General features: G+C 33.1%; 6 protein-coding genes and 1 non-coding gene across 19 annotated transcripts; all 7 read right to left on the reverse strand.

The window, feature by feature from the left end:
* Positions 1 to 2,698: 2,698 nt before the first annotated feature.
* On the reverse strand, positions 2,699 to 2,805 carry LOC139856214 (small nucleolar RNA R71). Its single transcript, XR_011761711.1, has one exon. It is a non-coding gene; the product is annotated as a small nucleolar RNA R71 (small nucleolar RNA).
* A 1,035-nt stretch (positions 2,806 to 3,840) lies between these two features.
* On the reverse strand, positions 3,841 to 9,313 carry LOC139855573 (uncharacterized). 4 transcript variants are annotated; one of them, XM_071844813.1, is made up of 7 exons: positions 9,201 to 9,313; positions 8,346 to 8,474; positions 7,634 to 7,694; positions 7,093 to 7,348; positions 5,300 to 5,422; positions 5,154 to 5,201; positions 3,841 to 4,535 (listed from the first exon to the last, which is right to left on the reverse strand). In XM_071844813.1, exons 4-7 carry the CDS (start codon positions 7,282 to 7,284, stop codon positions 4,473 to 4,475), a joined length of 426 nt encoding a protein of 141 aa, XP_071700914.1. In that variant the 5' UTR covers positions 7,285 to 7,348; positions 7,634 to 7,694; positions 8,346 to 8,474; positions 9,201 to 9,313; the 3' UTR covers positions 3,841 to 4,472. The 4 variants fall into 4 exon arrangements, with proteins under 4 accessions (XP_071700914.1, XP_071700913.1, XP_071700911.1 ...); XM_071844812.1 differs by lacking the exon at positions 3,841 to 4,535 and adding an exon at positions 4,592 to 5,033 and having other exon boundaries at positions 5,303 to 5,422; XM_071844810.1 differs by lacking the exon at positions 3,841 to 4,535 and adding an exon at positions 4,592 to 5,033.
* A 5,857-nt stretch (positions 9,314 to 15,170) lies between these two features.
* LOC139852202 (uncharacterized) lies at positions 15,171 to 27,284 on the reverse strand. Of its 10 annotated transcripts, none has more exons than XM_071841442.1 (8): positions 19,011 to 19,186; positions 18,831 to 18,895; positions 18,575 to 18,695; positions 17,193 to 17,256; positions 16,707 to 16,960; positions 16,217 to 16,372; positions 16,050 to 16,098; positions 15,171 to 15,683 (listed from the first exon to the last, which is right to left on the reverse strand). In XM_071841442.1, exons 3-8 carry the CDS (start codon positions 18,668 to 18,670, stop codon positions 15,406 to 15,408), a joined length of 897 nt encoding a protein of 298 aa, XP_071697543.1. In that variant the 5' UTR covers positions 18,671 to 18,695; positions 18,831 to 18,895; positions 19,011 to 19,186; the 3' UTR covers positions 15,171 to 15,405. The 10 variants fall into 10 exon arrangements, with proteins under 10 accessions (XP_071697543.1, XP_071697541.1, XP_071697537.1 ...); XM_071841440.1 differs by having other exon boundaries at positions 18,831 to 18,913; XM_071841436.1 differs by having other exon boundaries at positions 18,827 to 18,913; positions 19,011 to 19,185.
* Positions 19,821 to 23,328, reverse strand: LOC139855140 (cellulose synthase-like protein G2). Its single transcript, XM_071844387.1, has 7 exons — positions 22,711 to 23,328; positions 22,065 to 22,148; positions 21,815 to 21,937; positions 21,495 to 21,707; positions 21,049 to 21,148; positions 20,432 to 20,955; positions 19,821 to 20,330 (listed from the first exon to the last, which is right to left on the reverse strand). The coding sequence occupies exons 1-7, from the start codon at positions 23,326 to 23,328 to the stop codon at positions 19,854 to 19,856; spliced, it is 2,139 nt and encodes a 712-aa protein (XP_071700488.1). The 3' UTR covers positions 19,821 to 19,853.
* LOC139855141 (uncharacterized) lies at positions 24,573 to 109,164 on the reverse strand. Its single transcript, XM_071844388.1, has 8 exons — positions 108,833 to 109,164; positions 108,581 to 108,701; positions 26,893 to 26,956; positions 26,552 to 26,625; positions 26,372 to 26,455; positions 25,934 to 26,056; positions 25,703 to 25,751; positions 24,573 to 25,252 (listed from the first exon to the last, which is right to left on the reverse strand). Exons 2-8 carry the CDS (start codon positions 108,674 to 108,676, stop codon positions 24,573 to 24,575), a joined length of 1,170 nt encoding a protein of 389 aa, XP_071700489.1. The 5' UTR covers positions 108,677 to 108,701; positions 108,833 to 109,164.
* Positions 105,548 to 107,695, reverse strand: LOC139852088 (uncharacterized). Its single transcript, XM_071841312.1, has 6 exons — positions 107,678 to 107,695; positions 107,194 to 107,257; positions 106,691 to 106,944; positions 106,251 to 106,373; positions 106,051 to 106,099; positions 105,548 to 105,828 (listed from the first exon to the last, which is right to left on the reverse strand). The coding sequence occupies exons 1-6, from the start codon at positions 107,693 to 107,695 to the stop codon at positions 105,548 to 105,550; spliced, it is 789 nt and encodes a 262-aa protein (XP_071697413.1).
* A 1,349-nt stretch (positions 109,165 to 110,513) lies between the features above and the next one.
* On the reverse strand, positions 110,514 to 112,654 carry LOC139855632 (uncharacterized). The gene is made up of 4 exons (XM_071844872.1): positions 112,405 to 112,654; positions 111,967 to 112,089; positions 111,765 to 111,813; positions 110,514 to 111,314 (listed from the first exon to the last, which is right to left on the reverse strand). The coding sequence occupies exons 1-4, from the start codon at positions 112,585 to 112,587 to the stop codon at positions 110,644 to 110,646; spliced, it is 1,026 nt and encodes a 341-aa protein (XP_071700973.1). The 5' UTR covers positions 112,588 to 112,654; the 3' UTR covers positions 110,514 to 110,643.
* Positions 112,655 to 144,179: the final 31,525 nt, after the last annotated feature.

Below are 144,179 nucleotides of genomic sequence, written 5' to 3' on the forward strand. Positions count from 1 at the left end.
TCGGAGCTAAAACGAAGATTCTAGAGCAAAAACGGTGAAAGACAAGAAATCAAGTTACGATCCAGTGAATCAAGGCTGACCAGGCACAAAAACGGCCTGCCATACGGCTTGCCAGTATGGCAAACAGCCTGCCAAACAGTCCAACAAACGGGCTCGATAAACGGCTTGCCTGGCAAACGGCTTGCCAAATACGGCCTGCCAAACGGCTTGCCAGCCATTTGCAGGCAAAATTCTTGTCTATTTAAAGAGTCTTTGTCATTCATTCCAACACACTTCAATTCACTTCTTTCTCTCTCTTGTACAATATTAGTCATACTCTCAAGGCCTTCGACTCCGTGCGGGAAACCTAGTACCCGGAGAAGAACGCCGAAGATTGTATTAGGAGCGGTCTGGAGTCTTGAAGTTGTCACTTTTGTATTCGGAACTCATTTAATCTACTGGTACTTCTATCCCTTATCTTTATATAATGTCTTATGATATTGTTGTCATGATTAGCGAGTAATTATCTTTAGTGTATGCTATGATGTAAGCAGTTACAATGCCGAAATAATATTATGGTTTGTGTATGCTGTTGAAATGCTTTCCGATTTTGCTTTAAACTCAATCGCTTTTCCAACTAATAGAACGTAGTTATAGGCTCTGTTATTGGGAAGTCGCGAACCCCGATTCAGAGTACACTATCTGTGTCACCCCTTGGTAAGAGAAGTCTATCGGATACAACGTAAGATCGACTGAGGCACACCGGTTGTAGTAAGTCTATCAAGCTTTGAATTCCGACTGAGGATTCTTTCGTAGTGAAACATCTTACTAGACTCTTAGTACATTGTCGGTCCTAGACCATGCTAGTGTAGTCATCAAGCATATAAACTTCGTGCACGCTGGAGCACAACGGTTGTTGTAAGCTGTACCTCTGCTAAGTAAGGCCATGAAACCCGGTTAGTGTTGACCAGTACACTGCACCATAACGCGGTCTCAAGCATTGCACCCCGCTTGAGGGATTCTTAGTTAATTAAGGAATTGTTTGTTTAGATACATAAAGGATTTGACCGTTAGGATAACCGAACGTGTTCATGGAAGTCAGCTTGACTTGGCCATGGTGTTCTTTATGGTTGAACTCTTTTCTAAAGGGTCTAACTATCTTTTAAAACCAATCATTAACGAAAGCATTGAAACACATCACGTCTCTCGGATATGGTAAACCATGTATTCTATTATGCTTAAGAAAGTTTAGACCATTGTGGAATGTTAATACGTCACCCAACCGAGTCGCTCAATTGGATGAGCCATCCGAACGTGTATGCCTGTAGTCAGACTGTACGGGCGTCGGGGGTAAGGGACGTTGCTGTCTATTCAGAATCTTCAAGCCTAACACAGTACCCAGTGACATGTCTTATGACAGGGGCGTTTAGGACCAGTGTAATGAATACAAGGCATCTGCCTATTCATGAGCCAGCATTTCATAATCTCGGCAGAATAACTGATGAAGTCATAGTATGCACTCACTTTAACCTTATCGGAATTACGAATTTTATCGCATTTACTTTATCTGTCTTATAAATTAGAAAATCCCAAAAATAGGTAATCAGTACTCCGTCTTAACTATCTTAGGCTTATATATAGGTTCGATTCTACTGATATCTCAAAAATACGACTCTAGGTCATACTTCCCTTACTCATATAAGGAGTAGTAAGATTTAGGTCCCGCTAAATATAAATTTAAAACAGTATCTCCCCCTCGAGTGGCTGATCCTGGCGCGCCGCGGCCCTACGACACCGCGCGAAATAAAACCGTCCGTTTCGGCCGTATCAAGGGGGAACCTAGTTTTTGGCGCCGCTGCCGGGGAACTGGTATCAGACAATACTGCTCTCTATCAAACTGATTCAAAAGCATTTAGTGGTGTCTAAGAAAGACAATTATACACGGACTTGGTTGTTGGATTTTTCGAACAGTCGCCAATTATATTGGGACCAAAAGGATCTTGCCTCTCCGTAGTCGGCCTGGCCACTTGGTTTGTTGAATAGTTCGTGCGGAGCTCTGTTACCGAAATACCAGGGAATCAGTAGCCAGAATCAAAAACATATTCAACCATAGGATAGTAGTTAATTAAATTAGATTACCTTAGATTACCTTAGAATTAGATTACCTTAGACTAGTTTAGCTTACTTTAGATTATCTTAGTTTATTTGCTAAAAATTAAAAACAAATAGGCATACCCAGTGTATGACCCAAACCCGATCTAGACCAGGGCCGTTGTTATTCGTACCTGATCCAGACGCAATAATCTCTAAAGCACGCAAGGAAGCACGAATCAGAAATCAAATGGCGTTACGCGTTACTTTAGCAGAAAATACCAAACCATCGATTGAAGGTCGAGGAGGACCAATCAGATTTCCAGAGATTCAAGGACACTCGTTCGAGTTAAAACATCACATCATCCAGCTCATCCAGAATAGCTGTCAGTTTCATGGATTACCGAACGACGATCCTAATTCTCACCTTGATAAATTCATATCTCTTTCGAACTCCTACAAACAGCCAGGGATAGGACAAGATATAGTCCGGCTATACTTGTTCCCCTATTCTCTCACTCATCATGCTCAAACTTGGTTTGAATGACTGGAAAAAGATTCCATCACGTCATGGACGGAGATGGCTACCAAATTCCTAACCAAATATTTCCCTCCTTCTAAACAAACCAAACTGAAGAATGACATCATTAACTTCAAACAAAGTTATGATGAATCTCTTTACACTGCATGGGAGCGATTCAAAACTCTGCTGAAGAAATGCCCTAATCACCAGCTAGAACGGTCAGCCCAAATCTGTACCTTCTACAATGGTCTTACGGTAAATCATAGGACGACGATCGATGCAGCAGCTCAAGGGAATCTGATGAATCAAACCGCAGACAAAGCATGGAAATTGCTCGAGAACATGACAATGCATCATCATGACTGGAACAGTGGTGAAACAACTTCATCATCTGTCCCACTCTCAGCACTTAACAATCAAACGGAGGCCATCAAATCCCTCACAGATAAGATGGAATCTCTCGCTAAACAACTCGAAGAATTGAAGACGTAGCCGCAGCAGGTCAACCAAGCTCAGGCTTGTGTTAATTGTACCAACCCGCAACCCACTGAAGAATATCAAGTTAAGTACGAAAACCCTGACGGTTCAGTCTGTTACGTCCAATACCCAGCTCCTCCACCAAATCCCGGATTCAATCAACCACCTAGGGTTAATCAATTTCAGCGAAGCAATCAACCTTTTCGCTATCGCTATCCACCTTATCCAGCCCAACAATCTCAATTGACCTACGATCAACCACTTCCACTCACTGGAACCCCAGTTGAGGAAAATTCCCCTACCACCCAGATTACAAAAGCAACTAACACCACTCTCGGAGCTGATGATCTCTTGACTCAGTTCATTCAAGGACAACAACAGCTAAATCAGAGAACTGCAGCCAGGCAAGATCAGACGGAGATATTAATGAGAAATCAATTGGCTCTGCTCAAGAGTCTGGAAACGCAGCTCGGATAGTTATCACAACGCCTTGAAACCCGACCACAGGGAAGATTGCCAAGTAATACTATCCAAAATCCCTACATAGAAGAAGAAAAGTAAATGGATTCCGTAATCCCAGAGGAAGAACCACGGAGAAGGTCAGCCAGGCTAAAGAACAAATCGACATATACTCAAAAGTAAACGGGCAATCGAAGCTTAATAACAGCAAAGATATAATCAAAAGCGGACACAACAAAACACCAAGATATAACCAACTTAATTTCGACCATTCTTAGCGGCATCCGAAGCTTTCTTTCCTCTGGCCACCTGCCTAGAAACCATACCATCCACCTTTTTATAGGAAACGGCTTTTCTCAAGCGAGACTAAAAAGAGTACTCCTTGGGGGAACCAAAAGAAGTGACACCCGAAGAACCTGTGAGTTCTCCTTCAACCGGAGAATTATCCCAGAAAACCTCGCCCAACACCCAAAATACCCCATTCAGCTTCTCACCATTCTGAATTATTTTAATCATTTACATTGGTTCTGAATTATATTTCTCATTTCCCTGTAGCTTTACTAAAATTACATTCGTTACCCAATAAATATAGATTTATTATTTATTATATATATTTTGCTCCCAGAATGGGCTTTAATAAACTTATTAACAGCCATATTTATAAACTCTATGCAAGTGATCAACCAAAAAAATTAAGCATATAGCGTTGCTGCAATTTTCATAGAAGTCGTTATAAACAACCTTCTCGGTTGAATAACTAAAACACATCATCTAGATTAACATGTTTCTACTTGACTGCATCATTCAAGTACCGGATAGAAAACACACCAAATTATACAGACAGCGTCAAATAAAACTTGACTGCCATAGTTATTCGGAAGGTTCTGCATCCACCTAATTTTGTTGGCAAGTTCCTCCAGGTCAATTATGGTCCAGTTTATTTTCATGCTTTATGTTTAAGAAGCGTTGAGAGGTGAACCAAGAGAAATCGAATCCTGATCCATGCCTAAAACAGGTACAGTTACAAACTTACAATCAAACATATCTAAAATTGACATGCAATATTTAGAGATAAAACTGTTTATTAGCATGGGCTCGTTAGACCTAAAGTTACATTACGTACATGTAATAAGCAATTCCTCCTTTCTAAGGGCGTACAAACAACAATTGATCACATGCTTCAAAAATATTCAGAAAAAAACTTTAAAGGTACGAAGAATAAGAGAGCTTTTTTTAGATAAGAGAATAAGATAAAACTTGTTGAAAAGAAGCGTGATAACTATAAAACTAACAACTACAAGCATTGCCTTTCAAGTTAAATGATAAGAAACTAATCAACCGTCGTAATATTTTAAATAATTTACTTGCAAGAGGTCTCAAGTTCAAATCTTGTGGTGGCCAGGGTAAGGTTGGAAACAGCCAGGGAGTAATCATGTTGGGCCGTGTGTCCAGTAGAGTATGAGGTTAGATTACTCGCCTCCAGGTAACCCGAACATTGAGGAACCTTATAAACGTTTTACTACCAGTTAGCAGCCATTTCTTAAAATATAAATTAAAACAACCAACAAAATGGAAAGACAAATTATATAAGAATTACAAGTGTTAGCCTACAAAAATAGTTTACCTTGCTTTGATGGAAAAATAAGCCGTGCACCACATGAGTCTTACCATTCTGCATGTAAGAATTCAACTTAGATAAGAACAAGGCTATACTAACAAAAGACTACAATAAGAAGACGTGAATTGTTAAAAATGGAGAGAGAAAGGCACCACAGTAGGCAATGACCAGTCTTTTCTTTGGGACCACACTAAGTTCGGCCGTAAATCCTTACATAATGCTTCATGTGTCTCGTCGTCTTTCCGTTCTCCAGCTGGAGGCATTGGCAACTCAATCTACAAATGGTGGAAATGTGAATACAAATCAAAAAAAGGCACAACAATTGTTGCAAGAAACTACAATATCTGTTCCATATAAGTAGTGCTGCAGAACTCAAAATTCCTAATTACTCAACGAGTACTCGGTTTTTGCAACTCACGGATTACTCGGCTAAAACTCTGAATTACTCGAAAAATCGAACAAAACTCCGGATTACTCGGGAAATCGGACAAATTTTGGTCAAAACTCGGTCAAAATAGGTCGAAGTCAAAAATTTTCTACATCCGAGTACTCTTTGAGTTTTCGATGCCGAGTACTCCGTAAAAAGTCGCGACTGTGTACTCCCGGGTTGCGATTTTTGCAACCTTGCAAATGAGTGATAAACGAGCTTACTCTTCCTTCGTTGCCTACCTTATGTTGCATAAATCATAGTTATTTTTCTATGTATTCATATAATATTTATGGGACAAAGTACATGAGCGTACTAGGTGAGGTTCAATAATACTATTACAGTACTCACAAGGCTAAATAGATCCTTATATGTTCCCTTGTATTGTTTGGTGCGGCTTTAGTTCTTTTCTTTGTCTTAGCGGTTTACGTTTGTCTTTTCGTAAGCTTTTTTGTTACCTTGTATCGTTTAGTACTTTAGTTGTTTGTTTTGGGTTTCCTAGTTTTAGGTAAGTTTGCTTGTGGTTGTTTTGTTTAGATGTATGTGGCTTTCATCTTTGTGATGAATTCCTTGGTAATAAAAGTTGTTCGTTTTTTTTTTTTTTGCCAAAAAAAATGATTCCTTATTTAGGCAATCATAAAAGATAACAAATATTTCAAACTCCAAGTTAAATAAATCTGAGTGACAATGAAATCTAACTATATTTATGCAGGTATCAGCAACTAAATCATCATGTAACCTTCAATCTGCCTACCAATGTTATCTATTTGACAAGTTTACCCCTCCGGTAAGATTGCCTCAATTTAAGAGCATAGTTATTAAAACTTACTCAATAGACTTGCTGTCATTTTATCTAGGTGATAAAAAAATAGCCATGACAGTATCAGGAACAACCAAACAAAGGATGATAAATGGTATGTGTATTTAAATATTTATGAAAAAACAATAATGGTTTTAGAAGTTAGAATGAAAACAATGAATGAGGCCCTAACTTGTAGTACAATAAAGAACATGGGATCACCACCACCGATGCTTGAATTAAGTGGTTTTGGAGTGAGATCCAACTTGGGGTACTGCCAACCTAGATTAGATTCTCACTCTAAGCAGGGAGTTTCCAAAATTTGATGGTCCAAAATTTAATGGTACTGCCAACATTAATGCGTTTTGGGAAGGCCTATGGGGTTTTCCCAACATTCGATGGTACTGCCAACATCGTCAAGAATTGGGTTTCCTCCTAACGCGTGTGTAGGTGACAAATGGAGAGCATTCGATGTCGATATCGCCGTTCAAAAAAAAAAAAGGGATCGTGAATTCATTTGTTTGAGATGACATTTTGAGAACAAAGGAAGTACATGACTCCCATTTAGTAAAAGAGTAGCAAGTAGAAAAGTATGTTAAAAAAAAGTTATTAAATAACGTATGGGAGAGTTGGAAGTCGTGTACCATATGTCTCACATAAAACATAGATAAATTTATAGATAAACATGCCAACGAGGTTACACAAGTCAAAGTCTTTACCTTAACCTTGTCATCGGTCAATACTTCGGTCACCCTTGTAGACCAATAAGCACCGTCAGAATTCCAATCTACCATATCACCAGCCTTCCATGTATCATCATCATCATCAATCACAACACAAACTTCAGAAATCGAGTTAGCATCTGGCATTTCATCTCTTTTATATATTAGCGGATAGTGAGGCCGCAACATCAGTTGATTTTTAATGTTCCTTTGCCATAAGGAGGGACTTCATATATCTTTACCCAACTTATATCTGCAAATAAATAACAATTAACTTCATCTTATAGCTATGATTTTATAAAGCTTAAGAACGAGCAACCAAATGACAGAACACAATCAAAATAGAAGCATGTACTATAAAAAAAGTGGATAGGTTGATAATTTAACTTGCAACAAATATTATAGAAAACTTATAATATGTTGCACTAGTAAGCATCAGAAACATTATAATCTAAAGCTAATGAAAAAAGTGGCAATTAATTCACAAGAAATAATCTCCAAACCCACACTGGTTCATACAGCAACTTATCCAACTCACCTTCTTCGAAATCGTAGTATTCCAGCTGTATCTTGTTCCTTTTCAATTTGATATCTCTGATCTGAATGACATTTTAGACATGGATGAATAGAATTAGAGTTTTGGTAAGCTCCTTCTGTAAGTACTTTAAAATAGCGTGTTTAAAATTGCTCAAAGGAAGTCGAGCCTTCGGTTAAGCAAATAAGTTTGAAAACTGAAGGGTGGATACGAGAATTAATGAATTATATAAGATTAATTACATAGAGGGCTCTATTAATTAATTGAGTCAACAACAAGCGTCGATTTATTGACGACTTGATTGCCGCTTAGAGCCTAAATTGAATTTCAAGCAGGATTTATAAACCCATGGAAATATGATTCTACCATTTTCATAGCGTCTCATTTTTTATTTTATTTTTTTATTATTCTTTAACTTTTTTTCCTACTTAAAGGTTGGAGGTCCTCTTGAAAGCAATGTCTTTATCCGTCGAATAGAGAGACAGATGACTTTCTCTACTCTTGAGACTGTTTCACTCATGGAGAACCGACTTGTCTTTATTCTAGAATAGAGAAAGGATTGTCTACATCTCACTTCCCCCATACCCCACACATGTGGGATTGGGTTTTGTTGTTGTTGTATATAGATTAGTTACATAAAAGATAACCTATAATAACAAATTTTAGTGAAAAGACTGTTACCTAATGTATGATGTATATATTTCAAAAGAAGTACCTTTCTCCCCTTAAACGCACTTTTTTAGTTCCAAACTAGTAGCGACCATAGTACCATCTTACTTGAATATATAACTACAAACTTAAACCGCTCGGCATCTCCATTTTGCATAGCCAGAATTTCCATAATCTAGAAAAATAAAATTATATCAGCAACTTTGCAATGCAAATCAAGTCTCTGATCCATGTATATGTAAGGATTAAAGAACTTAACAAAAAAAGTGAAAATAGTCCAAATTAGGCGCTTTTTCACCTACATCCGCATCCCATTAAATAAATACTCAAAAAAAAAAAAAAATTTACAATTATAGGATATTCACATTGGATTGGGTATTTGGGTCACCTCTATCTTCAGCTCCTAAAGAAATTCAACGTCAAATCAACCTGATCCATAGCTTACAGTTCTAGTCTTGCCAACATAGCAAATACACTCATACAGTCATGCGTCTTATAAAAAAACATTATTGAAGTCAGAACCTACATTCTCGTAATATACATGATAGCTCTTTTTTAAAAGTTCCTAGCAAACCGAACATTTACGGTGAACACACAATTAATTAAACAAATAAAATAAATCAAGATGACTATTACATACAAAATGGTCTATTACAGATAATTTAGGCTAGCAACAAATCTAAATTGTAAAACTAGAGATTAAAAGCACATACATGTCTTTAAAACTACTGCTACTATTCTTGACCTAGCAATCACAAAATCAGGCAATCAAATTGCTACATATATATAAAAAATAAGGTTATGTATATGTGCACTATAATTAGGTATCATAATAACTAGTAGCAATTTAGGGTTTCGGTGAATTAGGGTTTTGCGTTACCATTGAAAATGAAAATAGTACCTAGAATATTATTTAAAAAGAAAAAAAAAAAATTAGCCTCTAATCGCTCTATTGAAGAGCACGGAAGAAGTGATTAATCGCAAATAGTGTTTCTACTTACAAGACCATTTGTTAGGATGGTGGTGGTTTTTGTTACGGTGGTAGTGATGGTGTGAATTGAAATTTAGGTGAGTTTGATCAAAAGATTCCGTTGATAAAAAAATTATTTTATTAAATGAATAAAAACATGTTAATTATTTTGATGATAATTATTTTGAATGAACAATGTGTGTTAAAAAAATCACCTTATTAAATTGAATAAAAACTACAATATAATTGTTTAGGTGTAATGATTAAGAGAAAATTTCAGCTTTTGTGATGACCCGGAAATTTCTAACCAAATTTAAACTTAACCTATAACATTTCCGACACGATAAGCAAAGTCTGTAATGTTGAGTCACGAAAGTTTTAGAACTATATTCATGTAATCAATTATTCTTTGACTGTTCTCGAAGATTCACGAACAATATATATATATATATATATATATATATATATATATATATATATATATATATATATATATGATTTCAAGTTATTTAGTAAACGATAGTAACATTCGATTATTGATTCGATTGATATTTAGATAAGTTAACTAAAACGTTTAAGATGAACCAGTAAAACACTAATTTGCTACAGTATTTTTGAATTGCTACGGTACCCGAAAAGCTACATTGATTTCGAAAATCACTATTTGCTACAGTAAACACTATTTCAAAATGAAAATGTATATATGTATATGTATATACTACGAGACGATGATTTATAGAAGTAAATGACCAAAACACTCAAATGTATAAGTTACATCTCGAGTGGTATAGTTTATGGATAATTTAAGTCTAATTTTTGACAAAGGTACGACTCACGAAACGAAAAATACAAGTTTTCTCAGCGTACGAAGGGACATTCGAAAAATCGGAACCGGAACATAAGTCGAGTGACGACGTACGACTTATCGGAACAAAAGTTACAAGTTAACTATGCACGTAAATATAATATATAAATAATTATATAAATTAAATATATTATATATATTATATAAAATTATGTCGACAAACAAAAAGTTAAACGATTGTGAGCTGTCATGGACACCCATGCGATCGCATGGGATTTATCCCTTCAAGCCATGCGATCGCATGGCAGGGGATTTCAGGATTTATCTATAAAACTCGACATTTTGTTCGACACAAGCACACACACAAATATTCATTTACTCCCTCTGTATAATTATTATTATTATTTATATTATTAAGATTAATATTATTATTAATCTTATTATTATTAGTAGTATTAGTATTATTATTGTTATTACATAAAATATTACGACGAGGTTATGAGCGGGTTATTTTCAAAAATGGGTTTCGAGCGGGATAGAGCTAAGGAAACTATGGATTATAGCCATGGAGGTTATGGGTAATGTTCGTGGGTATTGTTTGCAAATCAAACCTAGTGTTTATCATCTCTGTTACGTCTACGTACTTGCCAGCAATATTGAATCACAATATTGATACGTGAGCATTCATATCTTATCTTTTATATATTAATTGTGTATCCATGTCTAGTGCTCGAGTATATATATTTATGCATGCTTGTATGCTAAATTTCCTCGTTAAGCAGTTTATGATGAATCACGAATTAAATACATATATTACTAATAAAAGGTATATGATATGCATGTTTTTGGAAAGCTGGCGAAAAATCAATAACTTTTCATTTAGAAATCGCGTAATTTCGATGAACGAATTAAAAGATATGGTCAACTGAATTATGATTGACGTTAATTGGAATTGCTTTTGAATCCGCAATTGATACTTAAACAACTTATTTATAAGATTGATAAATTGGATTTTTGAATATTATTAGCCGAGTAAATGAATCCTTATATAAGGCACGTCATGTTTTGTTGAACAATTGTCAAAATTGATTATTTTATCATATTTTAAAGCCTTATAAACACTATAGTATTGAATCAGATTGACTTTTTGAAACGACTTTGGATAACTTTTGTATGTCGATCTCGAGTATTAGGATTGTGATACACTATGACCTGACCTAGCTTGATAGACATTTATTGACCAACATATGTTCTCTAGGTTGAGATCTACGGTTATTTGGTAATCCGAGTTTCGGTCACATTTTGGTGAACGACTTTATATGCTGCTAAGGTGAGTTTCATTTGCTCCCTTTTTAATTGCTTTTGCAATCTATATTTTTGGGCTGAGAATACATGCACTTTATTTTAAACGCAATGGACACAAGTACATACTAAATTCTACACCGAGTTTGAACCGAAAATCTCTTAGATTTGGTAACTAGTAACTGCCGGTTATAAGAACTGGTGGGCGCGAGTAGTTATATATGGATCCATAGGGCTTGACATCCCCGTCTGTTTCAGGTTTAGAAACCCTAGCCTGAACTATAAAACAGACGTATGCTATTTGAGTTTAGTACACGTTGGATTTCGTGTATTCTACATGTTGGTTGCATGTTTGTTAAAACAGGGGTACTTATTATAACGTTAAAGCTTAGTTACCAGGGTACTCAATCTTGTAGAATATTTTTGATAAACGTTTCTGAATGAAACAACTGAAATCTTGTGATCCACCTTTATGTACAGATTATACAAATCATTAAAACTATGAACTCACCAACCTTTGTGTTGACACTTGTTAGCATGTTTATTCTCAGGTTCCCTAGAAGTCTTCCGCTGTCTGCTTATATGTTAGACAAGCTATGTGCATGGAGTCTTACATGACATATTTTCCAAGGAAACGTTGCATTCACCAAATCATCACCATGTATCTTATTTTGACTGCATTGTCAACGGAAGTACTATTGTAAACTATTATTTACGGTGATTGTCTATATGTAGAAATCATCAGATGTCGAAAACCTTTGATTTAAATATTCATTTATGGTGTGCCTTTTCAAAAGAATGCAATGTTTACAAAACGTATCATATAGAGGTCAAATACCTCGTGCGAGAAATCGATGAATGACGTGTTCGTCCATATGGATTTGGAGCGATCGTCACAACTTTAAATAGTTCGACACTGAATGTTGACACCATCTCTTATTAAAATGTTAAAAACAAATACATTGAATGTTGAATAGTTCAATATATAGTGTTGAATCATTCAATTGATAGGTAAATAAACGCAACCTCAGTGTGAGATGGGGTGACATGACGCTGATTGAAAATATGAAGTTATGGTGGTGTGAGTTGGAGTGCGTGTGGGAGGTGTGGTGCTAATGTGATAAAATGTGATTAGTATTTTGGATAAAGACAAAACAAAGAAAATATAATAAAAAAAATATTAAAAAAAGATCAATCAATCAAAATAAACCACACCTCCGTTACCTTTCATGTTAAAAACCCACTCACGCCGAACCCACGCCCCATAACACCAAAAGAGGGTGTTGCTTATGTGGTAGCTAAGATCCCATGGTGTCTATTCAGATACGTAACTCTTGATGTGCATTGTCTATTGGGCTCACATTTGGGCTTGACCGATAAGAAGCCCATAGGCCTTCACCGAACCCTAACCTCTCTCTATAAATAAAGGGGTACCTACAAGGCTACAACATATAATACATTCTCTACGGACTATGAGATACGACCCTAGCCTCTCATCAATCTAATCTAGGGTTTTACCTACACTCTGTGTAGGGTTTTCCTTCGCTGAAGATCCGACTCCAACCATGAGCCATAATCACCCTCTCGAGATCATCATCTCGATTAGGGATCACCGCGGTACCTCTCTAAAACCCCTCTTTAGCACTAAATGTTATATTTGCCCTACCTGCAGGAATATGTTTGATCAGTAACAAATAGCCTAAATCCACGACTTTGAACTTTGAATGCAAGGGGAAGAAATATAAAGTTGTACGATTTTCAAGAAAACCTACCCGGGTGAATTTCGTCGCATATTTGTACAAATGAATCATTCGGATTTTTTTCATATAGGGGAGAAAGATTATTGAATATTATTATTACATTTATTTTTCAAAAAAGAATTAATAAAACTAAACGGATCTGATAATGATTGAATATGATAACTATGTATTATTAAAATTTAGTAATTTTGTGTGGTAATAATCAAATTGAGACAAAGTGAGAACTGATTTTTTTTCTAAGTGACCATATTTGAGAGAGTAAATGGTAAAAAGAGATAAAGTTTCTAGAGCCAAATAATAACAATGTTAACCTGTTCAAGTAGATATCTACTTGATTCATATATATATATTAAACAGTGAATATGAACGATTTAAATGAATGTATAATAAATATGAACAATAAAAACAAATATCAATATGAATGTGGATGATTATTAAATTGGATTTGAATTATTAGTGAATTATATATGCATGGGATACAAATTTTATTATCAATGAATTCATCTATTAAGAACAAGAATACCATGTGTGTATATATATATATATATATATATATATACAAGGGATCAAGAGAGAACTAAGGGTGGGAGAGAATCCATAGAACCTGCAGGTTGAGCTCAATCTGCACATAGATTGGGTTCAATCTGCACACAGATTGAGTTAATCTGCACACAGATGGAGCTCAATCTGCACAAGTTCTCTGAGTTCTCTTCTATCATTGGTTCTCTCTGAATCCTCACCCTATATATATCCTTTTGTTCAGATATTTTCTATACACACATACATATACATTCTGCTACATACAAAACTTCATCAATAGCAGCGATGAGAGCTTCGTTCAACGTTCATTTCGGAGGTAACCCAACGAGCAACTGGAAGTCATACGTTGGCGGAACGCAGATGGAATTTAACGACGTCTACATGAATGATTTTGATTTTTCAGAGTTGAAGTTACTCAAAAAAGGAAATACCGGTCCCATTTTCGAGTATTTGGTATTTAGATGAAGAGAAGACAGAAGTGATGTTCCAGTGTAACGACGTATAGAATAAGTTTAAAAAACGAGCCAGTGAAAATGGTAATCGAATTCAATTGTATGTTATGGAGTTTAGCACGTGAAAAACTAATCCGTTCCCTTCCGATTTTGGAACTAGTTTCGAATCAGGAGCTTTGATGGAATGAGACTTTTAATAATTGTCGTTTTGTGTTTTTAGGATTTTTAATAAGTATTAATTGTATTAGGACTTTAATATTTTCTATTTTTAGGAATTTTAATATTATTGTAATCGTTTGTTAGTTTGTTTTCATAATTACAGAATAATATAACTAATTAAACAAAATTAAAACTAAAATAAATTCATACATTAAAAAATGAAAAATAGATAATAATAATAATAATAATAATAATAATAATAATAATAATAATAATAATAACCCACATCTATCCATCAACACGACACTTAGCACGCCACCCATTATTTACCAGTTACCAGCACACCTGTCAAACACCCCACCCCACCCCTACCAGTCAACACGCCAACACGCCCATCATTGTTAAAGATGACCTTATAGTAACAACTAGTAAAATGACCCGTGAAATCACGGGTTTGTTTAAACGAAACAGTTTAATAATATGTTTTAGGTATTAAGAGAATGTAAATGATAAAGTCATTTAGTTTAATGACCCGTGAAACAACGAATTCCGACTAAGAAACTTGTCGTTTTTACAAACATGTTGATGTACTTAACTTGATCAGAATAAATGAACTACCTTGATGTACTTAACTTTGTCAAAAGTCTACATTACAACCTTTTATTGAGACTTGTATTTCGCATACATACGTAACGTAATTAATCTCGTAAAAAGCAACCATATTTGAATAATAATAATATAATAACTATAATTACAATTATAATAATTAATGATAAAGTTTGTTTAAAAATTGAATATTTATATTTTTAATAATAATTATTATTAGTAATAACAAATGCCACTTGATAAATTTTCAAAAATTAAAATACAATTATTATATGAAAGTTGTACAATATGCTTCAAAGTTTGTACACGTGTTTATGTGGTGATTTGTAAAAAATTGTACAATTTGTTTTAAAATTTATACATATGGTCACATAATACTTCAAATATTGTACATATGGTGTTGATGGTGTTTTACTATAAGATTGTACATATGTTTCAAATATTGTACATTTGATCATGTGGGTGTTTTATCAGCCAATATCACATCTTCAGCCTACACTTTTTCCTCGCAATTAACAGGAACTATGTGTGTCTGCATTTTCATGCACAAAATCATCAACCATTTTCACATCTTCGCTCGCCACTTTTTCATCAAGAACAACAGCATTCACAGGATCTGAACTTTGCCTTTCTGCATGTCCTTCCGCTAAATCGTCAACCATTTTATCGTCACAAATAACGGTATCCACATGACCTGAATTTTGTATCTCTGTGTCTCCCTCTGCTGATAAACGAGTGCTAGAAGATGCATTAAGAGGTGAAGCAACAGAAATCGACTCCTTATTGATGCCTAAAAAGTACAGTTACAAACAAATCTAAGATTAGCATGCAATAATTAAAGATAGAACTGTTTACTAGCATGGGCTTGTTAGATCTAAGTTACTTTAAGTGCATGTAGTAAGCAGTTCCTTCTTTCTAAGAGTGTAAGCGTAATAAGAGAAATCTTGTTGAAAAGAAGAGTAATAACTATAATACTAACAAATACAAGCATTGCATTTCAAGTTAAACGGTGATTCTAATCAACCGTCGTAATATCTTAGATAATTTACTACCAGTTAGCAGACGGGTCTTAAAAATGTAGATTAAAACAGCCAACAAAAAATAGAAAGACAAATTATATAAGAATGGCAAGCATTGGTCTACAAAATTAGTTCACCTTGCTTTGATGGAAAGATAAGCTGTGCACCACATGAAGTCCTACCACCCTACATGAAAAAAATTGAACTTAGATAAGAACAAGGTTATATTAACACCACTTAAAGCTGTTACAATTATAAAAGAATCAAATAGGCAAAAAAAAAAAAAAAAAAGGAAGTAATTTACATAAATAAATAAAATAAGTGGAGAGAGAGGCACCACAGTAGGCAATGTCCAGCCTTTTCTTTGGGACCACTCTAAGTTCGGCCGTAAATCCTTAACGAGTGCTTCATGTGTCTCGTCGTCTTTCCTTTCTCCGGCTGGGGGCATTGGCAACTCAATCTACAGATGGTGGAAACATGAATACAAATAAAAAAAAAAAAAAAAAAAAAAAAAAAAAGGAAGGAACAAGAAACTATGAATCATAAATGGTATGTGTATTTAACTATTTATTTGTAATAATATATCGGATACATCCTTCCTAACGAAACGTTTAAGAAGTAATATTAACATTACAAGAGTGTTTCAGATGTTTATAAAACCTGATATAAAGATAGCTAAAAAAATTATGCCTTAAAAGTTAACTCTCCAAGTTAATGTAATTAATTAATCTTTGCCAACAAACACAATAGTATACTAATTAATTTTAACAGGTTGCACAAGTCAAATTCTTTACCTTAACCTTGTCATCGCTCAACACTTCGACCACCCTTGCAGGCCAATAAGAACTGTCAGAATACCAATCTACCTTATCACCAACCTTGAATGTACCATCAAATACAACACAAACTTCGGAAATTGAGTTAGCATCTGGCATTTCATCTTTTTTATATGTTAGCGGATAGCGAGGCCGCACCATTAGTTGTTTTTTAATGTGCCTTGTATTTCTTCCATAAGGAGGCTGTTCGTGTATCTTTTCCCAACTTATCTCTGCAAACACATTAACAATTCACATTATCTGAAATCTATGATTTTATAAAGCTTTAGAAGCAGGAATCAAATGAGAGAACACAATCATAATGGAAGCATGTACTATAAGAAAAGTGCACTAATAAGCATCAGAAACATAATAACATAAAGCTAATGAAAAAAGTGGCAATTAATTCACAGGCAATAATCTTTAAAACCCACACTGGTTCATACAGCAAGTTAGCCAACTCACCTTCGTCTTCGAAATCATAGTATTCCAGCTGTATCTTGTTCCTTTTCAAATTGATATCTCTGATCTGAATGACATTTTAGACATGGATTAATAGAATTAGACTTTTGGTAAGCTCCTTCTGTAAGTACTTTAAAAATAGCCTGTTTAAAATTGCTCAATGGCAGTCGAGCCTTCGGTTAAACACTTTCGATGAACACTTAGATGTGTGGTTAGAAAATTATATGCTTTGGAAATTGGAAATAAGTTTGAAAGCAGGAGGAGGGATAAGAGAATTCATAAATTTATATCGATTATTTACATAAAAGATAACCTATTATAACAAATTTGAGTAAAAAGACTATTAAGTAATGTATCGTACAATATATTTCAAAAGAAGTACCCTTCTTCCCTTTAACACACTTTTTTAGTTCCAAACAATGTTGCAACCAGAGTACCATCTTACTTGAATATATAACTCCAAAATAAGTCTTGCGTATAAACTATACCTGGCAATTGAGAGCCATACTCTCAAAATCGGGTCATTTGGGTCAAGTCATCGGGTCAATTGGGTCAAGCTATCGGGTCAATTGGGTCTTGAGAAAAACTAGGTCTAGCAATGTAAATCAGAACATAAAAAAGTCCAATAGGTTCCCCTCTAACCTATTGGGTCCTATACAAAATATCAAAGAACATGTCTAATGGGTAACAATTCCCAAAGCTCAATAAAGAGAGATAGGTCTAATGAGTCAAATGGGTCAAGCATAACAAGTTTCATCCACCAAACATTTATGAAAGCATTCATGGTTATATAATTTACTATGTATATTAATATTTTCATATATATAATAAATAAATAAATAATAATAACTAAAATAATATAATCAATGTAAAAGTATATGACCTATTTGGACCACTTGACCCGTGTGACTTGTTTCGACCTGTTACCCAACCCAGCCTGACCCATTTGGACCCGTTTAAAAATTTGACTCGTTTGACCCATGACCCATTTCAACCCAAAACCATTTTAACCCGTTACGGAAACCGACCTAACCTGACCCGTTTTCTAGGTATAGTATGAACATCCATGACGAACCGATCATATCCCACGCACAACTAAGTGTGCAACATCAGCCAAAGGTTGTAATTCAAACCTTAAGTTATTTCTATATGAAAGAAAAGAACAGCATACTAATGATCGTGACACACTAATGATCGTGAAACAATCATCCTAAACGTGTTCATACTCTTATGTTGGACATCTAAACATCATATCAAACACCAGATATGCTCGTAATTAATATTACGACGCCTAAAGTTGCAATCTAGCCCACCATTAGTATTTTTATTGCAATTGCATATGGGAACAAAACAGAGCTACCAAATCAATTGAATGAAAAAGCTACCTTGCATCTGAACCAGGCACCACGATATCCATCCGCAAAGGATTTCGATTCCCCAAGCTGGCCCACTTCAAACTTAAAACCACTCGAATTCTCCATTTTGCATCACCAGAATTTTCCTGATCTAGAAAAATAAATTTATCTCAGCAAATTTTCCATGCAAATCAAGTCTATGATTCATGAATTCATAAAAAAACTCATAGAACTTAACAATGAAAAATGAAAAAAAAAGTCCAAAATTAGACGTTTTTTCACCTACATCCGCCTTTCATAAAATAAATACCATTCTTGACCTTGCAATCACAGAATCGGGCAATCAAATTGCTACATATATTCACAAAACTACAAAATAAGGTTATTCATTAATGCACTATAATTAGGTATCATAATAAGTAGTAGTAGCAATTTAGGGTTTCGGTGAATTAGGGTTTTGCGTTACCATTAAACAAGAAATACAGTAGTACCTCGATGATTTAAAAATAAAAAAGTGAACCTTTGATAAGCACGGAAGATGTGATTAATCGCGAATAGTGTGTCTACTTAAAAGTGATCACCCTCACACTCACATGCTTCGAACTAAACCAAAGGGCTTTGTTTGTCTTGCATTAGTAAGTTACGGATTATGTATTCATTTATTTATATTTTATATTTATAATAAATTATTAATATTAATAAATTATTATTACAGTAATTAATTTGCATTCGTAATTCGTACGGTGTGTGTAATGTATGCAGTGGAGGATCTCGGATTGGTAGTCACTAGTTCAAACCCCCAAAAAAATTCTACTATTTCAATGGTGTCACTCAAAAAAATGTACATTATCAAATTGTATCACTAGTTAAAAACCCCATTTTTTTTTCACGACATCGCGTATTTCAGTGCTGTCCCGTGCCACCACTAGGTACAATATAGAACCGCCCCCATATCAGTGTATGTCACCTTTAAAAAATGGATTTTCAGGAAAACCTACCCGGGTAAATTTCATGGTTTATTTTATTTTTGACTATTAATCAAAAAGACACATTTTTCAAACAAACTATAGCGTACGCCCCAAAAAACAAATATCTTAAAATCCCTCGCAAGGTTGGCTTGTGATCTTGTGACTCGTGAATTCGCGATCATGACCTATGTACTAAATTTTTTTTCACAAAAATGTACATCTCATAGGGTAAATATGAAATACCATGTATTATACACAAAAGTAGCTTCACGTGATATCTTCTTAATGATTTTTTTTCACCAAAGTACATTCTCTATGTACTAAATTGCGAAGTATGTTATTTAATTTTTAATCTTTTTAGTCTTGTTTGGTATTAGCCCCTTGAGGATGGGATAACTGAATAATAGTGTTGTCCATGACATGAAAACTTGGCCAAACATCTCATCAAGATTACCATTCTTTATTACTCCCTTCACTCCACCAACAAAGCTAACAGCATTCAACAAAACCATGAATGTCAATGGTATCATGAACATCTTTGCTCCTTCAAAATCAAATGTTCCATTCTCATATTTCGCGAGTTTTTCTTGGTCAACAACTTTGTTTGTCAATCTAAAATTTGCTTTCGCAACACCAATTGACTTCATCATCACATCAAGACAACCAAACAACAACGCGCTAACACATTTTATGAAATAAATCCTTTGCTCGTTCCACCATGTCACTATTGATCCATCGCTTGATACCACTTCGTAAAAATGTTGCAGAAGTGAAGATACATAGACCGTTGCAAACACTTTAAACCATGGACTAGAAGCCTGAAAATGAAATGTATAACTTTGTTAAGTTATAAGTACTCCAACAAAACAACACTTTATAAAGGAAAGTAAGAATTAAGGTAAAGATTGATTAAGTGTACCGTGGGATACAATGAAACGCCGTTAAAAAGACACAATTGTGGTATGGTTCCGTAAAGTAGACATGCGATTGACAAAAACGGAGTGAACATGAAGTACGCGTAACACATGCTTTGTAGGATTGACATTTTTGAGGCCCCATAGACAAGAGGGCTGAATCTAGATAGACCAACTTGAAGCAAACCGGATGACCATTTCATTAGTTGAACCAGGGCATCTTTCATGTCAATAGTCGTGCAACCCAAGAAACATGGTCTATTAGGATACAAATAAACCGACTTCCATCCTCTTGTATGTAATATATAACCTGTGAAGCTGCTCTCTAGCAATGAATCATATGAGTAACCGATCTGTTTACCCCATTTGGTGCTATTTTCAAAAGAGCATGAAGCGAGCTTCTTGGCTTCTTCTAAAATGGCGGTCGTGAAGTGGTCCATTTGACTTTCTTCGTTCGTGTTAACTTTTAACGAATTCATAAATTTAGTTGACTTACCAAAGGTGTCTTCTGGATTTAGGAGATGTTCGTCTGATGATTGTAGGTTCAAATCTTATTAGTTATACAATAGGCAAAGATATGATATATAATCAGAATACTTAAAGGAAATCGAATGATACATACCTTGTTCGTTGGGAGATCCATACAAGGCTTTTTTCCTCAAGTAATAACCTGTTCCTGAACAAATTGTGCCTCCAATCCCATCCATCCCTTGATATTTTGTCTGAAAATGAAGGAAACATTAATCTTCGAGATATAACAAATTGACCTAAAAACAAGACTAATTTTGTCTGCAGTACTAAGAAGCATATTTCTAAGTATGCGTGTTTGCAGACAAAATAAGACATTATTTTATTTTATGTCTTAAGAAAGATAAACGGTCTGCAGATTGCGGGCGCGCAGTAAAAAGACATAATAAAACATAATAAGATTTAAAAGACACCTAAATGTCCAATGCTATGCTATTGTACCAGTGTTGTGCCCATAAACTTGTATTTATAAAAAGCCTGAATGATGTTCTGTACGAACAGTGTATAGAAGAAAAAATTAAAATTGTAAAATGAATTCACCTTGTATGCGGATCTTGCTTGGCCATCATAGATATCCTTTTGGCTAACGTTATAGAAAATTTGGGGGAATTGAACGAAAGCAAGCGAACTTGAAATTTTTGAATCAAGATGGAAACACATGGCCTGTTTTGCAGAACTGGGTTCGTTGCAATACATGTCACAATCCAACACGAGCATGTATGGAGCGTTACTCAAAACTCCAGAAACTCGAAGCTGCAAAGACCATGATACATTTATATGATCAGAATTAGATTTTCGTTAGTTTAATGAATCCAACTTAATTACAAGGATCTAAAAGTTTAAGTTTTTGTGGATCATACAAGAGTATTTAAAGCTCCAGCTTTAAAACGGTGAGGAAGAGATGGTCTTTTTTCGCGCGATACGTAGACAAGAAGCGGCATTTGAACTTGGTCATCCGTGCTCTTTAAGCTGTCATGTACTATCTGAATATGATGTAAATCAGAACATGAGCCTTATGAATATTTTATTGTTTTTTAAAAATTTGTGGTGATTAATAAGTTATATCTTGAGATCATGACGATCATAGTAAAATAGTTAAAAGAAACTTACCTCAACACAAGGCGACCGATCATTGACTGTAGAGGCTCCATTGGTTTTACGTTCAACGTTATCTTTAAATTGTTCATATGCTAACTACAAAATCATCATTTACAATTCATAAATAATGGATTAATTGCAAAAATAACAGGTTTAAAAATTTCTGTTCAATAGAGTAATCTGTTAAATCCAATGCTAATTGTCGCTATTGATAATGTTGGATAGTGGCTCAATTCCAAATTGAGTTGTCTACTTGGCTACGTAACAAATATGTACATACACATGTTTCTCAATTATCTTGCAAGATTGGAAGTCAAAAGAAAGAAAGAAAAGAATAGTAACTAACTATTAGTTTGAAGACTTTGCTTAAAACATGTGTTTTGAACAAATGAAGGTAAGCTATACTTGCATTCATACGGATTCATTTCAACTATAAAATGAGTTCCTGGAACGTTTGCTAGTAAAATCCATCTCTGCTTCCGCACGTGGACCATGCCTCACGCCGAACCACATAAAACTTTGCGTCTTTATTTATTGTTTAATTGTTCTATTAATTTCTCGGGTCTTGAAAGTGCGCAAATCACAACAGATAATACTATTATGTATATGTATGTATATGATAATTATTGAAATATTTATTGTTATTTCCGGTACTCACCTTCATATTCTCTTCATCTGCTTCAAATTCCTCAGTTCGAAAAAGCAATTCATCATGTCCATAAGTAGAGAAAAACGACTCCGGACACCTACTTTTAATCCCATATTTTCTGCAAAACGGCAACCAAGTCTTCGCAAAAGAACACGCTTCATTCATAGCATAAAGCGTAGAAGGTGAACCACCATCATCCGATAAATAAACAGCCAGTTTATCATAAGGATAATCAAGTCCCATAGCAGACAAAACCGTATTCATAACTTCAATCGTAGGCTCTTTAATAGGATCAGCGGTACATATAAACACGTCCACTTTAGGTAACTCATGATCATCAGGAAGATTATAAAGTGAAACAGATCTAGCAACTGGAAGCCATCTAAACGCTTGTGATAGGAACCAAACGAACGCGAATATAAGTTCGGCAAAAGTGACTAGAGCCCATGGTAAAATGGGTACATCACCATGTAGTAAGTTGTTGAACCTGTAGTATAAAATGGCTAATACGGCTGTTAAGTGGAAGAGTATGTGAAGTCTTTGAGCCGTGGCTCGTGGTTCTTGAACCGAGCACGTGTTGAGAGAGGTTGTGGCGGTGTAGCGGTGGGAGACGGAGGCGGCTGCCATTGATTTCTTGCAGGATGTTTGTTTGTGGATTTTTTGGTTACGAAAGAAGGATGGATGATGCTATTTAACTCCAAAAGTAATATGGTCTTATATGATGATCCTAAGTTTTGTCACTATTTCCAACCTTATTTTTGTTTTATTTTAGGAGTACCAAAATTTGTGTATTATGTTTAAGTTAACCAAAATCAATATTTGAATTTATCCACTTTAAATATGGTTTTTGTCGACCTAGTTAACTCAGACATAAAATACTTTAATTTGGTTTGGGATTTGGGTTCCTTTCAAAGACATCAATTGTTATCAACGCCCTTCGTCTACGATGCTTTGACATGACAACATTTGGTATACGTTATTATTAATTATTATTATATTATTATATTATTTAATATTTAATTATATTTGTTAACTTACCAATCAGTCAGTGGCGGATCTAGAATTGGTAGTCACGTGTCACCGGTTAAAACCCTAAAAAAAAATTAGATGGCTTATTTCAATGGTGTCACCCATAAAAATTTACACTATCCACTGGTATCACTAGTTAAAAAACCAGAAATTTTTTCACTAAATCGCGTATTTCAGTAGTGTCTCGTGCAACCATTCAACAACAATACAGCCGCCCAATCACCTCACCTTCTAAAACATCCAAAATATAACAAACAAAATTCCGTTTATTTTAATTCAGCCAAGAGCCAAAAGATACAAGACAAATTCTTTTTATTTTTAAAACTAGAGTTTGCGATATCAAGTTGTTTGTTAATAGCGGTATGTAATATGACATCTAATTTATCCTAAGTTATTATTATCAAAATCATTCACATTCACATTCACAATGGCTCTAAAATATGTTACTCATTTCCTTGTAGCATTACTTATTCTATTACTCCTCCATCTAAAACACAAAACCAAACCATGAACAGTAACCCTGACGGCGTCATGCTAACGTGATCATCCACTTTAACTAATAAAAATAGGTATATTCTCTATTTGATATGCTTGCTCTCAGCATGGCCTTTAATTTTTAAACAGTCATATTTATAGTCTCACTATGCAAATGATAAACCGGAAAGAAAAAAAAAAAATGAGGAATCAAAAGCGCCACAGAAATTTGCATACGGAGTGTCAGAAACAACCTTCTAGATTGAGCAACTACAACACATGTCGATTACCACGTTTCAAGTACCAGAAAGAAAACTTACCAAACTATACAGAACGCGTCAAATAATACTTGATGTGAAGAGAATAGTTTAAACAAACTTCCACAATGTTGAATCAGTACTTGACTGACTGCCATTGTTATTTAGAAGGTTCTGCATCCATTTAATTTTGTTAACAAGTTCCTCCAGATCGATTACGGCTGCTTCCAGTGTATCTTCATGCTTTATGTTCAAGTCTTTACTAAAATGAATACCACCCTCATCTGCAACTGCCGGTGCCGCTTCTGCTGCTGATTTCTTCTCTTCCACACGCAAACTCGTAATACTATCGAAGGATTCCACACATTCATCATCCATTTTCACATCTTCAGTCTGCTTTTTTTCTTCACAAACAACGGTATCCATCAGATTTGAATTATGTGTTTCAGTATCACCCAATATCGCATCTTCAGCCTGCACTTTTTCCTCACAATTAACAGGAACTGAACTCTGTGTCTCTGTATTTGCATGCACATCATCATCATCATCATCATCATCAACCATTTTCACATCTTCACTCGCCACTTTTTCATCAAGAACAACAGCATTTACAGGATTTGAACTTTGCCTTTCTGCATGTCCTTCCGCTAAATCATCAACCATTTTATCGTCACAAATAACGGTATCCACATGACCTGAATTTTGTCTCTCTGTGTCTCCCTCAGCTGATAAACGAGTGCTAGAAGATGCATTGAGAGGTGAACCAAGAGAAATTGACTCCTGATTCATGCCTAAAACAAGTACAGTTACAAACAAATCTAAGATTAGCATGCAATATTAAGAGATAGAACTGTTTACTCGCATGGGCTTATTACATCTAAGTTACTTTACGTACATGTAATAAGCAATTCCTCCTGTCAAAGGGCGTACAAACAACAATTGATCACATGCTTCAAAACAAAACAAAACACTATAACTAAAAGTACGAAGTATAATAGAACTTTTTTTAGAAAAGAGAATAAGAGAAAACTAGTTGAAAAGAAGTGTACTAACTATGATAGTAAGATGTTCAAGCATTGCATTTTAAGGTAAATGGTGATACTAATCAACCGTCGTAATATTTTAGATAATTTACTACCAGTTAGCAGACGGGTCTTAAAAATGTAGATTAAAATGGCCAACAAAAATAGAAAGACAAATTATATAAGAATTGCAAGCATTGGCCTACAAAAGTAACTCACCTTGCTTTGATGGAAAGATAAGCTGTGCACCACATGAAGTCCTACCACCCTGCATGAAAAAAATTAAACTTAAATAAGAACAAGGTTATATTAACACCACTTAAATCTGTTACAATTATGAAAGAATCAAATAGGCAGGAAAAAAAAAGTAATTCAAATAAAATAAAATAAAAAAGTGGAGAGAGAGAGAGAGAGAGAGAGAGAGAGAGAGAGAGAGAGAGAGAGAGGCACCAGAGTAGGCAAAGTCCAGCCATTTCTTTCGGACCAATCTAAGTAGGGTCGTAAATCTTTACATAATGCTTCGTATGTCTCACCTTCTACCCCTTCTCCAGCTGGGGGCATTGGCAACTCAATCTACAGATGGTGGAAACATGAATACAAATCAAAAAAAGGGAAGGAAAAAGAAACTAAGAATCATAAATGGTATGTGTATTTAACTATTTATTTGTAATAATATATCAGATACATTCTTCCTAACGAAACGTTTTAAGAAGTAAAAATAACATCACAAGAGTGTTTCAGATGTTTATAAAACCTGATATAAAGATAGCTAAAAAATTTATACCTTGAAAGTTAACTCTCCAAGTTAATGTAATTAAATAATTTTTGACAACAAACACAATAGTATACTAATAAATTCTAACAGGTTGCACAAGTCAAATTCTTTACCTTAACCTTGTCATCGCTCAACACTTCGACAACCCTTGCAGACCAATAAACACCTTCATAATTCCAATCTACCTTATCATCAACCTTAAATGTACCATCAAATACAACACAAACTTCGGGAATTGAGTTAGCATCTGGCATTTCATCTTTTTTATATGTTAGCGGATAGCGAGGCCGCACCATTAGTTGTCTTTTAATGTGCCTTGTCTTTCTTCCATAAGGAGGCTGTTCGAATATCTGTTCCCAACTTATCTCTGCAAACACATTAACAATTAACTTTATCTGAAATCTATTATTTTATAAAACTTTAAGAACAAGAAACCAGATGAGAGAACACAATCAACATAGAAGAATGTAGTATAAGAAAAGTGACAACGGGCAACTAAGTTTATGCCTCATGATGACTAATAAATTGCAATCAGAAACATAATATTCTGAAGTTAATGAAAAAAGTGGCAATTAATTCACAAGAAACGATTTCCAAACCCACACTGGTTCATACAGAAAGTTAGCTAACTCACCTTCTACGTCGAAATCATAGTACTCCAGCTGTATCTTGTTCCTTTTCAAATTGATATGTTTGATCTGAAAGACATTTTGGAGATGGATAAATTAAATTAGAGTTCTGTAAGTAATTTAAAATAGCCCGTTTAAAATTGCTCAAAGGCAAATGAGCCTTCGGTTAAGCACTTTCCATGAACACTTAGATACGTGGTTACAAAATTATATGCATTGGAAATTGCAAATAAGTTTGAAAGCCGAAGGGTGGATAAGAGAATTCATAAATTATACTGATTATTTACATAAAAAGATAACCTATAATAAAAAAATAAAAAGTGAACCTTTTGGTAAGCACGGAAGAAATGATTAATCGCGAATAGTGTGTCTACTTAAAAGCGATCATCCTCACACTCAGGTACTTCGAACTAAACCAAAGGGCTTGTTTGTCCCGCAGTAAGTTAAGGGTTATGTATTCATTCATTTATTAATTATTATTATTAATTATTATAATAATAATAATAATAATAATAATTATTAATTAATATTATATATTATATTATTATATATTATATATTAATATTAATTCGTGATGTTAATTTTTTTTTTTAATGTACTCTTTTTCTATTTGCGTTGTCTCATTTCATGTCTCCTAGAAACAGACCAATTTTCAGATTAAGTAGCAAATTAAGTGACAGATTAAGTAACAAAGAAATAACAATTTTATTTATTATACGGATGTAGACCATTAAGTGGTAAGTAATAGGCCCTACGTCTCGTTTAAAAGACGGATTCTCAGAAAAAACTACCAGGTGAATTTCGTGGTTTATTTTATTTTAGGCTATTAGTCAAAACAAGCATTTTTAAACAAACTATAACGATGCGCCCGAAAAAAGAATTTCCTAAAATGCCAAGGTTAGCTTGCGTCGCGATTTTTCGATCATGAATGACAAATTCCAAGTCGCGACCTGGAATTTACGGTCATTGTTGGTAAATTATATCTTGTGAATTGCGACTGTCGGGAAGTTGCGAGTCGCGAGGTTCGCATGATCCTACCTTGTGACGTGCTACTAAATCTTATTCTCTTTAAGATTGTCGAATAAGATTTCCTGGCATGTTTTTGAATAATGTTTTCACTTCTTAAATATATAGTTCTCATGCTTCACAATTTCTAAACAAACTAAAACCCACACTAAAAATGAATGATGTTTGGGCATTTCTTGTTGAAGTAGATGATCCTGATCTGTTTCCAACCCCTAGCAATTCATCTCAAACCATAACATCTCCCCACCACCGGCCCACCTCCCCCGCCATGTCAATTTCTGCAAGTTTTTGTGTCGGAAGAACTGAATGCAATAATATACAACATTTCAAGGGGTGTTCTCATCGCTGTTACGCGTTGTAAAAGATGCAATAACCAGGGTGAACATTCGAAGTCTACCCAGAAATTTATAAGGGAAGTACTTGAAGAGGCACAAGCGGATGATAGATTTAAACAAATCATGAGGCTTTTTGCGATGTAGTTTGTGTATCCTGATGGTGGTAGTATACAATTATGTTTAGTTTTCTTTATTATACATTTTACTATTAAATTATATATATACTTTGTGACATTTGTTTGTATTTTAGTGAAGGAAACTCAAATTTGAAACAAATACGGGCTTATCTGAAACATCTAAAATATAACAAACAAATAGGAGTATTATTTATTTTAATTCAACCAAGAACCAAAATATACCATACAAAAGTTAAAACATTTTTTTTTAAACTAAAGTATGTGATATCAAGTTGTTTGTTAAGTGCCACTTATTTAAGACAAAACTATCCAGATAATCATTGTAGTTTGTACAATCTTGCAAGTTTAGACATTATTTTTTTCTCCAAAGAGAGTCATTGTGATTTATAAATGTTGCACGTTTAGTCACTCTGTCTAACAACTGTTAACAAATGTCCATGAAGTTCAATCTTGTTAGCCATCGAGATTCAAGAATTAGATTAAACACTCAAACTGGAAAGTGAAGATAGAAGCGGTGGTCCGTCAGTGACCTGCAAGCGGTGTTGATTACTTTAAAGTTATGTAAGTTTCTTGCAGATTTAAAGAGCTGGGAAGATGTTGTTACCTTGAAGTCATGTAAGTTTCTTGCATATTCTTTTTGGGTTGGGAATGGAACACGCAAAAAATAGTTTCTTCGACAGAAGTCTAGCAACCTGATGAAACACGCAAAAAGTAGTTTCTCCGTCATCTAGATCTCGTTGGAAACAAATCTCCGGTCAACTTCTCGTCACTTCAGATGCTCAACCGTACGTTACTTTCCAGCAACCGAATCTCCGATCAATTTCCCGTCACTCCAGATCTAGATCCGTCGTTGAACATCATTTCCAGTCCAATTCATTTCTCGTTTCCTTCTTCTCCGACGAGGTAATCGGTTGGGTGTAACAAGTCGCTCTTTTATTGTTAGGCGGGGGTTGGTCGGTGTCAAAGGCCAGGTTCGTTATTCTGGCAGGTTAAGGGTTTGCATCTGTTAATTTTGTTGATGGGTGTGATTCATATTTTCAGATAGAATCGTGATCTTGTGCGCAAATATGGTTTTTGGTTCCGAGTTTTTTGTTCTAAAATATTTACAAACAAGATTTTAAAGGATTTAGAGGATTTAGAAGATTTATGAGAATTAATTATAATTTTCAGATTTAGATTGTGAAGAAATTAAGTTATTAAGAATTTTGGTAAATATGGAGATGGAGGTAATGAAGAGTCGAGGTAAAAGGAGCAAAATACTCTCACATGCTTGGCACATGGTGACACTTAACGGAGAAAATTAACATATGTTGCATGGAGTGACTAGTATTGCAAGATTTTCAAACCACGGTGACTATTCTTGCAAGGAAAAAACTTTAGTGGCTAAACTTGCAAGATTGTACAAACCACAGTGACCATATATGTAGTTTTGTCTTTTTATAACTTACATCTATTGCATATTTTTGTTTTTTATAGTATCCATCATAACAGTCTGAAGTATAATAGCAGTATGCACTTTTTTATGAAAAACGAAACCACGAACTTTCATCAATCGATCGATGAAAAGCCGATAAAATGACACACAAAAAAAACAATGCCGAAACGCTTCACAACTAGACAACGAAACAAAACAAGAACCTAACCAAAAGCGGGCCGAATCGAGCAAGCAAAACAAACAAGAGATTACAATGAAAACTACACATCTAGAAGCCGACAAAACACAAATGGGCAATCGAAGCTTAATAACAGCAAAGGTATAACGACACAACAAAACACCAAGATATAACCAACTTAATTTCGACCATTCTTCTTAGCTGCATCCGAAGCTTCTTTCCTCTGGCCACCTGCCTAGAAACCATACCATCCACCTTTTTATAGGAAACAACTTTTCTCGAGCGAGACTAAAAAGAGTACTCCTTGGGGGAACCAAAAGAAGTGACACCCGAAGAACCTATGAGTTTTCCTTCAACCGGAGAATTATCCCAGAAAACCTCGCCCAACACCCAAAATACCCATTCAGCTTCTCATCATTCTGAATTATTTTTAATCATTTACATTGGTTCTGAATTATATTTCCCATTTCCGTGTAGCTTTACTAAAATTACATTTGTTACCCAATAAATATAGATTTATTATTTATTATTTATTTTATATATTTTGCTCCCAGAATGGGCTTTAATAAACTTATTAACAGCCATATTTATAAACTCTCTATGCAAGTGATCAACCAAAAAAATTGAACATAAAGCGCTGCTGTAATTAGGGATGGCATCGGGTCGGGTTTGGGTCGGGTTTAGGTAATCCAGGACCCGAACCCGATTAAGAAATCTCGCTCCAAACCCGGCCCGAAACACATCGGGTCCCCATTTACTTACATATATCGGGTTTCGGGTTTCTCCACGGGTAAACGGGTATACCCGATTAGTCATTCTGTATCTATTTTTCAATAAGTTACCAAATTAAAATATCGAAAAATAACTTAATTGTGACGACCCGAAAATTTCCGACCAAATTAAAACTTAATCTTTATATGTTCCAACACAATAAGCAAAGCCTGTAATGTTGAGTCTCGAAATGTTTGAACTATTTATATAGATTCATTTAACCTGTGACTATTTCCGACGATTCACTAACAATTGTGTGTAAATAAATATGTAAATATATATACATGTATAAATATAAGAGCGCATATTAAGTTGTATTAATAAAATACAAAATAATCATTTGAATTGAAAATGTAAAATAATGTACAAGATAATTAAGATTAAAATTTATTTATAATTTAAATGAATTCTTATTTTTATTTATTATCATTTTTATGATATTATTTAGTTATTTTATTAGAATTATTATTAATATTATTAGGGTATTTACTATTAATATTTATTAAAAATAAAAATAGGGAATCCCATTATGTTAGAAGTAACTATCAATTTTTTTTTCTTTTTCTTCACATGAAAATAATTTACGTACTTCATGTCTCCAGTTTGTTACAAGTCTACTTCACAAATCAATTGGAAATCAATTTAACTGTTAAATCATGTACCTAATCACTCTATATAAGTTACAAACTGCAATTTGAGTTGAAAACAAAGAAAACCCAGAAAATAAGCTCGACACTCGGTACATTCATCTTTTTCACCATATTTTGATTTAGAACAAATTTTCAAAATGTAATAATTCAGTCATGTTAGGAATCGTCTATCTATACTATCTGTAAGTTTTCAATCCTCAATTCTTTCTATTAATTTCTAATTTGAGAGTCAAAGTTTTGGTTTTCAAAGTCAACCAAGTGTTCTTGAATCAAATTCGAGTTTGTTTTGATATCTCCAGTTAATTTGATGATCCATAAAGATTATAGGAATGATTTGCAACACAATTCATGTTGTAATCATAACCTATAACACTCTTAATCTAAAAATCAATTTTTGAGTTCTTGAGTTCTTCACAGTGATATACACTAACGTGAATTCGAAATAAATTTCAAAAACTAAAAATGTAGAGTTGTTAGGAATCATTTACTTAAACTTCCTGCAAAATCTCAAGTTCCAATTCTTGATAACGAATTCGAATTTGCGAGTCAAAGTTAAATTGTCAAAAGTCAACTGTTTTGTTCTTGGAGAAATTAGAGCTTGTTTTGATGTTTTAAGTTCAATTGATGATTTCAATAGTTTTTAAGAATGATTTGAAACATGTTTCATGTTGTAAAGATTGTCCAAAACGAACTCAAAATTGAAAACAAATTTTTTTTTTCTTGGCTACGAGCAAGCAGTAGGATTTTTTTTTTTTTTCTCATTTTTTTTATATCATGAACACATTTTTATTTTTTGTTTCATGTTTGTTTAGAAGTCCTAAAACCATTTTGATGATTGACTATTAAGAATGAAGTTGTTTGATTGTTTAGATTTTGGTGAAGAAGATGAAGTGGGTTGAAACATGTAATAGATAAGTATTTGGGTTTGTATTATAAATCAGAAAAACTGAAATGGAGGAATGGTTAAGGGTGTTGATGAGTGAACGAGAGGTCTCGGGTTCGAGCCCGGCTTGGTGCAAATTTTTTAAAACTGACTCCTAAGGTAGTTTTATACTTTTAAAAATTATTATTATTATTAATATTATTATTATTATCCTTAGGTATTTCTACAATTATTAATTTTACAAAACAAAAGATATATATGTAAATATATTATTACATAAAATATACTAATATTACATAAAATTATGTTTCAACTAATATTATTGATTATTGATATAACATTAATTAAATATCAAATAAGTATCATAATATATTATAAGAATAATTAATACATAACAAATATATAAACTTAATTGATTTATACTATAATGTGTTAATACTTGATATAGGTTCGTGAATCCGAGGCCAACCCTGCATTGTTCAATGTCGTCATATGTATTTTTACTACAAAATACAGTATTGTGAGTTTCATTTGAATCCCTTTTACTCTTTATGTTTTTGGGCTGAGAATACATGCAAATGCTTTATTAACTGTTTTACAATATTTATATGTGTGAGTTTCATTATTCCCTTTTTATATATATTTTTGGGTTGAGAATACATGCAAATGCTTTATTAACTGTTTTACAATATTTATATGCGTGAGTTTCATTTACCTTTTTACCCTTTATATTTTTGGGCTGAGAATACATGCGCAACTTTTATAACTGTTTTACGAAATAGACACAAGTAATCGAAATTACGTTCTATGGCTGAATGATCGAAACTGAATATGCCCCTTTTTATTAAGTCTGGTAATCTAAGAATTAGGGAACAGACACCCTAATTGACGCGAACTCTAAAGATAGATCTATCGGGCCCAACAAGCCCCATCCAAAGTACCGGATGCTTTAGTACTTCGAAATTTATATCATGTCCGAAGGAGGATCCCGGAATGATGGGGATATTCTTATATGCATATTGTGAATGTCGGTTACCAGGTGTTCAATCCATATGAATGATATTATTGTCTCTATGCATGGGACGTATGATTATGAGAAATGGAAGTATGAAATCTTGTGGTCTATTAAAATTATGAAATGATTCTTTATGATAAACTAATGAACTCACCAACCTTTTGGTTGACACTTTAAAGCATGTTTATTCTCAGGTACGAAAGAAATCTTCCGCTGTGCATTTGCTCATATTAGAGATATTACTTGGAGTCATTCATGACATATTTCAAAAGATGTTGCATTCGAGTCGTTGAGTTCATCAAGATTATTATTAAGTCAATTATATTTGGATATATTATGAAATGCTTTACATGCCTGTCAACTGTCGATGTAACGAAAGTTTGTCTTTTAAAAACGAATGCAATGTTTGTAAAATTTATCATATAGAGGTTAATTACCTCGCGATGTAATCAACTGTTGTGAATCGTTTGTAATCGATATGGACTTCGTCCGGATGGATTAGGACGGGTCTCTACATTAATTACATTTTAAAGTATTATAAAATATCACATACAAAAAGTTGATTGAAAAGTTTCTAAATCTAATGACCCGTCCTAATTCATCTGGACGAATACATTACATTTGGTTACATCGCGAGGTACTTGACCTCTATATGATACATTTTACAAACATTGCATTCGTTTTTAAAAGACAAACTTTCATTTCATCGAAAATTGATGGCATGCATACCATTTCATAATATATCCAACTATAATTGTCTTAATAATAATCTTGATGAACTCAATGACTCGAATGCAACGTCTTTTGAAATATGTCATGAATGACTCCAAGTAATATCTCTAAAATGAGCAAATGCACAGCGAAAGATTTCTTTCATACCTGAGAATAAACATGCTTTAAAGTGTCAACCAAAAGGTTGGTGAGTTCATTAGTTTAACATAAATAATCATTTCTATCATTTTAATAGACCACAAGATTTTCATTTTCAGTTCTCATAAATATACGTCCCATGCATAGAGACAAAAATATCATTCATATGGATTGAACACCTGGTAACCGACATTAACAAGATGCATATAAGAATATCCCCTATCATTCCGGAAAATCCTTCGAACATGATAAAAACAACATCGAAGTACTAAAGCATCCGGTACTTTGGATGGGGTTCGTTAGACTCAATAGATATATCTTTAGGATTCGAGTCAATTAGTAGATCGGTTTACTAATTCTTAGGTTACCAAGCAAAAGGGGCATATTCGGCTTCGATCATTCAACCATATAATGTAGTTTCGATTACTTGTGTCTATTTCGTAAAACATTTATAAAAATTGCGCATGTATTCTCAGCCCAAAAATATAAAGGGTAAAAAGGTAAATGAAACTCACCGTTCAATATTTTATAGTAAAAATATGCATACGACAGAACTGAACAATGCAGGGATGACCTCGGATTCACGAACCTATATCATTTATATATTTATTAATATACGTAGTTGTAATCGAGTAAATGTATATATAAATTTATTAATTATATTCTTTTTATATTAATAATATATATATGTTTCATATATTCATTTTGTACATTAAGATATTAAATTTTGTTATGTTATATGTATTAAATATATTTATATATAAATATCATTTATTTGTTAAAGTAGTATCTTAAGATAATATTTTAAGTGATAACAATAATAATAATAATAATAATAATAATAATAATAATAATAATAATAATAATAATAATACTAATATTAATAATAATGATAATAGTATTAATAATTCTATAAATGATGATAGTTTTTATAATAAATCTCATAATAATGCTAATAATAGTAGTTTTTAATAAAGTGAATAATTTAATAGTAATGAAAATAATAATTTTGATAATAGTGACTCTTTTAATAGTATTAATAACTTTAATAATAATGTTAACACTAATAACAAAAATGGTAATGGTAATAATGATAATAATAGTTATGTTAATAATAACAATACTAATAATTATAAATAATACAAATTCTAATATTCATGATAATAATAATAAGTTTTTATTACTTTCATAATACTAATGATAATAATAATCATAATCATAATAATGGTAATAATACTAAAATGATAAGGTTACTACTAATAATAATATGATTAATACTTATAATAATAATAATGATAATAATTATAATACTTATACATGGGATAATAATAATGTTTATAACATTAATGATAACAATAATAATGATAACACTAACAATCATAACAACAACAACAATAATAATAATAATAATAATAATAATAATAATAATAATATTAATAATAATAATAATAATTAATAATAATAATAATAATAAAAATTTAGTATTGAAAACTACCTCACTAGCTTTTTCTAAAAAGAATTGTCACGAGCAGGGATTGAACCCACAACCTCTCGCTTAACCACCCACACCTTTAACCATTCTCCTGTCTGTGTTTTTCTGTCTTAACACCCAACTCATATCTATATAAACAGTATCTCTATAACTTGGCCCAACATAGAATAGAATAAAGATTCAACTCATAAACAAACACTGCCCAACAGTGAATTACGGCCCAACAACAATTTAGTCCACTAACACGTTTTTAAAACCCAATAGCTAGATCAGTTCATGGTCCAAATATATGAAAAAAATTTAACTGCAACTATCGACCTCTTCCTGATTCATCTTATCATCATCGATATTAACATCTTTTTCATAACATCATCATCATCGCTTCATCATCATTTTCGTAACGTCATCATCATCGTTTCATCATCATCTTCTTAACATCATCATCATCATCACGACTTGATCATAACATCACCATATAAGATCATCATCATCAATCCTACTTATTACGGTTTCATCATCATCATTAATAACATAAGATCAGGATCATAATCATCTTCGTTATATTATCATCGGTTATTATCACCATCTCACTCATCGTTCCATGTCATGATCTTATTCATCATCATCGTCGTTGCTTTAGCAGAATAGAGATATAACAGAATTACAGTGAAAACAATAGGTGTATATGTGGTATTTTTGGGTCTGTGAAATCATTGAACAAAACAGAAAAGATAACGGTAACTAATAAAAGGGATATCGAGCAATAAACAGTAGTTCTTGGCGGTTGTAAGTGGTGATCGGTTTAGAGAGACAAGCAATAACAGGAGTATGTGATGGCCGGTAAGGGTTTCAAAAGTAAACAGAAAAGATAGCGTTACAGCAGCAACACGGTGTACTTAAGGTGATTTTACGTGGTTGTTTAGGTGGCGGTTACAGCTGGATACAAAACAGAAAAATAACCGCTTAACCGTCGCACTGTAGCAGTTAAGAAGGTTTATGGGTGGCAGTTATTGTCGATTGGTAATGGTCGAGAGTGGTGGTGGGTGTTTAATGGGTTCACGGTTCAACACCGAAAGAGAAGAGAGAGATAGGAGAGAGATTGAGGAAAGAAGGTGGTGGTTGTGGTTTGAAGGATGGTTTGCGATGGTTTCTCTTGGACTGAAACAACTAACAATGTAGCAGTAGCAATGGTTTGTGGTGGTTCAAACATTGGTAACGATGGATGATGGTGTTGTGGTGGATTCGGGGTGATGAAGGTGGGTGTTCCTAAGGAAGACAAGGGTGAAGAAGAGGTGATTGTTTGCGGTGGTAGGAAGTGGTGGCAGACGATGGTTCATGGTGGCGGGTGGCCCTCGGTGGTGAAGTGTGGAGGTGATCATATGTTAGTGTATGTGTGTATGTGCCATATACATATATATAAATATAAACATATAATTATAATATTAATAATAATTAATAATAATAAGATAATGAATCTAAAAATCAAACATTGCACAGTAAAAATAATTGATACACAGTATAGCCGCCAGTGTTTTAACTTATTATTAATTCACATATCGTGTCCATTGCTAAACAGTTAACGTATAAAAGTGCTCCTAAAAATCCCAATTTTTAGATTAGATATATTTAATTATTTTACTCATTAACTGTTTGAAACCTGATCAAAAAGATTCTATAATTATTTCTTTTCTGTTCCAATTAATATGTACGGAGTACAAAAACTTAAGTTGAAAAGGTAAAAAAAAATATTTATCAAAACTATTATCTTTTTAATCAAATTATGTACCAACTTTTATTTTAAAACTTCATATATATATATTAGACCTATTTTAAAAATAATTAAACATCAACCGAAAGTTACAGACATTTACAATTTAAGTTCAAAATTAATTATATTTAATATACACTATGTATATATATAAACAGTTTTAAATAACAAAATTTACTATGCAAATAAATATATTAATTAATTAATTTAAATATAACAATATATATACAAGTAATATACATATATTACATATAAAATAATAGTTTTTATTACAATGTATTTTATTGTACATATTTATTTATAACAATAAATGTTATATAATAGTTTATTAATGTTCATGTTATTATATATATTGTACATATATTTATATATACACATATTTATATATATCTACATATTTACAAGCAATGGTTCGTGAATCACCGGGAATAGTCAAAGGTCAAATGGTTTCATGTAAGCTGTTTTAAAAAAAAATTAGAGATTCAACTTTACAGACTTTGCTTATCGTGTCGAAAACATATAAAGATCAAGTTTAAATTTGGTCGGAAATTCCCTGGCCATCACACTAAAATACTCAAATACACAAAGTATATAAATATCACATCTCGAAAACTAGTTTTATATGATTATATTGAATAAAGTTATACTCATTTTCAAAACAAATAATAGAAATATTTCATACGTTAATAATATAATATTAATACTAAAATTTTACATAGAAATTATTATTAAAATTTCTCAGGCCGGGTATACAGGCATGTAGGTCGGGTAAACGGGTTTGTATCCAAAACCATACCCGAACCCGAAATTTTTTTTGTAACCATCCCCATACCCGCCCATGACCTGACGGACTCGGGTCAAACCCGGCCCAATTATAACGGGTTTCGGATTTCCCCATCGAGTACGGGTCATTTTGCCATCCCTAGCTGCAATTTGGGAATTTGCATAGAAGTCGTCACAAACAACCTTCTCGATTGAGTAACTAAAACACATCATCTAGATTAACACGTTTCTACTTGACTGCATCATTCAAGTACCGGATACAAAACATACCAAATTATACAGACAGCGTCAAATAAAACTTGACTGACTACCATTATTATTCAGAAGATTCTGCATCCATCTAATTTTGTTGGCAAGTTCCTCTAGGTCAATTATGGTCCAATTTATTTTCATGGTTCCTCCAGGTCAATTATGGTCTAGTGTATTTTCATGCTTTATGTTTAAGAAGCGTTGAGAGGTGAACCAAGAGAAATCGAATCCTGATCCATGCCTAAAACAGGTACAGTTACAAACTTACAATCAAACATATCTAAAATTGGCATGCAATATTTAGAGATAAAACTGTTTATTAGCATGGGCTCGTTAGACCTAAAGTTACATTACGTACATGTAATAAGCAATTCCTCCTTTCTAAGGGCGTACAAACAACAATTGATCACATGCTTCAAAAATATTCAGAAAAAAAACTTTAAAGGTACGAAGAATAAGAGAGGTGTTTTTAGATAAGAGAATAAGATAAAACTTGTTGAAAAGAAGCGTGATAACTATAAAACTAACTACAAGCATTGCCTTTCAAGATAAATTATAATAATACTAATCAACCGTCGTAATATTTTAAATAATTTACTTGCAAGAGGTCTCAAGTTCAAATCTTGTGGTGGCCAGGGTAAGGTTGGAAACGCCAGGGGAGTAATCATGTTGGGCCGTGCGTCCAATAGAGTATGAGATTAGATTACTCGCCTCCAGGTAACCCGAACATGGAGGAACCTTATAAAATTTTTACTACCAGTTAGCAGCCATTTCTTAAAATATAGATTAAAACAACCAACAAAATGGAAAGACAAATTATATAAGAATTGCAAGTGTTAGCCTACAAAAATAGTTTACCTTGCTTTGATGGAAAAATAAGCCGTGCTGATGTGTGCGAGGTGTACTAGGAAATAGTATTATTTTTACAACGAAATACTATTAAATACGATACAATTTTACACAAGATATTTATTTATTTATAGAATGGATATACCTAAACCTTGCTACAACACTTATAGGCAGTGTACTTAATCGTACAGTAGTGTAGTTTTTAGTAAGTCCGGTTCGTTCCACAGGGAGATATTAAACAAGCTTAACGCTATATTTTTAAAAACTATATTTGTAAAAATACAAAAAAATATAAGTAATATTATTATTATAAAAAGGGGGTTTTTACCGTTTAATGACCGGTTTGTCGATTTTAAAACTTTAGTCGCAGTTAAAACCTAATGTAAAATATTAAAAATAAATATAACTTAATTTAAAGCATAAAGTAAATAACGATAATGAAATTGCGATAAATAAAAGTGCGATAAATTAAAATTGCGATAATTAAAGAGTACGATAATTAAAAGTGCAATTAAATACAAAGACAATAAATAAAAGTGCGATAATTAAAAGTGCAATTAAATATGAAATAAAGGAAATTAAATATGAAATAAAGGAATTATGCTGATTTAAACTTCCGTAATCATGATGTTTGACGTGTTGTTTTTAGTTTATTCCCATGGGTTAATTGTCCTTTGTCCTGGATTATTCGATATGTCCATACGGATTTGTTCATAATAGTCCATCAGGCATAAATATAAAGTGCGAAAGTCTTCGTCAAATTGTTCTTATTCCCGAAGTCAAATATTCCAACTAATTGGGGATTCGAATTGTAACAAGGTTTTAATACTTTGTTTAATGAATACACCAGGTTATCGACTGCGTGTAAACCAAGGTTTTACTACTTTGTTAACAATTACACCAATTACCCTTGAATGTAATCCACCCCTGTTTCAACAAGTCTATTAACTATTAATCCAGTTCCGTGTCCGGTAAAATGAACAATTATTGGTATTTATAGATATCCCGCCCACCGTACCCAGTCAAGCGTATGTGGTTATTGATAATGCTAAAAACGAACATATATTTCATAGCATTATTCCTCAAGAAAGACAAGCTTTTAGTTGCAATTGTTCTATTTAAAAGTGATATTCGTTTAAATAATAAAAGGTGAAGACAAAAGACAGATTCGACGAATTGAAGACGCAAACGACCAAAAAGCTCAAAAGTACAAAATACAATCAAAGAGGTTCCAATTATTGATAAGAAACGTCTCGAAATTACAAGAGTACAAGATTCAAAACGCAAAGTACAAGATATTAAATTATTCGCAAAGACGTTTGAAAATCCGGAACCGGGACCAGAGTCAACTCTCAACGCTCGACGCAACGGACTAAAAATTACAAGTTAACTATGTATATAAATATAATATAATATATAATTAATTATATAAATTATATATATATTATATTTATATAATAATCCGTCGGCAAGAAAGGCTCCAAAATGGTGTGAGCTGTAAAATTGAACTCCGCGACTTGCGGAGTTCAAAGAGGGAAAAGGCCGCGACTCGCGGAGCTCACCTGGACTCAAATCCCTATAAAAGAAAACGCAGTTTGATCGCAAAAATATCCAAAAAAAATATCAATCTCTCTATATCTATACGTAAATATTTATATTTATATTTTAATTTTAATTTTAATTTTAATTTTAATTCTAATAATAAGGGTATGTTAGCGAATATTGTAAGGGTGTAAGTTAAAATTCTGTCCGTGTAACGCTACGCTATTTTTAATCATTGTAAGTTATGTTCAACCTTTTTAATTTAATGTCTCGTAGCTAAGTTATTATTATGCTTATTTAAAATGAAGTAATCATGATGTTGGGCTAATTACTAAAATTGGATAATTAAGCTTTGTACCATAATTAGGGTTTGGACAAAAGAACGATACTTGTGGAAATTAGACTATGGGCTATTAATGGGCTTTATATTTGTTTAACTAAATGATAGTTTGTTAATTTTAATATAAAGATTTACAATTGGATGTCCCTATAAATAACCATATACACTCAATCGGACACGATGGGCGGGGTATTTATAAGTACGAATAATCGTTCATTTAACCGGACACGGGAATGAATTAATAGCCACTAGAATTATTAAAACAGGGGTGAAATTATGTACAAGGACACTTGGCATAATTGTTAACAAAGTATTAAAACCTTGGGTTACACGCAGTCAATAACCTGGTGTAATTATTAAACAAAGTATTAAAATTTTGTTACAGTTTAAGTCCCCAATTAGTTGGAATATTTAACTTCGGGTATAAGGATAATTTGATGAGGACACTCGCACTTTATATTTATGACTGATGGACTGTTATGGACAAAAACCAGACGGACATATTAAATAATCCAGGACAAAGGACAATTAACCCATGGGCATAAAACTAAAATCAACACGTCAAACATCATGATTACGGAAGTTTAAATAAGCATAATTCTTTTATTTCATATTTAATTTCCTGTATTTTATATTTAATTGCACTTCTAATTATCGCACTTTTATTTATTGTTATTGTATTTAATTGCACTTTTAATTATCGTACTTTTTAATTATCACAAGTTTATTTTATCGCACTTTTATTTATCGCAATTTCATTATCGTTATTTACTTTACATTAAGTCTTGTATTTATTTTTAATTTTGGTTTTAACTGCGACTACAGTTTTAAAATCGACAAACCGGTCATTAAACGGTAAAAACCCCCCTTTATAATAATAATATTACTTATATATATATATATTTGTATTTTTATAAATTTAAACTAATATAGCGTTAAGCTTTGTGAAAAAAATTCCCTGTGGAACGAACCGGACTTACTAAAAACTACACTACTGTACGATTATGTACACTGCCTATAAGTGTTGTAGCAAGGTTTAAGTATATCCATTCTATAAATAAATAAATATCTTGTGTAAAATTGTATCATATTTAATAATATTTCCTTGTAAAATATAAGCTATTTTATATACACCTCGCATAACATCAAGTATTTTTGGCGCCGCTGCCGGGGAACTTAAACGCCGAAAGCGCAACGCTAATAAAAAGGAAAAAAAATTTATTTTTAGTTTGCTAATATAAAAAAAATACGCTTTTGTAAAAATACGTTTTAAATATTCAAAAATATAAAAAAGAAAAACAAAAATATAAATATTTTTAAGAGTTTGTTAAATATTTAAGTTTTATAAAGTTTCTTTATTTTTATTTTATAAAAAAATTATAAGTTTTATTTAAATATTTTGTTTTTATTAAAACATAAAAAAAAAACTGAAAAATATATATATAAATATAGTTTTAAGATTTTTATTTATAAAATTATAAAGTATTTTATTTCTATTTTAGTTTTTTAAGATAAGTTTTATTTAAATTATATAAATATTAATTAAATTAAAAACAGAAAGAAAAAAAAATTACGTCAAAAAACTGAAACGAAACAGCCTGTCATCTGAAATTTCGATCCCCGCGACTCGCGGAGTTTGTTGCCTGGAATACCGCAACTCGCGGAGCCGTCTGACACGGGTTACACATAACCCTAATTTCGCATTAATTACGTAATTATTATTATTATTATTATTAATTAAAAACCCTAATTAGGTTTTAATTTTTAATTAATTAAGTTTAGTTTATTTATTTAATTTATATATTTAGTTTAATTAATTTATATAAATTATAAAATTAACACTCTTAATAAATAAATAATATAAAAATAATATTTTTATAAAAATTGTACTTTTTACAACTTTTAGTATATTTTTATATTTTGTCCCTTTTTAATTGTTTTAACGTAATATTTGTGTTTTTCGCTAGTTTTTAGTTTTAAACATAGTTTTTGCCATAGTTATTTTTACTTCTAGATTTTTAGGTTTTGCCGTAAAATCCCTTAAGTGCTTTTTCTTTAGACTAAGATATAGGTGCTTTAGAATTTTGCGACACCTTTTTAAGTTTTAGTACCTTTTTAAGATATTGCCATTTGGGATATAGTTTTTCCTGTAAGCTTTAATATTTTTAGACGCCTTTTACCTATGTATCAATTATCATTCCAATTAGTAATCTCAATTTGCGGTTATAATTTTAAGTTAGTGGTAGTAATAAGGTTGGGTTAATCGAGTGTTTTTAAGTTCTATAAGTCAATTTTTTTTCTTTCGTATTTTTCAACCCTTTTCTTTTTCGACGCACTCTTTTTCTTTCTTATTTCTCGCTATTCTAATTTTAGGACATAGATTTTTATTCTACTTCTTATCTAAATTTCTTAAAATTACGAAAATTTATTTTAAGTGGTTAAATTGATAGACATCAAAATTTTCTGGTTCGTAGTAATAGTTGGATTTGTACGTGGACCGGGTTATTGGAGCCAAACAGTCCTCAATTATATTGAGACCAAACAAATCCTGCCCCTCTGCTGCATCTTTTGGCTATTCGAAACGTGGACAAAATCAGAAAAGTCTATTAATTGGATAACTTATATAATTTTTTCTTTCCTTTTAAAAACTAATAGGATATTCATTGAATGCACCGAGCAAGACGTTCACCACCTTTTGTACGTTCACCACCTGTAACTAGATCAAGACATCTAGCAAATATTACCGCCGTTGATTTTCCTTTAGAATCGTCATCCAGTCGACCAAGTACTCCAATTCAAATTTCCGATAATCCATTTTTTGAACCCGACCTCACAATTGAGAATCCGGATAATATTCAGGGACAATTCATAGATCCTGAACCATTAAATTTTCCTCCGGAATCACCAATCATTCAAACAGAGATTGTTGAGGAACGAACCATTAAATCAGAATCCTCTAGTGATTCGGATTCAACAAATTCAATCATGGAAAATCTGGAACCTTTAAGTATGGAAGACCGAATGAGAGCTAAACACACTGGTCAAGGTCACGCAATTACTCATCCAGACATTAATGCGCCATATTATGAAATCAAAGGACAAATTCTACATATGGTGACTAATCAATGCCAATTTAGTGGTGCGCCGAAGGAAGATCCAAATGAACATCTTCGTACCTTTAATAGGATCTGCACTCTATTTAAAATAAGAGAAGTTGAGGATGAACAGATATATCTCATGTTGTTTCCCTGGACTTTAAAGGGAGAAGCCAAAGATTGGTTGGAATCGTTACCTGAAGGGGCAATTGATACATGGGACGTTTTAGTTGAAAAATTTCTTAAACAATTCTTTCCGGCATCTAAAGCCGTAAGACTTCAAGTAGAAATTGTTATGTTCACACAGAAGCCAAATGAAACTCTATATGAGGCGTGGACAAGATTTGGAAAGTTATTAAGAGGATGTCCGCAACATGGTTTAGATACCTGTCAAATAGTACAAATATTCTACCAAGGATGCGACATTACTACAAGGAAAGACATAGATATTGCAGCTAGTGGTTCCATTATGAAGAAAACCAAAACTGATGCTTACAAAATTATTGATAACACTGCTTCCCACTCACATGAGTGGCACCAAGAAAAAGATATCGTTAGATCATCTAAAGCAGCTAGAGCCGATTCTAGCCATGACTTAGATTCCATTTCCGCAAAGATAGATGCTGTCGAGAGACGAATGGAAAAGATGACTAAGGATATTCACTCAATACGAATTAGTTGTGAGCAGTGTGGAGGACCACATTTGACAAAAGATTGTCTCAGTATTGAATTAACAATGGAACAAAGAGAGAATATTTCATACATAAACCAAAGGCCTGGAAATAATTATCAGAATAATTATCAACCGCCAAGACCGATTTACAATCAAAACCAGAACTATAACCGAAATATTCCATACAATAACCAACAAGGTCCTAGCAATCAACAATTATCCAACAATACTTACAACCAGCAAAGACCTAATTTTTAAAACAAACCACCACGAACCGATGATAAAAAGCCGAATTTAGAAGATATGATGACGAAGCTAGTTGAAACTCAAATGCAGTTTTTCACATCTCAGAAACAAACTAATGAACAAAATGCTCAAGCATTTAGAAATCAACAAGCTTCTATTCAAAACTTAGAACAAGAAGTAAGTAACCTAGCAAGGTTAATAGGTGAAAGAAAACAGGGAAGTTTACCTAGTGATACAAATGCTAACCCCCGGAATGAAACAGCTAAAGCCATTAACACAAGAAGTGGTACAACACTTAAACCACCTGAAATAACTGTAACTTCTGATGAAGCTATTCCTACTCCACAAGAACCACAACCTGATCAAGATAAGGAAAAAGAACCGGTAGTTGAAAAGGTTAATGAAGATAACATAGCTAAGGATAATCCTTATGTTAAACCATACCAACCACCACTTTCTTACCCGAGTAAAATGAAGAAAGAGAAACTTGAAGCCGAGCAATCCAAATTCTTAGATATGTTTAAACAGATAAATATAAATCTTCCTTTCATTGATGTGATTTCGGGAATGCCTAGATATGCTAAATTCTTGAAAGATCTAATCACAAATAGAAAGAAAATGGAAGAACTCTCGGCCGTTACTATGAATGCTAATTGTTCAGTAGTGCTGTTGAATAAGATACCAGAAAAATTATCTGATCCAGGAAGTTTCACAATTCCATGTTTTCTGGGTAGTCTTAGTTCAATAGAAGCATTGGCAGACTTAGGTGCTAGTATAAATTTAATGCCGTATTCACTATACGCTAAACTAGACCTTGGAGAATTGAAACCAACAAGAATAAGCATACAACTAGCCGATCGATCAATAAAATATCCTAGAGGGATAATGGAGAACATGCTAGTTAAAGTTGGTACTTTAGTATTTCCAGTAGATTTTGTTGTTCTGGACATGGAAGAAGATTCTCAAGTTCCTCTCATATTAGGAGGACCATTCTTAAACACGGCTAAAGCAATGATAGACGTGTTTGGTAAGAAACTGATCCTAAGTATAGAGGATGAGAGTGTTACCTTTTCAGTTGATAGAGCAATGCAACAACCGCAATCTGCAGATGATACATGTTATTATATTCAAACTATAGATTCACATGCAGAATTGTAAGAAGAATTTCCAGAATTACAAGGAACAGGAGAATGTTCTTTAGGAGAAGGTAATGAACCAATTGATGAAGTTGAAATGTTAGCTACACTAATAGCTAATGGATATGAACCAACAACAGAAGAAATTCAAATGCTAAAAGAAGAAGACAGATATCGATATAAATCATCGATAGAAGAACCACCTTAGAATTAAAGCCACTTCCAAATCATTTGGAATACGCTTATTTACATGGTAAATCTGAATTACCTGTAATAATATCGTCTTCTCTTACTGAAAATGAGAAATCACAACTCATTTCTGTGTTGAAAGCTCATAAACCAGCCATTGCATGGAAGATTCATGATATTAAAGGAATAAGTCCTTCGTATTGCACACATAAAATCCTTATGGAAGAAGGTGAAATGTCCCGTTCATATTGATTATAAACGTTCCATATTAATTGATTTCGTTGCGAGGTTTTGACCTCTATATGAGACGTTTTTCAAAGACTGCATCCATTTTTAAAACAACCATAACCTTTATTTTATCAATAAAGGTTTCAAAAGCATTACGTAGATTATCAAATAATGATAATCTAAAATATCTTGTTTACACACGACCATTACATAATGGTTTACAATACAAATATGTTACATCGAAATCAGTTTCTTGAATGCAGTTTTTACACAATATCATACAAACATGGACTCCAAATCTTGTCCTTATTTTAGTATGCAACAGCGGAAGCTCTTAATATTCACCTGAGAATAAACATGCTTTAAACGTCAACAAAAATGTTGGTGAGTTATAGGTTTAACCTATATATATCAAATCGTAACAATAGACCACAAGATTTCATATTTCAATATACATCCCATACATAGAGATAAAAATTATTCATATGGTGAACACCTGGTAACCGACATTAACAAGATGCATATATAAGAATATCCCCATCATTCCGGGACACCCTTCGGATATGATATAAATTTCAAAGTACTAAAGCATCCGGTACTTTGGATGGGGTTTGTTAGGCCCAATAGATCTATCTTTAGGATTCGCGTCAATTAGGGTGTCTGTTCCCTAATTCTTAGATTACCAGACTTAATAAAAAGGGGCATATTCGATTTCGATAATTCAACCATAGAATGTAGTTTCACGTACTTGTGTCTATTTTGTAAATCATTTAAAAAACCTGCATGTATTCTCATCCCAAAAATATTAGATTTTAAAAGTGGGACTATAACTCACTTTCACAGAATTTTACTTCGTCGGGAAGTAAGACTTGGTCACTGGTCGATTCACGAACCTATAACAAATATGTACGTATATATCAAAGTATATTCAAAATATATTTACAACACTTTTAATACATTTTGATGTTTTAAGTTTATTAAGTCAGTTGTCCTCGTTTGTAACCTACAACTAGTTGTCTAACGTTAGATGTACAAAAAAAATTGATATATATTATCTTGAATCAATCCACGACCCAGTGTATACACGTCTCAGGGTAGATCACAACTTAAAGTATATATATTTTTGGAATCAACCTCAACCCTGTATAGCTAGCTCCCACATTACTGCATATAGAGTGTCTATGGTTGTTCCAAATAATATATACACATGGGTCGATATGATATGTCAAAACATTTGCATACGTGTCTATGGTATCCCAAGATTACATAATATATTAGAATACATGTATAATACAATATAAGTTAGCTAGGATATGATTAATATAGATTTGTTACCAATTTTCACGTTGCTACAACAAGAAAAATTATCCAATCTTGTTTTACCCATAACTTCTTCATTTTAAATCCGTTTTGAGTGAATCAAATTGCTATGGTTTCATATTGAACTCTATTTTATGAATATAAACAGAAAAAGTATAGGTTTATAGTCGTAAATATAAGTTACAAGTCATTTTTGTAAAGGTAGTCATTTCAGTCGAAAGAACGACGTCTATATGACCATTTTAGAAAACATACTTCCACTTTGAGTTTAACCATGATTTTTGGATATAGTTTCATGTTCATAAGAAAAATCATTTTCCCAGAAGAACAACTTTTAAATCAAAGTTTATCATAGTTTTTAATTAACTAACCCAAAACAGCCTGCGGTGTTACTACGACGGCGTAAATCCGGTTTTACGGTGTTTTTCGTGTTTCCAGGTTTTAAATCATTAAGTTAGCATATCATATAGATATAAAACATGTGTTTAGTTGATTTTAAAAGTCAAGTTAGAAGGATTAACTTTTGTTTGCGAACAAGTTTAGAATTAACTAAACTATGTTCTAGTGATTACAAGTTTAAACCTTCGAATAAGATAGCTTTATATGTATGAATCGAATGATGTTATGAACATCATTACTACCTCAAGTTTTCTGGATAAAGCTACTAGAAATGAGAAAAATGGATCTAGCTTCAAAGGATCCTTGGATGGCTTGAAAGTTCTTGAAGCAGAATCATGACACGAAAACAGTTCAAGTAAGATTTTCACTCGAAATAAGATTGTTATAGTTATAGAAATTGAATCAAAGTTTGAATATGAGTATTAAATTGTATTAGAAAGATATCTTACTGTAAATAAGAAAGATTTCTTGAGGTTGGATGATCACTCTACAAGATTGGAAGTAAGCAAGCAAACTTGGAAGTATTCTTGATTTTATGAAACTAGAACTTGTAGAATTTATGAAGAACACTTAGAACTTGAAGATACAACTTGAGAGAGATCAATTAGATGAAGAAAATTGAAGAATGAAAGTATTTGTAGGTGTTTTTGGTCGTTGGTGTATGGATTAGATATAAAGGATATGTAATTTTATTTTCATGTAAATAACTCATGAATGATTACTCATATTTTTGTAATTTTATGAGATATTTCATGCTAGTTGTCAAATGATGGTTCCCACATGTGTTAGGTGACTCACATGGGCTACTAAGAGCTAATAATTGGAGTATATATACCAATAGTACATACATCTAAAAGTTGTGTATTGTACGAGTACGAATATGGGTGCATACGAGTAGAATTGTTGATGAAACTGAACGAGGATGTAATTGTAAGCATTTTTGTTAAGTAGAAGTATTTTGATAAGTGTCTTGAAGTCTTTAAAAAGTGTATGAATACATATTAAAACACTACATGTATATACGTTTTAACTGAGTCGTTAAGTCATCGTTAGTCGTTACATGTAAGTGTTGTTTTGAAACCTTTAGGTTAACGATCTTGTTAAATGTTGTTAATCCAATGTTTATAATATCAAATGAGATTTTAAATTATTATATTATCATGATATTATGATTTACGAATATCTCTTAATATGATATATATACATTAAATGTCTTTACAACGATAATCGTTACATATATGTCTCGTTTCAAAATCATTAAGTTAGTAGTCTTGTTTTTACATATGTAGTTCATTATTAATATACTTAATGATATGTTTACTTATCATAATATCATGTTAACTATATATATAACCATATATATGTCATCATATAGTTTTTACAAGTTTTAACGTTCGTGAATCACCAGTCAACTTGGGTGGTCAATTGTCTATATGAAACCTATTTCAATTAATCAAGTCTTAACAAGTTTGATTGCTTAATATGTTGGAAACACTTAATCATGTAAATAACAATTTCATTTAATATATATATATATATAAACATGGAAAAGTTCGGGTCACTACAGAAGGTCATAAAACGTATGTGCAACGCCAAAGAAGACTAAATCCGAATATGCAAGATGTTGTTAAAAAAGAAATAATTAAACTGCTAGATGCAGGTTTAAATTATCCAATTTCTGATAGTCCATGGGTAAGCCCAGTTCAATGCGTGCCTAAGATGGGTGGCATGACTGTCATTACAAATGAAAAAAATGAGCTTATTCCTACTAGGACTGTAACAGGATGGCGTGTATGTATTGATTATAGAAAATTAAATGACGCCACCAGAAAAGATCACTTTCCCTTACCTTTTATTGATCAAATGTTGGAAAGATTAGCCGGAAATAGTTATTATTGTTTTCTTGATGGATTTTCCGGATATTTTCAAATTCCAATAGCACCCGAAGATCAAGAGAAAACCACGTTCACGTGCCCTTATGGTACTTTTGCTTACAAACGCATGCCATTTGGACTTTGCAATGCCCCTGCAACCTTTCAAAGGTGTATGATGGCGATTTTTCACGACATGATAGAAGAATGCATGGAAGTTTTCATGGATGACTTTTCAGTCTTCGGTGATACTTTTGAAACATGTCTAGCTAATCTTGAACGAATGCTGATTAGATGCGAACAATCAAATCTAGTTCTTAATTGGGAGAAATGCCATTTCATGGTTAAAGAAGGCATCGTTCTTGGACATAAAATTTCAAAAGAAGGAATTGAAGTGGATAGAGCTAAAGTAGATGTAATTGCTAAACTTCCATATCCCACCAATGTTAGAGGAGTTAGGAGTTTTCTAGGGCATGCCGGTTTTTACCGACGTTTCATAAAAGATTTTCCTAAAATTTCCACTCCTATGAATAAACCCCTAGAAAAAGATGCTCCATTCATCTTTTCAGATGAATGCATCAAATCTTTTAATATTCTTAAAGAGAAACTCACTAATGCGCCGATCATGATAACACCAAATTGGAATCTACCGTTTGAACTAATGTGCGATGCAAGTGATTTTGCAATGAGAGCCGTTTTAGGACAAAGGATTGAAAAACGATTTCAACCTATATATTATGCTAGTAAGACATTACAAGGAGCACAAACGAACTATACAACTACTGAAAAAGAACTCCTTGCTATTGTCTTTGCTTTTGACAAATTTCGTTCATATCTCGTTCTAGCAAAAACGGTGGTCTATACCGACCATTCTGCTCTTAGATACCTATTTTCGAAACAAGATGCCAAACCAAGATTAATTCGTTGGATCTTACTCTTACAAGAGTTCGATATTGAAATCCGAGATAAAAGAGGAGCAGAAAATCTCGCCGCTGATCATCTTTCTCGTCTTGAAAATCCCGAATTAGAAGTTCTAAATGAATCGGCCATACAAGACAACTTTCCTGATGAATATCTATTGAAGATAGATTATAATGAAATTCCATGGTTTGCAGACTATGCAAACTACTTAGTATGTGGATTCCTTGAAAAAGGATTATTGTACCAAAAACGAAAGAAATTCTTCAGTGATATAAAACACTATTTCTGGGAAGATCCACATTTGTTTAAAAGTTGTCCCGATGGAATAATACACCGATGTGTATTTGGAGATGAAGCTAGTAAAATTTTAAAACATTGTCACACAGGACCATCAGGAGGGCACTATGGGCCTCAACTAACAGCAAGAAACGTTTATGATGCTGGATTCTATTGGCCTACAATTTACAAAGACGCACACCTTCTTTGCAAATCCTGTGATGCTTGTCAAAGAGCCAGAAAAATAAGTCAACGTGATGAAATGCCACAAAATGTCATTCAAGTATGTGAAGTATTTGACATTTGGGGTATTGACTTTATGGGTCCATTTCCAAAATCTCATAATAATCTCTATATTCTCGTAGCCATTGATTATGTATCTAAATGGGCGGAAGCACAAGCTCTCCCAACTAACGATGCACGAGTTGTAGTTAACTTTTTAAAACGTCTTTTTGCAAGGTTTGGAACACCGAAAGCTTTAATAAGTGACCGGGGTACTCATTTCTGTAATAATCAACTTAAGAAAGTTCTCAAAAGATATGGAGTAACTCATAAAATCTCCACTGCTTATCATTCACAAACAAGTGGACAAGTTGAAAATACCAACCGAGCTTTAAAACGTATTCTAGAAAAAACCGTAGGATCAAATCCGAAGGAATGGTCCATTAAATTGGAGGATGCACTCTGGGATTTTAGAACAGCCTACAAAACTCCAATTGGAACCACACCTTTTAGACTTATTTATGGAAAAGCATGTCATCTTCCAGTATAAATTGAACACAAAGCATTTTGGGCTTTGAAGACATGTAATCTTGATTTACATGAAGTTGGACGTCTACGGTTAAATCAACTAAACGAATTAGAAGAATTAAGACATGAAGCATACGAAAATTCGTTAATCTATAAGGAAAGAACGAAGAAATGGCATGATAAAAGAATCAGAAGTTCAAAAGAATTCAAAGAAGGAGACAGAGTTCTTCTTTTCAATTCACGATTCAAGCTATTTCCTGGAAAATTGAAATCAAGATGGTCTGGACCATTCATAGTCAAAAGAGTTTTCCCATACGGAACGATAGAATTAATAAATTCAAATGGGATTGAATTTAAGGTTAATGGTCACAGAGTTAAACATTACATAGATAGTCCAATGGAAGTTGACAATGAAGTTAATCACAATTTCGATACCACAGCTAACTAAGTGTGGGGAGAATCAAGTCTTTAAAGGATAATATGTATTTCTGTTAGAGTTAGAATTTTTGTTTTCGTGTAGTTCTCGAAAATGGAACCCGAATGGTCTTTCCCTAGCAGACCCTAAAGAACTAGTCTTCTCCCCCCATTCTGAATTTTTATTTTTTTTAGGAAATGAAGACTTCCTGTGAACTAAACCATGGTCTAATGCTACACGCTTTGATCACTAAACATAATAATGACACACTTCCGAGTGAAATAGTATCAGTAATCAGAGAAAGATTGGACGGAGTAAGAAAAGAATCCAGATGCGAAGATAATAAGTTACAATTTGGTAAAGGAAAATCAAAATCTGCAGCGAAAAGAAGAGCACGACACCTAGAAAGATGTCACAAATGCGGAAAATGGTCACATAGAGGTAAATGTTCAAATAATCAAACCTATTCAAACATCGAATTTGTTACATTATGCAGAGACGGACCGTTCATATGTTTAGAAGAAAAAATACTGAATGCTCGAGGTTACGCCTTTGTAGCTATGAAAAACCAATTAAACCGACTATCTTATGAGTGGGATAGATCATATCACTAAGAATACTATCTCACAGGTAAGTCTGTACAGTTTTTATTTTTTTTTTTATTTTCATTTTTAACCTTTTGATAATAAACGCTAATTTGTTCGCTATAAAGTATTAAATTAGTATTCGATAAAATTAGGTTTGGCGACCGAAATTATTGATATCATACAAAAATTTATTACATCACTGCGAAATTTAACGTTTATTCTTAAGGTATAAATATCTTTAATCAATCAAACCAAAATATTTCAAAAATTCGCCATGAGTTAAATTAGGTCATGGAACCGAAATTACTTTACCGAAAAGAGGGGCGCATATTTTTGATAATATTTGATTGATTAAAGTGGGATAAAAGCCAAAAAGATTTTTAATTTTATTTTTACTTTGTTTTTAAAATTAATATTAAAATAATATTGTAAACTTTTTAAAATAAATATACTTAAAATTGTAAATATTTGAAAAATTAATATTTTTAATATAAGTTTGCATGTATAAAAACAAAAATATAATTTAAGTTTGGTTGAATTTTTAATATTAATTTTTAAATTAAGTTTGGTGTGAATTTTTAATTTTTAAAATATGAATTTTTAATTTTATGCATTTTAAATTTAAGTGGTGTGAATTTAAAAACAAAAATTTACTTTATTTCGCTAAGTTAAAAATATGATTTTTAAAATTCGTCGTAAGTTGAAGACTAGGTCTTTAAACCGAAATTGCTTTACCCGAGGGAGGGACGAAAAATTTTATTATCATTATTTTTAATCTTATTGACTTAAAGTATGCCAAAAACATTTAAAAAACTCAAAAATCTTAGCTTTTAAAACAATCGCAAAATTTTGTCGAGGGACGAACTAGGACATCGATCCGAAACGACCTCGTCCTAAATAACAAGGGAAACAAAATTTTAAAATTAATTACTTAATTGTTTTATAAGTTATAGATAGTTAAAAAAAAAAATCAAACACCGCTACTCGCGGAGTTTGAAAGAGTCAAACACTACAAGTCGCGGAGTTCCAAAAATACAGAAAAAAATAAAAGGGCCGAACAGATCAGTCTGCACACTACCACACACATAAAACTGCGAAAAATACCGAAAATCACCTCTAAAATCCGAATTTTTTCACCGAAAATCATCACATTTTTTACTAAAATCATGTTGAGAAGGATGCTATCAAGGAATTACTCAAGAAAAACGGTAAATTTCTACACCTAAACACCATTTAATCCGAAAATTAGTGTTCTTGAGCAATTTTATACCCAATTCGATTTTGATGCTTTTTAGTGTAATTATGCTTAAATTGCTTGTGTATTATGCTTGTATAACCTAGATTGATGCTATTTAACATGATTAGAAGCCTTAAACTTCAAATTTTGAGTAATCTAGGGTTTGTGTTCTTGAGCAATTTAGGACTTTTTGATATAAACAGGTTATGGCCGATTTTTGTCATGAATTGTTGCTAAATTAAGTAGTGTAACATATTTAGGTAGTTAAATGATCCCAACTTTGAGCCTAAAAATGATTTTGAGAATTAAAGTGGACTTTTTCAAGTCTAAAATTCATGAACTTGATTTTTAAGAGATAATGCCATTTGAAACTTGTTTAATTGCTAGTAATGATTATTTTGACATGTTATTTGAGTTGAATGCTTATGAACTTGGCGAACATTTTCGTATATGCTTATTTGAAAAAGTGTAGATTTGATAAAAATATGAAAATGAGCTTAAGTTTGATATAAATTGAATATGTCATTGTAATTATTTTGATTGATGATTTTGCGGACACTAATGCATATTTGGATGCACAAAAATTGTGTTTGATGTGTTTTGCAGACTGAAAGGGGTGAATCTTCATTCCAAGCTCGCAATGCTCCTCCTGAGAATGCGGAACAACAGGATGTTGATAACTATTATAAACAAGATATACCTCATCCAGTTATGACATTTTCAGATATGCACTTGGAAGAGTTGCACCCGAACTTGAGATTTGACAGACGTTGGATAGATTATCCAAAATACCAAAGGGGTTTGCATACTCTTCATTCTAAAGCTGTTGAAGTACCTAGGGTAATAGAATGGGCACCGTTAGAAGCTGTAGAATTAGCCGGGCCAATTAGAGAATTACTTACGCAGAGGTATGGTAATTCTACTTTTAATGATTGGGTACGATTATTCCGCATACGTAGACCTGTATATAAAGTATGGTGTGAAGAATTATTGTGTAGTATAGAAATAAATGATCGGATAGTTAGTTTAACCGATCGATCTTTTATTAGATTTTTGTTAGGAGGTTCGATGCGCCACATGTCTTTACTAGACATGGCTCAGGCCTTACGTATATATACGCCTGAGGAGTTAGCATCTGCCGATTGTATAGGGTTGATATTAAATGGTAGAAAGATTGATGAAAATTTTGATACACATGGTGTATGGAGTCAAATGACTAGCCATCACCGATTTAAAGGAGGAAATTACTCTTATTTGGATATAGATAGAGCAGAGTTAAGAGTAATTCATAGGTTTTTAGCTAATTCGATTACACAAAGAGGTAAGAATAAGGAAAAGGTAAATGAACAGGATTTGTTTTACCATATGTGTATTCGAGACCCACAAAGTGCTGTAAGTATACCGTATTGTGTGGGTTATTATTTATCAGCTATGGTTAAAGGGATGAGACCGCACAGTATAATAGGAGGTGGTATATTTATTACTTTGATTGCTGAATATCTCGGTGTGGATATAAGTCGGGGGGGATTACTAATCGAAGAACCAAAACCCCACGATACAATTGGTTTAAATGTATACCATGGTGCTAAAGTTTTGAAGAGGCGAAATAACGCTGCAGTACGATATAATGGTAGACATCCACAGGTTGAGAGAAACCAACAGCCAGGTAATGTGGGAGGGGGAAATGAAATGACAGAAATGCAAAGGTTTATAGCTTCACAAGAGTACGAAAATGCTAGACATCGAGCATTTGAAGATTGGCAAGTTCATCAAAACCAAATCATAGCTTATTGCCAATAAATAGGTAGAAACTATATTCCTACTCCATCGCCCGTATTTCCTCCCTGTTCTATAGAGATCCAACCACCGTATCCTACGTATAACCCAGCCGAAGCATTCTATAACACATACGGTTATGCATGGAACCCCTACTGGTATCAGTATCATCCCTAGTCTACTTAGTTTTATTTATTTTATTATTGGTAATGTTGATACATTTAATACTTATGTAAATATTGTAATAGTTTTTATAATTTTCTAACTTTTATTATTAGATTTTAATAATTTTTGAATGTGGGGTAATATACCAAACTTCAAAAATATGTATATATGTTTACAGTTTATCTTATGTACACAACAGGGAAAAACAACGCATTTTCAAAGACTGTCATTAAGTTCAGCAAAAGCAACTAATTTTGACGACAAGATGCAAAATATATGTGAAATAACAACAAGAAGGAATGAACAAATGATATGCACCATTTATCATTCAGAAAACAAACGCCAATATGTTTGAAAACTTTTGTAAAATTTAATCATTTTTCTACGCTAATCACCCTCAATAATTTAAATTGTTACTGATTTCTTGCAAATGAGGGCATTGCAAGATCTTAAGTGTGGGAAGGGGTTAAATTCTTTCGGATTTTTATCTTAAACACTTGGTTACCATTAAAAATACTAGTAAAGCAGTAGTTGTATTAGAATCTAGTGCTCTCTGATAATAAAGAACAGCCCTAGTCTTATATACTGACTACCCAATTCTAGTAAAATTTTTCAAAATTTTCAATTAATTGAACTCAAAATCATGTTTATACATATTTATGAATGATAAAACTAGGTTTTAACACCGAAATTATTGTTACCTCGGAAAGGACATAAATTGAGAAACAAACCAAAATGTTAAAATTCATTTAAAATGGAATAGAGAACAATAAAAAGGAAAATAAAAGCCAAGTGTGGGAAAATTTACCAAGATATTTTAAACATATGTCACATATTTCTGTAACAAATAACTGAAAATACTTTTGCTTTGGACTAAACTAAACTGTTTTACCCGATGAAAGAAAAGAAGAGATGGATCTACACGATGAATCAATTCCATCGTTAAAAGGAAGTAAAGTCTTTCGAAAAAGACACGCGCTTCTTGATTTAGGTCAAGAAGTTGTCGTCCAGACCAGCTGTAGGTTGACGAAAAATCTAGAAAATTCATCACTAAAATCAGCAGGAAATCCACGGACCTCAGCATAAAACAGGATCGCCAAGTGGTCAGATTTATCCTAACCATGAGAAGGATTTATCTCGTACAATGGGGGGCACCGTGCAAATTAGCTTGATAAGACTAATGAATCAGATCCCCAGAAAGGATAATCTCCTTAAAAATTAAAAATCAGCTTTTAAGACTGATATTACTCAATCCTTGAGATTGACCTTAAAGATTGAGAATTCAAACTCATGGAATTCAATTATAGATATCTAAACTCGAGCTAGAACGAGAAAATATTTTGATAAAATTACAAACCGATTTATTTTCTGAAAACCCTATTTTCAATGCGTTCATTACCATTGAACGTAAAATCCTAGGAATTCACCTGGAATTCATTAGGTCATCTGAACCAAATCGGGTGTCAACTGTAAGAACGGTGGTTGCATAGCATGGTCAAAGACAAGACCTTGTGCCAGACCGAAAAATTATAAGGGTGAGCTTTACTATTGCTCCTACCAAGGATAGTAATTGCGTCCGACACGTTATAGACCATAATTAAAAGCATGTCAGGGGACATTGCCTTAACAGTTGCTTGTTCAACGCTTTCCTTTACAATCGGACGGTAGTTTATCGAAAGGTAATATACGGGACAAGTGAACTGGACGTGTTGCTTTCCTAATACAAGGTTAGCAAGTGGGTAACACAAAACCACAAGTGTTGAGCTAAAATTTTTAAATCTGAAACCCACACAACCCATAAAAATATTTTGCAAACACTGGTGAAGGGTTATTCCGGAAAACTTATCTAGGGTAAAAAAACTAGATTTAATTTTCAAAAGATCAAATGTTTTCATAAAGATCCAATTTCCTTAATGGATCTAAATTTTATAGTCATGTGGGACTGTAAACCATATCGCTACTACCATTGTTTATACTGCCGTATAGAAATCACTGATGTACAAAGTGTGAAGAATAAAGAAGTGATTCTAGTATTTCAAGACTATATTGCCTGAGGACAAGCAACGCTCAAGTGTGGGAATATTTGATAATGCTAAAAACGAACATATATTTCATAGCATTATTCCTCAAGAAAGACAAGCTTTTAGTTGCAATTGTTCTATTTAAAAGTGATATTCGTTTAAATAATAAAAGGTGAAGATAAAAGACAGATTCGACGAATTGAAGACGCAAACGACCAAAAAGCTCAAAAGTACAAAATACAATCAAAGAGGTTCCAATTATTGATAAGAAACGTCTCGAAATTACAAGAGTACAAGATTCAAAACGCAAAGTACAAGATATTAAATTATTCGCAAAGACGTTCGAAAATCCGGAATCGGGACCAAAGTCAACTCTCAACGCTCGACGCAACGGACTAAAAATTACAAGTTAACTATGTATATAAATATAATATAATATATAATTAATTATATAAATTATATATATATTATATTTATATAATAATCCGTCGGCAAGAAAGGCTCCAAAATGGTGTGAGCTGTAAAATCGAACTCCGCGACTTGCGGAGTTCAAAGAGGGAAAAGGTCGCGACTCGCGAAGCTCACCTGGACTCAAATCCCTATAAAAGCAAACGCAGTTTGATCGCAAAAATATCTAAAAAAAATATCAATCTCTCTATATCTATACGTAAATATTTATATTTTAATTTTAATTTTAATTTTAATTCTAATAATAAGGGTATGTTAGCGAATATTGTAAGGGTGTAAGTCGAAATTCTGTCCGTATAACGCTACGCTATTTTTAATCATTGTAAGTTATGTTCAACCTTTTTAATTTAATGTCTCGTAGCTAAGTTATTATTATGCTTATTTAAAACGAAGTAATCATGATGTTGGGCTAATTACTAAAAATGGGTAATTAGGCTTTGTACCATAATTGGGGTTTGGACAAAAGAATAACACTTGTGGAAATTAGACTATGGGCTATTAATAGGCTTTATATTTGTTTAACTAAATGATAGTTTGTTAATTTTAATATAAAGATTTACAATTGGACGTCCCTAAAAATAACCATATACACTCAATCGGACACGATGGGCGGGGTATTTATAATTACGAATAATCGTTCATTTAACCGGACACGGGAATGGATTAATAGCCACTAGAATTATTAAAACAGGGGTGAAATTATGTACAAGGACACTTGGCATAATTGTTAACAAAGTATTAAAACCTTGGGTTACACGCAGTCGATAACCTGGTGTAATTATTAAACAAAGTATTAAAATCTTGTTACAGTTTAAGTCCCCAATTAGTTGGAATATTTAACTTCGGGTATAAGGATAATTTGATGAGGACACTCGCACTTTATATTTATGACTGATGGACTGTTATGGACAAAAACCAGACGGACATATTAAATAATCCAGGACAAAGGACAATTAACCCATGGGCATAAAACTAAAATCAACACGTCAAACATCATGATTACGGAAGTTTAAATAAGCATAATTCTTTTATTTCATATTTAATTTCATGTATTTTATATTTAATTGCACTTCTAATTATCGCACTTTTATTTATTGTTATTGTATTTAATTGCACTTTTAATTATCGTACTTTTTAATTATCGCAAGTTTATTTTATCGCACTTTTATTTATCGCAATTTCATTATCGTTATTTACTTTACATTAAGTCTTGTATTTATTTTTAATTTTGGTTTTAACTGCGACTAATGTTTTAAAATCGACAAACCGGTCATTAAACGGTAAAAACCCCCCTTTATAATAATAATATTACTTATATATATATATATATATATATATATATATATATATATATATATATATATATATATATATATATATTGTATTTTTATAAATTTAAACTAATATAGCGTTAAGCTTTGTGAAAAAGATTCCCTGTGGAACGAACCGGACTTACTAAAAACTACACTACTGTACGATTAGGTACACTGCCTATAAGTGTTGTAGCAAGGTTTAAGTATATCCATTCTATAAATAATTAAATATCTTGTGTAAAATTGTATCATATTTAATAGTATTTCCTTGTAAAATATAAGCTATTTTATATACACCTCGCATAACATCAGTTATATATAAATACGTCAAATTATAAGTCTATATATTAAATTAACGAGGTATCATTTAGTTAATATAAAGCCCATTAATAGCTCATTGTCTAATTTCCACAAGTGTCGTTCTTTTGTCCAAACCCCAATTATGGTACAAAACCCAATTACCCAATTTTAATATTTTAGCCCAACATCATGATTACTTCGGCATTAAATAAGCATAATAATAACTTAGCTACGAGACATTAATTTAAAAATAACATTAACCATAACTTACAGTGATTAAAAATAGCGTAGCGTTACACGGACAGAATTTCGACTTACACCCTTACAACATTCGCTAACATACCCTTATTATTAGAAATTAAAATTAAAATTAAAATTAAAATATAATATATATATATATATTTACGTATATAGATAGAGAGATGGATGGATATTGATTATAAACTGAGCCAAAACACGTGAATTTATAGCATGTGGCCAACTTTTCAAGGCCATGCAATCGCATTGCTTTTGTGCCTCCAGGCCAGGCGATCGCATGGAGGTAGGTATCAGCTCACACTCCTTTGTTTTCTTGTTTGCTGACGGTTTAATAAATAAATATAATATATAAATAATTTTAAGAATTATTTAAATATTATATTATATTTATGTGCATAGTTGACTTGTAATTTTTAGTCCGTTGCGTCGAGCGTTGAGAGTTGACTTTGGTCCCGGTTCCGGATTTTCGAACGTCTTTGCGTATAATTTAATATCTTGTACTTTGCGTTTCGCGTCTTGTACTCTTGTAATTTTGAGACGTTTCTTATCAATAATTGGAACCACTTTGATTGTACTTTGTACTTTTGAGCTTTTTGGTCGTTTGCGTCTTCAATTCGTCGAATCTGTCTTTTGTCTTCACCTTTTATTATTTAAACGAATATTACTTGTAAATAGAACAATTGCAACTAAAAGCTTGTCTTTCTTGAGGGATAATGCTATGAAATATATGTTCATTTTTAGCATTATCAAATTTTCCCACACTTGAGCGTTGCTTGTCCTCAAGCAATATAGTCTTGAAATAAAAATACTAGAATCACTTCTTTATTCTTCACACTTTGTACATCAGTGATTTCTATACGGCGGTATAAACAATGGTAGTAACGATGTGGTTTACAGTCACACATGACTTATAAAATTTAGATCCTTAAGGAAATTGGATCTTTATGAAAACATTTGATCTTTTGAAAATTCATTCTAGCTTTTACCCTAGATAAGTTTTCCGGAATAACCCTTCAACGGTGTTTGCAAATTGTTTTTGTGGGTTTGGTGGGTTTCAGATTTGAAAATTTTAGCTCAAAACTTGTGATTTTGTGTCACCCACTTGCTAACCTTGTATTGGGAAAGCAACACGTCCAGTATACTTGCTCCGTATATTACCTTTCGGTAAACTACCGTCCGGTTGTAAAGGAAAGCGTTGAACAAGCAACTGTTAAGGCAATGTCCCCTGACATGCTTTTAATTATGGTCTATAACGTGTCGGATGCAATTACTATCCTTGGTAGGAGCAATAGTAAAGCTCACCCTTATAATTTTTCGGTCTGGCACAAGGTCTTGTCTTTGACCATATTATGCAACCACCGTTCTTACGGTTGACACCTGATTTGGTTCAGGTGACCTAATGAATTTCAGGTGAATTCCTAGGATTTTACGTTCAATGGTAATGAACGCATTAAAAATGGGTTTTTCAGAAAACAAATCGGTTTGTAATTTTGATCAAAATATTTTCTCGTTCAGGCTCGAGTTTAGATATCATCGAATTCCATGAGTTTGTAATTCTCAATCCTTAAAGTCAATCTTTAGGATTGAGTAATATCAGGCTTAAAAGCTGATTTTTGATCTTTAAGGAGATTATCCTTTTCTGGGGGTCTGATTCATTAGTCTTATCAAGCTAATTTGCACGGCGTCCTCCCCATTTTACGAGACAGATCCTCTCATGGTTAGGATAAGTCTGACCACTTGGCGACCCTGTTTGATGCTGAGGTCCGTGGATTTCCTGCTTATTTTAGAGATGACTTTTCTAGGTTTTTCGTCAACCTACAGCTGGTCTGGACGACAACTTCATGACCTAAATCAAGAAGCGTGTGTCTTTTTCGGAAGACTTTACTTCCTTTTAATGATGAAATTGATTCATCGTGTAGATCTATCTTTCTTAAATATATTACAGTTTTTCGGGTAAAACATTTAATTTTGTCCAAAACAAAAGTATTTTCAGTTATTTGTACAAAAATATGTGATATATGTTTTAAATAACTTGGTAAATTTTTCCCACACTTGGCTTTTATTTTCCTTTCTTTGCCTTTTTATTGTTCTCTATTCCATTTTAAATTAATTCTAACATTTTGGTTTGTTTCTCAATTTATGTCCTTTCATAGGTAACAATAATTTTGGTGTTTAACACCTAGTTTTATCGTTCATAAATATGTATAAACATGATTTTGAATTCATTTAATTGAAAATTTTGAAAAATTTTACTAGAATTGGGTAGTCAGTATATAAGACTAGAGTTGTTCTTTATTATCAGAGAGCACTAGATTCTAATACAACTACTACTTTACTAGTATTTAATGGTAACCAAGTGTATAAGTTTAAAATTTTAAAAATCCGAAAGAATTTAACCCCTTCCCACACTTAAGATCTTGCAATGCCCTCATTTGCAAGAAATCAGTAACAATTTAAATTATTGAGGGTGATTAGCGTAGAAAAATGATTAAATTTTACCAAGGTTTCCAAACATATTGGCATTTGTTTGTTGAATGATAAATGGTGCACATCATTTGTTCATTCCGTCTTGTTGTTACATCATATTTGTTTTTCGTTTTGTCGTCAAAAGTACTAGCTTTTGCTGAACTTAATGCCACTCTTTGAAAATGCGCCGTTTTACCCTGTTTTGTACAATTGACAATATACATACATACAAATATAAACAAGCATGGCAATTTAAAATGGGACTTAAGATCCTACTTTCAAATCAAATATGAAACATTAGTACAACAAATAAAAATATTAAACATTACAATAAAAATATCAAAATATAATGTGTTTAAACATAAATAAACAGAAATAATAAAAATTAAAAATCATATAAATTACCAACCGGAACTAAATCAATCTGGATAGGGGTTCCAGTTCATGTCGTCGTCCGGGTTCCATGGTTGGTGATAGGTGTACCGGTATGCCTGGTTAGGGTCGTAGAGAGTATAAGGTGGTCTCATCTCGGGCTAGTGTTGAGGATAGTAAGCGGGTCGGGTTAGAACGTAGTGATCCTGAGGTGACAGCCTGCTCATAATCTGACGCTGATGATAGTCCCATCTATCATGCTGTCATTGCCTGGAATGCTCGTAATCATTCCGGGCTTGCCACTGCTCCATCCGTCTAAATCTCTCCGCGTTTGTCATATCTACCTCATCTACACGCTGGTAGACATCAGTCATAGCCTCCCGAATGACATCCCTAATGTCACTCGTTTCCTCCATCTCCTCATCTGAGCCTCTTTCTATCTGAGGATGACTACCTTCATAGGGTATTGCCTGGTTGCGTCTACTCTTTAATACCTTAGCACCCGCATAAACCCTCAATCCTAAAAGCTCAACCTGTTCCCTACATTCCAAAAATAGACCCCCTTGGTTCCTATCTGCACCTAAGTACTCTCCAATAAGAGTAACAAAAATACCTCCTCCTATAATCCCCCCTTCCTGTAGTCCTTCCACCATTTTAGATAAATAAAAACCAACACAGTAAGGGATATTAACAAAGCCTCTTGGGTCTCGAATACACTTTAGGTAAAATAAATCATGTAAGGTCATTTTCTCCTTGTTGTGACCTCTCTGTGTAATCGAGTTAGCCAAAAATCTATGAATTATACGAAGCTCGGCTTTGTTAATATGTAAGTAGGAGTGTTTTCCTCCCAGTGTAAAAACATTATAGTTTGACATACGCCTCCAGACGGCGTTCGCGTTAAAATTCCTATCTACCCTTTCACCATGATAAATCAAATTCATACAATCGGGTAGTAGCAATTCACTAGGAGTGTAAATCTGTAATGCCCTGGCCATGTCCAGCATGGACATCCTGTACATCCTACGGCCAAGTATAAACCTAAGAAAACTTCTATCATCTAACCTATCTACATCTACATTTAACGCTATAGTACTCATCAGCTCAATGCACCATTCCTTATATACAGGTCTATGAATGGTGAATAGACGTTCCCAATCGGTAAAAGAAGAACTGCCATACCTTTGAATCAGATGCTCCCTAACTGAGTTAGCTAGTTGGACCCTTTCCAAAGGATCCCAATCAATTACTCTTGGCACCTCTACATTTTTAGGTAGCAGTTTGAATTTGTTACTTTGATATGCCGGGTAATCCCTCCAGCTTCTATCGAATCTCAGATTAGGATGCAACGTGTGTTCAGGAATCGTTGGGTATTCTACTGGTGGATGTATCGAAAATACTGCGAAGGCATCCACAAACTGTAGCGGATCATAATAAGGTACGTGTTGATTAGGTTGTTGTTGTGGTTCCTGTTGTTGCTCCGGTTCAGATTCATATTGCATTTATGGTTCAGGTTTTGGAGCAGGTCGTCTAGATGATGATGATGAACCTCCAGTATCAGTATTAGTAAATCTCTGCAAAATACATTAAACACAAAATTTGTGCATCCAAATATGCATTAGTGTTAGCAAAATAACAAATTAACACAATTACAATAACATGTTAAATCAAAATTAAACTCATACACATTTTCACAATTTTAACAATTCTACACTTTTTTCAAATAAGTATATATGAAAATGTATACAAAGTTTATAAGCATTTAACTCAAATAACATGTCAAAATAGTCATTACTAGCAATTAAACAAGTCTCAAATGACATTTATATCAAATTAATCAAGTTCATGAATTTTAGACTTAAAAAGTCCACTTTAATTCTCAAAAATCATGTTTAGGATCAGAGTTTGGATCATTTAGCTACCTAAACATGTTACACTACTTAATTTAGCAATAATTCATGACAAAAATTGGCCATAACCTGTTTATATCAAAAGCCCCAAATTGCTCAAGAACACAAACCCTAGATTCCTAAAAATTTTGAAGTTTTTGGCTTCAAATCATATTAAATAGCATCAATCTAGATTATACATGCATAAAATACTAACAATTTAACTCTAATTACACTAGAAATTAACAAAATCAAATTAGGTAAAATATAGCTTAAGAACACTAAAACTTAAATTTAAAGAGATTTAGGAGTGAAATTGTTACCCTTTTTGATAAACTCCTTATAAAATTCATGTTTAGAGCGGATTGTAGCGAGTAATTTGGTTGATTTTGGTGAAAAATTGATGATTTTAGGGTGATATGTGTGTATGTGTTCGTGTGTTTGTGTATGTGTGGAGTGGAGACAGAAGTCGACTGACCTTTTGATCCTGGCCTGATTTTCAGCTCCATGCGATCGCATGGTCCTGAAGGCCAAATCCCATGCGATCGCATGGGGTTCGGGTACAGTGATTTCAACCTTTTTTTTTTTTTTTTTTTATAAAACCTTACAATTTTTAAAACATATATTAATAAAATTTTAAAAATTTGTTTCTTTTTAGGAGTGAGGGTGTTTCGGATCGTTGTCCTAGTCCGTCCCTAGACAAAATTTTAAAATTTGTCAATTTTAAGCGCAGTTTTAAAAACAAAGGTTTTTGGGTTTTTTTAAATGTTTTTGGTATACCTTAATTCAATAAGATTAAAAATAATGATAATAAAAGTTCTCGTCCCTCCCTTGGGTAAAGCAATTTCGGTTCAATGACCTAGTCTTCAACTTACGACGAATTTTTAAAAATCATATTTTTAACTTAACGAAATAAAGTAAATTTTTGTTTTTAAATTCATACCAAACTTAAATTTAAAATGCATAAAATTAAAAATTCATATTATGAAAATTATAAATTCATACCAAACTTATATTATATTTTTGTTTTTATACATACAAACTTATATTAAAAACATAAATTTTTTCAAATATTTACAAACTTAAATATATATTGATTTTAAAAGTTTACAATAATAATTTAATATTAATGTATTAATAAACAAAGTAAAAATAAAATTAAATTTTTTTTTTAATCTTTTATCCCACTTTAATCAATCAAATATAATCAAAAATATACGCCCCTCTTTTCGGTAAAGTAATTTCGGCTATATTACCTAGTTTTACTCCTGACAAATTTTTGAAATATTTTGGGTTGATTGATTAGAGATATTTATACCTTAAGAATAAACGGTAAATTTCGGAGTGATGTAATAAATTTTTGCATGATATCAATAATTTCGGTCACGCATACCTAATTTTATTGAATACCAATTTAATACTTTATAGCGAACAATTTAGCGTTTATTATCAAAAGGTTAAAAGTAATAAAATAAAAATAAAAACTGTACATACTTACCTGTGAAATAGAATTCTTAGTGACCTGCTTTAGCCCACTCATAAGATAGTCGGACTAATTGGTATTCCATAGCTACATAGGCGTAACCTCGAGCATTTAATGTTTTTTCTTCGAAACATATGAACGGTCCATCTCTGCATAAAGTAACGAATTCGGTATTTGAATATGTTTGATTATTTGAACATTTACCTTCGTGTGACCATTTTCCGCATTTGTGACATCTTTCAAGGTGTTTTGCTCTTCTTTTCGCTGCAGATTTCGATTTTCCTTTACCAAAATGTAACTTATTATTTTCGTTCCTGGATTCTTTTCTTACTCCGTCCAATTTACCTCTGATTAATGATACCAATTCACTTGGAAGGGTGTCATTATTACGTTTAGTGATCAAAGCGTGTAGCATTAGACCATGGTTTAGTTCACAGGAAGTCTTCATCTCGTAAAACCTAAAAAAATAAAAATTCAGAATGGGGGGAGAAGACTAGTTCTTTAGGGTCTGCTAGGGAAAGACCATTCAGATTCCATTCTCGAGAACTACACAAAAACAGAATATCTAACTCTAACAGAAATATATATTATCCTTTAAAGACTTGATTCTCCCACACTTAGTTAGCTGTGGTGTTGAAATTGTGATTAACTTCGTTGTCAACTTCCATCGGATCATGTACGTAATGTTTAACTCTGTGACCATTAACTTTAAATTCAATCCCATTTGAATTTATTAACTCTATTGTTCCATATGGGAAAACTCTTTTGACTATAAATGGTCCAGATTATCTTGATTTCAATTTTCCAGGAAATAGCTTGAATCGTGAATTAAAAAGACAAACTCTATCTCCTTCTTTAAATTCTTTTGAACTTCTGATTCTTTTATCATGCCATTTCTTCGTTATTTCTTTATAGATTAACGAATTTTCGTATGCTTCATGTCTCAATTCTTCTAATTCATTTAATTGACTTAACCGTAGATGTCCGGCTTCATGTAAATCAAGATTACATGTCTTCAAAGCCCAAAATGCTTTGTGTTCAATTTCTACTGGAAGATGACATGCTTTTCCGTAAACGAGTTTAAAAGGTGTGGTTCCAATTGGAATTTTGAAGGCTGTTCTAAAAGCCCAGAGTGCATCCTCCAATTTCATGGACCATTCCTTCGGATTTGATCCTACGATTTTCTCTAGAATACGTTTTAATGCTTGGTTGGTATTTTCAACTTGTCCACTTGTTTGTGGATGATATGCAGTGGAGATTTTATGAGTTACTCCATATCTTTTGAGAACTTTCTCAAGTTGATTATTACAAAAATGAGTACCCCGATCACTTATTAAAGCTTTTGGTGTTCCAAACCTTGCAAAAAGAAGTTTTAAAAAGTTGACTACAACTCGTGCATCGTTAGTTGGGAGAGCTTGTGCTTCCGCCCATTTAGATACATAATCAATGGCAACGAGAATGTAGAGATTATTATGAGATTTTGGAAATGGACCCATAAAGTCAATACCCCAAATGTCAAATACTTCACATACTTGAATGACATTTTGTGGCATTTCATCAAGTTGACTTATTTTTCCGGCCCTTTGACAAGCATCACAGGATTTGCAAAGAAGGTGTGCGTCTTTGAAAATTGTAGGCCAATAGAATCCAGCATCGTAAACTTTTCTTGCTGTAAGTTGAGGCCCATAATGCCCTCATGTTGGTCCTGTGTGACAATGGTTTAAGATTTGACTAGCTTCATCCCCGAATACACATCGACGTATTATTCTATCGGGACAACTTTTAAACAAATGTGGATCTTCCCAGAAATAGTGTTTTATATCACTAAAGAATTTCTTTAGTTTTTGGTACGACAACCCTTTTTCAAGGAATCCACATACTAAGTAGTTTGCATAGTCTGCAAACCATGGAATTTCATTATAATCTATCTTCAATAGATATTCATCAGGAAAGTTGTCTTGTATGGCCGATTCATTTAGAACTTCTAATTCAGGATTTTCAAGACGAAAAAGATGGTCAGCTGCGAGATTTTCTGCTCCCTTTTTGTCTCGGATTTCAATATCGAACTCTTGTAAGAGTAAGATCCAACGGATTAATCGTGGTTTAGCATCTTGTTTCGAAAATAGGTATCTAAGAGCAGAATGGTCGGTATAGACCACCATTTTAGCTAGAACGAGATATGATCGAAATTTGTCAAAAGCAAAGACAATAGCAAGGAGTTCTTTTTCAGTAGTTGTGTAATTAGTTTGTGCTCCTTGTAACGTCTTACTAGCATAATAAATAAGTTGAAATCGTTTTTCAATCCTTTGTCCTAAAACGGCTCCCATTGCAAAATCACTTGCATCGCACATTAGTTCAAATGGTAGATTCCAATTTGGAGTTATCATGATCGGCGCATTAGTGAGTTTTTCTTTAAGAATATTAAAAGATTTGATACATTCATCTGAAAAGATAAATGGAGCATCCTTTTCTAGGAGTTTATTCATAGGAGTGGCAATTTTAGAAAAATCTTTTATGAAACGTCGGTAAAAACCGGCATGCCCTAGAAAACTCCTAACTCCTCTAACATTGGTGGGATGTGGAAGTTTAGCAATTACATCTACTTTAGCTCTATCCACTTCAATTCCTTCCTTTGAGATTTTATGACCAAGAACGATGCCTTCTTTAACCATGAAATGGCATTTCTCCCAATTAAGTACTAGATTTGATTGTTCGCATCTAATAAGCATTCGTTCAAGATTAACTAGACATGATTCAAATGTATCACCGAAGACTGAAAAGTCATCCATGAAAACTTCCATGCATTCTTCTATCATGTCGTGAAAAATCGCCATCATGCACCTTTGAAAGGTTGCAGGGGCATTGCAAAGTCAAATGGCATGCGTTTGTAAGCAAAAGTACCATAAGGGCACGTGAACGTGGTTTTCTCTTGGTCCTCGGGTGCTATTGGAATTTGAAAATATCCGGAAAAACCATCAAGAAAGCAATAGTAACTATTTCCAGCTAATCTTTCCAACATTTGATCAATAAAAGGTAAGGGAAAGTGATCTTTTCTGGTGACGTCATTTAATTTTCTATAATCAATACAAACACGCCATCATGTTACAGTCCTAGTAGGAATAAGCTCATTTTTTTCATTTGTGATGACAGTCATGCCACCCTTCTTAGGTACGCATTGAACTGGGCTTACCCATGGACTATCAGAAATTGGATAAATTAAACCTGCATCAAGCAGTTTAATAATTTCTTTCTTAACAACATCTTGTATATTTGGATTTAGTCTTCGTTGGCGTTGCACATACGTTTTATGACCTTCTTCCATAAGGATTTTATGTGTGCAATACGAAGGACTTATTCCTTTAATATCATGAATTTTCCATGCAATAGCTGGTTTATGAGCTTTTAGCACAGTAATGAGTTGAGATTTTTCATTTTCAGTAAGAGAAGACGATATTATTACAGGTAATTCAGCTTCACCATGTAAATAAGCATATTCCAAATGGTTTGAAAGTGGCTTTAACTCTAATGTCGGTGGTTCTTCTATCGATGATATATATCGATATCTGTCTTCTTCTTTTAGCATTTAAATTTCTTCTGTTGTTGGTTCATATCCATTAGCCATAAGTGTAGTTAACATTTCAGTTTCATCAATTGGTTCAGTTCCTTCTCCTAAAAAACATTCTCCTGTTCCTTGTAATTCTGAAAATTCTTCTAACAATTCTGCATGTGAATCTATAGTTTGAATATAATAACATGTATCATCTGCAGATTGCGGTTGTTGCATGGCTCTATCCACTGAAAAGGTAACACTCTCGTCCTCTATACTTAGGGTCAGTTTCTTACCAAGCACGTCTATTATTGCTTTAGCCGTGTTTAAGAATGGTCTTCCTAATATGAGAGGAACTCGAGAATCTTCTTCCATGTCCAGAATAACAAAATCTACTGGAAATACTAAAGTACCAACTTTAACTAGCATGTTCTCCATTATCCCTCTAGGATATTTTACTGATCGATCGGCTAGTTGTATGCTTATTCGTGTTGGTTTCAATTCTCCAAGGTCTAGTTTAGCGTATAATGAATACGGCATTAAATTTATACTAGCACCTAAGTCTGCCAATGCTTCTATTAAACTAAGACTACCCAGAAAACATGGAATTGTGAAACTTCCTGGATCTGATAATTTTTCTGGTATCTTATTCAACAGCACTGCAGAACAATTAGCATTCATAGTAACAGCCGAGAGTTCTTCCATTTTCTTTCTATTTGTGATTAGATCTTTCAAGAATTTAGCATATCTAGGCATTCCTGAAATCACATCAATGAAAGGAAGATTGACATTTATCTGTTTAAATATATCCAAGAATTTGGATTGCTCGGCTTCAAGTCTCTCTTTTCTCATTTTACTTGGGTAAGGAAGTGGTGGTTGGTATGTTTTAACATAAGGTTTAGCCTTAACTGTGTTATCTTCATTAACCTTTTCAACTACCGGTTCTTTTTCCTTATCTTGATCAGATTGTGGTTCTTGTGGAGTAGGAATAGCATCATCAGAAATTACAGGTATTTCAGGTGGTTTAAGTGTGATACCACTTCTTGTGGTAATGGCTTTAGCTGTTTCATTCCGGGGGTTAGCATTAGTATCACTAGGTAGACTTCCCGGTTTTCTTTCACCTATCAACCTTGCTAGGTTGCTCACTTGTTGTTCCAGATTTTGAATAGAAGCTTGTTGATTTCTAAATGCTTGAGCATTTTGTTCATTGGTTTGTTTCTGAGATGTGAAAAATTGAGTTTGAGATTCAACTAGCTTCGACATCATGTCTTCTAAATTTGGCTTTTTATCATCGGTTTGTGGTGGTTTGTTTTGAAAAATAGGTCTTTGCTGATTGTAAGTATTGTTAGATACTTGTTGATTGATAGGACCTTGTTGGTTGTTGTATGGAACATTTCGGTTATAATTCTGGTTTTGATTGTAGTTTGGTCTTGGCGGTTGATAATTATTCTGATAATTATTTCCAGACCTTTGTTTATGTATGAAACATTCTCTCTTTGTTCCATTGTTAGTTCAATACTGAGATAATCTTTTGTCAAATGTGGTCCTCCACACTGCTCACAACTAATTCGTATTGAGTGAATATCCTTAGTCATCTTTTCCATCGTCTCTCGACAGCATCTATCTTTGCGGAAATGGAATCTAAGTCATGGCTAGAATCGGCTCTAGCTGCTTTAGATGATCTAACGATATCTTTTTCTTGGTGCCACTCATGTGAGTGGGAAGCAGTGCTATCAATAATTTTATAAGCATCAGTTGCGGTTTTCTTCATAATGGAACCACCAGCTGCTATATCGATGTCTTTCCTTGTAGTGATGTCGCATCCTTGGTAGAATATTTGTACTATTTGACAAGTATCTAAACCATGTTGCGGACATCCTCTCAATAACTTTCCAAATCTTGTCCACGCCTCATATAAAGTTTCATTTGGCTTTTGTGTGAACGTAACAATTTCTCCTTGAAGTCTCACGGCTTTAGATGCTGAAAAGAATTGTTTAAGAAATTTTTCAACTAAAACGTCCCATGTATCAATCGCCCCTTCAGGTAACGATTCTAACCAATCTTTGGCTTCTCCCTTTAAAGTCCAGGGAAATAACATGAGATATATCTGTTCATCCTCAACTTCTCTGATTTTGAATAGAGTACAGATCCTATTAAATGTACGAAGATGTTCATTTGGATCTTCCTTCGGCGCACCACTAAATTAGCATTGATTAGTTACCATGTGTAGGATTTGTCCTTTGATTTCATAATCTGGCGCATTAATGTCTGGTTGAGTAATTGCGTGACCTTGGCCAGTGCGTTTAGCTCTCATTCGATCTTCCATACTTAGAGGTTCCAGATTCTCCATAATTGAATTTGTTGAATCTGAATCACTAGAGGATTCTGATTTAATGGTTCGTTCCTCAACAATCTCTGTTTGAATGATTGGTGGTTCTGGAGGAAAGATTAATGGTTCAGGATCTCGGAATCGTCCCTGAATATTCTCCGGATTCTCAATTGTGAGGTCGGGTTCAAAAAATGGATTATCGGAAATTTGAATTGGAGTACTTGGTCGACTTGATAACGATTCTAAAGAAAAATCAACGGCGACAATATTTGCTAGATGTCTTGATCGAGTTACAGGTGGTGAACGTACAAAAGGTGGTGAACGTTTTGCTCGGTGCATTCACTGAATATCCTATTAGTTATAAAAATAAGAAAAATTATATAAGTTATCAAATTAATAGACTTTTCTGATTTTGCCCACGTTTCGAATAGCCAAAAGATGCAGTAGAGGGGCAAGATTCGTTTGGTCTCAATATAATTGAGTACTGTTTGGCTCCAATAACCCGGTCCACGTACAAATCCAACTATTACTACGAACCAGAAAATGGATGTCTATCAATTTAACCACTTAAAATAATTTTTCGTTTTGAAATTTTAGAGAAGAAATAGAAAAAAAAATTCTATGTCCTATAAACTAGAGCGTCGAGAAATAAGAAAGAAAAAGATTGCGTCGGAAAACGTCGAAAAATAAAAGGCGTCAAAAAATAAAAATAAGAAAGTAGCGTGTCGAAACTTAAAAGTCTAAAAACTAAGAATTAAAAGTTGCGTCTAAAAATATTAAAGCTTAAAAGAAAAACTATATCCCAAATGGCAATAACTTAAAAAGGTACTAAAATATAAAAATGGCGTCGCAAAATTCTAAAGCACCTAAATCTTAGTCTAAAGAAAAAGCACTTAAGGGATTTTACGGCAAAGCCTAAAAATCTAGAAATAAAAATAACTACGGCAAAAACTATGACTTAAAACTAAATACGAGCGAAAAATACAAATATTACGCTAAAATAAATTAAAAGTTACAAATTATAAAAATAATCTTAAAATTGTAAAAAGTACAATTTTTATAAAAATATTATTTTTATATTTTTATTTTATAAAAGTATTAATTTATATATATTAATTAAACTAATTAAACTAAAAATATAAATTAATAATAAAAACTAAACTAATAATTAAAAACTAAACCCTAATTAGGGTTATAATAATAATAATTATAAATTAATTAAAACCCTAAACTGGTCGGCTGAGGTTTCAGACCAGTCAAATCACCTCATGAGATCGCATGAGGTTTTAGTTGATTTTTCATGTGGTCGCATGAGCTGCGGATCCGGGCCAAATGCTGGGCTGCTACAGTGTAGGGCCTCGAGTGTTTTTTTATTTTATTTTTTCAGTTTTCTGTTTTAATATTTATATAAAATATATATATAAATTGAATAAAAACTATATTTTTACAAGCTAAAAATAGAAATATAAATATTTTATAATTTATATATTTTATCAAACTCTTAAAAATATAAATATATTGTTATTTTTTTATATTTTTTTATTTTTAAAACGTATTTTTACAAAAGCGTATTTTTATAAAAGTAAACTAAAAATTAATATTATTTTTTTTAAATATATATATAGCGTTTCGCTTCCGGCGTTTAAGAAAGATGTCCCCGGCAGCGGCGCCAAAAATACTTGATGTGTGCGAGGTGTACTAGGAAATAGTATTATTTTTACAACGAAATACTATTAAATACGATACAATTTTACACAAGATATTTATTTATTTATAGAATGGATATACCTAAACCTTGATACAACACTTATAGGCAGTGTACCTAATCGTATAGTAGTGTAGTTTTTAGTAAGTCCAGTTCGTTCCACATGGAGACTTTAAACAAGCTTAACGCTATATTTTTAAAAACTATATTTGTAAAAATACAAAAATATATAAGTAATATTATTATTATAAAAAGAGGGTTTTTACCGTTTAATGACCGGTTTGTCGATTTTAAAACTTTAGTCGCAGTTAAAACCTAATGTAAAATATTAAAAATAAATATAACTTAATTTAAAGCGTAAAGTAAATAACGATAATGAAATTGCGATAAATAAAAGTGCGATAAATTAAAATTGCGATAATTAAAGAGTACGATAATTAAAAGTGCAATTAAATACAAAGACAATAAATAAAAGTGCGATAATTAAAAGTGCAATTAAATATGAAATAAAGGAAATTAAATATGAAATAAAGGAATTATGCTTATTTAAACTTTCGTAATCATGATGTTTGACGTGTTGTTTTTAGTTTATTCCCATGGGTTAATTGTCCTTTGTCCTGAATTATTCGATATGTCCATACGGATTTGTCCATAATAGTCCATCAGGCATAAATATAAAGTGCGAAAGTCTTCGTCATATTATTCTTATTCCCGAAGTCAAATATTCCAACTAATTGGGGATTCGAATTGTAACAAGGTTTTAATACTTTGTTTAATGAATACACCAGGTTATCGACTGCATGTAAACCAAGGTTTTATTACTTTGTTAACAATTACACCAATTACCCTTGAATGTAATCCACCCCTGTTTCAACAAGTCTATTAACTATTAATCCAGTTCCGTGTCCGGTAAAATGAACAATTATTGGTATTTATAGATATCCCGCCCACCGTACCCAGTCAAGCGTATGTGGTTATATATAAATACGTCAAATTATAAGTTTATATATTAAATTAACGAGGTATCATTTAGTTAATATAAAGCCCATTAATAGTTCATAGTCTAATTTCCACAAGTGTCGTTCTTTTGTCCAAACCCCAATTATGGTACAAAACTCAATTACCCAATTTTAATATTTTAGCCCAACATCATGATTACTTCGGCATTAAATAAGCATAATAATAACTTAGCTACGAGACATTAATTTAAAAATAACATTAACCATAACTTACAGTGATTAAAAATAGCGTAGCGTTACACGGACAGAATTTCGACTTACACCCTTACAACATTCGCTAACATACCCTTATTATTAGAAATTAAAATTAAAATTAAAATTAAAATATAATATATATATATTTATGTATATAGATAGAGAGATGGATGGATATTGATTATAAACTGAGCCAAAACACGCGAATTTATAGCATGTGGCCAACTTTTCAGGGCCATGCGATCGCATGGCTTTTGTGCCTCCAAGCCATGCGATCGCATGGAGGTAGGTATCAGCTCACACTCCTTTGTTTTCTTGTTTGTCGACGGTTTAATAAATAAATATGATATATAAATAATTTTAAGAATTATTTAAATATTATATTATATTTATGTGCATAGTTGACTTGTAATTTTTAGTCCGTTGCGTCGAGCGTTGAGAGTTGACTTTGGTCCCGGTTCCGGATTTTCGAACGTCCTTGCGTATAATTTAATATCTTGTACTTTGCGTTTCGCGTTTGTACTCTTGTAATTTTGAGACGTTTCTTATCAATAATTGGAACCACTTTGATTGTACTTTGTACTTTTGAGCTTTTTGGTCGTTTGCGTCTTCAATTCGTCGAATCTGTCTTTTGTCTTCACCTTTTATTATTTAAACGAATATTACTTGTAAATAGAACAATTGTAACTAAAAGCTTGTCTTTCTTGAGGGATAATGCTATGAAATATATGTTCGTTTTTAGCATTATCACGTGCACCACATGAAGTCCTACCATTCTGCATGTAAGTATTCAACTTAGATAAGAACAAGGTTATAGTAACAAAAGACTACAATAAGAAGACGTAATTTGTTAAAAATGGAGAGAGAAAGGCACCACAGTAGGCAATGACCAGCCTTTTCTTTGGGACCACACTAAGTACGGCCGTAAATCCTTACATAATGCTTCATGTGTCTCTTCGTCTTTCCTTTCTCCGGCTGGAGGCATTGGCAATTTAGTCTACAAATGGTGGAAACGTGAATACAAATAAAAAAAAGGCACAACAATTGTTGCAAGAAACTACAATATCTGTTCCATATGAGTAGTGTTGCAGAACTCAAAATTCCTAATTACTCGACGAGTACTCGGTTTTTGCAACTCACGGATTACTCGGCTAAAACTCAGAATTACTCGAAAAATCGAACAAAACTCGGGATCTCTCGGGATTTTGGTCAAATTTTGGTCAAAACTCGGTCAAAATCGGTCGAAGTCAAAAATTTTCTACATCCGAGTACTCTTTGAGTTTTCGATGCCGAGTACTCCGTAAAAAGTCGCGACTGTGTACTCCCAGGTAGCGATTTTTGCAACCTTGTAAATGAGTGATAAACGAGCTTACTCTTCCTTCGTGGCCTACCGTATGTTGCATAAATCATAGTTATTTTTCTATGTATTCATATAATATTGATGGGACAAAGTACATGAGCGTACTAGGTGAGGTTCATTAATACTATTACAGTACTCACAAGGCTAAATAGATCCTTATATGTTCCCTTGTATTGTTTGGTGCGGCTTTATTTCTTTTCTTTGTCTTAGCGGTTTACGTTTGTCTTGTCGTAAGCTTTTTTGTTGCCTTGTATCGTTTAGTACTTTAGTTGTTTGTTTTGGGTTTCCTAGTTTTAGGTAAGTTTGCTTGTGGTTGTTTTGTTCAGATGTATGTGGCTTTCATCTTTGTGATGAATTCTTTGGTAATAAAAGTTGTTCGTTTTTTTGGCCAAAAAAAATTATTCCTTATTTAGGCAATCATAAAAGACAAAAAATATTTCAAACTCCAAGTTAAATAAATCTGAGTGACAATGAAATCTAACTATATTTATGCAGGTATCAGCAACTAAATCATTATGTAACCTTTAATCTGCCTACCAATGTTATCTATTTGGCAAGTTTACCCCTCCGGTAAGATCGCCTCAATTTAAGAGCATAGTTATTAAAACGTACTCAATAGACTTGCTGTCATATTATCTAGGTGATAAAAAATGGCCATGACAGTATCAGGAACAACCAAACAAAGGATGATAAATGGTGTGTGTATTTAAATATTTATGAAAAAACAATAATGGTTTTAGAAGTTAGAATGAAAACAATGAATGAGGCCCTAACTTGTAGTACAATAAAGAACATGGGATCACCACCACCGATGCTTGGCTTGAGTGGTATAGGAGTGAGATTCAACTTGGGGTACTGCCAACCTAGATTAGATTCTCACTCTAAGCGGGGAGTTTCCAAAATTTGATTGTCCAAAATTTGATGATACTGCCAACATTAATGCGTTTTGGGAAGGCCTATGGGGTTTTCCCAACATTCGATGGTACTGCCAACATCGTCAGGAATTGGGTTTCCTCCTAACGCGTGTGTGGGTGACAAATGAGAGCATTCGATGTCGATATCGTCGTTAAAAAAAAATGGGATCGTGAATTCATTTGTTTGAGATGACATTTTGAGAACACAGGAATTACATGACTCCCATTTAGTAAAAGAGTAGCAAGTAGAAAAGTATGTTGAAAAAAAAGTTATTAAATAACGTATGGGAGAGTTGGAAGTCGAGTACCATATGTCTCACATAAAACATAGATAAATTTATAGATAAACATGCCAACGAGGTTACACAAGTCAAAGTCTTTACCTTAACCTTGTCATCGGTCAATACTTCGGTCACCCTTGCAGACCAATAAGCACCGTCAGAATTCCAATCTACCATATCACCAGCCTTCCATGTATCATCATCATCATCAATCACAACACAAACTTCAGAAATCGAGTTAGCATCTGCCATTTCATCTCTTTTATATATTAGCGGATTGTGAGGCCGCAACATCAGTTGATTTTTAATGTTCCTTGAGTTCTTGCCATAAGGAGGCTGATCAATCCTAAATCAAGTTATTACTTAATTAAGGATTGAGTGCAATAATAAGATGAAGCATGGGATGTTTGATGATTATCAATTAGCATAATTCACCTTAGCGCATGTAGAAATTCCTTGGGCTAGATCACAAGTGAAAATCACAAAGGCTTGGGCAAATAGCAGAGAATCAACAACCTATAAATGAGAGGCCATGCTCCCTATTTATAGTATTCGAAATATCCGGGGTCTGCGGACTGTTTAACTATCTGCGGAAACTTAGCGAAATGACCCGCAGTCTTTTATTAGCGAGAAAACTGATCCGCCATCCTTATTTTCAACGAATGTTCCAAACTTATTGATTATAATTCGCGTGACTTCTGCTTTTATCCTTCAACAAACAAAATATACATATACAATACTATGTATATGATCAAGTCCCCCAGTTTATTATGACACGTCTTGCGAAGTAAATGTGTCATGATAAACTCTAAAAATTCGCAGTTATCGTAACCATTACCCGCATTAAGATATTTTCGCTTTACCTTTGTTACCGTTACAGCAAACAAAGTTACCGTTTTTTATCCGTTGTCTAAAATACTACCGTTTGAATTATCACAACGGATAATTAACACAACCTAGTGCTACTCTTGCTTCCCCTATATATATCATGGTCTAAAATCACAAATTTCCCACTTTATTCTTCTACAATATTTCGCAATTAATCAAATTCTCGATTAACCTTTATAACTTTCTTCTTTACTCGCAACTTACCTTCAATCCAAAAATGAAAATCGACGCGGTTGATATCAAGGTTAACCCAAAGGCGCTTATTACTAAGCTATTAACAAGTCCGGACTCCAAATCAACGGCCTCCTCTAGACAACAAATCAAGCAGGAAAAGCAACCAATTCCTATCGTTGATTTGACATCCAAATCTCCACCATCGAATCCGAGTTCCACCAAACGACCATACCAGACGCCGCCACCATCACAGAGCAAAAAACTCAAGCAACACGAATCCGCCCTTCACGATAATCCAATTACATCGGATTATGAAGGGGAAAAGCAAACTGGTATGTCACAAACATTATGTTATGCTTATGATATTTACTATGCTTCTATTTCCAGCATTAATTAATTGCGTTGTTTTGCAGGGGGTTCGCCTTTTAACCCTATTTTTCCAGCCCGCATACTGCGGAGCAAATCACCGAGTTATTCCGTACCCCACCCGACTCTTACGGTGTAAGAATCGACGGTCTATCGGGATATACCTATGCTTCTTCTTCTGCAGCACTTGATCAGCGCCAACAAACGAAGTTGACAATCCCGGGCGAACTTCGCCGCGAATTTTCGAAGCTTTCTGCGCTTGGTGCGTACAACAGCTTTGTTCAGAATTTTTACATGTGCTTTAATTCGGCATATGATGTAATATGCCGGCAAGAACAATTCTTCAACGTTCTTGAGGCTGAACAGATAGTGTATAATACCGAGAAGGTTAAAGCTGAAGACAGCGAAAAGCGCTGTGTTAACCTCTCTTACGAACTCACCGCGGCAAAAACCACGGTGGATGACTTAAAACTGCAGGTTTCTGCTGCAGCTGAAAAAGAACACAGCCTGCAAGCCACTATTAATTCATTAAAAGAGGAGGCTTCTAGGCTTACTGCAGAGCGAGACAACGCTCTAACTGCCTCAGCTTCTGCGAAGCTTGAGTTTACCAAACTTCGCCAATATTTGCCGGAGTTTGCCAAAAAAGTCCCTAATTCTCATTCTGTTTCTGCTCAATTTTCAACTTACGCTGCCGCTCTACGATTGCGCGAAAGAGTGGAATTTTTTGATGAAATTGCTCCGTACTGCACCATACCAAACCCACTACCACCCGCGATTGAAGACCGCGTATGTTCGCTTACAGATGCTCAAGATGCATTTGCTACTGTGAAAGAAAACATATCGGACATTCCAATCCCTAAAGTTACTGCGATAAGTCAACAGGATGATGCTACTGTCAATGACATCATTGATCTTGATTTATCAAAACCATGATGATATTTGTAAAACTTAGCACGCAGCTATCTCTGCGAATTTATTAATAAAATTTTCATATTTCCATATATATTTTGTAAGTACTTTTCATTTATATAGCGCTTTCATTAATAATATTCATAACACGGACTTGTCCTTTGCAATTTCCAACTCTTATTATTGTGCACATAATAAGTATGTACTTTTGCGAAACAATTTGTATGCCTGTATATTTATACGTTATGAACCTTCTAAGTCCGCCAAAGTGATCCTTAGGCAATCAAATAGTATTGCGAAGCATCTAAGTATTGGCAAAATCAAACACTTAGGAGTTTAAGTTCCTTTCGCAATAGTTACTTTCTGCGAAAGTGGGCAATTTCATCACTTTGCGATTTAAACATTGCGAAACACCTCATCATTATGAAACAAAATACATTACATTTCATAAACTTTTGGTATTTCACAAATAACCTGTTGGCATATTCTTACAAGTGTCAACCTTTAAAATTCCTACAAGTGTGATCAAGACTTGCAAAAATTAAAAACAAGAACACATAGAAAGAATATCAACCATAGGCCTTACAACTAATTTCGCACTGTATACATATGCAACTTAGCCTTCATATGACTTTCGCAAAATTATGCATAATATCGCTTTAATAAAGCCGCATGCCATGCATTAGGTAAATTTCGTCGGTCTACATCCGCGAGCTTACATGAGCATGCTGCATTAATTGCTACAACTTGATAAGGACCTTCCCAATTAGGTCCTAATTTACTAAGCTTTTCTGCTCTACTTGCATCATTATTCCGCAGTACCCATTCACCTATATCAAAAGATAAAGCACGCACCCTTTTATTATAGTATTTGGCGATTTGTTGTTTATTATTTGCTTCCCTGATAGCAGCTATTAACCTTCGCTCCTCGATGAAATTCAAATTTTCGCGCAATGCATCATCGTTTGCTTCTTCCTCGAAGTTAGAAACTCTATGCGTTGGTACAAGAATTTCTGTGGGTATTACTGCCTCAGAGCCATATACCAAACTAAAAGGTGTTTTCCCTGTGCTTTTCTTGAAAGTATTGCGATGTGCCCATAACACATTGGGTAATTCATCCACCCAACCAGTTCACTTTTCGCATAACCTCTTTTTAATACCACTTACAATATCACGGTTGGTTACTTCGCATAAGCCATTAGCCTGTGGGTGAGCCACCGATGTAAACCTTTGGATTATATTTAAATCGGTGCACCACGTTTTAAAAGGATCTTTCACTACTTGAGCACCATTATCACTAACCAATTCACGCGGAATACCAAATCTACAAACAATATATTCCCATTCAAAATTTTGCACTTGCACACTAGTGATAGTGCGAACCGCCTTAGCTTCAACCCATTTTGTAAAATAGTCGATTGCCACAATCAGGAATTTGACATTGCCAGGTCCTGCGGGAAATGGCCCTACAATATCAATAGCCCACTTCTGAAATGGCCATGGCGAATTAACAGGAATCATATCATGCCTTGGCATCCGATTCTGCGGAGCATGCCTCTGGCAACTTTTACAACGCTTAACAATCTTTGCAACATCACGATATAGGGATGGCCAAAAGTAACCCATCCGCATAATTTTTGCCGCAATAGTTTTATAGCCTGAATGTAGTGCACAAGAACCGTTATGCACGTCATCAACTATCATTTCTGCTTCAATTGGGCCAACACATCGCATCATTGGACCGCAGTATGATTTGCGATATAAAATATCATTTTGAATGATATACATTGGTGCTCGCTCTCTTACTAAGCGAGCTTCGCGCTTATCACTCAGCAAAATATCACTGCGAATGTATTGCAGAATTGGTTCCATCCAATTTGGCTGTTCTTCTACAACAGATGCGACCATTAAGTCGTTATCTATTGACTTGCTTGGCAATTCCTCAACCCAAACTTATTTTTGAAAGTGCGAAAACGTTAGAGCGGTCAACTTACTCAAAGCATCCGCCTTCTTATTTTGACTTCTTGGCACTTGCGCGAGTTCAAAATGCTCAAACCGCTCTGCCAATTCATTCAATAACCGCAAATACTTCTGCATTGAAGAATCACGCACCTCAAAAGAGCCATTTAACTGATTTGCTACTAATTGCGAATCTGTGAATGCCCGTAACTTAGTGATATTCATTTTTCGCGCAATATTTAAACCAGCAAGTAACGCTTCATATTCCGCTTCATTATTTGTCACATCAAAATTAAAATGTAATGCGTACGTATGCTCTTCACCACTTGGGTTAGCCAAAACCAAACCCGCACCTGCGCCCTCTGTACATGAAGCTTCATCAGTAAACAAATCCCAAGTTTCGCCAACTTTCGATTTTAATGCTACTCGCTCATTAATCACCTCCAACTCCCCAGTCATTTCAGCTGGGTAATCCGCCAAAACTTGGCCCTTTACAGCGCTGCGCGAAAAGTAAGAAATTTGATAAGCACCTAACTCTACTGCTCACAACGTGAGTTTACCAGATATCTCTGGTTTTGTTAAGACTTGCTTGACCGGCATATTAGTTAAACGTGCACTGGATGCCCTTAAAAATATCTTCTTAATCTCCGCGATGTTAACAGGAGCGCATACACAAACTTCTCAATCGGCGCATAGTTTATTTCACTTCCTGCAAGAGCTTTACTGACAAAATACACAGGTTTTTGTATTTTATCCCTTTCCGCAATTAAAACTGAGCCAAAAGCTTCATTTTCTACTGATATATAAAGGTAAAGAATTTCACCATCAATTGGCGCTGTTAACGTAGGCAAAGTTTTCAATAACTTCTTCTTTTCTTGAAACGCGGTTTCTGCTTCACTTGTCCAAACAAAACTTTTTTGTTTCAAGCAGCCTTTTAAAGTTTTGAAGAACGGCAATTGTCGTTCAGCGGCTTTAGACAAGAAACGCGTTAATGCGGCTATCTTTCCCGTCAAACTTTGTACTTCCTTAACCGTCTTTGGTGCTGTCATATTTTCAATAGCCGCAATTTTTTTGGGATTAGCTTGAATACCTTGTTCTGTAACAAGGTATCCCAAAAACTTTCCTTCAGTTTCGCCAAAACTATACTTTAGCGGATTAAGCTTCATGTTTATCCTTCGCAATGTATCAAATGTTTCGCGCATATCTTCAATAATTCGCCCCTGCGTTGTGCTTTTGATTACTAAATCATCTACATAAGCCTCAAGATTACGCCCAATTTGCTTTTCGAACGCGGTGTCAATCAAACATTGATATGTCGGACCCGCATTGATTAAACCAAAAGGCATCATTATATAGGAAAATATGCCTTTGCCCGTATGAAAAGCGGCTGTATCTGCATCTTCTTGAGCCATTGGAATCTGATGATAACCCCTTGCCGCGTCCAAAAAACATTTATATGGAAAAGCGTGCAAAGATTCTACTTTTAAATCAATTTCTGGTAGTGGAGTTATCCTTAGGGCACTCTTTATTTAAATCCTTAAAATCAATATACATTCTCCAAGAACCGTCAGGCTTTTTTACCAAAACTGGATTCGCAATCCATGATTGGTATTGAACTTCGCGTAAAATTCCAGCTCTCACCAATTTTGTTACCTCTTCACATAGCCACTTTACGCGATCTGGGGCCATGCCTCTACGCTTCTGCACTACAGGTTTTAAAGCTGGATTTACATTAAGTCTGTGTTCCGCAATATGATGCGGAACACCAGTCATATCATTTTCACACCAAGCAAAAACATCCATGTACTGCACAAGTAACTGCACAATTTGTTTCCTTGTGTCCGCACTAACATTGCATCCCACTTTAATTTTTTGCTCAGGATATGCAGGATTAACCACTACCATGTTGTCTGCGGCATCAGCGGTTTCTTGCCTTGCACTTTTTACATTAACAGCCACGCAGATGGGCACGATGCTAGTTGAATTTATTGTCGCGACACCTTTACGTGTTGCGAATTTAATCATGTCATGAATTGTAGATGGGACAATTCCGAATTTACCTAAGGCAGTTCTGCCTAACAACATGTTATAGCGAGATGAGATTCGCATAACATAGAAATCTAGCCGCGCTCGGCGCACTAAACCATCATCATTGTCATCAACAAGCTCAACATCTAAGGGCAAAACACCCATAGGCAATGAGGATTCTCCCGCAAAATCGGTCAGCGAAGCTGCGGTTGGTTGTAAAGTTGCTCTGACACTCTTCGACAGTTGAACAAAACATTGTTCATAAACAATATCAACGCTACTGCCATTATCAACATGAACTTTCATGATTGTGATTCCAGTTTCCGCGATTTTGCACGATACTACTATCAGCATTTCAGAGAAATCATCGCTCTGCATTTTTGGAAAACTAATTGGCGCGAACTGCCAATTTTGATACATTCTTGCCGACTTTTGCTTTTTTTCTCTTTTTTGGGCATTTGCTTGCACAGCGACAGCAATACCACTATTAATTCCGATATTGCTCATTATTTCAATTAATCAAGCAATTTACCGCCAATTACAAACGTATTCGCCTGTGAATCATCAAAATAACACACGATTAGAACTAAACAAACCAATTAATCGCTTGATAGCACAAAACAAAAAATTTCAAGTTTAATTCGTAAAACGAGTCCCACGGATGGCGCCAATTGATCAATCCTAGATCAAGTTATTACTTAATTAATGATTGAGTACAATAATAAGATGGAGGATGGGATGTTTGATGATTATTTTGGTCCCTGATAATCGTCTTTCACTTTATCAATCAAGTGATCAACCACCCCGACCCGGTCTTGATTGTCAATTAGCATAATTCACCTTAGCGCAATGTAGAAATTCCTTGGGCTAGATCACAAGTGAAAATCGCAAAGGCTTGGGCAAATAGCAGAGAATCAACAACCTATAAATGAGAGGCCATGCTCCCTATTTATAGTATTCGAAATATCCGCGGTCTGCGGACTGTTTAACTATCCGCGGAAACTTAGCGAAATGACCCGCAGTCTTTTATTAGCGCGCAAACTGATCTTATAGCTATGATATTATAAAGCTTAAGAACGAGCAACCAGATGACAGAACACAATCAAAATAGAAGCATGTACTATAAAAAAAGTGGATAGGTTGATAATTAGACTTGCTACAAATATTATAGAAAACTTATAGTAATATGTTGTACTTATAAGCATCAGAAACATTATAATCTAAAGCTAATGAAAAAAGTGGCAATTAATCCAAAAGCAATAATCTCCAAACCCACACTGGTTCATACAGCAACTTATCCAACTCACCTTCTTCGAAATCGTAGTATTCCAGCTGTATCCTGTTCCTTTTCAGATTTATGTCTCTGATCTGAATGACATTTTAGACATGGATAAATAGAATTAGAGTTTTGGTAAGCTCCTCCTGTAAGTACTTTAAAATAGTGTGTTTAAAATTGCTCAAAGGAAGTCGAGCCTTCGGTAAAGTAAATAAGTTTGAAAACTGAAGGGTGGATATGAGAATTAATAAATTTATAAAGATTATTTACATAAAAGATAACCTATAATAACAAATTTTAGTTAAAAGACTGTTGCCTAATGTATCTTACTGTATATTTCAAAAGAAGCACCTTTCTTCCCTTAAACGCACTTTTTTAGTTCCAAACTAGTGGCGACCATAGTACCATCTTACTTGAATATATAACTACAAAATTAGTTTTACGTATGAACATAGATGGCGAACAGGTCAGGGCAAGCACAACCAAGTGTGCCACATCAGCCAAAGGTTGTGATTCAAACCTTATCAGAGGCATCGTATATTATTTCTATTTTATGAAAGAAAAGACCAACATACCAATGATCATGAAACAATCATCCCAAACGTATTCATACTCATATGTTGGTAATAGTCAATCAAATGGTTTTTTACAGCTAATTTAGGCTAACAACAAATCTATCTAAACTGTAAAACTAGAGATTAAAACTGCTGCTACTATTCTTGACCTAGCAATCACAAAATCAGGCAATCAAATTGTTACGTATATCTAAAAAATAAGGTTATGCATATGTGCACTATAATTAGGTATCATAATAAGTAGTAGTAGTAGTAGCAATTTAGGGTTTCGGTGAATTAGGGTTTTGCGTTACCATTGAAAATGAAAATAGTACCTAGAATATTATTTAAAAAGAAAAAAAAAAATTAGCCTCTAATCGCTCTATTGAAGAGCACGGAAGAAGTGATTAATCGCGAATAGTGTTTCTACTTACAAGACCATTTGTTAGGATGGTGGTGGTTTTTGTTACGGTGGTAGTGATGGTGTGAGTTGAAATTTAGGTGAGTTTGATCAAAAGATTCCGTTGAAATTTAAAGGTTCTTAAACAGTTTGATAACTATACTTTCTAAACGATTTTTATAATTATTTTTAACGTGAATGATAAAAAATTACTTGTTCAAGAGTTTGATAATCGTACCAAGTAATATTCATTTGAATCTATAAATTAAGTTGAGATTCAAGGGACCGATGAGAGCGTGACATATGACACGAAAATCACATGTGATTAAAAAAAATCTAAATTTTTTTTTCCCGAAACCTTTTTTTTTTTAAATTCGAAATTTTTTTTTACGAATTTTTCTTTACAATCGCACGTGATTTACCTGCACAATCACATGTGATTGAATTATACAATCACATGTAATTGGATTTGACATGCATAATCACATGTGATTGGGTTTACAATCACATGTGATTGACACGCAGAATCACATGTGATTGGCGAAAAAAAAAATTCGAAAAAAAAATTTTGAAAAAAAATTCGAAAAAAAATGTTCGAATTTTTTTTTTTTATTTTTTTTTTCAATCACATGTGATTTTCGCACCATATGTCGCGCTCTCATTGGTCCCTTGGTTTTCAAGCAAATTAATGGATGTAAGTGATTACAACTCAATCATACTTTCCAAACGATTTTTATAATTATTTTGGCTGAATAACCTAAGAGGTTACACACGACTTTTTGATCCATGTACACCTAATTATCTATTTTACCCTTGATTATACTTATAATAATACTATATGTTCAACTCCCTTGGAGCATAACTGTGATTATATGAGACAAAGTGTACATCGATCAAAAAGTGGTGTGTGAGAATCACCTCTCTAACTTAAATGAAAAAAAATTATTTTATTAAATGAATAAAAACATGTTAATTATTTTGATGATAATTATTTTGAATGAATAATGTGTGTTAAAAAAATTACCTTATTAAATTGAATAAAAACTACAATATAATTGTTTAGGTGTAATGATTAAGAGAAAATTTTAGCTTTAAATAGTTCGACTCTGAATGTTGACACCATCTCTTATTAAGATGTTAAAAACAAATACATTGAATGTTGAATAGTTCAATATATAGTGTTGAATCATTCAATTGAGAGGTAAATAAACGCAACCTTAGTGTGGGATGGGGTGACATGACGTTGATTGAAAATATGAAGTTATGGTGGTGTGAGTTGGAGTGCGTGTGGGAGGAGTGGTGCGAATGTGATAAAATGTGATTAGTATTTTGGATAAAGACAAAACAAAGAAAATATAATAAAAAAATATTAAAAAAAGATCAATCAATCAAAATAAACCACACATCTGTTACCTTTCATGTTAAAAACCCACTTACGCCCAACCCACGCCCCACCCACGCCCCTTAACACCAAAAGAGGGTGTTGCTTATGTGCTAGCTAGGATCCCATGGTGTCGGTTCAGATACGTAACTCTTGATGTGCATTGTCTATTGGGCTCACATTTGGGCTTGACCGATAAGAAACCCGTAGGCCTTCACCGAACCCTAATCCCCTCTCTATAAATAAAGGGGTACCTACAACATATAATACATTCTCTACGGACTATGAGATACGACCCTAGCCTCTCATCAGTCTAATCTAGGGTTTTACCTACACTCTGTGTAGGGTTTTCCCTCGCCGAAGATCCGACTCCAGCCATGAGCCATAATCACCCTCTCGAGATCATCATCTCGATTAGGGATCACCGCGGTAGCTCTCTAAAACCCCTCTTTAGCACTAAATCGTATATTTGCCCTACCTGCAGGAATATGTTTGATTAGTAACAAATAGCCTAAATCCACGACTTTGAACTTTGAATGCAAGGGGAAGAAATATAAAGTTGTACGATTTTCAAGAAAACCTACCCGGGTGAATTTCGTCGCATATTTGTACAAATAAATCATTCGGATTTTTTTCATATAGGGGGAAAAAGATTTTTGAATATTATTATTACATTTATTTTTCAAAAAAGAATTAATAAAACAAAACGGATCCGAAAATGATTGAATATGATAACTATGTATTATTAAAATTTAGTAATTATGTGTGGTAATAATCAAATTGAGACAAAGTAAGAACTGATTTTTTTTCCTAAGTGACAGAGAGTAAATGGTAAAAAGAGATGAAGTTTCTAGGGCAAATAATAACAATGTTAACCTGTTTAAGTAGATATCTACTTGATTCATATATATTAAACAGTGAATATGAACGATTTAAATGAATGTATAATAAATATGAACAATAAAAACAAATATCAATATGAATGTGGATGATTATTAATTTGGATTTGAATTATTAGTGAATTATATATGCATGGGATACAAATTTTATTATCAATGAATTCATCTATTAAGAACAAGAATACCATGTGTATATATATATATATATATATATATATATATATATATATATATATATATATTAGTTAAAGACCCAAGAATTTGCGGGATTTTTTTAAAAAATACATATAAAAAGAGGTTTACATTTTAATAAATAAATTTCGAGTATCTTTATTTAATTATATGACATATACGATATGACACGATACACAATGCAATTTTCACATATGAAAAAGAGAATCAGAATTGATGAGGAATTTTAAGAATTAAAAATCCGTAGAGCAATAACATATTTGGAAAGAAATCATACTACTCCGTATTAGCTTATTTACATTCCGTTGATAACTAAAAAAATTATTAAAAACCCACATTGTATCGTTAATCTACTAATGGGTCAAGTGCAATTGCAACTTCTAATCTAACAGAGAATGAAGTGAAACAAAAAAAAAAGACACCTCAACATCCTTCAGTTAACCAAAGAATGGGTGGACCTACATGAAAGCCAATTTAAACATGTATGTCCATTACGTTGAACTGTACTTAAAATTAATGATAATTAATATAAAATTCGAAATTAAGCAAAAAGTGATCAACATCTAACTTGAAAGTTAAGAGTACCATGAAATTAGGCTGCTTTTGGACATTTATCAAGCAGATCTTCGAATCTAAATAGAAAAATAACAACAATCAGTGGGTGCAATTATAAAGAAAGTAGGTGTCTTTAGAGTTCATGTAAACAACTATGAGTGTGCATCCCAAGTGTTTTTATGATTATTAATATATATTATCATGTTAATTAAGGACAACATTATACTATTGTTTGCATAATAGTGATCCAAACTATTGCAAGATTGCAAGGACATCAATTATCAGTGATACATATGCATTAATGTTGAATAACATTCATCATGAATTTAACATTCTAAAATTGAAGATCTAATATTAAAAATCAATTCTGGTAAACTTCATTTACATGATTGTAATAAGTAAATTATGGATATTGGTTTAAAATATATACATGTATGTATATTAGTATGCAGCAGTAAACTATAGGTGTTGGCATTCTTTTATGCATTAGCAACCCAGCGTCAATATACTTTGACTCCTACAGTTATGAATCTATCTCTAGGTCGTAGATCATGAAGATGTGTTGGTTGGTCCATGCTGAAAAAGTATGTAAGGGTAAATTTCGTAGAAAATTATATGCTATCTAATTATAGTAAATGCAGCATATGTGTGAACAAATATTATATGCATATATAATAAGAATTGAACATGTTAACAGGGTCTTTCATGCTACTTTAAAACATCGTAATTAAAAAAAAAAAATACACATATAGAATATAAAAACAGTAGGATGGGTCTAAGTAACTACTAAAACATATAAATATGTTAATCATAAACGTATTGCATACTGTTAGAAATATTAGAAATTAAGATTAATTAAATAATGTTGATTAATTTTAAATTATTAGATAGTGATAGTGATCGATATTGAGAGCGGAAGTTATCAAATAGAGTAGATGATGAAGACTTATTGTTTTAGTAAGAAAGGAGTTTTTTTTATATTGAACTTGTTTTTTTTGTTGTTCTACACTTTTGCAACAAGCTTTGCCTATTTATAGGCTTCACTAAGTCGGTTTAGACTTCTCTAGTAATTACATGATATATACACCTAGTCTAATCTAGTAGTTTCTTGATTAAATATCTACTTCTAGTATATTACATGCTAAATATCTTCTACTTAATTAATTCTAGAAATATCTAGAAAAACATTATTATTTTAACACTCCTCCTTAATGTTTTTAGAGGTTACTCCGAGCCTGTTGCGTAGATACTCGAACTTGGGTCTTGGTAGTGCTTTAGTGAAAATATCTGCAATCTGCTCCTCAGTTTTGCAGTATTTTAATTCGATGTCTTTTTTGGCACAGCTTTCTCGCAGAAAGTGATATTTGATGTCAATATGTTTTGTTCTGCCATGAAACACAGGATTCTTAGCGATTGCAATTGCAGACTTGTTGTCGCAGAATATTTGAGTGGCTTCATTTTGTTTTTCGCCCATGTCTTCTAGAATTCTTCTTAGCCATATAGCTTGATTAGCTGAGTTTGCAGCTGCGACGTACTCGGCTTCTGCTGGCGATTGTGCCACCGTTTCTTGTTTCTTTGATGTCCAAGAGAATACACCAGATCCAAGTGTGAATGTGTATCCTGAAGTACTTTTCATGTCATCCACCGATCTGGCCCAGTAACTGTCTGTGTATCCATGAAGCTTCGAGTCTGTAGTCGGCTTGTACCATATACCATAGTCCATGGTACCTTGCAAATATCTTAATATTCTTTTAGAAGCTCCATAATGTATTTGAGTAGGGTTTTGCATGTACCTGGATAGCAGTATCGTTGCGTACATGATGTCTGGTCTTGTTGCTGTTAGATATAGTAGACTTCCAATGAGACTTCTGAATCTTGAAGCGTCTGCTTTCTCCGATCCATCTTCTTGTCTCATCTTCTTATTGGCAACTAGTGGCGTGGCTACGATTTTGCAACCATATAGTTTAAACTTTTTCAGGAGATTTTCCGTGTATTTATTTTGGCATATAAAGATGCCTTCATTTTCTTGACTAATTTCGATGCCAAGAAAATAGCGCATCAAACCAAGGTCGCTCATCTCGAACGTTTTCATCATGTCTTCTTTAAACTCTTGTATCATTCTCTCATTGTTTCCCGTATATATAAGATCATCGACATAAAAGGAAAGAATGAGAGTGTCAGAGTTACCTTGAGTTTTGATGTAGAGTGTGGGCTCACTTTGACTCCTCCTGAATCCTAAACTTGTGAAGTAGCTGTCAATACGACTGTACCATGCGCGTGGCGCTTGTTTTAGTCCATATAAGGCTTTCTTTAGCTTTAGGATTTGATCTTCTTTTCCTTTCTGGACGAACCCTTGTGGTTGCTCTACATATATTTCTTCTTCGAGAAACCCATTTAGAAAGGCTGATTTCACATCTAGTTGGTGAATCTTCCACCTTCGTTGAGCTGCTAGTGCCACAAGTGCTCGTATAGTATCCAGTCGTGCTACAGGTGCGTAGGTTTCGGTGTAGTCGACTCCTGGTTGTTGCGAGTAGCCTTTAGCTACTAGCCTTGCTTTGTGTTTTTGTATAGATCCATCAGGGTTGAGCTTTGTTTTGTAAACCCACTTAACTCCGATGATTTCTTTGTCTTCTGGAGGATCAACTAACTCCTATGTGTTGTTTTTCTCAATCATTCTGATTTCTTCGTTCATAGCATCCACCCACTTTTCATCTTTTGATGCAACTTCATAGCTTTCGGGTTCAATAGTTTTGAAGTTGCAAGTCTCGTATATCTCTGCTAACGCTTTGACTCTTCCAGGTGTTGACTCTGGACTTGACTCGTCTTGCGCCAAAGGTAATCTTGTTGATGGAGAAGTTGGTGTAGCAGGGCTTGTTTCACCGGTACTTTCTTGTTGTTCAGAATGCTCAACTTGTAGTGGTTGTTGGGCTGGAGTTTCCATAGATATCCGAGACAGATATGTTTGTTTTTCAACTTTGTCCTTTTCCCAGTTCCAAGAAGCGTCTTCATCAAACTCCACATCTCGGCTGATCACGATGTTATTAGTCTTCAGGTTATAGACTCGGTAGCCTTTAGACTGTGTGCTGTAGCCCAAGAATATTCCTTTTTCTGATTTTTCTTGGAGCTTGTAACGTTTCTCCTTAGGAATGTGGATGTAGCAAATACTCCGAAATACTCGCAGATGTTTCGCTGATGGTTTCTTCCCACTCCATGACTCTATTGGAGTCTTGTTTTCTACGGCTTTCGCGGGACATCGATTTAGTATATAGACAGCCGTGTATACAGCTTCAGCCCAGAAACTATTTGGAAGGCCTTTTTCATGTATCATTGTTTTGGCCATTTTCATAACAGTTCTATTTTTGCGTTCAGAGACGCCATTCTGCTCTGGAGCGTAACCAACAGTGAGTTGACGTTTAACACCTTCATCTTCGCAAAATTTATTGAATTGTGTAGAGGTGTATTCTTTCCCTCTATCACTCCTTAGTGTTTTTATATAACGGCCACTACTTTTTTCTACGAAGTTCTTGAACTTCTTAAATATCGAAAATACTTCTGATTTTTCACGCATGAAATAAACCCACATCATTCTAGAATAGTCATCGATGAAGAGAATAAAGTACCTGTTTTGGTTAAGAGACGGGGTCCTCATTGGTCCACATACGTCGGTGTGTACTAGCTCTAGTATACCTTTCGTTCTCCAGGCTTTGTCACGAGGGAAAGGTTTTCGATGTTGCTTGCCCATCATACAGCTTTCACACGTGTCAGTGATCTCTTCTATGTTCGGCAAGTCTCTCATCATATTCTTCTGTTGGAGGATTTTTAGTGCCTGAAAGTTAAAGTGGCCAAATCTTCGATGTCATAGCCATGATTTTTCAACTTGTACTTTCATGGCTGTGTCTATGATATACTGCCAGCGAAGTGAAAAGTTGCGGTTCTCCATTGGCACTTCAGCTATTAATTTGTAGTTGTTTTTCTTGTCACGAATAACACATGAATTTTCTTCGAAGAGTAAAGAGTAGCCGTACTCCATCATTTGTCCAACACTTAGCAAGTTACTTGCTAAGCTTGGTACTAGAAGAACGTCATTAACAGATCGAGTGGCGTTATTAGTTTGAACAGTAATTGTACCTTTACCTTTAGTGTCAACAAGCGCTCCATTTCCTAGTTTGACGCGGGACTTTACGGACGTGTTGATACTATCAAATAACTTTTCATCTCCTGTCATGTGGTTGCTGCACCCACTGTCGATCAACCAAGTATCGTCCCTCTGTTTATTTGTGACATGGCAGGCATAGAATAGCTAATTTTTGTTCTCCGGTATATCTTCACTTTCTTCCGTGAAGTTAGCTCGATGATTTTGTTTTAAACGGCAATCTTTTTCAAGATGCCCAAATCTTTTGCAATTATTGCATTGTGGCTTCCCTTTGTGGAAATAATCTTTCTCCAAGTGGTTTGTCTTTTTGCAGATATCACATGAAGGGTAGCTTTTTCTTCTCTGATCGAACCCGGTTCTGGGTTTTTCTCCTCCTCTCGAATTTTCTTCAAGATTTCTTTTCCCCTCATTATTAGATTTTTGAGACCTTAATTTGAGTTTAGACTGAAAGGCACTTTTGAGTGAGTTTTCACTACGCCGACTCAGTCTAGCCTCATATGCTTCAAGAGAGCCAATTAATTCCGTTACTGACAGAGTCTCAATATCTTTTGACTCTTCAATAGCGGTAATTACATGATCGTATTTCTCGGTCATACTGATAAGTATCTTTTCTACGATCCTCTTATCAGTTATGTTATCTCCATAGGCTCTCATTTGATTTACTATTTCTTTAATTCTAGAATAGTAATCTTTTACGGTCTCAGTCTCTTTCATATTTAAATTTTTAAAATCTCTTCTGAGAGTTAGAAGTTTGTCGAATCTCACCTTGACATTTCCTTGAAATTCTTCCTGAAGGATCTTCCACGCCTCCTTGGCTGTCGTAGTTCCCATGATTCGTGGAAAGATAGACGGTGTCAAGGCTTGTTGAATGTAGCCTAAAGCAGCAGCATTTCTGACTACATTTTTGTTGTATTTTTCTTTATCTTTTGCGGACAGAGTTTCGTCGTCTTTTGGAGTTGTAAACCCGACTTCGACAATATCCCACAAGCTTTGTGCTTGGATATATGTCTTCATTCGGATACTCCAAAAATTATAGTTGTCGCCATCAAAGATGGGGACGGGAATATTGTACGCACCAACGGTAGTCATGGTGTATGCGAACGAACGCCCAAACAGCTCTGATACCACTTGTTAGAAATATTAGAAATTAAGATTAATTAAATAATGTTGATTAATTTTAAATTATTAGATAGTGATAGTGATCGATATTGAGAGCGGAAGTTATCAAATAGAGTAGATGATGAAGACTTATTGTTTTAGTAAGAAAGGAGTTTTTTTATATTGAACTTGTTTTTTTTTGTTGTTCTACACTTTTGCAACAAGCTTTGCCTATTTATAGGCTTCACTAAGTCGGTTTAGACTTCTCTAGTAATTACATGATATATACAGTTAGTCTAATCTAGTAGTTTCTTGATTAAATATCTACTTCTAGTATATTACATGCTAAATATCTTCTACTTAATTAATTCTAGAAATATCTAGAAAAACATTATTATTTTAACACATACATACAATAGGCAAAACACTAAAATTTTCCTGTATAATACGATAAAATATTTAACCTATGATTGTAGCGTGAACAAAAGATCTGTTTTAGAGTTTGTTTGAGACAGTTTCATTTTCAACTTCATCAATTGAAAGAAAAATATAAATAGTCAAATACACACTCAACAAAAATTCAAGCTACACTAAACCAACCCAAACAAAAATGAATGGCGCCAATATTCATCAACTTAAATGAAGCGTATATAACACGGGAATTTTACCCGAAGCTTCTGGAGATGTCAAGTTCCAATTCTACTTCCAACCCAATATTTGGCAGTAGTATCTTTTACACTTTACGCCTCGTAATAATAATATTAACAATAATCATCATATCATAATGAGTATAATAATAGCGTCAATATGTAGCCTCGATGCAGCTTCACAGTGTATTCAACGAACACAAGTAAGCTTACATTGAGATTGTCCTTGTTATTACACTCAGGGATTGATGTGTAGCCAAGTTAACAAAGCCCAGATTCCATCCTTCTCACGAAAATGGTCCGAATATCAAAGATATGTAATGAAGTTAAAGCAACCCGAAAATGTGAGCTTCACATATTAACTTACTTTTATACAATAATATGTTTCTTTGGTGACTCATTTACTTACCAGCAGGTCTATTTGGGTTGTTTTTCATCTCAAATAAGTCAAACGAAGAAATTTACCTTTATTGACACATTACTTATTTAAGAGAATGGGCAATGAAAGTGTTATCATGTAACCCCAAACCAGCCAATATTACATATAGTTGTATCTGACCCGTTTTATCCCATACTGTTTTATGATATAGCTTACCTGAACAACAACTTAACAGCATATTGTTTTTGGTACTCTGAATGCAATCCATCCCAGCTCCATCATCACAAAGTGCAACTTTTAAACACTATAAAAACAATAAATATTGCTTCGAAGTAATGAAATGAAGTGAAACACTAACTGATTAGTCAAACGTAGAGCCTTCAGTGCTACATTTTAAAACCTACACTTTTTTTATTAGTCAACCTTTTTTAAAATCTTCAGTGCTATAACTCCCCTGCCATCACTTCCAGCATCATTCCAAACCTTCCAAAATGGTTGCAAGAAAACTTTTTTTGATGCAAGTGTCAAAGTTACAAATTATGTTGTATACACAAATTTGTAGGCAATACGAAAAGTAATATCAGATAAAACATGAATCAAATCACCTGTCGCAACACTTAGCGTTCGAGGCAATAATATAAATGATGTTTCACAATCTTTGATGTGTTTTTCCATTCGTATTGCCAAATGTTCACTAACCCCGGCCATTATAAACAATAAACATATAATATTATCAAAAAGGATCCAAAACAGATACAACGAAGTAAATCCCACTCGTAGAAAATATCAAATCAAGTTGCTATGAATTTGAGCCCACGATAAGTGGGTCAACTTGGTAACAGGTAAACGGATGAACAAAGTTGTAGTAATGGGACAAATGTCGTTACCCCCACTTACCATATCTATGGTTGATACGCAGCACTCTTTTCAGTACGTGCAACAATTTAGCATTTAGAAAAGTTCTAAAATCTAAATCATAAACCCTAAACCCTAAACCATATACCTAAACCCTATACACTAAACCATAAACCTTAAACCCTAAATTATATACACTAAACCCTAAACCCTATATTTATAGTCTAAACCATAAATTGTAAAAACAAAACCCTAAACCCGAAACCCTATATCTTAAACCTTAAACCATACATTATAAAATCTAAACCTTAAACCTTAAAGTTCTAAACCATAAACCCTAAACACTAAATCCTAAACCTTATACACTAAACTCTAAACCCTAAACCCTATATCTACACCATAAACCCTTAACCCAAAACCCTAAATCAACCCTAAACCCTATATCTAAACAATAAACCCTTAACCCAAAACCATAAATCAACCCTAAACCCTAAACCATCAACCCTTAACCTTACAGACTAAATCGTAAACCTTAAACCCCAATCCCTTTTAGAAAAAGGTGGTTCAACTAATGAAAGAAAAATGGATCCAGATACATTCTTATCTAAACTCTAAACCCTAAACCATAAACCCAAAACCCTAAACCTAAATCCTAAATACTATACACTAAACCCTAAACCCTATATCTATACTATAAACCATAAATTGTATAAACAAAACCCTAAAATAAACCCTATACACTAAACCCTAAAGCATAAATTCTAAAATGTTAACCCCAAATCCTAAACTGTAAACCATAAACCGTAAACCCCAAATAGCAATCCATTAACCTTAAACCATTAACTCTCAACGTGAATCCTTTTAATCCAGTAAGCTTAAACCCTATATCTATACTCTAAACCATAAATTATATAAACAACCCTGTACACTAAACTCAAAAACCTAAACCCTAAATAAACCCTATACCACCAACCCTTAACCTTACACACTAAACCCTAAACTCTAAACCTTATATCCTATACCCTAAACCATAAATTCTAAAATCTAAACCCTAAACTTTAAAACCTTAACCCTATAAACTAAACCTTATACGCTAAACCCTAAACACTAAACCCTAAATATTAAACCCTAAACCATAAACCATAAAATCCTAAACTCTATACCATAAATTCTAAAAACTATACCCTAAACTCTAAACCCTTAACACTAAACTGTAAACCCTATACACTAAACCCTAAACTCTAAATCCTAAACCCTAAAGCATAAATTCTCGAATTTTAACCCTAAACCACAACAACAACAAAACTCAATTCCATATGTGCGGGGTATGAGGGAGGTGAGACGTAGACAATCCTTCCTCTATCCTTGAATAAGAGAAGACATTTTTTCACCCCGAGTGAAACACTCCCAAAAGTAGAGAGATTCATCCATCTCTCAATTCGACGGATAAAGAGATTGCTTCCAAGTGGACATCCGGCCAAAAAGTAGGAACATAAAAAAAAAATTTAAAAATAAAAGAATAAAATAAAAATAAATAAATAAATACATAAATAAAAATAAATAAATAATAATAATAATAAATAAATAAATAAAATATTAATAATAATAATAATTAATTAATTAATTAATTTCGCCATGAAAATGGTAGATTCAAATTTTCATGGGTTATAGAACATGTCTGGAGTTCAATTTAGGCTCTAAGCGACAGTCAATACGCCAATAAATTGACGCTTACTCTTGCCTCACTTAATAGAGCCGTAATTAAAAATAAAAAAATAGTATATGTGTGTGTGTGCTCACATATATATAGTAAGCCCTAAATCCTAAACCCTAAATTCTAAACTGTAAACCATAAATAGTAAGTCCTAAATATTAAATTCTTAACCTTAAACCATTAACTCTCAACGCGAATCCTTTTTATCCATTAAGCTTAAACCCTATATCTATACTCTAAACCATAAATTGTATAAACAACTATATACACTATACTCAAGACCCTAAACCTTATATCTAAACCTTAGACCCTAAAGCCTAAATCAACCCTAAACCCTATACCACCAACCCTTAACCTTACACACTAAACCCTAAACCTTAAACCCTAATGTCACCAACAATGAAAAGCACTAGTCAGAAGTACTACAAAGGGTTAGTCGATTTGACGAATAGATAATGGATATGAATGTTTAACTTGACGAATGGGGATGAGTGTTTTAACAATTGATTTATTATGTAACTTTTTTAGGGGATGATTAATGGTCGTTGGATTAAGGGGTATCCTAACGTAATCTTTCAATCTAACAGTGATTAAAGGGGTTTTGAAAATATTTATTACGTAATCAAGACTCTCTTTTAATGTATAAATAAAGAGATAATGAGTTTGTTGTGTTTATCATATTGTGCTATTTGTTGGAGTATATATTTAGTTAATTTTGGTTTGACATAGTTATGAATAAGAATCATTTGTGTAGTTTAATAGATAGATTTTGCTCATTTACTTGCTTGTGCATTGTATCATTTTGTTCTTTGCTTTGTATTACAGTTAATAACAGAAAATATAAGGTTGTCAAATTTGACATGTCGTTATTTAGAATCTATTAATTGTGAAATTAAATTATACATGGTTAAAATCAAGGAATGTTTGAAATTAAATAGCTGTAGTATATATTTATAGTTAATATATTGAGTTTATCTCGTGACTGATTGTTGATTGCTTAAGAATTTTAAAGGAAGTCTCACGTTCTTTTATCGACTTCATCAACTCGTAGGACATCCCTAATTGTATCATTTATATGATTGGAACGTAGGGAATGATTTTAATTAATTCAGGGTAATTTAGGGACATTATACACGTAATTTGATTTATTAGCTAATAAATGAATATGATTAATTTTGACCATTGGATTAAAGGGTAGGGTGAAGTCTTTTTTTAATCTAATGGTGATTAAGGGGGTTTTGAAAACATTTATTAGCTAATAAAGACTCTATTTTAATGTATAGTAGGATAGGATATGATATATATATATATATATATATATATATATATATATATATATATATATATATATATATATATATATATAAGGGATCAAGAGAGAACTAAGGGTGGGAGAGAATCCATAGAACCTGCAGGTTGAGCTCAATCTGCACATAGATTGGGTTCAATCTGCACACAGATGGAGCTCAATCTGCACAAGTTCTCTGAGTTCTCTTCTACCATTGGTTCTCTCTGAATCCTCACCCTATATATATATATAGATATATATATATATATATATATATATATATATATATATATATATATATATATATATATATATATATATATATATATATATATATATATATATATATATATATATATCCTTTTGTTCAGATATTTTCTATACACACATACATATACATTCTGCTATATACAAAACTTCATCAATAGCACCAATTTCGTTCAACGTTCATTTCGGAGGTAACCCAACGAGCGACTGGAAGTCATACGTTGGCGGAACGCAAATGGAATTTAACGACGTCTATATGAATGATTTTGATTTTTCAGAGTTGAAGTTACTCAAAAAGGAAATACCGGTCCCATTTTCGAGTATTTGGTATTTAGATGAAGAGAAGACAGAAGTGATGTTCCAATGTAACGACGTATAGAATAAGCTTAAAAAACGAGCCAGTGAAAATGGTAATCGAATTTAATTGTATGTTATGGAGTTGAGCACGTGAAAAACTAATCCGTTCCCTTCCGATTTTGGAACTAGCTTCAAATCAGGAGCATTGATGGAATGAGACTTTTAATAATTGTAGTTTTGTGTTTTTAGGATTTTTAATAAGTATTAATTGTTTTAGGACTTTAATATTTTCTACTTTTAGGAATTTTAATATTATTGTAATCGTTGTTAGTTTGTTTTCATAATTACAGAATAATATAACTAATTAAACAAAATTAAAACTAAAATAAATTCATACATTAAAAAATGAAAAAGAGATAAAAATAATAATCTTCTGTATCTATATCTATCTATCTATCTATCTATCTATCTATCTATATCTATATAAAAATTGAGTCCTGAAAAATTAATTAGGCCTTAATAAATATTGTTAACTCCATATGAATTACCCTTTATTTATACTATTTACCACATGTAAAAAAAAAATCATCATTCACTCCATTGCATTATTCAATATTAACCCCATTGCATTTACCCTTCCTTTTTAATGAAATGAAATGTGAATTTAAATAAATTAAAGATTGTAAGTACATAACTGATGTAATTATGGTGAGAATCTAAAATGAAATCCATAACCCATAGTATAAGTAGCTCATCATTTTATTTCATATGCAAAATTGAAAAATCTACACGGTAATGTATCAAATTTTGTAGAATGTGAAATCATGTAGATTTTAAGTAGATATTATTTACATCCCTTTATTAAGCTTCATTTTTATTCTACTAACCAGTTTTAAAAAAATAACTTTGCATGTTACTAATTCCATGTAGCCTATTTTTTATGTTGTTTAGGTTAAGATACGTAGATAGCCGATGATTTATAATTAACGGATTACTTTTTATGCTGTTATAGGTGAAATGGCCAAGAGATATGTTAATGAATCATAACATCAATGAGGCTTTTTCTGGAAATGGAGCAATGATGCTTTTTTTGGGGAAATGCATCAATAAGGTACGACAGATTATATGTTTAAATAACTACTCCGTATTACTTATATGCAATATTGAGTAAACGAGTTATATATGCTATCTCTATTAACTCTATAAACAACACATCTCTTTTGTGCCTTCCTGTACAAATTCCCTAAAAATTTCTACCACTCTATAAACAACCTATCTCTGTTATTCACAAAATAATGTAAAGGTGATCATAACTTACATGAACTCACCAATCATAAATTTTTTTAATGTTTATTGTGAATTTGTGATTTGGCCATACTTTGACTACCCAAACGCCATTTATATCGTTAAAAGATACTATTAATAGTAGTTAAAGATAACGAAATTTATTTATTTGAGTGCGTATCAAATATCATTTTAGCTCATCCATATAAGAATTTGAAAAATTTTAAAACAACTCTTGCATTTATTTATTATCATAGTAAAAAAAAAAGTGAGAATTATCTTTTGCATTTATTATCATAGTAAAAAAATAATAATCTACCCGTTATAATAAATTTATTTAAATATGTAGACTTATAGATAGATTGTAATTATCATAGTAAAAAATATTTAAAAATAATCTAGCTATTGTGATAAATTTATTTAAATATATATATCTTGCATCTATTATCATATTAAAAAATTAAAAAAAATAATCTACTCATTGTAATAAATTTATTTATATATATAGACTTATAAATAGATTTTAATTATCACAGAAAAAAAGTTTTAAAAATAATCTATCTATTGTGATAAGTTCATTTAAATATAATAATATATAGACAAGTTTAAAAAATAATCTATTCATTGTGATGAATTCATTTAAATATATATCATATTAGCGTTTATAATCATGTAATGAAGTAGATATCTAATATAATCCTAAAACTAAAAACATTATAGTTGATCGTCTTTTATTATTGAGCCAATTAGCATAACGAAAATGTAAAGAATGAAATGATAGTATTTATTTATGACATAAGTTAAATTTGTTAAATTTTTATTGAGCGAATTAGTTTATTTCTTATATTTTTATTTTATCAAATACCTAACATTTAACCCTTTCATTTTTCCTTATAATAAATAGATAAGTTTCAATCCTTTCATAATTCTTATAATAAATATACATGTTTTAATCTTTTCATTTTCTTATATTAAATAGCTAACTCATATGATACATTGTTGTCTATAAATACCCATTTTCATTTATACAATACTCATTTTCATATAAAAGTTAGTCATACTTTGCAACTAAAATAATTGATAGAGATTTATATATATTAGTTATTCATCATCATCGGCATCATAATTTATTTGCTCTTTCATTGTCAAACATCCGTCCATCACAAGAACATTATATATATGTATGTTACGATATGATTTCATTAAAATGTAATTGGTGTGGAAATAATTTTTATCTTATTTTATGTAATTTTGATCTTCTTTAATAATTGTTTAGAAATTATTAAAAGATACATTTGATTTGTGTGTAGTTTTATTAAGTTAAGTATATATGAGTTCACTTTCCTTAGCGATACTTTTATGGTGGTGATGGACATTTTTAATGCATTTGTACAGTATATATGTATCAAATTATATTAAGTGTGCATGTATAGTTTTTCATGCTTACATAGATGACAACAAACACATACCTAATTTTCGGATATACGTATGCATACCCACAAATATATGACATTTAATAAAATATTGTTTTCCTTTACTTCTTAGGTTACAAAACATTTATATCATCTCACAATAATATATATTTCTTCTATTAGAAAAATAAATATTGGATCACTTCAACCTTATCGAGAAATAGGTGATATAAAACTATTAAATGATGATGAAATGTAAGCAAATGAAAGGATGGTTAAATTTAATAGTTACTTTCGTAATTTTTGATTTAAAGTATGTAATATAAAATGAATAGGGAATTCTTAAAATTATAATTGTCTAAAACTCTTATAATATATTAAATGAAATATGGTGATTAGCTGTTTGTTTCGAAATCAATATAGAAAATGAAATAAGATGTTGAAATTAACGGATTTAATAGAACAATATGTGAATCGTTATTTTAATGAGTCTCATAATTGTATTATGATAATGTTACAAACATCTAAATAGTATATATTATTATTATTATTATTATTATTATTATTATTATTATTATTATTATTATTATTTTCTATGTTTAAGTCTAAGTGTATTACAAATATATGAATATATATGCATATATATTATTCAGAGCCATTGTTATTACACAAAACTAAAATATCGATGTGGTTAATCAACATTATGATATTGAATTTTGAATTAGATTAATTTATAGAGTGTAAATCAACTATATTGTATCTTAATAATTTTTAAATTTCATTTCAAAATACATTTTACACCATTACTTTGTATTATTGATTTAAGATATGTTAACAATGAGATATCTAGAGTAATACATGAGTTCTTATACGTAATCACAAATTAAGTTGTTTTATATAACTTATTTGAATATAGTGTATGTTTTCTTAACAATTACTAGCTGAATTTTTGTTCATATATATATATATATATATATATATATATATATATATATATATATATATATATATATATATATATATATATATATATATATATATAATTTTATCATTTAATATCTTGAAACATAAACGATGAATAACATGTAAAAAGTCGGATGAGATTTATGCAGGGTTTAACAGAGAGAATATTTTAGAAATAACTATATTGTCGAATTCTAAAATACTTTAAATTATCAAGGGATGCCGCTTCATGAGCTAAACCTCAAAAACTTTATATGACTACCGATAATGCTCTTAAACGTTGAACCGTAACACAATCCGTGCAACGCACGGGCTTTACCACTAGTAATAATAATAATAATAATAACAATAACCCACCTCTATCCATCAACACGACACTCAGCACGCCACCCATTATTTACCAGTTACCAGCACATCTGTCAAACACCCCACCCCACCCCTACCAGTCAACACGCTAACACGCCCATCATTGTTAAAGATGGTCTTATTGTAACAACTAGTAAAATGACCCGTGAAATCACGGGTTGATTTAAACAAAACAGTTTAATAATATGTTTTAGGTATTAAGAGAATGTAAATGATAAAGTCATTTAGTTTAATGACCCGTGGAACAACGAATTCCGACTAAGAAACTTGTCGTTTTTACAAACATATTGATGTACTTAACTTGGTCAGAATAAATGAACTACCTTGATGTACTTAACTTTGTCAAAAGTCGACATTACAACCTTTTATTGAGACTTGTATTTCACATACATACGTAACGTAATTAATCTCGTAAAAAGCAACCATATTTGAATAATAATCAATAATAATAATATAATAACTATAATTATAATTATAATAATTAATGATAAAATTTGTTTAAAAATTGAGTATTTATATTTTTAATAATTATTATTATTAGTAATAACAAATGCCACTTGATAAATTTTCAAAAATTAAAATACAATTATTATATGAAGGTTGTACAATATGTTTCAAAGTTTGTACACGTGTTTATGTGGTGATTTGTAAAAGTTGTACAATTTGTTTTAAAGTTTATACATATGGTCACATAATACTTCAAATATTGTACATACGGTGTTGAGGGTGTTTTACCATAAGATTGTACATATATTTCAAATATTGTACATTTGGTCATGAGGGTGTTTTATCAGCCAATATCACATCTTCAGCCTGCACTTTTTCCTCACAATTAACAGGAACTGAACTCTGTGTCTGCATTTTCATGCACAAAATCATCAACCATTTTCACATCTTCGCTCGCCACTTTTTCATCAAGAACAACAGCATTCACAGGATCTGAACTTTGCCTTTCTGCATGTCCTTCAGCTAAATCGTCAACCATTTTATCGTCACAAATAACGGTATCCACATGACCTGAATTTTGTATCTCTGTGTCTCCCTCTGCTGATAAACGAGTGCTAGAAGATGCATTAAGAGGTGAAGCAACAGAAATCGACTCCTGATTAATGCCTAAAACAAGTACAGTTACAAACAAATCTAAGATTAGCATGCAAATACAAGAATTGCTTTTCAAGTTAAATGGTGATTCTAATCAACCATCGTAATATCTTAGATAATTTACTACCAGTTAGCAGCAGACGGGTCTTAAAAATGTAGATTAAAACAGCCAACAAAAAATAGAAAGACAAATTATATAAGAATGGCAAGCATTGGTCTACAAAATTAGTTCACCTTGCTTTGATGGAAAGATAAGCTGTGCACCACATGAAGTCCTACCACCCTACATGAAAAAAATTGAACTTAGATAAGAACAAGGTTATATTAACACCACTTAAAGCTGTTACAATTATAAAAGAATCAAATAGGCAAAAAAAAAAAAAAAAAAGGAAGTAATTTACATAAATAAATAAAATAAGTGGAGAGAGAGGCACCACAGTAGGCAATGTCCAGCCTTTTCTTTGGGACCACTCTAAGTTCGGCCGTAAATCCTTAACGAGTGCTTCATGTGTCTCGTCGTCTTTCCTTTCTCCGGCTGGGGGCATTGGCAACTCAATCTACAGATGGTGGAAACATGAATACAAATAAAAAAAAAAAGGAAGGAACAAGAAACTATGAATCATAAATTGTATGTGTATTTAACTATTTATTTTGTAATAATTTATCAGATACATCCTTCCTAACGAAACATTTAAGAAGTAAAAATAACATCACAAGAGTGTTTCAGATGTTTATAAAACCTGATATTAAGATAGCTAAAAAAATTATACCTTAAAAGTTAACTCTCCAAGTTAATGTAATTAATTAATTTTTGCCAACAAACACAATAGTATACTAATTAATTTTAACAGGTTGCACAAGTCAAATTCTTTACCTTAACCTTGTCATCGCTCAACACTTCAACCACCCTTGCAGACCAATAAGAACTGTCAGAATACCAATCTACCTTATCACCAACCTTAAATGTACCATCAAATACAACACAAACTTCGGAAATTGAGTTAGCATCTGGCATTTCATCTTTTTTATATGTTAGCGGATAGCGAGGCCGAACCATTAGTTGTTTTTTAATGTGCCTTGTCTTTCTTCCATAAGGAGGCTGTTCATACATCTTTTCCCAACTTATCTCTGCAAACACATCAACAATTAACTTTATCTGAAATCTATGATTTTAAAAAGCTTAAGATCAAGGAACCCGATGAGAGAACACAATCAAAATAGAAGAATGTACTATAAGAAAAGTGACAACGGGCAACCAAGTATATGCCTAATGATGACTAATAAGTCGCAATCAGAAACATAATAATCTAAAGTTAATGAAAAAAGTGGCAATCAATCATACCCACACTGGTTCATACAGCAAGTTAGCCAACTCACCTTCGTCTTCGAAATCATAGTATTCCAGCTGTATCTTGTTCCTTTTCAAATTGATATCTCTGATCTGAATGACATTTTAGACATGGATTAATAGAATTAGACTTTTGGTAAGCTCCTTCTGTAAGTACTTTAAAAATAGCCTGTTTAAAATTGCTCAATGGCAGTCGAGCCTTCGGTTAAATACTTATGATGAACACTTAGATGTGTGGTTAGAAAATTATATGCTTTGGAAATTGGAAATAAGTTTGAAAGCAGGAGGAGGGATAAGAGAATTCATAAATTTATATAGATTATTTACATAAAATATAACCTATTATAACAAATTTGAGTAAAAAGACTATTAAGTAATGTATCATACAATATATTTCAAAAGAAGTACCCTTCTTCCCTTAAACACACTTTTTTGTTCCAAACAATGTTGCAACCAGAGTACCATCTTACTTGAATATATAACTCCAAAATAAGTCTTGCGTATAAACTATACCTGGCAATTGAGAGCCATACTCTCAAAATCGGGTCATTTGGGTCATCGGGTCAATTGGGTCAAGCTATCGGGTCAATTGGTTCTTGAGAAAAACTAGGTCTAGCAATGTAAATCAAAACTTAAAAAAAGTCCAATAGGTTCCCCTCTAACCTATTGGGTCCTATACAAAATAAAAATATCAAAGAACATGTCTAATGGGTAACAATTCCCAAAGCTCAATAAAGAGAGATAGGTCTAATGAGTCAAATGGGTCAAGCATAACAAGTTTCATCCACCAAACATTTATGAAAGCATTCATGGTTATATAATTTACTATGTATATTAATATTTTCATATATATAATAAATAAATAAATAAATAATAATAACTAAAATAATATAATCAATGTAAAAGTATATGACCTATTTGGACCACTTGACCCGTGTGACTTGTTTCGACCTGTTACCCAACCCAGCCTGACCCATTTGGACCCGTTTAAAAATTTGACTCGTTTGACCCATGACCCATTTCAACCCAAAACCATTTTAACCCGTTACGGAAACCGACCTAACCTGACCCGTTTTCTAGGTATAGTATGAACATCCATGACGAACCGATCATATCCCACGCACAACTAAGTGTGCAACATCAGCCAAAGGTTGTAATTCAAACCTTAAGTTATTTCTATATGAAAGAAAAGAACAGCATACTAATGATCGTGACACACTAAAGATCGTGAAACAATCATCCTAAACGTGTTCATACTCTTATGTTGGACATCTAAACATCATATCAAACACCAGATATGCTCGTAATTAATATTACGACGCCTAAAGTTGCAATCTAGCCCACCATTAGTATTTTTATTGCAATTGCATATGGGAACAAAACAGAGCTACCAAATCAATTGAATGAAAAAGCTACCTTGCATCTGAACCAGGCACCACGATATCCATCCGCAAAGGATTTCGATTCCCCAAGCTGGCCCACTTCAAACTTAAAACCACTCGAATTCTCCATTTTGCATCACCAGAATTTTCCTGATCTAGAAAAATAAATTTATCTCAGCAAATTTTCCATGCAAATCAAGTCTATGATTCATGAATTCATAAAAAAACTCATAGAACTTAACAATGAAAAATGAAAAAAAAAGTCCAAAATTAGACGTTTTTTCACCTACATCCGCCTTTCATAAAATAAATACCATTCTTGACCTTGCAATCACAGAATCGGGCAATCAAATTGCTACATATATTCACAAAACTACAAAATAAGGTTATTCATTAATGCACTATAATTAGGTATCATAATAAGTAGTAGTAGCAATTTAGGGTTTCGGTGAATTAGGGTTTTGCGTTACCATTAAACAAGAAATACAGTAGTACCTCGATGATTTAAAAATAAAAAAGTGAACCTTTGATAAGCACGGAAGATGTGATTAATCGCGAATAGTGTGTCTACTTAAAAGTGATCACCCTCACACTCACATGCTTCGAACTAAACCAAAGGGCTTTGTTTGTCTTGCATTAGTAAGTTACGGATTATGTATTCATTTATTTATATTTTATATTTATAATAAATTATTAATATTAATAAATTATTATTACAGTAATTAATTTGCATTCGTAATTCGTACGGTGTGTGTAATGTATGCAGTGGAGGATCTCGGATTGGTAGTCACTAGTTCAAACCCTCAAAAAAATTCTACTATTTCAATGGTGTCACTCAAAAAAATGTACATTATCAAATTGTATCACTAGTTAAAAACCCCATTTTTTTTTCACGACATCGCGTATTTCAGTGGTGTCCCGTGCCACCACTAGGTACAATATAGAACCGCCCCCATATCAGTGTATGTCACCTTTAAAAAATGGATTTTCAGGAAAACCTACCCGGGTAAATTTCATGGTTTATTTTATTTTTGACTATTAATCAAAAAGACACATTTTTCAAACAAACTATAGCGTACGCCCCAAAAAACAAATATCTTAAAATCCCTCGCAAGGTTGGCTTGTGATCTTGTGACTCGTGAATTCGCGATCATGACCTACAAATTCCATGTCGCGACCTGGAATTTACGGTCATTGCTGATAAATTATATCTTGCAATTTGCGACTGTCTGGAAGTTAGGAGTCGCAAGGTTCGCAAGATCCTATCCTACCATGTGACGTGCGACTAGATCTTATCTGCTCTAAGATTTTCGGATAAGATTTCCTGACATGTTATTTGAATAACATTTTCACTTTCTTAATATATAGTTGTGAAGCTTCATTTCTAAACAAACAAAAACCCGTACTAAAAAGGGATGATGGTTGAACATTTCTTGCTGGAGTAGATGACTCCGATCTATTTCCAGCAACAATTCATCTCAAACCATAACAACACCTCCACCACCGGCCCACCTCTCCCGCCACGTCAATTTATGCAAAGTTTTGAGTCGCAAGAATCGAATGCAATAATATACAATATTCCAGGGGATGTTCTGTTATGCGTCGTAAAAGAAGCAATAATCAAGGTGAACATTCAAAGTCTATCCAGAAATTTTTAAAGGGAAGTACTTGAAGAGTCAGAAGCAGATGATAGCTTTGAACAAATTCCTGTGGATTTTGCAATGTAGTTTGTGTATCTTGATGGTGAACATTCAGTGTCTATCCAGAACAGTAACCCTGACGACGTCATGCTAACGTGATCATCCACTTTAACTAATAAAAATAGGTATATTCTCTATTTGATATGCTTGCTCTCAGCATGGCCTTTAATTTTTAAACAGTCATATTTATAGTCTCACTATGCAAATGATAAACCGGAAAGAAAAAGAAAAATGAGGAATCAAAAGCGCCACAGAAATTTGCATACGGAGTGTCAGAAACAACCTTCTAGATTGAGCAACTACAACACATGTCGATTACCACGTTTCAAGTACCAGAAAGAAAACTTACCAAACTATACAGAACGCGTCAAATAATACTTGATGTGAAGAGAATAGTTTAAACAAACTTCCACAATGTTGAATCAGTACTTGACTGACTGCCATTGTTATTTAGAAGGTTCTGCATCCATTTAATTTTGTTAACAAGTTCCTCCAGATCGATTACGGCTGCTTCCAGTGTATCTTCATGCTTTATGTTCAAGTCTTTACTAAAATGAATACCACCCTCATCTGCAACTGCCGGTGCCGCTTCTGCTGCTGATTTCTTCTCTTCCACACGCAAACTCGTAATACTATAGAAGGATTCCACACATTCATCATCCATTTTCACATCTTCAGTCTGCTTTTTTTCTTCACAAACAACGGTATCCATCAGATTTGAATTATGTGTTTCAGTATCACCCAATATCACATCTTCAGCCTGCACTTTTTCCTCACAATTAACAGGAACTGAACTCTGTGTCTCTGTATTTGCATGCACATCATCATCATCATCAACCATTTTCACATCTTCACTCGCCACTTTTTCATCAAGAACAACAGCATTTACAGGATTTGAACTTTGCCTTTCTGCATGTCCTTCCGCTAAATCATCAACCATTTTATCGTCACAAATAACGGTATCCACATGACCTGAATTGTGTCTCTCTGTGTCTCCCTCAGCTGATAAACGAGTGCTAGAAGATGCATTGAGAGGTGAACCAAGAGAAATTGACTCCTGATTCATGCCTAAAACAAGTACAGTTACAAACAAATCTAAGATTAGCATGCAATATTAAGAGATAGAACTGTTTACTCGCATGGGCTTATTACATCTAAGTTACTTTACGTACATGTAATAAGCAATTCCTCCTGTCAAAGGGCGTACAAACAACAATTGATCACATGCTTCAAAACAAAACAAAACACTATAACTAAAAGTACGAAGTATAATAGAACTTTTTTTAGAAAAGAGAATAAGAGAAAACTAGTTGAAAAGAAGTGTACTAACTATGATAGTAAGATGTTCAAGCATTGCATTTTAAGGTAAATGGTGATACTAATCAACCGTCGTAATATTTTAGATAATTTACTACCAGTTAGCAGACGGGTCTTAAAAATGTAGATTAAAATGGCCAACAAAAATAGAAAGACAAATTATATAAGAATTGCAAGCATTGGCCTACAAAATTAACTCACCTTGCTTTGATGGAAAGATAAGCTGTGCACCACATGAAGTCCTACCACCCTGCATGAAAAAAATTAAACTTAAATAAGAACAAGGTTATATTAACACCACTTAAATCTGTTACAATTATGAAAGAATCAAATAGGCAGGAAAAAAAAAAGTAATTCAAATAAAATAAAATAAAAAAGTGGAGAGAGAGAGAGAGAGAGGCACCAGAGTAGGCAAAGTCCAGCCATTTCTTTCGGACCAATCTAAGTAGGGTCGTAAATCTTTACATAATGCTTCGTATGTCTCACCTTCTACCCCTTCTCCAGCTGGGGGCATTGGCAACTCAATCTACAGATGGTGGAAACATGAATACAAATCAAAAAAAGGGAAGGAAAAAGAAACTAAGAATCATAAATGGTATGTGTATTTAACTATTTATTTGTAATAATATATCAGATACATTCTTCCTAACGAAACGTTTTAAGAAGTAAAAATAACATCACAAGAGTGTTTCAGATGTTTATAAAACCTGATATAAAGATAGCTAAAAAATTTATACCTTGAAAGTTAACTCTCCAAGTTAATGTAATTAAATAATTTTTGACAACAAACACAATAGTATACTAATAAATTCTAACAGGTTGCACAAGTCAAATTCTTTACCTTAACCTTGTCATCGCTCAACACTTCGACAACCCTTGCAGACCAATAAACACCCTCATAATTCCAATCTACCTTATCATCAACCTTAAATGTACCATCAAATACAACACAAACTTCGGAAATTGAGTTAGCATCTGGCATTTCATCTTTTTTATATGTTAGCGGATAGCGAGGCCGCACCATTAGTTGTCTTTTAATGTGCCTTGTCTTTCTTCCATAAGGAGGCTGTTCGAATATCTGTTCCCAACTTATCTCTGCAAACACATTAACAATTAACTTTATCTGAAATCTATTATTTTATAAAACTTTAAGAACAAGAAACCAGATGAGAGAACACAATCAACATAGAAGAAACTAAAACACACACTAAAAATGAATGATGTTTGGGCATTTCTTGTTGAAGTAGATGATCCTGATCTGTTTCCAACCCCTAGCAATGCATCTCAAACCATAACATCTCCCCACCACCGGACCACCTCCCCCGCCATGTCAATTTCTGCAAGGTTTTGTGTCGGAAGAACCGAATGCAATAATATACAACATTTCAGGGGGTGTTCTCATCGCTGTTATGCATTGTAAAAGATGCAATAACCAGAGTGTAAGTAACTAGAGGGGAGTGAATAGTTACTTAGTGGTTTCTTAAAACTTTTTCGAAATCTTTAACGATCAAAACATAAGTTTTAAGTGTGGAAGCTTTTGTGTTTGTTAATGCAAGTATGTAAAGAATGTAAGTGCACAAACACAAGGATTTATAGTGGTTCGGGTGGATGTTAACTAATCCACCTTAATCCACTCCCCAATTCTACGAATTGAGACTTTTCTTCACTATGATACCCCAAACCCGGTGGAGTGTCCGGATACAACAATAGCTCCTCGATAAGCCGCTACTTATGAACCCTTGCGTCCCTTTGAAGAATTCACAAACACCAAATGCTCTTACCACAAGATCCTAATGCTCTAGCCTAAAGTGTGTAGTATAACAACTAACAAGGTGATTTTAACCAACATTGGTTCAAAAGAGATAACTCAAGTTATCAAGCATGAAGATCATATGAGCATGCGAGTATGACACGTAGATTTGCACATATACGAACACATAAGCATACAAATATGGCATGTAGATGTTGCACACATACTTATACAAGCAATGAACACATATATGGCACATATAAGAGATAAAGATTATGCAGTTTACACCTAGTGTATAATGATCGGAAGCCTAGAGTTAAGCCTAGAGTGTAAAGCATACCATAAAGCATTCAAGTTTCTCTATCAAGTATATTTCAAACTTATCATCCACGAGTTCAAAGAACTTGTCACAAGGAAAATGGTTAATTGGATCAATAACCAAGTCATTAACATATTATTCTCATGCTTTTTAGCAAATAATGTATTGCTAACTTTTACCATTTCACACACATGATCAAGCAAGTATGCCCTAAGTCTATCAAGATTTTCAATATGCAAAGATATAACCTTTTCATGTATGTTTGATTCATCCTTAAAGCTACTCGGATGTCTATCTAGAACTAGTTATGTTTTGATTTTTAAAGAGTATCCTAGAGACGTACCTACCTTTGTAGTCACACTTACATCTTTGAGTGAAAATCTAGCATTAATTTCCATAGGTGTGTCTAATACTTTAGCACTTATCATACCAAAACTTTAAGTGTATTCATTAGGTTGATTTATAAGAGTGTTATCTTAGAGTTACTTTGATTCATGAGTTGAGTAAGGCTTTTAGAACACTCATCATTCTTTCATTAATCTCATTGGGTGTAAGTTTAAGACTCAAGATAAATAGTTTAAATAAACATTTGTGTGGGGTAAGATTATCTAAATCTTTGACGTATAAAAGGTTGGAGAAACTTTTCATTTAACTCGTTTGTTCTAGGTGTTCGTTTGACACAAACCTAATCCTATTTTAGAATTTAAGAGCACGAATCATTCTTAAAGTTTTCTAACCTTATTCATTCTAATATGTCTAAGTGTGTTTTAAATACTTCAACAACTCAACAAACGTTTATGCGTTTAGCTAACAATTTTTATCAATGACTACTACTCTAGTAATTTATACACGAATAATATTTTTTAAGTGTTAGCCTAGTATGAGTTCTATCATCAAAAATGTACCTCATTAAGCATAGATGATAGAAATCATATACAACCCATTTAGTAAGACTACAAAGCTGAACTTTGGAAATCTATACTATACCTAGAAAACGGAGAATTTATACTACACACTTAAGATCTAATTTGTCTCCTATCTATGTCTCCTAAGATTTGTTTGTTATGATTCATTTTATGATCTTGTCATTTATCCTTTCTTAGTTATCATCGTTTCTCAAATATTTACTTTGTTAAGGACGATCTTTTTAATACGTTAGCTCACTTAGTGATCATCATATATTACTTTTAGGTAGATCTCTAATAATTAGTTTCATGGTCGTGTGATCTAATCTTTTATGCCATCAAATTGAAAATCATATGTTGACATATTTTTATCTTTTCACCAATTTCACTTGTAAGCATATAAGACGTTCTACCTAATTGTAACATGTTTTCTTAAATGGAATATGACTTTAACTAGCATGTTAAGATATTTTCATATTAAACACTTATAGAGATCAAATAGCACACTTTTAAGAATATCTCATTTGTAAGTAAAGTTACCTCCACCGATGATTATTCCTCAAATATGTCCATCCAATATTACGTCACCATCATCATGTTCTTTGTGCTTGGTGTGACATATTTATCATGGACATGTGTTTTGAGTGCTTGTGATAACCTCATCTTTCACAAAACCTACAACTTGTTAGAGACACAAAACATGGTACCCAATGTTTGTTGGGTCTGATATTGTTAGCATCAAATATTCTCACGATAACTCATCTTTGTACCTTTCTCAAAGAGTAGACTATTGTTCTTTTAAACATGTTTATATTTTAAATTTCGACAATCCAATTTCATGTCTTGATTAAGAATAATTGATCTTGTACGCTTATAATTGTTTAAAATGGGTTGAAAACTTAACCTTTTAAATGAGTGTCGTTTAATGACGATAATTAGCTTCACATTAGCAAATGTTTTAATCTTACCAACAAACAATGTAAAACCAATATTGTAATCATTTTAAAATGATTCAACATCTAAAAGTGTCAAACCACGACCGATCATAAAATTGCGAAAGCACATTTTGATCAGAGCCTATGCAGTCGATCCACGGTCGACCGTAGGTTCGACCGCCTACAGGTTTGACATTATGTTGAGTTTTATCAAGTGTGTTTTCGAAAAGCTTGTGATAGGTTCACTCAAGGTGTCTTTCATTTGGTATCTTTAAAAATCACTTTTACTATATCACCACTTTTTTTGTCACTTTTGAAGAAAGGTAATTCTTTTTCTTGTTCAAAATAGTCATAAGCTAGCGATTCTAGTTTCAAATTATTATTACCCCTAAGTAACCTTTTGTTTGATTATATGGGTTTCGAGAATGCTTATTAAGATACTTAGAGTCTAATCTTAGATATTATGTCTATCACTTAAGGCTCTAAGATGTGTGACAAACTACATATTCTAGCATGTAAGATTAATTAATCAAGCATACATCAAGTAATCACCCATGTCATTTTCATGCAAGGATTCAAGGCACAAGTAATTTCAGTTATCATATACATTGCATTGACTTAAGTTTCATGGCAAGTTTCAATCCTATTGTGTACATTATAGTTGTGATTTTGACCCAACCCCACATTTTTCTTTACATACTTTATTTTTCAAAAATTAACTTTGTTTTAAAAAAAAATGTTTCTTTGTTCAAGCTTTTCTTTTCAATCATAGTTTTGTTAATTATCACAACATTTAGAGTACACAAATATTAAATATACTAAAAATAAGCAAACTTACCTCGCCATGTGAATGGTGGTAGTTCTTCTCAAAGTAATGGATGTAAGTTTGAGCATTCGGGTTCGATCCTTGACTCCACATCACGCAAGTGTCTTGAAGTTGCTTCTCATATGTAAATTTTCATCGTGATTCAAGACTAACTCATCCAAGATCTCTTTTGCGTTCTCCAAACAAGTAGAGTTTAGTTCCAAGATCTTTGACTCGGGTTTTTGCACAAAATGAATTTTTGACTCAAGCAAAAACATTTTTAGAGCAAAGATTCGAGCAACCGCTATGATACCAATTGTAAGTAACTAGAGGGGGGGTGAATAGTTACTCAGTGGTTTCTTAAAACTTTTTCGAAATCTTTAACGATCAAAACATAAGTTTTAAGTGTGAAAGCGTTTGTGTTTGTTAATGCAAGTATGTAAAGAATGTAAGTGCACAAACACAAGGATTTATAGTGGTTCGAGTGGATGTTAACTAATCCACCTTAATCTACTCCCCAATTCTACGAATTGAGACTTTTCTTCACTATGATACCCCAAACCCGGTGGAGTGTCCGGATACAACACTAGCTCCTCGATAAGATGCTACTTACGAACCCTTGCGTCCCTTTGAAGAATTCACAAACACCAAATGCTCTTACCACAAGATCCTAATGCTCTAGCCTAGTGAAATCACAACTACCTTCTAGATACCTTTAAGAAGATAGCTTACAAGTAAACTTATAGCTAAGCTTACAATCACTCATAGTTCTTCAATAGGTCACACCAACTTAATTCTCAATGGAATTGATCAACTTCCTAGATCCCTTTAAGGAAGTTGAAACATTAAGCAAGATGGTGTTTCCTATCATAAGAACTATCTAACTTCCTTTGTCTTACAAAGTAAACTTAAAGATACAAATGACAAGTGCAAAGTTTACATTTCAATTCTACTTAGTGTAAGTAGAATCTCTCTTTCTCTCTTATAATCTCTCCGTAGATATGTGCTTGAGGCTTAGGAGATCAGTAGATATGACTTTGAAAGAATGTTGAAAAAAGATGGTCTTCTAGTTTGGCAAAGTGGTGTATTTATATTCCAAGAAAATATTGACAGACAAAACTGCGGTCGAACCACGGTCGACCTTGCAGGCAGCCGTACAACTTCTGTCAGCATTTCAACATATCCGTTGGAGCTCCTTTTTCTTTGAATTTTTAGCTTCTTTACCTAATATAGAGCCTTCAAAATATGCTTAATACACCTAGAAGTTAACTTCATTACCCCTTTGATCTTGGACATATGCATGGAGGTTGACATGTGAAATGTCCCGTTCTTATTGATTAAAAACATTCCATATTAATTGATTTCGTTGCGAGGTTTTGACCTCTATATGAGACGTTTTTCAAAGACTGCATTCATTTTAAAACAAACCATAACCTTTATTTCATAAATAAAGGTTTAAAAAGCTTTACGTAGATTATCAAATAATGATAATCTAAAATATCCTGTTTACACACGACTATTACATAATGGTTTACAATACAAATATGTTACATCGAAATCAGTTTCTTGAATGCAGTTTTTACACAATATCATACAAACATGGACTCCAAATCTTGTCCTTATTTTAGTATGCAACAGCGGAAGCTCTTAGTATTCATCTGAGAATAAACATGCTTTAAACGTCAACAAAAATGTTGGTGAGTTATAGGTTTAACCTATATATATCAAATCGTAACAATAGACCACAAGATTTCATATTTCAATACACATCCCATACATAGAGATAAAAATCATTCATATGGTGAACACCTGGTAACCGACATTAACAAGATGCATATATAAGAATATCCCCATCTTTCCGGGACACCCTTCAGATATGATATAAATTTTGAAGTACTAAAGCATCCGGTACTTTGGATGGGGTTTGTTAGGCCCAATAGATCTATCTTTAGGATTCGCGTCAATTAGGGTGTCTGTTCCCTAATTCTTAGATTACCAGACTTAATAAAAAGGGGCATATTCGATTTCGATAATTCAACCATAGAATGTAGTTTCACGTACTTGTGTCTATTTTGTAAATCATTTATAAAACCTGCATGTATTCTCATCCCAAAAATATTAGATTTTAAAAGTGGGACTATAACTCACTTTCACAGATTTTTACTTCGTCGGAAAGTAAGACTTGGCCACTGGTTGATTTACGAACCTATAACAATATATACATATATATCAAAGTATGTTCAAAATATATTTACAATACTTTTAATACATTTTGATGTTTTAAGTTTATTAAGTCAGCTGTCCTCGTTAGTAACCTACAACTAGTTGTCAACAGTTAGATGTACAGAAATAAATCGATAAATATTATCTTGAATCAATCCACGACCCAGTGTATACGTATCTCAGTATTGATCAAAACTCAAACTATATATATATTTTGGAATCAACCTCAACCCTGTATAGCTAACTCCAACATTCACATATAGAGTGTCTATGGTTGTTCCGCAATATATATATAGATGGGTCGACATGATAGGTCGAAACATTGTATACGTGTCTATGGTATCTCAAGATTACATAATATACAATATAAGTTGATTAGGTTATGGTTGGAATAGATTTATTACTAACTTTCACGTAGGTAAAATGAGTAGTTTTTATCAATCTTGTTTTACTCGCCATTTCTTCGTTTCTAATCCGTTTTGAGTGATTCCAGTGGCCACGGTTTCGTATTGAACTTAAATTTATGAATATAAGTAGAAAAAGTATAAGTTTATAGTCAGAAATACAAGTTACAAGTAGTTTTTGAAAGAGGTAGTCATTTCCGTCTAAAGAACGACATCTTGATGACCATTTTGAAAAACATACTTTCACTTTGAGTTTAACCATGATTTTTGGATATAGTTTCATGTTCATAAGAAAAATCATTTTTCCAGAAGTATAGCTTTTAAATCAAATTTCTTCTTAGCTTTTAATTATCCCAACCAAAACAGCCCCCGGTTTTACTACGACGGCGTATATCCAGTTTTATGGTGTTTATCGTGTTTCCGGGTTTTAAATCATTAAGTTAGCATATCATATAGATATAGAACATGTGTTTAGTTGATTTTAAAAGTCTATTTAGAAGGATTAACTTTATTTGCGGACAAGTTTAGAATTAACTAAACTATGTTCTAGTGATTACAAGTTTATAACGTTGAATAAGACAGCTTTTTATATATGAATCGAATGATGTTATGAACATCATTACTACCTCAAGTTCCTTGGATAAACCTACTGGAAATGAGAAAAATGGATCTAGCTTCAAAGGATCCTTGGATAGCTTGAAAGTTCTTGAAGCAGAATCATGACACGAAAACAATTTCAAGTAAGATTTCCACTCGAAATAAGATTGTTATAGTTATAGAAATTGAATTAAAGTTTGAATATGATTATTACCTTGTATTAGAAAGATAACCTACTGTAAGTAATAAAGGTTTCTTGATCTTGGATGATTACTTGGAATGGATTTAGAAAACTTGGAAGTAAACTTGCAATCTTGGAAGTATTCTTGATTTTATGAAACTAGAACTTTTGGAATTTATGAAGAACACTTAGAACTTGAAGATAGAACTTGAGAGAGATCAATTAGATGAAGAAAATTGTAGAATGAAAGTGTTTGTAGGTGTTTTTGGTCGTTGGTGTATGGATTAGATATAAAGGATATGTAATTTTGTTTTCATGTAAATAAGTCATGAATGATTACTCATATTTTTGTAATTTTATGAGATATTTCATGCTAGTTGCCAAATGATGGTTCCCACATATGTTAGGTGACTCACATGGGCTGCTAAGAGTTGATCATTGGAGTGTATATACCAATAGTACATACATCTAAAAGCTGTGTATTGTACGAGTACGAATACGGGTGCATACGAGTAGAATTGTTGACGAAACTGAACGAGGATGTAATTGTAAGCATTTTTGTTAAGTAGAAGTATTTTGATAAGTGTCTTGAAGTCTTTCAAAAGTGTATGAATACATATTAAAACACTACATATGTAATGACCCGAAAATTTGCGACTAAATTTAAACTTAATCTTTAAAGGATTAATGATTTCGACACGATAAACAAAGTCTGTAAAACTGAATCTCAAAATTTTTGAACTATTCAAGTACCCTTCGATTTTCTCAAAGATTCGCGAACAATTATATGTAAATAGATACATATATATACTATAACTTGAAAACGTAACAAAGTTTTCATTGCATAATACCGTACATTAAACTTATTGGTTTATATATCTAATTGAATATATATGATTTCAAGTTATTTAGTAAACGATAGTAACATTCGATTATTGATTTGATTGATATTTAGATAAGTTAACTAAAACGTTTAAGATGAACCAGTAAAACACTAATTTGATAAAGTATTTTCAAATTGCTACAGTACCCAAAATGCTACAGTATTTTCGAAAATCACTATTTGCTACAGTAAAATTGACTTTGCTACAGTGAATTGCTACAGTAAACCACTATTTTAAAGATGTATTTTAACAAATAGTGAGACGATGATTTATAGAAGTAAATGACCAAAATACTCGAAAGTTTAAGATATACTTTGAGTGGTATAGTTTAGGAATAATTTAAGGCTATATTTTAACAAAGGTACGAGTCACGAAATGTAAAATGCAAGTTTTCTCAGCGTACGAAAGGACATTCGAGAAACCGGAACCGGGACATAAGTCAAGTAACAACGTACGACTTATCGGAACAAAAGTTACAAGTTAACTATGCACGTAAATATAATATAATATATAAATAATTATATAAATTAAATATAATATATATTATATTTAAATATGTCGACAAACTAAAATACAAAACAATGTGAGCTGTCCCTGGTCCTCATGCGAGTCGCATGGCCAGAAGGCCATTTCCATGCGAGTCGCATGACTCCAGATTTCAGGCCAGGTTCTATAAATTGCAGTTTTTGGCTCGAGATAATCACACACATACACAAATATAGATATACTCCGTAATATTATTTATTATTATTATTATTATTATTATTATTATTATTATTATTATTATTATTATTATTAATAAGATTATTATTAATCTTATTATTTTTATTATTAATGTTATTATTTTTGCGATACAAAAATAATAATGTACATAAAATATTACGACGGAGTGCTGTCCAAGTAATTTTCAAAACGTGTTTCCAAGCGAGCTAGAGCTAAGGAAAATATGGGTTATTGCCAAGGAAATTATGGGTAATGTTCGAGGGTATTTTTGTGAATCAAACCTCGTGTTTATCATCTCCGATGCGTCTACGTGCTTTTCTACAATATTGTATATCAATATTAAATAGTGAGTTTCATATGATCCCTTTTACCCTTTACATTTTTGGGCTGAGAATACATGCAAATGCTTTATTAACTGATTTACAATATTTATATGCGTGAGTTTCATTTGCTCCCTTTTTAATTGCTTTTGCAATCTATATTTTTGGGCTGAGAATACATGCACTTTATTTTTAAACGCAATGGATACAAGTACATACTAAATTCTACACCGAGTTTGAACCGAAAATCCCTTAGCTTTGGTAACTAGTAACTGCCAGTTATAAGAACTGGTGGGCGCGAGTAGTAGTATATGGATCCATAGGGCTTGACATCCCCGTCCGAGCTAGAGCGCTAGCCTTTTAACGGACGTATGCTATTTGAGAAGCGTACACGTTGGTTTGCGTGTATTATTAAGATGATTATACAAAGGGTACAAATTATATAAGCGTTAAAGTTTAGTTACCAGGGTGCTCTGTTATGTAGAATCTATTGATAAACGTTTCTGGATTAAATAACTGAAATCTTGTGATCCACCTTTATATACAGATTATGAGCAACATTAAAACTATGAACTCACCAACCTTTGTGTTGACACTTGTTAGCATGTTTATTCTCAGGTTTCCTAGAAGTCTTCCGCTGTTTGCTTAGATGTTAAACAAGCTATGTGCATGGAGTCTTGCATGACATATTTTTCAAGGAGACGTTGCATTTACCAAATCATCACCATGTATCTTATTTTGACTGCATTGTCAACAGAAATGATGTTGTAAACTATTATTTATGGTGATTGTCTATATGTAGAAATCATCAGATGTCGAAAACCTTTGATTTAAATATTCATTTATGGTGTGCCTTTTCAAAAGAATGCAATGTTTACAAAACGTATCATATAGAGGTCAAATACCTCGCAATGAAATCAATGAATGACGTGTTCGTCCATATGGATTTGGAGCGATCGTCACAACATACATTTTAACTGAGTCGTTAAGTCATCGTTAGTCGTTACATGTAAGTGTTGTTTTGAAACCTTTAGGTTAACGATCTTGTTAAGTGTTGTTAACCCAATGTTTATAATATCAAATGAGATTTTAAATTATTATATTATCATGATATTATGATGTATAAATATATCTTAATATGATATATATACATTAAATGTCGTTACAACGATAATCGTTACATATATGTCTCGTTTCAAAATCATTAAGTTAGTAGTCTTGTTTTTACATATGTAGTTCATTGTTAATATACTTAATGATATGTTTACTTATCATAATATCATGTTAACTATATATATGTCCATATATATGTCATCATATAGTTTTTACAAGTTTTAACGTTCGTGAATCACCGGTCAACTTGGGTGGTCAATGAAATGTCCCGTTCTTATTGATTAAAAACGTCCCATATTAATTGATTTCGTTGCGAGGTTTTGACCTCTATATGAGACGTTTTTCAAAGACTGCATTCATTTTAAAACAAACCATAACCTTTATTTCATCAATAAAGGTATAAAAAGCTTTACGTAGATTATCAAATAATGATAATCTAAAATATCCTGTTTATACACGACCATTACATAATGGTTTACAATATAAATATGTTACAACAAAATAAGTTTCTTGAATGTAGTTTTTACACAATATCATACAAGCATGGACTCCAAATCTCGTCCTTATTTAAGTATGCGACAGCGGAAGCTCTTAATAATCACCTGAGAATAAACATGCTTAAAACGTCAACAAAAATGTTGGTGAGTTATAGGTTTAACCTATATATATCAAATCATAATAATAGACCACAAGATTTCATATTTCAATACACATCCCATACATAGAGATAAAAATCATTCATATGGTGAACACCTGGTAACCGACATTAACAAGATGCATATATAAGAATATCCCCATCATTCCGGGACACCCTTCAGATATGATATAAATTTTGAAGTACTAAAGCATCCGGTACTTTGGATGGGGTTTGTTAGGCCCAATAGATCTATCTTTAGGATTCGCGTCAATTAGGGTGTCTGTTCCCTAATTCTTAGATTACCAGACTTAATAAAAAGGGGCATATTCGATTTCGATAATTCAACCATAGAATGTAGTTTCACGTACTTGTGTCTATTTTGTAAATCATTTATAAAACCTGCATGTATTCTCATCCCAAAAATATTAGATTTTAAAAGTGGGACTATAACTCACTTTCACAGATTTTTACTTCGTCGGGAAGTAAGACTTGGCCACTGGTTGATTCACGAACCTATAACAATATATACATATATATCAAAGTATGTTCAAAATATATTTACAACACTTTTAATATATTTTGATGTTTTAAGTTTATTAAGTCAGCTGTCCTCGTTAGTAACCTACAACTAGTTGTCCACAGTTAGATGTACAGAAATAAATCGATAAATATTATCTTGAATCAATCCACGACCCAGTGTATACGTATCTCAGTATTGATCACAACTCAAACTATATATATTTTGGAATCAACCTCAACCCTGTATAGCTAACTCCAACATTCACATATAGAGTGTCTATGGTTGTTCCGAAATATATATAGATGTGTCGACATGATAGGTAGAAACATTGTATACGTGTCTATGGTATCTCAAGATTACATAATATACAATACAAGTTGATTAAGTTATGGTTGGAATAGATTTGTTACCAATTTTCACGTAGCTAAAATGAGAAAAATTATCCAATCTTGTTTTACCCATAACTTCTTCATTTTAAATCCGTTTTGAGTGAATCAAATTGCTATGGTTTCATATTGAACTCTATTTTATGAATCTAAACAGAAAAGTATATGATATATATACATTAAATGTCTTTACAACGATAATCGTTACATATATGTCTCGTTTAAAAATCATTAAGTTAGTAGTCTTGTTTTTACATATGTAGTTCATTGTTAATATACTTAATGATATGTTTACTTATCATAGTATCATGTTAAGTATATATATATATCCATATATATGTCATCATATAGTTTTTACAAGTTTTAACGTTCGTGAATCACCGGTCAACTTGGGTGGTCAATTGTCTATATGAAACATATTTCAATTAATCAAGTCTTAACAAGTTTGATTGCTTAACATGTTGGAAACATTTAATCATGTAAATATCAATCTCAATTAATATATATAAACATGGAAAAGTTCGGGTCACTATAGTACCTACCCGTTAAATAAATTTCGTCCCGAAATTTTAAGCTGTTGAAGGTGTTGACGAATCTTCTGGAAATAGATGCGGGTATTTCTTCTTCATCTGATCTTCACGCTCCCATGTGAACTCGGGTCCTCTACGAGCATTCCATCGAACCTTAACAATTGGTATCTTGTTTTGCTTAAGTCTTTTAACCTCACGATCCATTATTTCGACGGGTTCTTCGATGAATTGAAGTTTTTCGTTGATTTGGATTTCATCTAACGGAATAGTGAGATCTTCTTTAGCAAAACATTTCTTCAAATTCGAGACGTGGAAAGTGTTATGTACAGCCGTGAGTGGTTGAGGTAACTCAAGTCGGTAAGCTACTGGTCCGACACGATCAATAATCTTGAATGGTCCAATATACCTTGGATTTAATTTCCCTCGTTTACCAAATCGAACAACGCCTTTCCAAGGTGCAACTTTAAGCATGACCATCTCTCCAATTTCAAATTCTATATCTTTTCTTTTAATGTCAGCGTAGCTCTTTTGTCGACTTTGGGCGGTTTTCAACCGTTGTTGAATTTGGATGATCTTCTCGGTAGTTTCTTGTATAATCTCCGGACCCGTAATCTGTCTATCCCCCACTTCACTCTAACAAATCGGAGACCTGTACTTTCTACCATAAAGTGCTTCAAACGTCGCCATCTCAATGCTTGAATGGTAGCTGTTGTTGTAGGAAAATTCTGCTAACGATAGATGTCGATCCCAACTGTTTCCGAAATCAATAACACATGCTCGTAGCATGTCTTCAAGCGTTTGTATCGTCCTTTCACTCTGCCCATCAGTTTGTGGATGATAGGCAGTACTCATGTCTAGACGAGTTCCTAATGCTTGCTGTAATGTCTGCCAGAATCTTGAAATAAATCTGCCATCTCTATCAGAGATAATAGAGATTGGTATTCCATGTCTGGAGACGACTTCCTTCAAATACAGTCGTGCTAACTTCTCCATCTTGTCATCTTCTCTTATTGGCAGGAAGTGTGCTGATTTGGTGAGACGATCAACTATTACCCATATAGTATCAAAACCACTTGCAGTCCTTGGCAATTTAGTGATGAAATCCATGGTAATGTTTTCCCATTTCCATTTCGGGATTTCGGGTTGTTGAAGTAGACCTGATGGTTTCTGATGCGCAGCTTTGACCTTAGAACACGTCAAACATTCTCCTACGTATTTAGCAACATCGGCTTTCATACCCGGCCACCAAAAATGTTTCTTGAGATCCTTGTACATCTTCCCCGTTCCAGGATGTATTGAGTATCTGGTTTTATGAGCTTCTCTAAGTACCATTTCTCTCATATCTCCAAATTTTGGTACCCAAATCCTTTCAGCCCTATACCGGGTTCCGTCTTCCCGAATATTAAGATGCTTCTCCGATCCTTTGGGTATTTCATCCTTTAAATTTTCCTCTTTTAAAACTCCTTGTTGCGCCTCCTTTATTTGAGTAGTAAGGTTATTATGAATCATTATATTCATAGATTTTACTCGAATGGGTTCTCTGTCCTTCCTGCTCAAGGCATCGGCTACCACATTTGCCTTCCCCGGGTAGTAACGAATCTCAAAGTCGTAATCATTCAATAATTCAATCCACCTACGCTGCCTCATATTCAGTTGTTTCTGATTAAATATGTGTTGAAGACTTTTGTGGTCGGTATATATAATACTTTTGACCCCATATAAGTAGTGCATCCAAGTCTTTAATGCAAAAACAACCGCGCCTAATTCCAAATCATGTGTCGTATAATTTTGTTCGTGAATCTTCAATTGTCTAGACGCATAAGCAATCACCTTCGTTCGTTGCATTAATACACAATCGAGACCTTGCTTTGATGCGTCACAATAAATCACAAAATCATCATTCCCTTCAGGAAATGACAATATAGGTGCCGTAGTTAGCTTTTTCTTCAATAACTGAAACGCTTTCTCTTGTTCATCATTCCATTCAAATTTCTTCCCTTTATGTGTTAATGCAGTCAAGGGTTTTGCTATTCTGGAAAAGTCTTGGATGAACCTTCTGTAGTAACCAGCTAGTCCTAAAAACTGGCGTATGTGTTTCGGAGTTTTCGGGGTTTCCCACTTTTCAACAGTTTCTATCTTTGCCGGATCCACCTTAATACCTTCTTTGTTCACTATGTGACCGAGGAATTGAACTTCTTCCAACCAAAATGCACACTTTGAAAACTTAGCGTACAATTCTTCCTTCCTCAATACTTCTAACACCTTTCTCAAATGTTCACCGTGTTCTTGGTCATTCTTTGAGTAAATAAGTATGTCATCAATGAAAACAATGACAAACTTGTCAAGGTATGGTCCACACACTCGGTTCATAAGGTCCATGAACACAGCTGGTGCATTAGTTAAACCAAACGGCATGACCATAAACTCGTAATGACCGTAACGTATTCTGAAAGCAGTCTTTGGAATATCATCTTCTTTCACCCGCATTTGATGATACCCGGAACGTAAGTCAATCTTTGAATAAACAGACGAGCCTTGTAGTTGATCAAATAAGTCGTCAATTCTCGGTAGTGGGTAACGGTTCTTGATGATAAGTTTGTTCAACTCTCGGTAGTCGATACACAACCTGAATGTACCATCTTTCTTCTTGACAAACAAAACAGGAGCTCCCCACGGTGATGTGCTTGGTCGAATGAAACCACGCTCTAAAAGTTCTTGTAATTGGCTTTGCAGTTCTTTCATCTCGCTGGGTGCGAGTCTGTAAGGAGCACGAGCTATTGGTGCAGCTCCTGGTACAAGATCTATTTGAAATTCAACAGATCGATGCGGGGGTAATCCCGGTAATTCTTTCGGAAATACATCGGGAAATTCTTTTGCAATGGGAACATTATTGATGCCCTTTTCTTCCGTTTGTACTTTCTCGACGTGTGCTAGAACAGCATAGCAACCTTTTCTTATTAGTTTTTGTGCCTTCAAATTACTAATAAGATGTAGCTTCGTGTTGCCCTTTTCTCCGTACACCATTAAGGGTTTTCCTTTTTCTCGTATAATGCGAATTGCATTTTTGTAACAAACGATCTCTGCTTTCACTTCTTAAATATTTCGCTAACCAGTTTAATTTCTCGATTCCGACATATATTATCTGCTGAAATTAATTTACCATTTGCTAATTCGAGTAAAAATTTACTATCCAAAGGCATCAATGGACAACTTAATTTAGCACAAAAATCTCTACTCATATAGCTTCTATCCGCACCCGAATCAAATAAAACGTAAGCAGATTTATTGTCAATAAGAAACGTACCCGTAACAAGCTCCGGGTCTTCCTGTGCCTCTGCCGCATTAATATTGAAAACCCTTCTGCGGCCTTGTCCATTCGTGTTCTCCTGGTTCGGGCAATTTCTAATAATGTGGCCCGGTTTTCCACATTTATAACAAACTTCATTGGCATAACTTGCTCCGACACTACTTGCTCCGCCATTACTCGTTCCGACACCATTTGTTCCTTTCGTTCTATTAACCCCTGGTCCATAGACCTCACACTTCACCACGCTATGACCATTTCTTTTACACTTGTTGCAAAATTTGGTGCAGAACCCCGAGTGATACTGTTCACACCTTTGGCATAGCTGCTTCTGATTGTTGTTGTTGTTGCGGTTATTATTGTTGTTGGGATGATTGTTGTAGTTGCTGTTGTTTTTGTTGTTGTTGTTGTTGTTGGGCCGTTTGTTGTAGTTGCGATTGATGTTGCGATTGTTGGGATAATTGTTGCGAATATTGTTGTAATTGCTGTTGTTGTTGTATTGGTGATTCTTATCACCGTTTTCCTCCCACTTTCTTTTGACTTGCTTCACATTGGCCTCTTCAGCAGTCTGTTCTTTAATTCTTTCTTCAATCTGGTTCACTAGTTTGTGAGCCATTCTACATGCCTGTTGTATGGAGGCGGGCTCGTGTGAACTTATATCTTCTTGGATTCTTTCCGGTAATCCTTTCACAAACGCATCGATCTTCTCTTCCTTATCTTCGAATGCTCCCGGACACAATAGGCACAATTCTGTGAATCGTCTTTCATACGTGGTGTGACAACCCGGAAATTTCCAACCAAATTTAAACTTTAATCTTTATATGATTCCGACACGATAAGCAATATTTGTTAAGTTAAATTGCAAGAATTTTAAACTATGTTCATACATTCATTCAACCTCGACCATGTTCCAACGATTCACGAACCATTAAACGAATATGATTATATATGTATATGTGTATATATATTATAACTTGAAACGTAAACAAAATATTAGATTAAATACTTTATATGATTGTATCTGTTTCAAAATATTTATCAATGGAATTAGAAGATAAGATCAAATGATTGAATTATCAGATATATTGAATTATGATTACAAGTCTCTATTGAAAGGCCCACGTTGATTTGAGAAATCTTTCCGTTTTAACAATATTCGGAAAATGGTAAAGTGATTTATAAATAAGAACAAATTGTCAATCATTGAGAACTAGACAAAGGATAGTGGAAGATTGAATCTCATAAAGACTCGATTGATCTATTTAGTTTCAAACGTACAAAAACGTTTTCAGTTTAAAAAGAACTTTATTATTAAAACGTATATAACTTTTATAAATATCTACAACCACTTTTGACAACTCATTACTTAACTAGTATGATAAAGATAACGATATTTATATTTTATTTTATTAAACATATATAACGATTTAAATTAATATTATATATATTTATACGCGTATTATACGTACATAGTTTTATACTTTTACTATACTTAAACTTTACCTTTACTTTATTTTTACTTTACTTTAACTTTAATAATTCACTTTAATAATTCATACTTTAATAATTCACTTTAATAATTCATACTTTAATAATTCACTTTAATAATTTATACTTTAATAATTCACTTTAATAATTCATACTTTAATAATTCACTTTAATAATTCAAAAATCTATTATAAATAGAATTCAATAGGTTTCCTTATTTCATAGAAACTTGAAAATATTTTTCTCTAAACTCTCTCAATCGATTTACATATATATATTTACTCCGTACTATTTCAAGATATTATTAGTATACATAAAATATTACGACGGAGTGCTGTCCGAGTGATTTCGAAATTGTTTTTCGAGTAGGATAGGATTAAGGAAATTATGAGTTATAGCTATGGAGGTGATTGAGTATGGTTCATGGGTATGCTCGTGATGTCAATATAGTGTTTATCATTTCCGTTACGTCTACGTACCTTTCCTGCAATATTGAATCTCAATATTGATACGTGAGTACTCATAATTTAACTTTTACATACTAATAGTGTATCCCTGACTAGTGCTCGAGTATTTAGGATTATGCATGCTTGTACTTTTGATATTGCCCTTAGACAGGTTAGGTTGAATATTGAATTAGTTACACTTGCGGTTGAGATAAGGTATAAGATATGCATGTCCTTGGAAAGCTAGCGAAAAATTAAGGACTTTTCATTTAGATATCGAATGGTTTCGATGAACGGATTAGAAGTTATAATCAATTGAATTTTCTATATTTTTATTAAAAATGATTATTATTATCGTCGTTTTTATCGTCGTTCTAATTTTATCTTATTATTATCATTATTATTATCTTTATCAATAAAAGGGATTTATCATTAAAAATTGTTATTTTTTTTATTATTACTATCGTTATTATCGTTAAAGTTATAATTAGTATTATTATTATTATTATCCAATTATTATTATTATTATTATTATTATTATTATTATTATTATTATTATTATTATTATTATTATTATTATTATTATTATTATTATTATTATTAGTATTATTATTATTATTATCATTATTAATATATATATCATTATTTAAAAATGGATATTGTCATTGTTATTATTATTATTACTATATTATCATTAAGATAATTATTAGTATTATCGTTAAAAATGTTATAGTAACTATCATTATTAATATTAGTGTAATTAAAACAAATATTTGTAACACCTAATTATTTTGATTACTATTATTATCATTATTATAAACACGATATAAAAGACGATTAAAAGCTATTAAACGAAACGATTAGGAAATAATGAGTAAGAGTATCATGATGAAATTAAAATATTATAAGATATTGATTTAGATAAAATTATCGTTCTTATTATTTTTATCATTACTATTATTATTAAAAATATCGTTAGTATTAAAACTATCATTTTAACAAAAATTATCATTTTAATAGAAATGTCATTGTTACTATAAAATATCATTATTATTATTATTTTAAATAGAATTATTATTTTAAAGATAATATTAAAAATTATCGTAAATATTAAAGTTATCATAATTAGAATTATCGTTTTATCATAATGTCATTTTAGTAATTATAAATATTGATATTTTTATAATAATTATTATTATTATAAAATAATACAACTTTTACTTACTATCATTATAGATATTATTTTATCCAATAAATATGTGATACAAACATATTTTACTACGTGTAATAACTTACTTTAATAATACCTATCATATTATCTTTATGATATTAAATGAATCCTATAAATTTTATTACTTAATATATATAAAAGTATATTATATTATATAAATTTAATATAAAATTTTATTTATTAATAAATAAATTATATTATTTACTCTAATAAATCTTTTAAAAATATTTAAAAATATAAAACGACGATATTTAAACTATATATTAATCATGTATAGATTTTTGGAAATTATTTTGAGTCAAATTTACTTTTGTTGACTTTTGCATATTAGTCTCGAGCATTAGGATTGTGGTACACTATGACTTGGCCTAATTTGTTAGACAAATATTGACCAACACATAATTATATATAATTAATTTAGGTTCGTGAATCCGAGGCCAACCTTGCACTTGTTCAATGACGTTATATGTATTTTTACTACAAAATACAGTATGGTGAGTTTCATTTGCTCCCTTTTTAAATGCTTTTGCAATATATATTTTTGGGACTGAGAATACATGCGCTGCTTTATAAATGTTTGACGATATAGACACAAGTAATTGAAACTACATTCTATGGTTGAATTATCGAAATCGAATATGCCCCTTTTTATTAAAGTCTGGTAATCTAAGAATTAGGGAACAGACACCTTAATTGACGCGAATCCTAAAGATAGATCTATTGGGCCTAACAAACCCCATCCAAAGTACGGATGCTTTAGTACTTCGAAATTTATATCATGTCCGAAGGAGGATCCCGGAATGATAGGGGATATTCTTATATGTATCTAGTTAATGTCGGTTACCAGGTGTTCACCATATGAATGATTATTTTTGTCTCTATGCATGGGACGTATATTTATGAGAACTGGAAATGAAATTCTTGTGGTCTATTAAAATGATGGAAATAAATGATTATGATAAACTAATGAACTCACCAACCTTTTGGTTGACACTTTAAAGCATATTTATTCTCAGGTGTTAAAGAAATCTTCCGCTGTGCATTTGCTCATTTTAAAGATATTACTTGGAGTCTTTCCTAGCATATTTCGAAGAACGTTGCATTCGAGTCATTGAGTTCATCAAAAATTATTATTAAATCAATTTATAGTTGGATAGTGGATATTATGAAATGGTATGCATGCCTGTCAATTTTCGATGTAAAAAAATTTTGTCTTTTAAAAACGAATGCAATGTTTGTAAAATGTATCATATAGAGGTCAAATACCTCGCAATGTAATCAATTATTGTGAATCGTTTATAATGTATATGAACGGGTCATTTCAGTTGGTATCAGAGCGGTGGTCTTAGCGAACCAGGTCTGCATTAATGTGTCTAACTGATAAGTCGATAGGATGCATTAGTGAGTCTGGACTTCGACCGTGTCTGCATGTCAAAAGTTTTGCTTATCATTTTGTCAAAAATTAACTACTTATCATCCTCAAAAAATTACCTGCTTATCATTTTTAGTCTAAGACACGTCTTGCTGCATTGATTGCATGAATAGTGTATAGACAAAAATTCATATCTTAGCATATCTGCTAAATCATATCTTATCGTATCTGTTACTTTAAACTTTGCCTGACATATCCCTGCAAAGTCCTCCGTAATCTACGAAATCTTTTGATCTATATATATATATATATATATATATATATATATATATATATATATATATATATTCTATGTAATTAGAATACCATCCGTTAGCCAAAATCATTTCATATCGAAAAAAAAAAATCCTTTATCCAATCGTACGAAATGGAATTCGTCATCAGTTCAAGTCACTCAGATTCCGAAATGGAATCTCATTCAAGCTCCGAAAGCAGTGTGACCGGAATAGATCAACCAATCAGTCATCACCTATTCTGGATGAATTGGGGATGGGTTCGTAGCCTCCTCAATCATTGGAGACAAGAAGAAGGTGATCCCTTCCATCCACCACATTGCCCTCTTGACGAAGAACCTGAAGCACTTACCGGCGAACCTGTCCGAAACACCATTTTCTCGCTCATTTCCAGAGTATCTCGTCACGATTATATATTACATCAAATTTTAGATTTTATTTATCCGCTCGTCCGAACCGACAATCACCCCGGTGTAATAGAAGAAGTCAACGAGCTTCGCGCTCGGGTAGTTGCTTTGGAGAATATGGTGCAGAGATTACAAACACCAGCAGCAGCATCAACAGCATAACCAGTACCACCATCATCAACGCCAACAGTACCATTACCACCTCCAACCACAACCGCGTCGTAAACCTCAACTTCACAATCTGTCCCACGAGCATCAACGTCATACGCACCATAGATACCAAGGAGTACCAACAACAATAACTGACGAAGTATTAATTCATAACTTCATTGGAGAAACATTCCGCGGCGATTATGTAATCTCTAAAGTCTTAGAGATTATCTAATCTTGCCCTAACCATAAATCAGTTAAGCGAACCAAAATGATAGAAGGAAGAGTAGAAACCCTGACAAAAATGGTGTGTGATTAACAAGCTAAACTTGCTTTACCAACAGCATCAACAGTACCGTCCGCGTTACCAGCATCGTCAGTACAGTCAACATCCGAATCAACAACACCGATAACATCACAAACTCCGTCAGTTCAAGAATCACTGTGGACATCATTACGAATCAATAACGTGTATATTGTATCAACGAGTTATGAAGAATTAACTCATTCCCTCTGAAGAAATTATATGTATATTATATATATATGTATTTTGAAATAAATCTTTCCATGCTAAGCTATTGTGTGTGAATCTTAACTACTCGGTTAATTCATATTAAAAATATGCAATAATGTATGTCCTTTGGCCGCAACTTAACCAGCGTTAACTACAATCTCTGTCGCAATTCAACAAATTCCAATTCATAATAAATCAAGTATATATTTGATTTTACACTTTCATCATCGATGTACCGGAAACTTTTCAGATAACATCATTCGTACTTTGCGAAATTCACAAGAATTCCACGAACCGAACATTATACATCAACAAATAACGAAGTATTGATTCATAATTTCAATGTCATTAAAGAAATACTGCGTAAAAGTTATGTACTTTTTAAAGCCTTTAGGGATTATTCAATTCTAGTTTCAACCGTAAATCAAATGAGTTTAATTTAACATTAACTCATTAAATCTATGTTACATCTGAAGAAAATATACATATATATATTTTCATAAAGACTGTAATAAAATTCTTTTGTACAAAATATTAATTGTGAAATTTTTTTTAACGGGTAGGTAATACCCGAGAGATATATAAATTCACAATTAATATGTTACATTCTTCGAATCTGATTCAGCAAATCATCCATTATACTCCATACTTTCACAACAATATACATTCTTTTATAGAAATCAAAACAACCATACTCATTCAAAATTTAATTACATATTCTGATTTTGAAATCTCAAAATTCAACTTGAGATATGACCAAAATCATCACTCTTAGATCCTTACATCTTTCACAAGCTATATTTTGACTTCAAAACTGTGTTAGAACATCAAATATATGTTAACGATTACAATCTGTGTTCAAACCCTTCGAAAATTTCTGAAGACACTTCGAATGATGAGCAATCGAGATGATGATCCAACCACATGTTACCCACAGTTATGTACCCGAAAAACTCTTGAAACCAAAGTAAAAGTTTAAACAACGTATCCGCGTCAGATTCTTTGGCATTTATTAGCAAAAATAACTTTGCGACTCCTATTCAAAGTAGCCAGTTTTGTCACAGCTCCAGCAAGTCAACTTCAACTTTTCAGTCAGACTAACCTTATTATAACCTTGAGATATACACCTTCGTTACCAGGGAACCTTTTGTAGTGACCCGAACTTTTCCATGTTTATATATATTAATTGAGATTGATATTTACATGATTAAATGTTTCCAACATGTTAAGCAATCAAACTTGTTAAGACTTGATTAATTGAAATAAGTTTCATATAGACAATTGACCATCCAAGTTGACCGGCGATTCACGAACGTTAAAACTTGTAAAAACGACATGACGATATATATATATGGATATACATATGGTTAACATGAAATTATGATAAGTAAGTATCTCCATAAGTATATTAACAATGAGTTATATACATATAAACAAGACTACTAACTTAAGGATTTCGAAACGAGACATATATGTAACGATTATCGTTGTAACGACATGTAAATGTATATATATCATATTAAGATATATTAATATATCATAATATCATGATAATATAATAATTTAACATCTCATTAGATATAATAAACAATGGGTTAACAACATTAATTGAGATCGTTAACTTAAAGGTTTCAAAACAACAGTTACATGTAACGATTAACGATGACTTAACGACTCAGTTAAAATGTATATACATGTAGTGTATTTAGATGTATTAAAATACTTTTGGAAGACTTCAAGACATATATCAAAACACTCATACTTAACGAAAATGGTTACAGTTACTTTCCCATTCTTTTCTTTCATCAAGAATTCTAGTCGTATTCTTACCCGTATTATACACAGCTTCAAAACGTACTTACTATAGGTATATACCAATAGGAACTAGCATGGGATTCCACTCTTGATTATGTCATGTATGACTAATCAATTTTAACCTCTACCATGAGCTAGTCAACTAACTAGAACTCCTTTTAACCCCACTCACCACTCACCAATTACCACTCATCATTCACTCCATTTCACTTCCAATTCTCTTTCTAATTCTCTCTCAACACACACACACTATTATGAACGTATTTTTCCAGTAGTTAATCATCATATTCATCAAAAATCACTTCAAGAACCAAGCTATAATCATCATAGGAAGAACACTTAAAGAACACTTCAAAAATCCCTTCAAGTTTACTAATTTACTTCCAAGCTTTCTAATCCATTCCAAGTAATCATCTAAGATCAAGAAACCTTTGTTATATATAGTAGGTTATCTTTCTTATTCAAGGTAATATTCATATTCAAACTTTGATTCAATTTCTATAACTATAAACTATCTTAATTCGAGTAAAAATCTTACTTGAACTTATTTTTGTGTCATGATCCTACTTCAAGAACTTTCAAGCCATCCAAGATCCTTTGAAGCTAGATCATTTCTTGTCACTTCCAGTAGGTTTACCTACTAAACTTGAGGTAGTAATGATGTTCAAAACATCATTCGATTCATATATATAAAACTATCTTATTCGAAGGTTTAAACTCGTAATCACTAGAACATAGTTTAGTTAATTCTAAACTTGTTCGCAAACAAAAGTTAATCCTTCTAACTTGACTTTTAAAATTAACTAAACACATGTTCTATATCTATATGATATGCTAACTTAATGATTTAAAACCTGGAAACACGAAAAACACCGTAAAACCGGATTTACGCCGTCGTAGTAACACCGCGGGCTGTTTTGAGTTAGTTAATTAAAAACTATGATAAACTTTGATTTAAAAGTTGTTATTCTAAGAAAATGATTTTTATTATGAACATGAAACTATATCCAAAAATTATGGTTAAACTCAAAGTGGAAGTATGTTTTCTAAAATGGTCATCTAGACGTCGTTCTTTCGACTGAAATGACTACCTTTACAAAAACGACTTGTAACTTATTTTTCCAACTATAAACCTATACTTTTTCTGTTTAGATTCATAAAATAGAGTTCAATATGAAACCATAACAATTTGATTCACTCAAAACGGATTTAAAATGAAGAAGTTATGGGTAAAACAAGATTGGATAATTTTTCTCATTTTAGCTACGTGAAAATTGGAAACAAATCTATTCCAACCATAACTTAATCAACTTGTATTGTATATTATGTAATCTTGAGATACCATAGATACGTATACAATATTTCGACCTATCATGTCGACACATCTATATATATTTCGGAACAACCATAGACACTCTATATGTGAATGTTGGAGTTAGCTATACAGGGTTGAGGTTGATTCCAAAATATATATAGTTTGAGATGTGATCAATACTGAGATACGTATACACTGGGTCGTGGATTGATTCAAGATAATATTTATCGATTTATTTCTGTACATCTAACTGTGGACAACTAGTTGTAGGTTACTAACGAGGACAGCTGACTTAATAAACATAAAACATCAAAATATATTAAAAGTGTTGTAAATATATTTTGAACATACTTTGATATATATGTATATATTGTTTTAGGTTCGTGAATCAACCAGTGGCCAAGTCTTACTTCCCGACGAAGTAAAAATTTGTGAAAGTGAGTTATAGTCCCACTTTTAAAATCTAATATTTTTGGGATGAGAATACATGAAGGTTTTATAAATGATTTACAAAATAGACACAAGTACGTGAAACTACATTCTATGGTTGAATTATCTAAATCGAATATGCCCCTTTTTATTAAGTATGGTAATCTAAGAATTAGGGAACAGACACCCTAATTGACGCGAATCCTAAAGATAGATCTATTGGACCTAACAAACCCCATCCAAAGTACCGGATGCTTTAGTACTTCGAAATTTATATCATATCCGAAGGGTGTCCCGGAATGATGGGGATATTCTTATATATGCATCTTGTTAATGTCGGTTACCAGGTGTTCACCATATGAATGATTTTTATCTCTATGTATGGGATGTGTATTGAAATATGAAATCTTGTGGTCTATTGTTACGATTTGATATATATAGGTTAAACCTATAACTCACCAACATTTTTGTTGACGTTTTAAGCATGTTTATTCTCAGGTGATTATTAAGAGCTTCCGCTGTCGCATACTTAAATAAGAACGAGATTTGGAGTCCATGCTTGTATGATATTGTGTAAAAACTGCATTCAAGAAACTTATTTTGTTGTAACATATTTGTATTGTAAACCATTATGTAATGGTCGTGTGTAAACAGGATATTTTAGATTATCATTATTTGATCATCTACGTAAAGCTTTTTAAACCTTTATTGATGAAATAAAGGTTATGGTTTGTTTTAAAATGAATGCTGTCTTTGAAAAATGTCTCATATAGAGGTCAAAACCTCGCAACGAAATCAATTAATATGGAACGTTTTTAATCAATAAGAACGGGACATTTCAGTTGGTATCAGAGCGTTGGTCTTAGAGAACCAGAATTTTGCATTAGTGTGTCTTATCTAGTCTGTTAGGATGCATTAGTGAGTCTGGACTTCGACCGTGTTTACTTGAAAAATGATTGCTTAACAAATTTTGTTGGAAACTATATATTTTTAACATGTGAATATTATGTGATATATTAATCTCTTAACGCGTTTGATATTATGTGATAGATGTCTACCTCTAGAACAAGTCCCATTGACTCACCTAATAATAATGAAGAGTCAAATGTAAATTGGAATGATTCGTGGACTGATTCACAAGTTCCCGAAGAGGAACCGGAAGAAGAATCGGAACCGGATGAAGAAATAGAACCGGTGGGGGAAATAATAAAACGGTTAAGTAAAAGATAATCCTCAACCAACCGACCAAGGTTAATTATGGTCAATGGTGTTTCCGCCAAGGAAGCAAAATATTGGGAGGATTACCAATTCTCCGATGAATCGGATTCCGACGAGAATTCCGATGATGTTATAGAAATTACCCCAACTGAATTTAAAAAGGCAAAAGAAAATAATAAGGGAAAGGGCATAAAAATAGAGAAATCTAATTCCAACCCCGATGAACTTTATATGTATTGTCAACCCTCGAAGTCCTTAAGTTGTAACAATGACCCGGGAACCTCTAAACCACCAGGTTTTTCTAAATCAATGTGGATAACGACGGCTCGTATTAGGGGAACATCAAATATCCCTAGAAACTTGGCAAAACGAACCAAAACTGAAGAAGAAGAAATAAGCGAGTCAGAATAAGATAGTTGTATTCGTGTGGTGTAATATAAGTAATATAGTGTGCTTATGCTTTATGATATATGTAAAAATTGCTTGTATTAATAAGTATTTTTTTTTATGAATATAACTCTTGTCTATTTTACAGTATAAAAACACAAAATGGATAGACAACCCAATATTTTAAGAGACCTACCCGGAGACATGATTGATGAAATCTTGTCTAGAGTCGGTCAGAATTCTTCGGCACAACTATTTAAGGCGAGATCGGTTTGTAAGACATTCGAAGAACGTTCCAAGAATGCCTTGGTTTATAAAAGGCTTTCGTTCGAAAGATGGGGGATATCACATTGGGAAATCCATAAGTTACGATGTGTTTACTTTGACGCATATATTGCGGGGAACCCAAATGCTATTTTACGCAATGGGTTAAGAAATTATTTTGACTCAATATATCCGAATATTGGACTTCGTGATTTAGAAAAAGCGGCTAACATGCAACATAAAGAAGCATGTTATGCTTACGGATTAGTAATGTTCGCTTCTCACCAAAGTGAGAACAAGAACATCGGGCTACAACTATTAAACAAAACGTTCCCACAAGTGACGGAGTCGGTAATTGGGGTAAGAAATGAGGTTTTTAGATTGTTACGGGACTGTTGGACATTACGTAACCCTCGTCCCTTTGACGACGTTACAACACGCTGTATTATCAACGGCCATAACGGTTATGTTCCACACGACAAAGGATGGGAAGTAGTCCTAGTAAAACCAGAATGCATGACTTGTTTCTGGACGTATGAATTACGTGTCTTTATTGCCTTTGCTGAACGACTTGTGTACTAGCTAGAATTATCTTCACAACTATCTTGTATCAAAGTTATTGTGTGCTATATTTCATGCTATATGTAAAATAACCGGTATTGTAAGTTTGTAAAATATTGTATAAAAGTTTGAACGCGAAATATTATTATAATCAGTTTTTCATATAGAATTGTAGTAGTTGAATTGTATATTAGCTACTAAGTATGAACTTAACGGGTAGGTACTACCCGAATTTAAACTTATAAAACGCTAATATGAAGAGAAAGCTTTTATAAATGAGTTCATATTATGCTACGAAATACTATTAACTACTCTTAATATTCTGTATGATTAACTTGTTCCATTTGACTGTTTTGAAGGAAATGGCACCGACTACTCGACACACCGTGAATATGAATGAAGAGGAATTCCGTACTTTTCTAGCTTCAAACATGGCCGCAGTACAAGCTGCGCTACATACCAACAATAACCTTGGATCTAGCAGTACAGGAAATCGTGTAGGATGCACCTACAAAGAATTCACTGCCTGCAAACCTTTGGAATTTGATGGAACCGAAGGACCGATCGGATTGAAACGGTGGACCGAGAAGGTCGAATCAGTGTTTGCCATAAGTAAGTGTACTGAAGAGGACAAAGTGAAGTACACTACGCATACCTTCACAGGTTGTGCATTAACATGGTGGAATACCTATCTAGAGCAAGTGGGACAAGACGATGCGTACGCACTACCGTGGTCAGCATTCAAGCACTTGATGAACGAGAAGTACCGTCCCAGAACCGAGGTCAATAAGCTCAAGACAGAACTTAGAGGGTTATGAACCCAAGGATCTGATATTACCACGTACGAAAGACGATTCACAGAATTGTGCCTATTGTGTCCGGGAGCATTCGAAGATGTGGAAGAGAAGATCGACGCGTTTGTGAAAGGATTACCGGAAAGAATCCAAGAAGATATAAGTTCACACGAGCCCGCCTCCATACAACAGGCATGTAGAATGGCTCACAAACTAGTGAACCAGATTGAAGAAAGAATTAAAGAATAGACTGCTGAAGAGGCCAATGTGAAGCAAGTCAAAAGAAAGTGGGAGGAAAACGGTGATAAAAATCACCAATACAACAACAACAGCAATTACAACAATAATCGCAACAATTATCCCAACAATCGCAACATCAATCGCAACTACAACAAACGGCCCATCAACAACAACAACAACAGCAACTACAACAATCATCCCAGCAACAATAATAACTGCAACAACAACAACAATCAGAAGCAGCTATGCCAAAGGTGTGAAAAGTATCACTCGGGGTTCTGCACCAAATTTTGCAACAAGTGTAAAAGAAATGGTCATAGCGCGGCGAAGTGTGAGGTCTACGGACCAGGGGTTAATAGAACGAAAGGAACAAATGGTGTCGGAATGAGTAATGGCGGAGCAAGTAGTGTCGGAGCAAGTTATGCCAATGTAGTTTGTTATAAATGTGGAAAACCAGGCCACATTATTAGAAATTGCCCGAACCAGGAGAACACGAATGGACAAGGCCGCGGAAGAGTTTTCAATATTAATGCGGCAGAGGCACAGGAAGACCCGGAGCTTGTTACGGGTACGTTTCTTATTGACAATAAATCTGCTTACATTTTATTTGATTCGGGTGCGGATAGAAGCTATATGAGTAGAGATTTTTGTGCTAAATTAAGTTGTCCATTGACGCCTTTGGATAGTAAATTTTTACTCGAATTAGCAAATGGTAAATTAATTTCAGCAGATAATATATGTCGGAATCGAGAAATTAAACTGGTTAGCGAAACATTTAAGATTGATTTGATACTAGTAGAGTTAGGGAGTTTTGATGTGATAATCGGTATGGACTGGTTGAAAGAAGTGAAAGCAGAGATCGTTTGTTATGAAAATGCAATTCGCATTATACGAGAAAAAGGAAAACCCTTAATGGTGTACGGAGAAAAGGGCAACACGAAGCTACATCTTATTAGTAATTTGAAGGCACAAAAACTAATAAGAAAAGGTTGCTATGCTGTTCTAGCACACGTCGAGAAAGTACAAACTGAAGAAAAGAGCATCAATGATGTTCCCATTGCAAAAGAATTTCCCGATGTATTTCCGAAAGAATTACCGGGATTACCCCCACATCGATCCGTTGAATTTCAAATAGATCTTGTACCAGGAGCTGCACCAATAGCTCGTGCTCCTTACAGACTCGCACCCAGCGAGATGAAAGAACTGTAAAGCCAATTACAAGAACTTTTAGAGCGTGGTTTCATTCGACCAAGCACATCACCGTGGGGAGCTCCTGTTTTGTTTGTCAAGAAGAAAGATGGTACATTCAGGTTGTGTATTGACTACCGAGAGTTGAACAAACTTACCATCAAGAACCGCTACCCACTACCGAGAATCGACGACTTATTTGATCAACTACAAGGCTCGTCTGTTTATTCAAAGATTGACTTACGTTCCGGGTATCATCAAATGCGGGTGAAAGAAGATGATATTCCAAAGACTGCTTTCAGAACACGTTACGGTCATTACGAGTTTATGGTCATGCCGTTTGGTTTAACTAATGCACCAGCTGTGTTCATGGACCTTATGAACCGAGTGTGTGGACCATACCTTGACAAGTTTGTCATTGTTTTCATTGATGACATACTTATTTACTCAAAGAATGACCAAGAACACGGTGAACATTTGAGAAAGGTATTAGAAGTATTGAGGAAGGAAGAATTGTACGCTAAGTTTTCAAAGTGTGCATTTTGGTTGGAAGAAGTTCAATTCCTCGGTCACATAGTGAACAAAGAAGGTATTAAGGTGGATCCGGCAAAGATAGAAACTGTTGAAAAGTGGGAAACCCCGAAAACTCCGAAACACATACGCCAGTTTTTAGGACTAGCTGGTTACTACAGAAGGTTCATCCAAGACTTTTCCAGAATAGTAAAACCCTTGACTGCATTAACGCATAAAGGGAAGAAATTTGAATGGAAGGATGAACAAGAGAAAGCGTTTCAGTTATTGAAGAAAAAGCTAACTACGACACCTATATTGTCATTGCCTGAAGGGAATGATGATTTTGTGATTTATTGTGACGCATCAAAGCAAGGTCTCGGTTGTGTATTAATGCAACGAACGAAGGTGATTGCTTATGCGTCTAGACAATTGAAGATTCACGAGCAAAATTATACGACGCATGATTTGGAATTAGGCGCGGTTGTTTTTGCATTAAAGACTTGGAGGCACTACTTATATGGGGTCAAAAGTATTATATATACCGACCACAACAGTCTTTAACACATATTTAATCAGAAACAACTGAATATGAGGCAGCGTAGGTGGATTGAATTGTTGAATGATTACGACTTTGAGATTCGTTACCACCCGTGGAAGGCAAATGTGGTAGCCGATGCCTTGAGCAGGAAGGACAGAGAACCCATTCGAGTAAAATCTATGAATATAATGATTCATAATAACCTTACTACTCAAATAAAGGAGGCGCAACAAGGAGTTTTAAAAGAAGGAAATTTAAAGGATGAAATACCCAAAGGATCGGAGCAGCATCTTAATATTCGGGAAGACGGAACCCGGTATAGGGCTGAAAGGATTTGGGTACCAAAATTTGGAGATATGAGAGAAATGGTACTTAGAGAAGCTCATAAAACCAGATACTCAATACATCCTGGAACGGGGAAGATGTACAAGGATCTCAAGAAACATTTTTGGTGGCCGGGTATGAAAGCCGATGTTGCTAAATACGTAGGAGAATGTTTGACGTGTTCTAAGGTCAAAGCTGCGCATCAGAAACCATCAGGTCTACTTCAACAACCCGAAATCCCGAAATGGAAATGGGAAAATATTACCATGGATTTCATCACTAAATTGCCAAGGACTGCAAGTGGTTTTGATACTATTTGGGTAATAGTTGATCGTCTCACCAAATCAGCACACTTCCTGCCAATAAGAGAAGATGACAAGATGGAGAAGTTAGCACGACTGTATTTGAAGGAAGTCGTCTCCAGACATGGAATACCAATCTCTATTATCTCTGATAGGGATGGCAGATTTATTTCAAGATTCTGGCAGACATTACAGCAAGCATTAGGAACTCGTCTAGATATGAGTACTGCCTATCATCCACAAACTGATGGGCAGAGCGAAAGGACGATACAAATGCTTGAAGACATGCTA

Source organism: Rutidosis leptorrhynchoides, chromosome 6, assembly GCF_046630445.1.
Source record: "Rutidosis leptorrhynchoides isolate AG116_Rl617_1_P2 chromosome 6, CSIRO_AGI_Rlap_v1, whole genome shotgun sequence".
Lineage (NCBI taxonomy): Eukaryota > Viridiplantae > Streptophyta > Magnoliopsida > Asterales > Asteraceae > Rutidosis > Rutidosis leptorrhynchoides.

Coding starts and splice junctions, on each gene's coding strand:
- LOC139855573 (XM_071844810.1), bottom strand. CDS start 7,284: ATGTTGCGGCCTCACTATCCGCTAATATATAAAAGAGATGAAATGCCA. Junction 5,423..7,092: donor TGACCGATGACAAGGTTAAG/GTAAAGACTTTG, acceptor CACCATTTGTAG/ATTGAGTTGCCAATGCCTCC. Junction 5,034..5,153: donor TATTTTTCCATCAAAGCAAG/GTAAACTATTTT, acceptor AACGTTTATAAG/GTTCCTCAATGTTCGGGTTA.
- LOC139852202 (XM_071841443.1), bottom strand. CDS start 18,670: ATGGAGAATTCGAGTGGTTTTAAGTTTGAAGTGGGCCAGCTTGGGGAA. Junction 16,373..16,706: donor TGAGCGATGACAAGGTTAAG/GTAAAGAATTTG, acceptor CACCATCTGTAG/ATTGAGTTGCCAATGCCCCC. Junction 16,099..16,216: donor CACTTATTTTATTTATTTAT/GTAAATTACTTC, acceptor TTTTTCATGTAG/GGTGGTAGGACTTCATGTGG.
- LOC139855140 (XM_071844387.1), bottom strand. CDS start 23,328: ATGGCAGCCGCCTCCGTCTCCCACCGCTACACCGCCACAACCTCTCTC. Junction 21,708..21,814: donor CTGGAGCTTTAAATACTCTT/GTATGATCCACA, acceptor TGGTCTTTGCAG/CTTCGAGTTTCTGGAGTTTT. Junction 20,331..20,431: donor GCGTTTCATTGTATCCCACG/GTACACTTAATC, acceptor TTTCATTTTCAG/GCTTCTAGTCCATGGTTTAA.
- LOC139852088 (XM_071841312.1), bottom strand. Junction 106,374..106,690: donor TGAGCGATGACAAGGTTAAG/GTAAAGAATTTG, acceptor CACCATCTGTAG/ATTGAGTTGCCAATGCCCCC. Junction 105,829..106,050: donor TATCTTTCCATCAAAGCAAG/GTGAACTAATTT, acceptor TACTTGTTTTAG/GCATTAATCAGGAGTCGATT.
- LOC139855141 (XM_071844388.1), bottom strand. CDS start 108,676: ATGGAGAATTCGAGTGGTTTTAAGTTTGAAGTGGGCCAGCTTGGGGAA. Junction 26,626..26,892: donor CTATGATTTCGACGTAGAAG/GTGAGTTAGCTA, acceptor ATGTGTTTGCAG/AGATAAGTTGGGAACAGATA. Junction 25,253..25,702: donor TATCTTTCCATCAAAGCAAG/GTGAGTTACTTT, acceptor TACTTGTTTTAG/GCATGAATCAGGAGTCAATT.
- LOC139855632 (XM_071844872.1), bottom strand. CDS start 112,587: ATGGTGCGGCCTCGCTATCCGCTAACATATAAAAAAGATGAAATGCCA. Junction 112,090..112,404: donor TGAGCGATGACAAGGTTAAG/GTAAAGAATTTG, acceptor CACCATCTGTAG/ATTGAGTTGCCAATGCCCCC. Junction 111,315..111,764: donor TATCTTTCCATCAAAGCAAG/GTGAGTTAATTT, acceptor TACTTGTTTTAG/GCATGAATCAGGAGTCAATT.